The sequence below is a fragment of the Podarcis liolepis genome, assembly GCF_965112155.1.
Source record: "Podarcis liolepis genome assembly, chromosome: 5".
Classification (NCBI taxonomy): Eukaryota; Metazoa; Chordata; class Lepidosauria; order Squamata; family Lacertidae; genus Podarcis; species Podarcis liolepis.
Genome location: NC_139556.1, coordinates 29561365 through 29705543, shown reverse-complemented (window position 1 = coordinate 29705543; position 144179 = coordinate 29561365). Strand labels below are relative to the sequence as shown.

Here is a 144179-nt window from a genome sequence, read left to right as displayed (position 1 = left end):
AATTCATTGTTCCGTAATGCAAAATTGGGTTGTGGGTTGGGAGAGATTGCATTCCCACCCACCCTGCAAAGAGCAACAGTACAGATGGCCCTTGTTCTGTTATTTTTGTCCCAGCAGGAAGGCCGTGGTGTTCTTCAGAGTTCAGGCAGTTATTTTTGGCAGCGTGGTGTTATGAAAATGAATGAATGACATCATTGTTTCACCTGCATTCTGCAGCCAGTTTCTTCTGTCACTACACACTTAAAAGGGCCAGCAGGGAGGGGAGGGAAAACTAATTTCCAATTAGACTCCTCTTTCCTATGAATAGCTTTTGGGTTAAGATTTCAAAGGGCATCACTGTCTCCTTCCTTTGTTTCTGGCAGACAGTGGTAATAATAAGGTGGTTTCTTAGATACCACCTTGCAATATATATCACTCAGTATTGAAACTGGTAAGAAACAAGTCACAGATGTGTCAAATGGAAAACGTGACGCCTTGCCCTTTGAACCACAGCCAGTCTACACACCAGACGCAGATTTGGGGAAGCACAAACCGGTTTCCCCACACTGGGTGCCGAGCCTAGGGGGCACTGCAGGGCGCCACAACTATGATGTAGTGAATTTAGCAGAACAGCAAGCGAGAGGTGTGGGGGGTTTTGCCAAATTGCGGCCTCGCACAGGGCACCACTGAAATGTTAAAGACCAAAGTCCGCTCCTGCGCATAGGCAGGAGAATGGTGAGGTAACAGCTGTTCCTGGATCATATGATATCAGGCTATATGCGGGAGATCATGTGTTTGAATACTCGACAACCTCCCTGCGCATTGAAAAGTTGGCACATTCTGGAGAACACTAACCTAGGATCCTTTTTCATTTGGGAGCTATTTATTTATTTGTTCAATTTATATGTTGCCCTTTATCAAAAGCTCCAAGGGCAGCGTTAAAAACACATTACATTATCAATGATTAAGAAATACAACAAAAATATAGTAAAAAGCATACTGACAGGCAGCCTAATAATAAAATAATCATTGTGATAACAGACTTCTCCCCAAACTTACAGTCCATAGATTATTTAACAGCCAAAGGCCTGGGAAAAGAGGAATATTTTTGCCTGACACCTAAAGACGTGTAATGAAGGCGCCAGGTGAGCCTCTCTGGGGAGAGCATCCTATGCACAGCCAAGAAGCCAAAGAAATACAGTGGTACCTCGGGTTACATACGCTTCAGGTTACAGACTCCACTAACCTAGAAAGAGTGCTTCAGGTTAAGAACTTTGCTTCAGGATGAGAACAGAAATCGTGCTCTGGCAGCGCAGCGGCAGCAGGAGGCCCCATTAGCTAAAGTGGTGCTTCAGGTTAAGAACAGTTTCAGGTTAAGAATGGACCTCCAGAACGAATTAAGTACGTAACCAGAGGTACCACTGTATTTGCAGGCTTGTTATGAAGTTTATGAAGGGCTTAGCAATGAGTAGCTCTCTGCCTGTTTGAGAAAGATCAAAACTGTGTCAGGAAGTGGAAAGCACTTTTAAAGCATTTTTTAAAAATTACCCTGCCTTTTTCACCTTAGCAAAAAGCACTTAATACCGCTCCCAAATTATTATAATTATTTTTTAAAACAACATACCTGCACATAGAATAGCGACACCCCCACCATCTCAATAAAACAATAGCTAAAACAGCAGCAAGTTTTTAAATACAGAAAAACAAAGAGGAGGCAAGGGGGGGGGAACATAAGTGGGGTTCGGAGCAGGAATCATCCATACATCTGCTGGGGCCCTGGCAGCTGCCTAAGAATGCCATGTTCCGATGCCACTCCTTGTTGCAAATTCACCTTTATAACAATGGTGCTCATTCTTCTTCAATAGTTAAGTGTGATTACTCTTTAAAAACCCCTTAAGTACTTTGCAACAACCTGTAAGCATCCACTGAGGAAATCATATATCACGTTTTGCTTTCAGGCAATGGGGTTGTCCTGTTCATTAACATCATAGGAACATGTTGAATACACCCACCCTGAACTTCTGAATAGAGCTACGAGCTTTAATTGTTAACCAGCTTATGCTTGAGCTGATTAATAAGCAGAGACCAATTCTAATCACTAAGGGCAAATTTTGACTCATGGCATGGGGCTGTGTGATAGCAGCTTATGTGTTGAGGCTACCTGCTGGGCTACTGCAACAGAGAATGTGGGAGGGGGGAGCATCAATACTGAGGTTACAGTAATATGCAAATTTATTCAGATTTAATAGATTAACATAATCAGCTAATTTTTAATAAGTCAGTCATGAATCCCATTGAATGGGATCATTAAGTCACCTGTAAAAGGTTTCAACTTTTTTTTAAAAAAAAGAAATCCTTTCTTTTATTTGCCTCCCTCCCTCCCCACAAACAAACAAGCAAGCAAATCTCAAAGCAATACAACACTCCTCTTTCTCTGCCTACATTTCCTCACTGTGACAAAATATGCTTTGGCACTTAAATATCTCTGGAAACACCTTTACCTGTAATTATCTCTGGATGCTTGCCTTTGATACAAAGATCATATTCTAGGAGAGAGAGTGTTGCCTGATCTTCTGGAAACAAGGTACAGATCAGACTTCAAGCTATTTCATTAAGTGTGGAGCTGCAGCTTCTACATCACCTAACACAGATCTGATGGGTGGCTGGTACCCCTATCTGACCAAGGCTCCTTTCATACAGAACTTGGCAGACTTTGGACATGATGCCTACTTTGTCTTCTACTACAACCTTGCTCAGAGTCAAGTGCAAAATAGTGGAGTCAATGGGGGACTACGCCACCCCATTAGCGATGCACATTATATAGAGAGCCAGTGTGATGAGGCCATTAGTGTCAGACTATAACCACTTAATCTATTTTGGAAATACTATGGCCTTGGCCCCATTTTGTAATTGTGGGCCTTGTATATATGTTCGCCCTTGTTGGATTTCATTTTCATTTTACTAGCCCTGCCTTCCAGTCCTGAGATAATGTTGAAGGTATTCTTTGCTTACATTTGGAGAAAAACGAACCCTTTTCGTAATATCCCTTAATAGCCTGTATATGAGATGCTCTTAAAGCCATTTAAAGCAGGAACAGATGTTTACAGAAAACGTCTGATTACAGCCCAAAGGAAACAAAGACCCATATCATTAAAGGATTGGCTGAGAGGGGAGGAGGGGGGAAAATGAAAAAATAAACAATAGCTGCCAGGAATAAACAAGGTGCAGATGGAAGGAAAGCATAACTCTTGGGGATTCTCATCACTTCTATTTTTGCTTTCCTTCTATATGTACTGTGAAGTCTATTTGCACACTGAAATGCAGATACATCCCACAGCAGGTTCACACCATGGCTTGGAGTGCCATTGGGGTTCTCTGAGGCTTGAATGAGCAACCTTATGGGCCAAGGCTCAAAGATCATCTAGTGAGGCATTTGGAGCTGTGCTCATCAGGCCTGGAAGGCGAGAGGGATGTGAAGCATCAATCCCTGTGATTGGCAAGCGGCTTGCCTAAGCCTGGAAAACCAGTAGCATGGCTGATCTTCTGCCCTTTCTGCTCTAACATATGCCTGCTTGCACTTTGGTTTCTCTCTCAAGTCTTGCATTCAAGTATCAGGCCAGGGGCCCTGGCTTGGGACACCCCAACCCAGATTCAAATATCCTGGTTCCTGACACATGTGCCCAGTAGAGTGTTGTCAAAAAGTGAGCTGGCATTAAATCACACCGTCCAAAGTTGGAGTTAATGCTTTATTAGCAAAAATATGGTCTCCGTAGACTTGGCTGAGTGTCAGGCCTAATGGGCACAGCAACTCATCCCTGGTAGTTCTTGCCCCACAGATCAGCTGCTGAGACTGAAAGTCCCCACCTCCCCACAGCTGTCTAAATCCCCTCCTCTCCAGGGCTTTCCACTCATTGTTGTCCAGCCACCACTCTGAGCTTTCTTCTCCTGGTGGTTCCCCAGCTAGTTCCTCTGTGTCCAACCAGCCCAGGGCAGGTGTGGGGGTGAGTCTTGAGCTCCCAGTCTTCCCTCAGAGACACACATACCCTCTGCTACAGGGTATGTAAAGGAATACCCTGTGGGACATACCAGGACCGCCTCTCCTGGTATGTCCCACAGAGGAACTTACGGTTTTCAAACAAAAACATCTTGGAGGTCCCGGGCCACAGAGAGGTTAGGCTGGCCTCAACCAGAGCCAGGGCTTTTTTGGCTGTGGCTCCGATCTGGTGGAACGCTCTGTCACAAGAGACTAGGGCCCTGCGGGATTTGACATCTTTCCGCAGGGCCTGCAAGACAGAGCTGTTCCACCAGGCCTTTGGCCAGGGCACAGCCTGACTCCCTCCTATGGCAATCCTCACAGAACTCTAGCCCAATGGTTGCCATTAATCTGATTTGAATTAATATTATAATGAAATGATTTTAGAATGTTGTATCATTTTATTATTGTTAGCCGCTCTGAGCCCGGCTTTGGCTGGGGAGGGCGGGATATAAATAAAATTATTATTATTATTATTATTATTATTATTATTATTATTATTATTATTATTAGGAGATTGAGTGCAGCAACTGCTCCTCTTATGACTGGGTGAGTGGGATTCGTGTTGAGTGTTTTGCAGCCCTCTATCAGTTCAGTTCTGTGTAAGCAGTCCTCGGAGCTGATCGTGCTTATCATTCGTCCAATAAAGCAACCATTCTGCTGTTCACCAGGCATCTGCTGTGGTGCCTAGTTAAGAGGAAGGTGTGCAACTGCATGAGGGACCCACTTAAGAATAGTACAGACCCTACATGTAGATCATGGAGTGTGTATGGTGGCATCAGACTTGAACACAGTCAATGTGATATTGCAGTGGGATCTGCAAAACCAAGTACTATTCAGCTGTGTCTATTTGCTTTCATTAACAAAAGGGGAAAATAGCGTCTGCATTGTAATCTGCATTATCATTTCCTTGCTGCAAGGTTGTAATTTTTCTGCCAGCGAGGTCATTTGAAATCTAGCAGATGCAAATGTAGACCTCATAAAAGGAAGCACATATTTGCACAGTGTTGTACCTCTTGGCTACTTACAGGGTTCATAAGCTCATGTGAAAGAGCACTGCAAGGGAAATCAAACTCATCCCCCCCCTGTGAATTCAGTAGAGATCAGAGCAATCCATTTCATGCCAATTTTGTTTGCAGGGGAGAAGAAACGATTGCTCAGATTAAATATGACAGTGACTATTAATACATTAGGGTTTTAATTAGAGGTTTGCAATTCCATATTTTTCCTAGTTTGGAAACAAAGAACCTAAGTGGTTTTCAGACAGAGGCAGATAACACCTCTGTTTTGATGTATTGGACTGCAATCCTATACCCACTTACCTGGGAATAACCCCCATTCAGCTCAAGACTTAGATCCAACAGCACCTTATGTGAAGTGCATGGCTTGTGTTGACATTTTTTAAAAAAGGAGGAGGGCTGAGGGGGTGGTCCAGATTGAGGTGTGCTTGGGGTGGAGAAAAGGTTAATAATCCTTTTCTAAAAGACAAGGGTCCTAACGCATTTCAGGAAACTATCAAAGGAAATGTTTCAAGCTCCTTTATTTTTTAAACTGCTTGGGATGAGTTTTCTACTACAGCTCACCTAAGCAGAAGCACATTATTATTATTATTATTATTATTATTATTATTATTATTATTATTATTATTATTAAAAAAACAATTTCTCTTGTCAAGAGTTTTTTTCAAAATGCATTGGGAATCATCTCTATTTGTGCAACTGTCTTTTTAGTTCTTGTGGTTTTCCGACAGCTGCCATTGATCCTCTCCTTTTGTGCTTAATCCTCTCCTCGCCAGGCCAAATCCTGATGGAAATCCTCTGCCCTCAAGCTGCTATTTGCACAGGGAGAAATGCAACTAGTGACACCAATAAGAGCTCCCCACCTGGGCAAATAGCAGCTCTCGGGAGGAGGGGGATTTCATCTAGAGTATGGTATAAGGAAAAGGGCTAATCTCCCATCCACTCCCAGCACAGTCCTGACTGGATTGCCCCCTCTCAATCCATTGCTTGTTAGTTTGTTTGAAATTAAAGATGCAAGTGCAAACCATGCATTTAATTTAATATGTAGTTTGGTCTCATTAATATCCAGCTACAGGTAGGTAGCCGTGTTGGTCTGCCGTAGTCAAAACAAAGTAAAAAAATTCCTTCCGGTAGCACCTTAGAGACAGAGACCAGATATCTGAAGAAGTGTGCATGCACACGAAAGCTCATACCAAGAACAAACTTAGTTGGTCTCTAAGGTGCTACTGGAAGGAATTTTTTTACTTTGTTTCATATCCAGCATCTAAGTCCTTTCAGACCGAATCTAGAGGAAGGTCAGCCATCAATACACCTGGAACTATCTTCATTGAATGGAATAGCAAGAACATATATAGACTAACTACTACTACCTAGTTGGGTCTGTGGGTCTGTGGGTGTGCAGATGAGTTATCTTGCCTTTTTGTGGCTGTTTAGTCGTGTCCGACTTTTCGTGACCCCATGGACCAGAGCACGCCAGGCACTCCTGTCTTCCACTGCCTCCCGCAGCTTGGTCAAACTCATGTTTGTAGCTTTGAGAATACTGTCCAACCATCTTGTCCTCTGTCATCCCCTTCTCCATCTTTCCCAACATCAGGGTCTTTTCCAGGGAGTCTTCTCTTCTCATGATGTGGCCAAAGTATTGGAGCCTCAGCTTCAGGATCTATCCTTCCAGTGAGCACTCAGGGCTGATTTCCTTAAGAATGGATAGGTTTGATCTTCTTGCAGGCCGCTGGACTCTCAAGAGTCTCCTCCAGCACTCTCCTCCCTTCCTGCACAACACGACCCACCAAGACTAATATCAGCCAATGGCTATGTATTGCCACACACAAGAACTTGATAAACTACCTGTGTGTACTTCCTGGAATTGCAGGAATAAGGGATTATCAATTCACTCAGCAGGCCGTGACACATGCTGCCTTTGATTTAGAGGGTTTCGAATGGGTACATGCCTGCCTTATTGGTCGATTGGTTTACATGCCACTTAATTGCAATAGTTTCTAAGCAGTGTACAAGGAACTAAAGACAATGAAGATGAAATTTGGCTAAAGCCATAAAATCAGAATTCAGTTAAAATACCTGATGAATTTTTAAAAATCTGTTGAGTAGGTGCCAGAAGCTCAACAGGCAGCAGAGACCTGCCTGACTTCAACTGAATTTGGGAAGGATTCCCCCATCCAGGGAAAATCAGCTCAAAACTGGGGTGAGGAAGAAGTTTCTATGTAACATGGCGTAATTTAACCTTGCTGCTGCTGTCTAGCCTATCAATAGTTTAATGGTTTCTCACATATAGACATATATGGACAGTACCTATCTAACTATTGCTGATGTTATCTCCATATGTTTCCTGATCGTTTCCATTCACAAATTAATGAGCCAGCTAACTGCCTGTCAAGTAGCCATCTGCCTCCAGGGCTATTGTCTGTCTGAAGCATCAAGATGACCAAAATTATTTTAAAGTATTTTGCAATGGTGAAACTGAATATACTAACCCACCTCATAGCTTTGTTGTGTGACACTGACAAAGTAATACGTGGAAAATGTTCTCCAACTTATTATCCACAGCAGTGGCATGGTGAACTGTGCTGTTGTGGCTTTATGATTTTCCTGAATAGATTGCTAAATGTTGGATTGCAATCCATGCACTGTGGTTCAATCTAAACCTTGCTTCTTGTAATTTGAATCGGTTGGTTCGGATCCTACCTTCTGGCACAATGATGAAACCACTCAGTCAGAAGCTGTTAATGTACTCTACAACATCCCACTGATCAAAACTGGGCTGCTCATTTTTTTGGTCCTGAGCTCTTGAGGAAGCCAGCTGATTCGCATAAGAGCACAAGACCCCCCAAAAAAGAAGCAAGTGTGTTTTGGTCTGGCACTCTGGCATGAGCCAGCTGACTTGCACCAGAGCACTGGGCAAAAATGGCTTTCTCTAATGTCCTACTCAAATCGGGACGGTTGAGCAGTATGCATTAAAAGTTCATTGAGTCCAATCCAATTCCTGCCACAAAATTTGACTTGGATCCTGAGAAGTTACCTTAAGGAAGTTAATAGAAGGAGAGTTTCCCATCTCTGCACCCCATCCCACATTGTGCAGGAGGCTCCCCAACTGTTCTATAAGATGTTTTTCAAGGGCTGCAGGTATCTGTAGGGACTAGGAAAGTAGGGAAAACTTCCCTTCAGTGAACCGCCTTGTTAATCTATTTTAGGATCCAAACCCTATTTTAGGATTCCATGGAGGAAAAAGTGCAGTGCCAGTGTGTAGGGCACTGGATGTGACAATTCCAAAGGCATGGATTTCCCCATCTGAACCGCCTCTCCCCATCTGAACCAGCCCGGCCCCTGCAAACATCACCTGAGGCCCTTCTTTGTGTGCCTCCTCTGCGAGAGGTCCATAGGGCAGTAACATGAGAACAGGCCTTTTCGGTGGTGGCTCCCCAGTTTGTGGAATGCTCTCCCCAGGGAAGCTCCCCTGGCACCTTTGTTACATATCTTTAGGTGCCAGGCAAAAACATTCCTTTTCTCCTAAGCCTTTGGCTAATTAAACAATCTATGGCCTTTTAAACTGGGGTGTGTGTGCATTGTTTTTGTTTGTTATTATGGTATACATTTTGGTGTTTTTATATTGTAAGCTGCCCTGTGATTCTCAGATGAAGGGTGGTCCAGAACTTTAATAAAATAAACAAACAATTTTGGGGGGGTGCATGTACGCAACGGGTGCATTTGCAAGGAAGCATGTACACCTAACAAAATTCAGACAGGTTTCCACATATTATTCTGCATGGTATTTAGAAGGCCCCCCCCTTTCCCAGCTGAAATAACGATTTCCCTGACCATTTCACAGGCTCATCTTTACAAAGGTGTTAAATCAATGGGCATTCTTCTTAAACTGGGGGAAATATAGCAGGTGTTGAGCAAGTGTAAAACTCAGCCCAGCTTGTATTCTCTCACAGAGGGCTTTTATGGATGTTTAGAAAATCAGCCACTCGCCAAAATAAATGGGGCCATCAGATTTAATAGCTGTTGTTTGTCTACCTATGATCCATTAAAAAGCAGAGCAACTTTCAAACTCCAGGGACTCCATAAGGATTCTAGTTTTTCTAAAACCCATTTCCAGAGTTTACACTGAGTGCTTTTGCTTATTGTGTTGCTCTTTCATGTCCACTGCCAAGCAACTGTATGGAACAAATTAGTCCTTAGAAGACAGTTTATGGAGAAGCCACAAATGGCCGTGATTTCCCCGGGGGTGAAAATATTTTGTGTTGAATGAAATACAAAATCAATGTAAATATTGGTCTCAATTCTCTGGGGGAAGTTAGCAATTGTGATGTATTCCTCCCGCTTCCCCCCATTCTATTGCTCCAAAGATAATAGGAAGATTTTCCATTAAAATGCTGCTCTATGAATATGCCTTACCCTCGGGACTGTGGCAAATATAGCTTTTATACTCAGGAGAACCTGACACCTGTACAGAGGTGTGAATTGGCAGTACCGATAAGGCTGCTGGAGTTCATTGGAAAATGCGCACGCACACACACACACAAAATTTGGAGCTACAATTAGGCCTGGGTGAGTACCCAGGTGGTAATTTATATGGCTTTCACAAACATAGAACTGGAGTATTGGGGGGGGAGCAGCTTCAGGCAAAATAGCAAGCAGAGGAGGGGGCCAAAGCTTCTTTGCAGCAAGGAAGTGTTAGGCAATGCAGAGGTAGAACCATGCCATTTTGTACATACAACAGAACTAACTGCTAAAACTTTTTCTGCCCCGTATCTCTTCATGCTGCAGGTGAGGTGTTGTATGTGAGAAGGCACATAGAATGCTCTGTCATGGGGAAAGGTAAGGCTGAATTTATAACAGGGACTCAAAACACAATTGAAAAGGTTCTCATCTGGTGGTGGTGGGGAAGACAATAGAGAAGGTGCCAGGCAAACCTCTAAGGGAAGGCTATTCCTCCAAGGCTGAGGAGCCACCACCAAAAAGCCATTGCTGTTTGTTTCACATCTGTTTGTAGGTGATGATCACGGGGTCCTGGTTGGTTCATATGGGGAGAGGTGGTTCATATGGGGAAATCCATTCCTTTGTCACATACACACTGGCACTGCACTTTTTCCTCTAGGGAAAGTGCTCATATTTGAAATGGCTGTCAGAATCATGGGTTTGGATCCTTATAGTAGCCGTGTACTTTCACATGCCCATTATCAGTTCATCTCATTCTGGAGAATGATGAAAAGCGGGGGAGTAAAGATGCTCACACACCAATTCTCTCAGCTGGTTCGTGGCAGTGCTTTGTCCATTTTTAATCTGGCCTTTCTTTTTATCTTGAAAGGGTTGACGGTCTCCTTTTGAACATTTCTCCCAATAAAAGTCTAAATGTCACAGAGGAAAGGCAGGTTTTTGATGGGCTTAACGATGGCAGGCTACCTACTGTCCAGAAAAGAAATGGGGGTGTGGGGAATGAGGAACCTGGTTCAAGTCCAAGGAACAAAGAACTCTGCACAAATGTATGGCTTTTCATGGCTTGGGGAGCCGAACAATATCCTAATTGCTTGCTAATTGTGTTTAGTTCTTTGTTTTAACTCGCCACCACATCTGACATGGCCTGGTTTGACACAGAGGAAGAGTAGGAGGAACCAGCTTTGGGAACCACTGAGGGAAGAAGGCTCAGAGCCTGGGGATTGGTGGTAAGACAACAATCAGTGGTCAGAAGGAAAAGAGGAAGAAGAATGGGAAGAGGAGGTGTCTGACGCTGAAGAGAAAACAGGGCTTAGTGAGCTGGGAGAGCCTGTGGCAGAGAGAAGCCCAGAATCAGAGGCAGAAGCTGAAGCAGGCGAGTGGGAGCAGGGGGGACCAAGAGGCAGAGATGGGTCAGGCTGGTGAAGAGTCACGGGTCTCCCCCACCTGCTGTGATAAGCTCCCCTCTCCCCTCCCCGTCTCCCAGAAACAGAAGAGGCATGAAAAGGGCAGAGAAGAGGTTGGCTGTTTGCAGGTGTAGTCTCCAATTGCTTGGAAAAAGCCCTGAGGATGTAGACGGCTGTGGGGAGGCAAGGACTTTCAGTCCCGGCAATAGATTCCCGGAGCAAGACCTACCAGGTATGAGCTGTTGTGCTCATTAGGCCTGACACTCAGTCTAATCTGTAGCGATTGTGTTTTTGCTAAGAAAGAGCTAACTCCAACTTTGAACTGTGTGGTTACTGGCTGGCTCCTGTGACAGCCAAACACACGTATAGCCCCCTTTTGCACACTCCTGCTCAATATGGAAAGTTTGGGGGTGTAACTGGCAGGGACAGTGCATGCAGAGACTTTGGGGGTCAGGTTGACGTGTGTGACCTTGTGCATGGTGTGGGATGTATCCTGTTTGGGAATAGTGCCTGAGCAAGTCTATTTTAAAGGGAAACACTTCACCTGCTGATTTCTGCCTGTAATGAAGCAGTTCCCAGTGCCTCTATTCATAAACATGGTGGCACCCTTGATTTATTTAACTCATCATCTCAGTGTGTTCTTTCTTTCTCTCTCTCTCTCTGTTTCTAAAAAGGGAAATGTACGCGTTCCCCACCCCCCAAGCAAAATCCTTGAAATTTATTAACTGCTATTTAGAACTCTAATGCAAATGGTTCGCACCGGATGCAAAGATGTCGTATTTACATTTAACATCTTGAATAAATAACTTGAATAAAACTGCTGATCTCTTCAAATTAAAACGGCTGTGAACACACACCAAAAACGGATAAATAATTCATTAGGGCTGCTCTAGCGAAAGATATTTTCAAAGAACTTAACAAAGACAAGGATGGTTATTTCCTTTTCCTCGCACACAAATATTTGTGGGTGGCGTGGGATGAAGGATGCTTCCTCAAATCAGCTGATTTGCCACTTGTTCCTGGGGCCACACTAGATGCGGCAGCCAATCAGTACGTAAGAGCCAGTGAAGTGCTGTTGGGCTGGTAGTCCCTTGGAGACAAGGGTTCGAATCCTTGATTAGCCATGAAGGTCACTCGGTGCCCTTGAGCCAGTCAGAGTCTCTCAACCTGGCCTACCTCACCTGGGATAGAATTACAGCATCGTTTGGAACACAAGGAAACAGTAGTACTTTTTTTGTGGCCGGCTTGGAGGCATAATTTGGCAATGGAAAAGAAAAGGAGGGAACAATGCCACTTTTGTATATATTGAACAGGACAGGAGCCAAGATTGGGTAGACGCTTAATTAATTAAAACTCTGATTAGGGGCAGTCACACTGAATGCAGGTGTGGCACTGAGGTTTGAGAGTGAAAAAGAACAGGAAGGTGAAGAATCCAGGACTCTCTCACACACACCAGCTTAGCTGCTCATTACATCCCACAAGGCTGATTTCCCTTCAACCATGGTCTGATACCATGTGCCCAGCTGGGAGAAAAAGTCTTTGGGGGAGGAGCTGAAGGAAGTTAGGTGGTAAGAAGAGCATTGGATTCTTCATTCATGTGCTCATTTTGCTCTTCAAACTAGACCCTCATCCACTGCTTTCAGTGCGACTGCAGCAGATACTAGGTTTAAGCGCATGGATCTGTTGCTGCTATATCTACAGTACTTTGGCCTTTTCTAGGAGGGAGGAAAGTGACGACTTGTTAATTTTTAAAAAGACAGAAGTGGCTCTAAGCCCCACTGAATGCAAAGGCCTAACGTGGGAGTTCTTAAAATGTGGCTCAGTAACCAGCCATGGGCACCTGAGCATGCACAGAGCATGATTCTCTTCTGACAGGAGCCTGAATTTTAAGAAAGGACGAATTGCCTTTAAGCAATGTACTCAGATAAAGGACTTCTCTCTCTCTCCTTTTAAAAAACCTTACAGAAAATAGAAAAGTAGGATGCCAAATTTCCTTACCCTCCTGTTCTAGTAATTGATCAGGGCAGGTGAAATTCTATCATGGCCAGTAAAATTCCTGCCTTTCTGGTAAGGGGTTGCAGAGGCTAGAGGAGATAATATGATGTTCCCACAGCTGACTACTCAGTCATCTTTCTAGCATCCACTGTTGGACCTGCAGGATATTCCCTGAGTTATACCACCTTTACCACTGGGGGTCAGTAGGTCTGCAATATGTCAGCTGATCTACCAGTTTTCATGGATTTCTGGGAGGTTGGCATGCAGAAGTGGTCATATGACTGCTTTTCCACATGCGCTGTTTCCAGCTGAACCTGTGCTCTACTTCGGGTTCCCACATTTTCATCTGAATTTGTAATGTGCTAAATGTTGGTTGAATGGCAAGCTGGGTTCCAGGGTCTGAAGGCATTCAAGGCCAGCGCCCCCACCTTGCTAAAGCTAAGCAGACTGGGCCTGGAGTGTGCTTAGATGATATACCGCTCAAGACCCACATGCGTGGAAGAAAGGCGGGATATGCATGCAAAAAGGTTAAAATAAATATGTATAGTGAACATAGGAAGGTGCCTTATACAGAGCCAGACCATTGGTCCATCTATTCTAGGTCAATATTGTCTACACCGACTGGCAAAGTAGCTCTCCAGGGTTTCAGACACGGGTCTCTCCCAATCTTACCTGGGGATGCTGAGAAGTGAACCTAGGACCTTCCGCCTGCTAAGAAGATGCTTTAACCACTGAGTTTACGACATCCAAACCTTGACTGATTCACTCAACCCATATTCCCCACAACATACCAGTTTGCTCAGTTCCTTTCCACTAAAAGTGTGCCGGCCCTATTGTTAGGCAGAATGGGGGCACGTGACTTGGGCAACTGATCCGAGGATATCATGAAAGGGCAGCAAATGGTTAGTTATTAAATGCACTGTTGTTGTATCTTCCAGAGAGAAATAGTTGAGGGATTTTCAGCCTGGGGAGTCAAAACATATTGACCAGCCTTGGGTACATTCCACGTTGACTAGCAGAGATGGGAGCAGCACAATTTGATGTTCTGGCTTGGGCAGAAAAATGTCTTGAACCAGCCCTGCTGCTAAATCTGCATGTGTGTGTGTGTGTGTGTGTGTGTGTGTGTGTGGTGACACAGTATGGAGGAGGCAAACATTCTGTGTGTACTCAAACGCAGGCCTTCCTTTATTATTTCACATTTTTCCAACCACTAAAAATGTGCTAAACCTCAGAGAATCCTTAATGCAGGTAATGCATGGAAGCAATAACTGTCTGAACACTAATAGGCTCAAATTAAGTCTTGTTGATTGGGCTTCAGCCCCTCAAGGAATCAATTCAAGAAACAGGATAAGAACAGTAGTGGAAACGAAGGCTATGGCTGATGCTGTGACTTTCTCCTTATTCAGCACCTTACAAAACGATTCCCCCACCCCACTCTGATCTACAGTGTTCTTTGCAGGAACCTGTACGGCAGCATCTGAAACTACAGCATTTTGCTGGCTCTATTTGCTGTTCAAGTCACCCAAGGGAGCTAAGTAAACACGCACATCAATTACAGTGGAAATTGACCTTAGTAGCAAAAGAAAACATGCAAGAAACTCCAAGCTACGTTGAAAGCAATAAGGAGAGCGTTGCTTGCGGAAGACACAAAACAGCAGCCAGAAATATATTAATCTTTGCAAAGATTAAATGACACTGGCTGGTGCCAGGAATTTTTAACTGGCAACCTGGCAACCCTTTTACTGCAAGTGCTCTTAGCGTAGTCACTTGGATGTTTGTGTGTGCATTTCAGGGAAACTGCTCAGGATTTTGTAGCTTGGGGAGTGCAGTTTAGGTTCCCATACAAGTATCACAGCACACAACAACCAAACCTGGTGTCAGCATGCAGCGTCCTTGTGCAACTGCCAGGGCTTTAGCACAGTCCTCCAGAAAGACACATTGCTGATGCCTGTCATAATCCCCCTTTTAAAAAAGTGGTCATGTTCAGGAAGCAACTGCTTAGATTTCCCACAATACCACCCAACCACCCTATGTTAACCGAGACATCCTGGAATTACAAAAGCCAATCTCGGCTTCTGATTGGATCCCGGAATGTCCTGTTTTTTGGTCTGGTGTGAGTCAGCCAGGTCATGCCAGAGAGCATGAAAGCTACTCATTTTTGGTCTTGTGTTCTCACACATAGGTGTGAGCGCTCAGGACCAACAAAGGATTGTCCAGATTTTGGTCCCCAGTATGATGGAGGGTATGCGTCTCCACCCCCATCGTTCTGCCTGGACACTGAGGTCCAATGCCCAGGGCCTTCTGGCGGTTCCCTCACTGTGAGAAGCCAAGTTACAGGGAACCAGGCAGAGGGCCTTCTTGGTAGTGTCACCTGCCCTGTGGAACTCCCTCCCACCAGATGTCAAAGAGAAAAACTACTACCAGACTTTTAGAAGACATCTGAAGGCAGCCCTGTTTAGGGAAGCTTTTAATGTGTAGATAGACTATTGTATTTTAATATTTTGTTGGAAGCTGCCCAAAGTGGCTGGGGAAACCCGGCCAGATGGGTGGGGTATAAATTATTATTATTATTATTATTATTATTATTATTATTATTATTATTATGCATTAGAGGTGTTATTTGAAATTAATATGGCCACTCCTGAGCCTAGATGACTGCCGCTGCCACCTTGGAAGCTGGCTGCCACTGCTAGAGAAGCCAGAGGGGGCCCATGAGAGAACCACCACAACATACACGTAGTCCAAGGCAGGAGATGGGGATACAGATGGAAATGAGCACAGCCATTTGTAGTGCAAATGAGGGGCCACAAATGAGGGCTGCAATGTTTCCCTTCTGAATGGGAACTGCATGCAGATATGCAAACACATCTAGTCTGTGTGCATGTCTCCTGGTCCAGCAAGGGAACCTCAGTGCAGATTGGGGGCACAGAAATCTCATATCTTTAGGAACCTTCCCTGTTGATAAATGAGGCGTTAGGAAGGATTTAAAATGCAAAATTTGCCTAGAGCTCCTAGAACATAAAATGACAACAGTACATTAAAGGCAGGCATTAATATTACTATGATATCTGCATATATGACAATTCAATTTCACCAAATAAATTATTCAATACTTTTTTTCCTTTTTGCTTAAGTATCATATACTACCAGAGGCATCCAGTCCATAGGAAATATTTTTGTGGCCATTTAGATTCTTTTTACGGGGCAACGTATTTTCACATTGATGGGGTTGGGGCGGAGGGGAAAGACCAGGACAATGCAAAGGACTACAGTGTGTCTGCTGAGCTTCTTTAAAAATGATACTGTATATTCAGGGCTGACAGCTATCACTGTCACTGCCTCAGTGCTTCTAATATCAACCCGTCTGTCTTGGAAGAAAAAAAATAGTGACTGAAACTTTCCCCAATTCATTAATCACAGTGCTGAAAAACAACTTAGCCTGTTTGGTTTCTGTCTGCCAGGCCAGTGTTTAAGGCACTAGAGCACAGCTACTAAAATAATGAGCAAACATTACTTAATTCAGAGCTAAGCTACATGTGCCCGTGGAGGTCTGTGATCAATCTTTCAGTGCTGGTGTTTTGTTTTAAAGGGAAATTGAGGCTTCGGAGGCTGCAGATCTGATCACAGCAATGGCACTTTGGGAGTGCTTTGCATTATTATTATTATTATTATTATTATTATTATTATTATTATTATTTCCCCTGCAGGTTGTTTTTATGATCCCCTCCTGCCGCTAATATCCACTTCTTTTCCACCTGTGGCAGGGGAAGTATGGAAATTGGGATCCATCTTTGATCTCCTGGTGCACAGTTTACCCTTCCCTTACAATACAACCCTATGCATACCTACTCAGAAGTAAGCAGCATTCAGAATAAGGACAGCAATGTCAGAACTGGCAACTCAGGATTTTGAAAGGAAGATGAGCAAGCGAGTCAGTAGGTGGCACTCTCCCATCTGGCTTGATATTTATCGACCCAAAGTTATGAGAAAGGACTTATTTCACAGAATGGCATCTTGCAACTGGTTGTCCTTTATATAAGATAAAGTGGCTGCACTTTATTTCTCAGTGTCTCACTTCTGTGGAGTGTAATAGATGTTCCTTTTTTTCAAGCATCCAAATTCCATAGCTCCTTATTTTTCAGATGTTGACCTGTGTCGCTCCAGATATAGTAATATAATATTGGGGAGGATTTCAGTGGGAAAGACAAGGGAACATTTTCAAAAGCACTTCCTCATGGTGCATGATAAATGCATGCACCGTGTAGCATGAACCGATGCTCACATTTACTCAGAGGTAAGTTCCATTGTGTTTGCTGTTGTCTACTTTCTAGGCCCTGCATTATGGTGGCGCCATGTGGCTGATAAGTGGGCAGTCTTGCCAACCTGTCAAAGCTGCCCTGTGGGATTGGGGCGGGGGGAGGGAGAATCAGTATTCCCTACAGGGAATGCACTGGCAAAGCAGCACCCTGCAGGACTGAACTCTCTGCTCACCAGCTGACAAGAGGAGAGTTCAATCCTACTCTCTTCAGAAGCCTGCTTTACCCCACATGGATGAAATGTGAATAAAAATGCATATATTCGTGAAAATAACATACAGAAATGTATCATATTAGGGAAAGTACACATTGTAAAAAATGTGTATATTAAGCCAAAAATGTGGTTTGTGTGTGTGTGTGTGTAAAGCATGAGACTCTTAAATCTCAGGTTTCTGGGTTCAAACCCCACATTGGGCAAAAGATTCCTGCATTGTAGAGTTAGAAGGGAAATCGTGGTGGTACACAACACCAGTGCAGTTGGGGAAAATGTACAAAACTAGTTCAAATATATGTTGGAAGTGTAAGGAAAAGGAGGGAACATTTTATCATATGTGGTGGGATTGTAAGGTAATAAAAAAAAATTGGGAAATGATATACAATGAATTGAAGAAAATGTTCCATTTATCATTTGTTAAAAAACCCGAGGCATTTTTGTTGGGGATTGTAGGGAAAGACCTGCCAAAAAAGTTGAAAAACATTTTCATGTATGCGACAACGGCTGCGAGAGCTCTGGTAGCACAAGGATGGAAGACTGAAGAAATCCCAACTAAAGAATCATGGCAAGAAAAATTGATGGACTATGCAGAACTGGCAAAATTGACGTATAAGCTACGGGACAAGGATAACTGTGACTTTAAGGATGAATGGGAACCTTTTACAAAGTATCTGAAGACGCAGCAAAGCGAACTGGGCTCCTTGGCAGGTTTTGAATAAACATTCACAATTTTTTTACTGATAATAATCAGCTAAACAGTTTAAGGATCTATACAATTTTGTAACATGCAGAAAATAGCATTACTGTATTGGAGAAACCAAAGACTGGAACTGAGGGAAGTCGGGGGGTGGGGGATGGGTTCTGTGGGGGGGAGAGAGGAGGAAGGAAAAATGGGGGGGAAATAAGGATATGTTTTTGGATAATATGTTTTGTTATAACTTTGAATAAAAAAAATTTTTTAAAGAAAAGAAGGGACATCGTGGTGAAATTTGCACTGAAACACTGGTGGATTTTTCACAAGGACACACTTTTTTAAAAAATGCAAACTGAAGTGGAAATGCAGAGAACGAAACTTAAGATTGGAAAAATGAGAAAATCAGGGTAACTGAAACTGACAGATTCCTCCATCCCTACCTTACAGCAACCTCCCTCTTAGAATCACAGAATCGTAATGTTGTAAGGGACCCCGAGGGTCATCTAGTCCAACCCCCTGCAATGCAATGAATCTCAGATCATACACAATGGATGGCCCTTCAACCTCCGCTTAGAAACCTCCAAGGAAGGAATGGTCCTCTGATGGCAAACCTGGGCCCCCTCCTTTGCAGAATTTACAATCTAAATGTTGGTGGTAGGGAAGGCAACAGAGGAATGAATGGGAAGGGAGAGACACATCTAGCATAGAATATGAGAGAACCCAATGAATAGTCTGGGGACGACAGACACTTTGGTATTGCTGAAGCTAAGTGAGTGTAGCTCTGATACACAGCACCTTTTGGCACTGTGCTTGTCTGTCTCAATCTGAAAATGCTATATTATCATTTTTAAAAAAAATAATAAAAATCTATCCAAAAATATATTCTTCCCCTTCCATGGCCTACTTACAAACTACCAGTTCTTTAAAGCGACCAGCTACTGCTTCCAAAGCCAGCAATTCATTTGTGCACGTTTACCCGGCAGATTATGATCTGTGGCAGGAAAAGGAAAACCCACGTTTACTTGATAATCTTTAAAAGCATCGTATTATATCTAAAACTGAGAGCTGGGTGGGGTGGGGAGACTCACATCGTTTGGAAGCAAAATGCAAACAATGCCAGGATTTTCTCTAACTACACTAGCACAAGCTAAGCGGCATCTAATCGGGGGGGGGGGGGAGGAAAGAGAGAGAAATCGCTTGCTTAAGGGCCAGCTACGTGTTCAGAAACATGTTCCCTTCCACATTGGTAAATATCAAAGCTAAAGCAATGCTTCCACACTATCCTTTAAGTTGGAAAGCAGCTTTGCCATTTATAACACCGCATGGCATTCCCCTGCGGCCCCTGATTGGGTGATATTTTAGACTCTGAAGGAAAGATTTCTAGGTTAATAACTGCAGTGCTGCTGTATTATGCTGGCTGGCAGAAAGCCATTCACTACGTAAACTGCACTGAACCCTGTTTGAATGAGCTGGTGCTTTCTCATCCTTCCTTTGGGGTACGATTACCAGCTGATTCATTAACACCCAAAGCCTCCAGACTAATACAATATAGCCACTGAAAGTATAAAGGGTGATAGTTAAGAGAGCAAAGAGTTCAACAGCGGGATTAATCAGGATCAGTAATAATGTCTGGGTGTGTATGTCGGGACACTTGCGTATGGGCATCATTCTGGTGGGCAACTTGTTCTGCAAAAAGAAGGGGTCAGGGAATATTTTTCCTAGGAAGGGCTGTTGAGCCATGGGGAAAGTTGTGGGGGGCACCACTGGTGGTGGGTGGAGCATTTGGGGGGGGGAGAAATCCTGATGAAACGCATGCATTACTAAGCACATTACTTGATGTTGCGTTGTATGTGTAGCTTTTAACTTACCCTAATTAGAGAAGCAGGATCAGTACAGTACCACCATAGCACACTTGTGAAGAGATTCACTTTAAAGTCTTCCCCCCACACACAATATGGTCTCAACAATAACAACAAAGCCCTCCCTAAAGCTACTATTTGGTTCAGAAGGGCTGCTCTCATTCTTGCCATCACAACTTTCCCCCAGAACCAAACAGAGGGGGGATTTTTTACCAGGAGTGTGTCATAGGAAGAAAGGATTTAGCATCCACTCCTTGAATGCCATGATCCTGACCCTGATTAAACACACACACACACACACACACACACACACACAATTATTTAGAGCAGTCATCCCCAAACTAGATCCGCCAGATGTTTCGGGACTACAACTCCCATCACCCCTAGCTAACAGGACCAGTGGTCAGGGATGATGGGAACTGTAGTCCCAAAACATCTGGAGGGCTGAGTTTGGGGGTGCCTGATTTAGAGTAAAGCTTCAAGGATCTGAAAAAGTGATCCTATTACCATTAGCATTACCAGGTTTTTCAGATGCCACTTTTCCATGGTACACCCTGCTCAAAGCAGCTCATGGCATCCGAAAAATGTACAAAACAAAACGTAACATTTCATCATAAATGCACCAATGAAGACTTGACAAAATGTAAATGGTCATCCAAACATTGACAAAAACACCTCTTATTAGTAAATATATACTAAGACGTAAAAATCCACCAAATGTACATATATTATGGTCTAATAGAAATTCAAAGGACACAATGCATTTGATAATTCTGCCCTTTAATGTAGAATTTATTACCTTTTGAGATAAAGCATGCTCCAACCACCTATTCTTTCAGGTGCATGCTTAAGACCTTTGTATTCACCCAAGGTTTTCTGACTGGCATTTTTAAACTACCGTCTATTGATCGACTTCTAATGTACAGTGGTACCTCGGGTTAAGAACTTAATTCATTCTGGAGATCCGTTCTTAACCTGAAACTGTTCTTAACCTGAGGTACCACTTTAGCTAATGGGGCCTCCCGCTGCCGCCGCGCCGCCGCTGGATGATTTCTGTTCTCATCCTGAAGCAAAGTTCTTAACCTGAGGTACTATTTCTGGGTTAGCGGAGACTGTAACCTGAAGCATCTGTAACCTGAGGTACCACTGTACTCCTATTTTACCTGTTTTTTTCTTGGTGTCGATATTATGCTTATTTTTTAGTTTGTGTACACGGCTCTCTTATAAGGTGAGTGATTTATGCATCTTTTTTAAATCAAGCAATAAATGATCAATAAAATAAACACAAGAGCTTTGCTCCTACTGAATGCTTCTGTTTTCCACACAATTCTCCAGCTGCTCTGCTTTATGCCGTTCCCCCTTTTGATTGTTGACATGAATGTTAAAATGAGTATTTAAGCGGTTTATTTTTCCTTGGATGAAGAGAGGTGTTTCCTCCACCACCACTGCCCCCCTCCTGGCCAGCAAAGATGTATCTATTTCCTGGAATAAATGCGAAAATGCATGCAACCGAAACCTACATACATTGAATTCTTTTGTACACAATAGCTAAGTAAGTGATCATAAAGTGCCCTCAAGGAGGAAATAAAATGATATCAGGGCTGTAAGATGATGAAGAAAATATTGTTGCTTTGCTAAAAAAAACCCAAAAAACCCAAAAAACACCCCCACACCTGATTCGTCAGTGAGGCATTTAATTTAATGTGTCACATTCTTTTTCCTTTTCTATTCCAAGGCTGTGCTTATTTCATACGACTGTAATCTTATTGCTTTGGTGCGGATGCTGGCTTCTAGCAAATAGTTCGGCAATTTGAAAATGGGGGCATTTAATTTTTAAAAGAAGTGTTTCTATTTATTTATTATATTAAAAATATCTTATTCACCTTTCAGCTAAAGCAGCTTACAGTTAAAGGTATGATTATAATTGTACAATTGTAAAAGGGAAAATGATAAGTATGACAACCGCTTCTGGTCCCTGGTGGTTAATAACACAGTGTTCCAGGTATTTCCCTACATAGGGAAGATACTGAAGGAGCTCAGGGGCCCATCTGTCTGTCTGTCTGTCTGTCTCTCTCTCTCTCACTCTCACACACATACCAGAGCATAGCATTATACCAAGTGTCTTTTTTCTAGGAAAAAAAATGTGCCTGTACACACCAGGTTCATGACGATCTGCCACCCTTTTCACAGGCTGCGCATCGTGGGACCACTCAAAATGTCTGCCGCCCAACAAGCCAGGCAGACAGCCACCCACCCTGTCCTGTCCTCTCACATTTGCCTGGCCACACTGTGCCTGCACTGCCACCCGGCCACACCCACGCAGGCTCGTGGAGGTCGCACCCACCCCTCCCTGCGCCCCAGGCTCCTTCTTTCCCCCTCCTTCCCCGCCCACTGACTAAAGGGTGGGAAGGCAGTGAACATGCACAACACCCAGGCACCTGCACCGTGGACTCCTCTGAAGCCTTGCCTTGTTGCTGGCATCACAAGATTGGGGGGGGGGGAGGTGCTGGTACTGTGTATCACCAGGAAAAAGCACTGGTCATGCTCAATATATCAGAATCAGATGACAGTCATAGCAGAGTAAGATGACTGCATTCTTGACTTCCTGTGTGTATATATGTCACAAACCATAGCAAAACTCGGAAGCCCCATTAGCACCTCTTTCACTTGCCAGGATGATCTGCCCATTATTCTGGTGCTCCAGCCGATGACATTGTAGCTTCTGCTCTGGAAAAAAAGTCCCAGAGATGCACTCCTGCAAATGCCCCCCTCCACTAGACTACTGCTGATGAGAAGCATTTTTCTCAGAGAATTGTCTTGCCCCTACACACACACACACACACACACACACACACACGAGAGAGAGAGAGAGAGAGAGAGAGAGAGAGAGCCCTGTTGCTGCCTCATCTCTTTCCAAGTGACTGTCACTTATAACAAATTCATTACTTAACTTCCCTCCTGGAAAGGAACCAAAATGCAAGCAGTTCCCTCAGTGGTGAAAAGGCTGTTCATGCACTAGGAATATTATTGGTACTCTTTCCCGCTCCTTTCCCCATCCCTGTATCCCCTGCATTAATAGCTAGATGGTGGACAGAGGGCTTACGCTGGATGCAGCAGTTTTGTCCCCCACAAGATACTAGCATACAACAAGCTTCTAGGGTTAGTGGGAAGAAGGAATGCCGGTTTAGAATGCACAGTTTCTTGAAAAGCAACCAACTGGAAATAAGTTGCAAACATGTTTCTGGTGCAGTAAAGCTAGCCAAATTTTTTTAAAAATAAATACATTACGCATATAACATGAGGGGAGGGAATATTTACCCAGAGGAATGTTGAAGAGTCAGTTACAAAAGAAAGAATAATTTGATAAAAGAGGTTTCCTCCGCCTAATAATTAGGCTCGCCGCTGAGCAAGAATCAATCCACATTACCAGGGCTACTCCTTTTCAGATTTAACAAAACTACATTGGGACTGGTTTTTAAACCCGTTTTGCCATTCATAGTCTTTTAATATTTCAAAATAACCTACTTCCTCCTTGACTACTTTCAGACCAATTTTACCCTCTCAAAAACTAGACAAAATTATTCAGTAGCTAAATCCTCTCTCTCTCTCTCTCTCTCTCTCTCTCTCTCTGTGTGTGTGTAACTATGTAAAAGCAAAGTTGAAGCCTCAAAAGAGACCATTTTTATGCCCCGAGAATTTACTAATATGTGGTTGTATGCAGCCTGTTCCTAAGGATGGTATTCAACAAACACGTCCCATCAGCGCAAGGATTTCTGCTTGCGCAATGGAGCTTTCCCCTTCCTCTCCTCTCCTCTCCTCCCCCTCCCCAAATTTCCATTGTACAAGTAGTACCCCTTTCGTTGATGGAACATTTACATGGCACTACACTGGATACAACCCTATGCATGTTTACTCCAAAGCCAATCCCATTCAGTAGACTCCTTCCCACTAAGTATGCAGCTGTAAAGGCTTGGTACAGGCATAACATTGTCAATTTCCTATCCATGTTTCAGGGATAAGAATATGTTATAAGTTCTTGCTGCCCTCTCTCAGGCTTGTGGGATCTACTTTACTAGAACCTAGGATCCACCAAATGCAATAGTATGCCCCTAGGGGATGGGCACAGAATTAAATAGCAGGTTGCCTCTGAGAATATGCTCCAGCTGCCTAATTTAATTGGGAAAGGCATTCCTCTTGCTGTTTTTTAAATGGTTAAATTAGAAACAGTTGCCCGTTGAATGCAAATCAGCCAGAGATCTCCCTATAGATCCTGTTCTGCCTTCTGCCCACACCTGGTCAAGTGACTAGAATGTCCACAAAGCACCTATATTCTACGTTAGCCCCACTGAAATCCATGGCATTCTCTCCCCATGGAAGTTATTTGAGGTCTTCTGATTAACTTTAGGATTAAAGCGTTAAACCTTTGAAATTTTAGCCTATGTTCTTTGACCATTCTCTTGCTTCAGATTGAAATAATGCATTGCTTCGTCAATAAAAAAGGAAGTGAATCTAAGCACCTATAAACGTGCACTGTAGAATTTAGCAACAAAAGGAGCTTGAAGTCTCTGCTGGGTATGTTTCTCTCCTCATTGTAGGCTTCCTTCTAGCCCCCCCACTGAGTTAGACAGTGTTTCGGAGGCAAATGGTCCTCTGAAGTTTTATTTTCACTTTACAAAGCTAAATTGGGACTTGTTCCCAGTTTGGTGGTTTCAAGTAGGAAATAAAACATGAAAGCAGCCTTTCTCCTTCTGAAGTAGTGAAGCAAGCAGTTAACTGTGCTGGAGCAGCATCATAGCTCTTTTTTCTTTGAAGTTTATTCTTCAGCTAAATGATGCTCTTTGTGGGTGGCTGAATCCAAGAGGAAAATGCCAACCTGAGCCTGCCCTACCTGAATGTTTCACGCTGTAAAATGATTGGGGTTCCAGTACTCATAACACTGTGGCTGTGCTACCACCAGCCCTATTCTCGGGACTTTGAGACTCCCAAGAGCTTAATGTATTGATTTATCCATCACATTGAGAATCCTGTCTTTATTTAGGGCAACGTGCTTTGTATTGTCCCATCCTATGATGGATTGCTCCTGCTGAAGGTCAGTCTCTTCCCTACAGACCCATGGCCTTGCTGAAACAGGTCTACGGCCTACTCTCAACAGCGGATTTAGCATAATGGATAACCCAACCCTACATCTCCCTTGATCAATGAAACCCAAGAGGTTTTTATGTCAATGATGTGAAATCCTCTTTGAAATTGTAAATCAGCATTTCTGGAGCTAGGGGGTGTGGAGGATACAGTAGGATAACCTTCTGCACTTTTATTTATTTATTTAATCACATCAACCTTGTTTTGAATCACATGCTTTATCTACAAATGATAGTAATTAGTATACAGGGCTGTCCTAAACTTGGTACTATTTTCATATCTCCACTGAGAAAATGCATACAGTCCAACATTTCTCCAATGGAAATAGGGACGTCCTAATCAATAATAATAATGAAATAACAATAACAACAACAATAACACTAATAATAATAATGGCCCCAGCTACTCTGTGTGGCTTCCAACAAATATAAAAACATAATAAAACATTTTAAAACCTCCCTATACAGGGCTGCCTTTAGATGTGTTTTAAAGGTTGCATAGTTACTTACCTCCTTGGCTTGGGGGCTGCATAACTCCATCCCCTCCAACATTTCTCTGATGAAAATAGGGACGTCCTAAGGAAAAGCAGGACATTCTGGAATCAAATCAGAAACCGGGAATCAGAAACTGTAAATCACGGAGCGCCCCTGGAAAATAGGGACACTTGGAGGGCCTGGTAAATGGATTCATCTTTCTTTTCTCTCTCTCTCTTTTTTAAGGGCGAGGGGAGTTACTGTTTGTGTATCTGGGGTTTCTATGTGCTTTCATATTACATGTGGTTATTCTTCAGGAGCATCTACTTTTTGAACATATGCATTTGTTCTGCATCAGTCTGTTGTTATAAACAAATGGCCTTATATACTAGGTATGCAATAACTGCCAAAAACACAAATTCCTTTGCTTTGGTCATGGTGGGAGGCGGACTTTTCATCTTGTGCTGATGTCATTTGGTTGTATCCATCTAAAATCAATGGGTCTACTATGGCTTATAATTGAATACAACCCAACATCATAGTTATTGAGAGATATGTCAAGTCAGATGAGATTCACGTACCTCTTTTCAGCAATTACCATATCCAATATGGATCCACAGCAGATATAAATGCAATGTTCCAAATTATGTCATCTATTAAACAGTATTATGATAATACTCAGTTCCTGACAATGAATTATAACAATTCATTATACTAGAATAACAAATGCCAGGACATAAAAAGTAGCTACAATAAATGCTGTCGGGTTTTGTGGCTGTTTACAGTTTAATCTTGACTATATCCAGGGGGTGAGGACTGGGACTTTAAACCATACTGAATCTCTTGCCTTCCGACCAGATCAATTACATTAATTGTATGTGTGTATCTTCCTTCTTGGAAGGGGGAGGAACTGTACAGCGGTTGAAGCTGGCAAACTTACAGAAATAATAAAAAAGCATAGATGAAGAATCTAGGGACATTAAAGCCTTGTTTATGTCAAACTTTGTGGTTTATGTCATTTTAACTGCTGCAGCTACATTCAAAGAATTCTGGGAGCTGTAGTCTGGTGAGGAACTGAGAATTACTGTAGAATTATAGAACTGCAGAGCTGCAAGGGACTGCGACGGTCATCTACATCCTTTTTCTTCCTCACTGACCTACAATTACAGGAGCTTCCAGGGAAGAGGGTTTAGTGCTGTTTAGTGAGTTTATGCAGTATGATACGCTGATGAGGTAACGAGTTTATGCAGTATGATATGCTGATGAGGTAACGTTGGAAATGGTTGGAGAGATTTTTTTTTTTTAAAAAAAAAACCTTTTGTACAAGGTGGGAAAATTCCTTAGAAGAACAATTATAAAGCTATACCTTTTTGGCCATGGGAGGTGTATTTTTTATTTTATGTTGTTGTTTTGTTTGGAAAAGTAAACCCTCATTTAGAAACTAAGCAACAAACAAAAATTACCGGTAATAACAAAAACTTGATTCCACACATCCCTCTTGGATTATGACATAAAGCAATGTACATAGTTCTATTGATTGCCGTAATATTTCATTCTCTTGTCGACGGGTTTCACTGAGATACATCTTTCCACCTTTCTCCACGTGCATAATGTGACTAGCTATATCAGTCCTAGGGAGCCTCCTCCTTTGTCCTGAAACACCGCAAGGAGATGGTACTTGATAGCCTTCTCTTTAATATACAACCCTTAAGTATCCTCTTTCTAACGCTGCTAAGGTCTCCCCGCAACAGAGCGCCATATAGTAGTCCTCTATAACAAGCGCTTCCAGTCAACGCAATGCATTTGCCAACCAAAAATAAAGCAGTCACTGTGAGAGGGCTGTCTGTGAAAGAGGCAAAAATATATATCTAAATATAGCAAGATAAATCAATTACACAGACTGGTCCCCTGCACTCTGAATGCAGAATTTCCATGATATCACATAGACTCCTAACCTATTTATTTTATCTTGTCTGGGCAGCCCAGGACCTCCATACACACTGCCCAGGCTTGCGCCCCAGGGAGGCCACTTGGGTGCTGCTACTTCACCCCCAGAGCCATGCTCCATTGACTCTTGAGACAGATGGATGCCAACCAACCAACGTTTATATTCCACCTTTCCTCCAAAGAGCTCGAGGTAACATGTATGAAGGGGGCTACCCCACTAGAATTCACATCTGTTTGTTCCTTCAGTGTGTAGCTGGGTCTCTAGCCTCTTTATATTTGGGCTACTTTCTCTGCTCTTCTGAGCAGACTCATCCCCAGGGCTATTCTACATCAGTGGTGGGATATTTCTGGCCTATGGGCTGAAAAATGACAATCAGGTCATTTTTGAGCCACCCAAATGCACCTTTCCTGGATGGACCTGGTTTCATATAGGATGTTGGGCATGGATACTGTTATGTACTGAGCTGAATCCTAGAACAATAGGATCCAGAATGCAGCAGTCTGATTGGTCCGCAGGAGCCACCCAATCCAGCTCCAGGTGGAAGTGAATCAGTGACCTGATTGGCCTGCAAGAACAGCCAATCAGGCTCCTGGATGAAGTGAATCAGCAACCTGATTGGCCTGCAGGAGCAGCCAATCAGGGTTCTAGAGGAAGTGAATCCGCAACCTGATTGGCCTACAGGAGCAGCCCGGAATTAGCCAATCACACGGGGCCCACTGTTTAAGTAATATATATCGCTAGACGTTTTGGGGAAAGTTTCGTTCATTGCTACTATGAGCTGAATAAAGAACATGAAATTCACACTCAACTCCAAGTATATTTCAGGTACATTCATGGCTAAAGGAAAATAGGGTTCCTCCTTTGCAGCCAAAAGGCAGCACTTGTTTGAATTCGGATGTAGGACCTACATCTTCAGTCTCAGACATGAAGTGGCAAACTCTCCTGAAGAGAGAGTTCAGAAATAACCCTTTTCTCCAACTTCCCCTGCTCATCATAACCTGCTCAGTTATCATAACTACCACTGCATGTGTAGGGGATTGTATCTATAACCAGGGCCGGGTTTAGGTTTGATGAGGCCCTAAGCTACTGAAGGTAATGGGGCCCAGCTGTCCTTTGTCAACAACAAATTGTCACTGGTTTTTGTGTTGAATATATACTATATGGTAATTTATGGACCTAATAGGGCCATACACAACACAAAACACTGTTGCTGTAGGTAGGTTTTATTTTATTTGTTTTTTATCTTATATTTTGGAAATGTGCATCCAGGTTTTTTCCCTTTTTTTTGAGGGGCCCAAGAGAGTAGGGCCCTAAGCTATAGCTTGTTTAGCTTATAAATCCTGCACTGCCTATAACTAAAAGTGTTCATATATACTAGGGGGAGAGAGCTAGAGAAAGAGAAAAACCCAGATGATTCAATGGGCTATACTACATTGTTAATCCATGAACCAGTGGCGTAGCGTGGGGGGTGCAGGGGGGGCCGGCTGCACTGGGTGCAACATCTGGGGGTTAGGGTTAGGGGGCGCAAATCCACGGGTTAGGGGGCGCAAATTACTTGCCTTGCCCCGGATGCTGACAACCCACGCTACGCCACTGCCATGAACCCAATGAATGCCTTCAGTTATCAATGCTGGTGGGGCAGCAGTGGCACTTGCTTATCAGTTGTACATCGATCGTATCTAACACTGCTCTGATAACACAGCATGCACTTCTGCTAAACTTATGTACTGTATACGAGTCCTTAAGAGATGTAGCCAATGTGGTGCCTTCCAAACTTTGTTTAACTCACATCGGTATCGGCAATAGTAAGGGATTATAATAGTTATTAATAGCCCATGCCGTTTATATGCCATAATTGGAATTTTTTTAGTTCAGCAGTATATGGAGGACACTATTGGGAGATCCAAGTATGGTACTTGCTCCCCCTCAGATTTGTTCTGGTTTCTTATGCAATCCAACCCATCTCTCTCTCTCTTTCTTTCTTTCTTTCTTTCTCTCTCTCTCTCTCTCTCTCTCTCTCCCCCCCCCTCCCTCCGTCTGTCTCTGTCTCTGTGTCTCTGCCTCACAAACCCACTCTACATATTAATAGGAAGATAGATGTGGTCTACTCATTCAACATTAGGAGGTTACTACTATAAAAGGGGTCACACATGTCTGAGGACACAACACCACAAGGGAAGGGAGGTTCTTGCAGATTTTAGCACACCAACAAAACAATCAACACAGGGGAGAAATGGTTTATGTCTTTGCACAGAAATCCTGGGAGAAATGCTTTTCTGAGTTTGTGCCCTGGGAGATGCTTAACTTCCTGCCCTCAATAATTGCATGAAGACATGCAGGCTTTCATGTACCTTAGCAGCAAATCCCTTTCCAAGGCTGTGCTTTTTCTCTGCATTTTTTTTGGTGTGGTTTTTTTTTAAAAAAAAAACAACCCTGGTGCCTTATGTCCAAACAGTACTGTTTGTCTTGCTTGTGCTCTATGGTTACCCCCTTTATCTTGCTTCCCTTATCACCTGATAAAAGTCCATTGATGCGGTATGTGCTTTTTGCATACCTAAGTGCTGAGATTCTATCAAAGCATCACATTTCTAGAAAAGAAGGTTTATCGCCCAGTACAAGTTGCCATTGAAAAGAGCATCTCATGATCTTGTTCCCTCTCCGGTCCCCCACGATATTGTCCTACCATGTGTTCCCCCACCCCATCTTGCAGCAGCCAATGGCGTGGAGGGAGGGTGGTCTGGAAACACACCATGTGATGATGTCATGTCAGATGGTTTATTAGTACAAGGATGGATTAGGGGCCTAATGCTTTAAGCATCCACTCCATTTCTGTGGGTTGGGTAACATCCTGTTCTGCTCTAACTTCTTGGCACAAAGTTTATGAGATTTATAAATGCACGTAAGCTGTTCTTAAATTGCCCATCTGTAGCTCTGCAAAGGCATTTTGTTACAAAGAGAGCCTCTACATATAGATTTCATAATTGATCAATTGATTGTAGGGTGGATCAATCAGGACCTATGTTGTATTAAGCAACAACAATGGAGGTTAAAACACTGCTATCAGTGAAAAATGTAAAAGATGGCTTGCAAAGGATATGCCAGCAAGATGCTCTCCATTGTCAGAGATGAGAGTGGAGGCGGTGATGCATGTAGCGAGGACCCCCAGGGAGGAGGCAGAGCAGATCTCCCCACTGTCACCTGCAGCTTATCCTTGAATAGTGCAAGGTAAACCAATCGGTTTCAGGGCATGTTTTACCTTTACTGTAACAGTGTCCCACGGAAGAAAGTAAAGGAGTAAATATGGGGGGGAAACCATCTGAGGGAAAACTTAATCTATGCCTGACGGGGATATAAAAAGGCAGCAATTTCCTTTCTAGCCTGTCTTTGCAACAATCAGTGCTGTTCCCATTCTGCTGTAGTTTGGTTTCCACCAAATACAACATTATTCTTCTTCCTGTTCACTATCTAACATCATTTACATAATTATTTACCTAGGTTGCATAAATTATGAATTTAACATGATTAATGGCATAATTATTTCCACACCACCATTCATTTCAATGCAAAGACCATCCATTTCAGTAAAAAGGAAATGCATTTTTAATTGGCCTTTGGAGTAATCAGTTACATATCATTCATAGATTAGCGGTGGTGGGAAACAGCTGGATTGATTTGTTTCAGACACAGGATTGGCATCTTCTGCTTTTGTTTTCATTGGAATTCTGTGACATCATTAGACATCATTCCCTGGTGACCCCCATCACTGAAAATCAAGCCTCCTCTTACCTGCAAAGACCCATCCTGGGTTCCCTTTTTTGGTCACAGAGTGCCATGGAATGTTGGGAAACAGCATTTGGATAGGTTTGCAACAGCTCATTTTCTGTTCTGTTACACGCTGGAGTAGCTTGTGCAGTCTGAATGAATTACTAATTACTGCTCCATTTCCTTCTCATTATCTGCTCTACTGTTCTTCAGATCAAGAGGTGGTAAGGCCTCCCTTGCTTCCTGTTATTGGAAAACATTTGCACCAACTCAGGCCTTATTTTTTGCCTGCTCACCTTCTGCTCCTTCAGAAGGATGGCTCTTCGTATTTGTTGTGATTCTTTTCAGATGTTTGTATTGTATAACTATATTTGTTTTATTAAGTTGGTTAGCTTTTAAACTAAAAAAAAAAGTGCTTTCATCTTAAAGTGGAAAGATGATTAGTCTTCAAAAGAAACAAAAATTACAGGGTGAAAACAGCGAGAATTGCCTTGGCATTTGCCAGTTATATTGTTATCACAGCAGAACTTAGAATAGTATGTCTGTGGTTTAATGTGCACTAGGGTTGATCATGCTATTAAAAGAAGAAAAACTGGCAGCAATGTTATTTAATTTGGCACTGAGAATATATTGTTAGATTTGTATAGAGATCTTTCCCCTTGTACACTGAGTGTGAATTCCTGTTACTTTTCTCATTGTTGCCAAAAGGTGAATGCCATTGCATGCATGTCCACATACCCATCTATTTCAAACAACTTCATCCCCCACCATGCCATCTATGCTCAATTCCACCCAGGAACTTTGCAGTCCTACTGAGATGTCAAATGCTTCCTGTCTTTTGGGTTGAAGAGACAGATTGATCAATAGGAAGAGAGGCTTAAGCCAGTATAAAAGAAATTAGATGCCGAAGGGCTTAGTTTTCTTCATCTTCAGAAAAGGCATTGAATCACTCGCGTTATCTCGATAAAAGCTTCAGGAGTGACACCAAGTCAGTGATGTAGGACTTGCAAACCTAAGATCAGCAAGTGATTCCCAGCTTCTGTTGTCATTGTGATAGATCCCCTTACTACAATGGAAGCCAATGTGGGTTCCTCCAAATGGGGCCAACCCCCCATCAGCCCCAGATAGCATGGTGGCTGCTGGGGATGTTGGGAGCCCCAGTCCAACAGCCCCTAGAAAGCACCACGTTGGCTACCTCTGCAAATGATCTTCTGGATCCAAACGGGGGTTACCAAGACTGGCAGGAGCCTCAAGACAACTGTGTGCATTGAAATCTTTTTTTGTGTTTTAATCCATACCATAGGTGAATGAGAACCCATTGCAAGGCTATGAACCTGAATTATTTTGATGAGGACTCTGGGCTTCAGGGTTACTTTCCTTTGCAGTTCATCTCAGAAACTCTTCAGGTTAATGCCATGCTTCCATGCTGTGATAAAACATTGCTTTGGCTACTTCACCTTGCATGGAAATGCTCCTGAAGACATCCAGCATTTCAGCTGCTGCAGAATGCTGACACTCACCTCCCAACCGATTGGGTCCAAACAGAACATCGCTCTGGCATTGCTCCATTTCTCCTGGCTCCCACTTTTTGCTCTCAGGCCCAACTGCCAATTTGCTCTTTAAACCCTGCACCAGCGCAGGTCATCCTCACCTTTGTAGCATGTACCTTGCTTGTGTGAGCACCCTCCTCTTACAAGTACAGAAAGTTTGGCACAAACTGTTGTTTCATTTTGGCACCAAGCAAAAACTTCCTTTGTTTGCTCAAGCCTTCTTAGCCTGGTATTGCTGAAAGTATGTAGCCCACTTTGAAGCTTTTAAGGATTTGTGGTTTTAATTACGGTTATTTTTTACTGGCTCTCGTGGGTAATGGATATCTGCTGTGCGATTGTTATAACATTAATCATGGTTTTGTGTGGATTTGTAATAGTATTTTACCCTGCCCCGAGATGAGCTCTGATGAAGGGTTCTTTAGATTTAGTCAGTAACTGAGTAAATAAATAAATATATTTATGCGGAGTGTCTACCATCATATGAAAGAAGCCCTTCTCCGGGTCTGGTCAATAACTCAGCTAAAATCTCTAATAGCTTTTTGTTTTGTTTTGTTTTGTTTTGTTTTGTTTTGTTTGCATGCCATATTTCTACCCTCTGGAAATTCTCTGGACAATTTACAAAATTAAGATCTAGAACCATAAAATGAAGGCATGCAAATAAAACAAACATGTAATCTAAAATAGATTAAAATCAGTAACAGAGGATGAAATCAATACAGAAATCTATTTACATTGTTACATGTATTTCCCACAGTTGTGGTTCCCAGGTTACCTGTGCTGGCACAGACCAGACCCAGACTTCCTTTGCTTGCTTGTTTATTTATTTATTTGGGTATTTATAAACTGCCAACTCGTGTGTAAAAAGATTAGACTTAAAGAGACGCAGCTCAGTTACAGCTCCCCAAGGTTTCTAAGCCCTATCTGGCAATGCCAGGAGATAACCTTGGGACTTCCTACATGCCAAATGTGCTCTTCCACTGAGCCTTAGCCATTATTATTATTATTATTATTATTATTATTATTATTATTATTATTATTATCATCATCATCATCATCATCAAACTTTGTATATTGCCCTTCATCGAAAGACTACAGGGCAGCTCACACACACAAAAACACAAAATGCGTAACAGAAACAAATAACACCCATCCCACAAACACATTTGAAAGGCCATAGATCAATTGATCACTCCAAGGCCTGGTTATAGAGAAACACTTTTGCCTGATACCTAAAGATATGTAGCTAAGGTGGCTGGCGAGCCTCCCTGGGGAGAGCATTCCATGAAAGGAGTCACCACAGACATATAGAAGATTGCTTATAGTGAATGATTATTAGCTGGAAAGCAGCTCGTGTATTAAATCTTCCCAAACTTCCCCAAAACAAGAAAGCAGCTATATGCTGAAACCATGCCTGAGGAGTATTCTCTAGTAAAACATGATTAAATATACAGTGGTACCTCGGGTTAAGAACTTAATTCGTTCTGGAGGTCCGTTCTTAACCTGAAACTGTTCTTAACCTGAGGTACCACTTTAGCTAATGTGGCCTCCCGCTGCCACCACACAATTTCTCATCCTGAAGCAAAGTTCTTAACCCGAGGTACTATTTCTGGGTTAGCGGAGTCTGTAACCTGAAGTGTCTGTAACCTGAAGTGTCTGTAACCCGAGGTACCACTGTACTGAAGATGAAAAGGTCAAACTAAATGTTTGGGTCCCACCACCATGCAATGCTGGCAACAATAACACATTTATTTTTGCTACTGTTTAAATTGCTCATTTTTCACCTCTGGATCTGGTGCCATTCCTATACCAATGGAGCAGGTTCTAATTATTGTTTTCCCCACCCATAACAGAGCACCAAGCTCTTTATTTACAGCATGTATAATATTTGAAATGCTTTACTGAAGTTAAGGCTACTTTAGCATTTCAAATGCTGCTGGGGTTTATATCGTAATGCTCCATTTATGCATACAAAATACAAGGGGGATTTCTGGATGATTAACAAAGAACATATACTTAATGGCATTACTGCTGCAAGGAAGTCCAGGCTTTCAGGAATTAACTATGAATTTACGGAGCTGGATATCACAAGAAGGAATACCTCAGTAAGCAGTGACAGTGTGGTATGCATATTAAGAGACCGGCATGATTCTTTGCTAACATTGTGGAAAGACATTTATGAAGGCACTAAAGGAAAAAAACAGTTTTCCCAGCCACTCACTCTAAGAATAATGAAGCAGGGCAAAATTAATGTTACAATTCCTGAAAGTCAATTTCAAACTGTGGGTTAATATAAGGCTGAATCCCACAGAGGGAATAACTCTCTCAAGTGTGCTCAGCAATGTTCTTAAGAAATCCTGCATTTCCATAAACCAATAAAATTAAGCTACCTTGCTCAGCTACCATTCAGAGTGGGAAGCCATAGAAATATTGTTAATGCAGGAGGAGATCTGCCCCAGGGGCTCCAAGATTAATGCTCCCCCTTGACGGACTGCCACAGGATTTGTATAACCATAAACTCAGTCAATTAGAGGTAACTTGGCTATAATTTAAGGGAAACCTTATCTTCTTTTAGTGTTCTTCAACTGCCAGTTAATTAAACCAGAAATTCCTAAATTGTGTGCCTATTTTGTCAGGTTTGGGAGAGAGATTTCTACTCTCCATAGCCAGAATTCCGAGACTTTAGCACTGTTCCACCACATGTCCCTTTAGGTGCCTACCACTGGCAGCCCCTCCAGCACATGGGTGAACTGCATGGCTGTATAAGTGAAAGCTGTCATCGTGTTCAGCCATGGACCACTTTCAATGAGAGCTATTTTCTCTGGGCTGACTGTCATCTATAATGTGTCTGGGGCCATATCCCCTTCCATTCCTCTTCTGCGGGGGAGTGTTGCGATTGAATTCCCACCAGTGTCTCTCTGGATGGAGCCAAATGTGATATTGATTAAAACTTTGTGTAGCAGAGAATCTGAGCCCATTGTATGTGTTATTGTCCCTTGATTATTTCCTCCAACAAAGTCAGATGTTGTAGTAGCAGCCCCCCTTTTTTTTACTGTGTTCCAAATAGAAGGGATCTCAACTAGCATCCTAAAAACCATGGAAGTTGTTCAGTATCTAAACATATCTCAATGTCATCTATACACAAGGGTTTACCAACTTTCAAACAGTCCATCAAAGAATATTATTGTCAAGATCTCCACGTGGCTATTTTGTAGGACTTATTTCTGAATAACAGGTTGTACTGCAGTGGTATAAAGGACATCTCTGATGCTAAGTGCACCATCCACTTTATCTAAATTCTAAATGTTCTTAGGGAAAATGTGTTCTCCAACCAATGCAAGGAATGGAACTTGTGCTTCCAAAAAGGAAGAACACTTAATGGGGTGCCCTCTATGTCTACATTCTCCATTTGTAGCCATTGTTCACACTTATTCCATTTTTATCAAAGATATACAGTGGTACCTCAGGTTACAAAAACCTCGGGTTAGAAACACTTCAGGTTACAGACTCCGCTAACCTGGAAGTAGTGCCTCGGGTTAAGAACTTTACCTCAGGATGAGAACAGAAATCACGCAGTGGCAGCGTGGAGGCAGCAGGAGGCCCCATTAGCTAAAGTGGTACCTCGGGTTAAGAACGGTTTCAGATTAAGAATGGACCTCTGGAACAAATTAAGTTCATAACCAGAGGTCCCACTGTAATATGATATAGCTGGCAAGCATTGTAATAGTAAGATTTGGGGGTGGGGGACCCCCCCCCCAGCCACCACCCAATGAACTTGTATATATCAAATACTTTTTGATTCTTGGTCTGGCAGATTTAAAAATAAACCTGTTTAGTTTTTTTCTGCCAGAGGGTAAGATGGCCTATAAATAAATATTTTAAAGCAACATGTTTGCAAAATATTTATGCTGGCTTTTCAGAATTCTAATCACTGCTGCCAGAATGCATTTATTCAAATGAGTCACTGCATATACCACAGAGATGGAACTATGATTCAGGCATTATGCAAAAGCAAAATTTAAGCAGGGCCAGGTGTGGTTAGTCCTATACATGACATTCAGTGGGGCTTACCCCCAAGGAAGTGAGTATAGGATTGCAGCCTAACAGTGCAGCCTAACCACCAAGGGTAGCCCAGGACATTTTGCCACTGTAGGCAAAATGCCCCCAGACTCCACCCTCTAATTATAAGCCCCTCCCTTCCCCTGCTATTCTGCCCATGCTGCCACCTTGTCTGTGGCTTCGCTCACACTATCCCCACAATGCAACGGCAAGGGCGCAGTGTGAGTAGTGAGGGCAAGGGCTCTGCAGTGTGGTTGCACAGGCAAAGCCAGGGTGGGACTGCCATGGTAGGGAAGGGATCTGCTGCCTGAGGCAAATTGCTTCACCACACCTGATGGAAGTGCCGGCCTTGCTAACCACATCTATTCAGAAAAAAATCCTATTAAGAGCATAAGAAGAGTCCTTTGGACCAGGCCAATATCTCATCCAGTTCAGCATCCTGTTTTCACAGTGGCCTACCAGATGCCTATGGGAAGCTCAAAATGGAACCTGAGTGTAACAGTACTCTCCTCCTCCACACTCTCTCTCCTAGCAATTGGTACTGAATACAAGGGGGCTTCCTCCTAGGTATGTGGGATTAGGACTGTAGCTTAAATGTTCAGTTTTGTTGCACCTTTACTATTCTCTAAAACTACATATTCATGTATTAGCTAAAAAAGAAAAAAGGTAGCAGATGGGTGGGTACTGATGACTCGCAGGCTCTCCTAGCCATTTTGTGTTTTTGTTTGCCATGGCTGTGAGAGGATGGGGCTCTTTTCTTTCATTATGAGGCTTTGTTATTCTTCCACATCTCATTTGTATTGTGTGTAGCAGTAGCATCTGCGACAACAGAATGGAACACCCACATCTTCAGTGAATGAGGACAGCGTGCTCTTTCAGGCTGCTGACAATGTCTGCATTTCTATTTTGGGTGCTGCTTTAAAAAGTCCTGCGCAAGTCTGATACAGATATTTTGTCTTCCTCCTCCTACCTGCAACTGACCTGAAACAATTATCATAGCGTTGGCGTTTCTGTGAAGCTGAAAATGGGTGGTGTATAGCATCATAACGTTCAGCACCTTGCAGCTTGGATGGTACGATGACATAAAAAGATACCACCCACCCCATGCATTAACTCTAGTTGGATGAGAAACTGTTGATGGAAAATAACACTGTCACTGCCCAGCAGCAGGAGCAAGGAAGATAGAAGTTACCTGATCCAGGTGGCATCATGGAACAAGAGTGGAATATCTGGATGCAGGAAATGGCATCTGAAAGATGCACCAAGACTTTTTGAAAGTGTTGGTACCAAGAGAGTGAGAGGTACCAGTTGGCTATACTTCAAACAGAAACATTTCTTAGGTTGATAACGTAGGTAAGTGATTCTACACATGACTGGGGGGTGGGGGGAGGAGAGAGAGAGAGAGAGAGAGAGAGAGAAAAGGGGAGAGAAGCATCGGAATAGTGTTGTGTTTACATTTAAGCCCGCCCACTCCTTTTTGACTCAGACCACAAAATAGATGGGCTATGTAGCACACATCGCTGTCATGGATGCAGAGGAATAGTGGGAAGAACCAGCTGGGGAACCACCAAGAGAAGAAGGCTCAGAGCCCGGGGAGTGGTGGTGGGACAATGACGAGTGGTTAGAGGGAAAAGACTGGAATGAAGAGGTGTCAGAAGCTGAGGAGGTAAGGGTTGTCACGGCTAAAATGGCCGCTGTTTCTTTAATGCGAATAAAGCTGGGTCAGCAAGACTCAGCGGTCTGCACCAAGTTGTATATATAAGTGAGAAATGTTAGTTTGTGCTGAGGCTGGTGTTTGGGTTGGTTGGTTGGTTGGTTGGTTGTTTGTTAGCGCTGGTGTGTATAGTTATTCAGTCGTGTTTTGCACAAAGACTTTTAAGAATAAAACTCTGCAAGGATATTCTCGTGGACTCTTTTGTGCCGACAAGGGTCCGAGGACCAGGCTGAGGAGACAAAGGGAGGTCAGAACCCTTTCCTTCTTTTTTTTGCTTTTTACAAACACTGACAAGGGCTTAGTGAGCTGGGGGAGCCTGTGTCAGAGGGAAGTCCAGAATCAGAGGCAGAAGCTGAAGCAGGAGGGTGGGAGAAGAGAGACCAAGATGAGTCCGGCTGGTGAAGAGTCACAGGTGTCTCACCCTCCTACTGTTACAAGCTCCTCTCCCCACTTGTATCCCAGAACCATAAGAGGCATGAAAAGGGTGGAGAGATTGGTGATACACAGACACAGTCCCCAATTGCCTGGAGGGGTGGGGAACCCCTAGAAAAGTGGGAATTTAGACAGCTGTGGGGAGGTAGGTACATTCAGTCTCAGCAACTGCTTCATGGGGGCAAGACCTATCGGAGATGAGCTGCTGTGTTCATTAAGTCTGACACTCCTGTGTTGATTTTGTTTTTGCTAATAAAGAGTTGACTCCAACTTGCACAGTGTGATTTACTGCTGGCTCGCTCTTGACAATCGCTCACAGAACCTGGATCACACAATCAGCCTAAGGGCAGCAGCTTGATATTAAAAGAGTTTAGGATGTAAGCAATGTAAGGCTAGACTATTGCAATGCATTCTAGGTAATGTAGGGATGGAGGTCATGAAGCTAAGCCAAAAAGGGGAGGAGCTGAACTAGTGGACCAAAGGAAGCTAGGATATTAAATTCAGTTTAGAGAGGTGTCTTGAATTCTTGGCATATTGTGACCCCCCACCCAATAAGAACATAGAGTATTCAGCATGGTTATGAATGCAGCCGGTGCCTTCAATGCAGTAAAACAAGAAATCCATGTGACTGAAACAAAGCAGATTAAGAATGGCATACTAAACAGGCCTCTCCAAAGGAAACAAGCAAAGTTGTTCAACGGCCTTAAATAATTAAAAAGCAAAAGTAGAAGCAGGGCAGTGGTGCTGGGAAACATGTGCTGTGCAATGAACCAGAGGACTGGCTTCATGGTTTTAAAACTCAGCTCACTGATCCTGTAGAGATGAGTATCAGGCAGCACTCCCTGTGCAAAAAGAAGATGCTGATTGAGAAGGCAGGGTAAAGCCCGACTGCCAGTCTCTGGAGAGCCATGTAAAATTTAGACAGAATTAATAAAAGGGAAAGGGAGGATTGGAAAAATCATGAGAACAAACAATTAACCGTGTCTTTGCAATCCCCTCCACAACAGGCACATTAATTGAAAGAAAAGGGGGAAAATCCTGATAGTTACATCTCCCCTCTTTTGAGGGTGTGTGTGCATTTCTAGAACTTTTTATTTAGGGCTACCCATCAATTAAAGGTAGATAATGGATTGTTACAGATTCTTTAACTAACAAGGTTTTTTATAAAACAAACAAACAAACAAACAAACAAACAAACAAACCAGAGTTAAGTGTTGAATGTCTAGGAGGCATCAAATGTTAAATCTCAAAAGCATTCAAATGCTACATTCTACTGCATGTCTGCTATTACAGTCACACAAAGAATGCCATTGCATGTCAACTATAAATTGCCCAAACTGGAAATGTTGGAATCAAATAACATTGACGTGTGTGTGTGTTATTCAAAGACTATTTGGCAAATATTTAAGAACATCATCACAACATTTGATGTCCAGGTTTGCAGATAATAATTTTAGAGAACAAATTAATGTCAGCTGTAACTTGGAACAGGGGTTTGTTTTTATTTATTTTAAACTTCTGTTTTAATAGCACAACTTCTTTTCTTTTGAACTCCCCAAGATATCTGAAGCTTTGTGGGAGGTTTCATTTAAATGCTTCTCTCTTGGCTCAGTATTCAATTACATGCTGAGAAGGACTGTGTTCGTGATTAACAATTTAATGTAAACTATATCACAGGAGAGGTGCATTGGGCAATCTTCATACATAATTTACTACACATGGCAACTGTGCCTCTGAGAGTCACCACCAGCTACTTATGAATGGGAAAGGACATAGAACTGGCCAAACCACAAGCAGTGGTATCGTGGGTTTAGCTCTTAAAGCAGTGATCAGTTTGCAAAGGCTTTAACTCTGAGGTATCTGCAGCCTAAATGAATGTCATTTTATTCATTCATTTTAGAGAGGTATATTCTGTCGTTCAATGCATTCCCAAAGTGGATTAAAAAAATAATCAAAATTGCAATAATAAAAGCAAATTAAATCTAAACAAGGAAAAGTTATCAGAAATAAAACCGAAAGAAAGCAACAGAAAATCAATGAGCAGAGATAAAGCAGAACAAATTTAAAAGCCTGGGAAGGCAAAAGGACCTGGTGCTGAAATAACCCCAAAGCAGATGCCAGATGAATCTCCTTAGGGAGAGCACTTCATAGTTGGGGCACCACCACTGAGAAGGCTATAAAAGCTATCCCACCATGCCTTAGGTGTACTCTATGTAAGTACATGGCATGGGAACAGTCTCCTCAATACATGCCTACTCTTCTCTTTCATTCTGCGAAAACAGCATGTTCTCTATGCTGGGTAGCCCTCACTGTTCTCAGGGTTATTGATGCTACTATGCAATGTGGTGCCATCACAGATGCTCATAATTAAGTCACAATTTGCCATGGCCAATAAGATTAAGAAGCAGCAGGGCTTTTTTCAGCCGGAACTCAGTTCTGGCACCTCTCCGTTGGGTTTTGGCACCTCTCAGGTGGGCACCATTGCAATTCTAAGAGAACGAGGGAGCTGTTCCTGGTGAGTTCTGGCACCTCTTTTTCTAGAAAAGTAACTCTGAGTAGCAGTGTGGGGAAATGTGGCTGGGGGCAGGAAGGACAAAGAGGAAAATGTTACTTGGAGAAGATACTCGCAAAAACAACGGCCAAGTGAATAGTTGGTGGCTTACTGAGTATTTGTCTCAGGCACATCACATGCACAACTTTTGTCTAAAACTGAAAGTCCTAGTGATATCACTGATTCATAACCACGAAACAAAAAAGATCATGAGCATTGTTACCAAGGAGGTCCTTTTCTTCTTCAGCCACACCTGAATTGTCCTACATGATACTATCTGCCACTTATCTACTTCATCTCCCATGATGCAGCAACTGGTTTTAGACTCCGCCACACAATCCCGGTTCTTGAGAGCCAGTGTGGTGTAGTGGTTAAGAGTGGTAGTCTTGTAATCTGGGGAACCGGGTTCGCTCCTCCACATGCAGCTGCTGGGTGACCTTGGGCCAGTCACACTTCTTTGAAGTCTCTCAGCCCCACTCACCTCACAGAGTGTTTGTTGTGGGGGAGGAAGGGAAAGGAGAATGTTAGCCGCTTTGAGACTCCTGAAGGGGAGTGAAAGGCGGGATATCTAATCCAAACTCCCCCTCCTCCTCCTCCTCCTCCTCTTCTTCTTCTTCTCTTTTCCAAGAATCTGACTCCCAGCTGATAACATGGCATTTAAGGACACACCCTTATTTCTACATCAGGCCTGTGACAATGAATGAAGGGCAGGGAAAGGGAGGCTGGCTAGTGAGTGAGAAGCCCTATTAATGTGTTTTTACGATAAGTTTTGTTTACATGGGTCAGGTGTGTCAAGTGTTATCTCCTTGGCACCAGTCTGTTCTGCTAGTAAGCCTTTGCTGTCTCAGGTTTGCAAAAGTCACAAGCACAGATTGATTGTTGGCTTTTAGCTGCAGTGATTTATCACCTTGAACAATAGTGCTATGCTATTTGAGCTGAGCTGACGCCCCTTTCCCCCTCAAATGTCATAAGAAGTCTATTCCCAGCTATTGGGAAATGTACACGGGGATAAGATTGCCATTTCCCCATCACCTTGGACCAATTCTTATACCCTTAGAAGTTAATAAGAGATACTGCATCTCCAGGCCAGAAAGAACTTCACCAGCTTAATGTTTGCTCCGTTAAAAGGCACAGGAAAGAAAGCAGTGAAAGGCGGTAACTCCAGTAAGAGAGCACAGAAGTAAAATAAAAATTAAAAAATTGATTATCATCAATTTACTTTATCATGCTTCTTCCTTTTCTTCGCTAGGCGAAGACAAAAACTGAATGTAGTATGGTTTGTTTGTGATATGAAAACAATATGGCGAAGCGAATAGTAAGATTGCCAAAGGACTGGGCGGGGCAGGGCAGGGGGGGTGCCTGGCTTGACCCTGCTATTATTCCTTTAATAGCAGTTTGATCAGCAGGTGAAGCTTTTCACAGCATGGAGATAAGCATTATCCCCTGCTAATAGCTGTAGATCAAGTAGCTTTTAAAGGCACAAGAGCCAAGGCAAGTAGCTTTGCCCCACTCTTCCAACTTAGAAAACAACCTAGCATTGCACAAGAACTTCAGTGCTATGCTTGTGGCTGGAGAAGTGACTGTGATCCCCCCTCTCTTTTTTATTATTAAAAATTGAAGTTTACAAAATGATACGGGAATGGGAGCTACATCACTCATCACTAATAACGTATTAAAGGTAAAGGGACCCCTGACCATTAGGTCCAGTCACGGACGACTCTGGGGTTGCGGCACTCATCTCACTTTACTGGCTGAGGGAGCCGGCATACAGCGTACAGGTCATGTGGCCAGCATGACTAAGCCACTTCTGGTGAACCAAAGCAGCGCACTGAAACGCCGTTTACCTTCCTGCCAGAGCGGTACCTATTTATCTACTTGCACTTCATGCTTTTAAACTGCTAGGTTGGCATGAGCTGGGACCGAGCAAGGGGAGCTCACCTCATCATGGGGATTCGAACCACTAACCTTCTGATCAGCAAGCCCTAGGCTCTGTGGTTTAACCCACAGCGCCACCCGTGTATATTAGGTAATAACAAAAGGTGCTTGTGGTACTCATAAAAAGACCTTCCTGGACCCAGAAGTCATAAAATGGTAGAGTTGGAAGGGACACCAAGAGACATCTAGTCCAACCCCCTGCAATGCAGGAATCTCAACTAAAGCATCCATGACAGATTGACCACCCAGCCTCTGCTTAAAAACCTCCAAGGAAGGAGAGTCTACCACCTTCCGAGGGAGTCTATTCCACTGTTAAACAGCTCTTACTATCAGAAAGTTTCCCCCGAATGTTTAGTTGGAATCTCCTTTTTTGTAACTTGAAACCATTGGTTCAAGTCCTACCCTCTGGAGTAGGAGAAAACAAGCCTGCTCCAGCTTCCCTGTGACAGCCCTTTATATATTTGGAGATGGCTATCATATCTCCTCTCAGTCTCCTCTTATCCTGGATAAACATACCTAACTCCCACAACTGTTCCTCATAAAGCTTGGTTTCCAGACCCTTGTTCATTTTGGTTGCCCTCCTCTGCATACATTCAAGCCTTCTTTAACTGTGGCACCCAGAACTGGACACAGTATTCCAGATGTGGTCTGACCAAGCCAGAACAGAGTGTTACTTCCTTTAATCGGGACACTATAGCAACGACAGTTCTCTTTCCCAAACTCTGGGAGGAAGACCTTTCATTGCCTACAGACAGCCACCTAACCTTAAACAACTCATTGCCCACAATAATACAGCAAGCAGACTTAACATGGACACTGGTCCTGCAATAAACCCAGATGCTAACTTTGCTGCCACATACACCCAGACAACACCATCACTGGACTCAACAACATCAAACATACCATCTCAGGCCTATTTAATTGCTCATCTTCTAACATTGTACATGCCAGCCCATGGCTTGGCTTTTGAAAAACAGGGTGTCTGGTGTACTTTGCTGATTGGAAACCACTGCTGCGGTCTATTAAGACAACCCCCCCACCCACCTGGCTGAAGGCGCAGGAGAGGAAATATTCAGCTCCGACCCTAGCCAGCTCCACTCCTGGGAAGTAGAGGGACGGCAGTGGCAGAGGGTTTCCTTCCCCCTGGAAGAGGCTGAGCTGTTTGCAGCTGCACCCATGTCCTCATAAGGAGCAATATCTGCGAAGCGCAATAAAACGAGGTATGGCTGCACTGAGGTAGTTGGACCAGTGGTCTGACTCAGAATAAGGCAGCTTCCTATATTTCTACATTGAAACTCTTATGTGAATGTGCCCTGGCAGTCAGACCATGCCAAATAAGTTCCAGAGTTGCACATATGATGTGTCACACCGTGTGGTTATTTCTTCCTTCATTTCTTCATTTTTGAGCATTGAAAGAAGATGCCAATATGAAATGCTATTACATACTATTCCCACCCCCACCTAATTCCCAGCTGAATCAATTAACAGAATAACTTTCAGCGGAGCGCTTGATAGTGCAGGCACATAACTTCAAAAAGAAAATGTCCGCAAGCAGAACTCTTGCAATGGGTGTCAGCAACATTATTATATTCTCTACCCATAAACAACTTTCAGAAAATCTCTCTTAAAATGACCCGATTTCGATACAGAAGCAGCATGAGACTGGGAGAGGAAACTACCCTCAGCGTTGACCCTAGACATCCCCACTGCCCTAGAAGCTCTGCTCCCAAAGTAGATCATTTTGCCAGCAGTTCTTTGCCTAAGCACTCACGGTGCCCTCTTCTCGCTGACAACTCCAGCCCAGAAGGCCTGTTGGAGCTGAGGTCTTCCTTGTCCCTTTGGAATTGACAGTTGTATAAGCAACCTAGACTCCTTTAACTGAAGAGGATTCTCTCACTTATACTGCAGCTCCATTTAAGGCTCTGTTTGCAGTTGACTGTTGCTGAAACAACATCTAAACCTTGCTCCCCTAAATTTCTAGTTTGAGCTCCCTACAGATGCTAGCTACATCCTGAATTTCAGCCTTGCTTTACCAGGATCTGGACATTGACTCTGCTCTGTGGAAACCTGTATTTCCTTCTTCTTTTCTCACCTAACTCTGCTCTGCTGGACCCTGAAATCTGGCCATGAAATCCTCCCCGCTCAGAACCCTCTCAGTGTTGTGACCATTATTAGAACAGAACAGTGGGAAACTGTGGCATGCCTAAGTAGTGGAAGGCAGAAGAGAACTCAGAATAGGCCCCACAGTCATGATGTGAACCCAGTTTCTTCCCAGGCTCACAACTTGAATGCCAGGTATACATACGTCAGTGAATTGATTTCTAGGTCAGCAATCAGTCTTGCCCTCTGTGTTTCCATACATTTTTTTAAAAGAACTGCTTCACCCTTCACCTTAAAGGTAAAGGTAAAGGTACCCCTGCCCGTACGGGCCAGTCTTGCCAGACTCTAGGGTTGTGCGCTCATCTCACTCTATAGGCCGGGAGCCAGCGCTGTCCGCAGACACTTCCAGGTCACGTGGCCAGTGTGACAAGCTGCATCTGGCGAGCCAGCGCAGCACATGGAACGCCGTTTACCTTCCTGATGGTAAGTGGTCCCTATTTATCTACTTGCACCCGGAGGTGCTTTCGAACTGCTAGGTTGGCAGGCGCTGGGACCGAACGACGGGAGCGCACCCCGCCGCGGGGATTCGAACCGCCGACCATGCGATCGGCAAGTCCTAGGCGCTGAGGTTTTACCCACAGCACCACCCGCTGCGCCTACCCTTCACCTTACTAAGAAAAAAAAAGGAAGGGTTTTTTTAAAAAAAAATTGCAGAAGTACTCTGAGGGTGGAGAGAGACTTTTTGGTAACATTTCCAATGCCAGTCAATACCAGATGACTCAAAACTGGGGAAGAAATTCACACCACCTGAAACAAGACTCAAAGTAAAACACAGCTATCCTTGATAGTCACACTTATCCCAATTTTGTGATATGGTTCTCCTAACAAAAAAAAAATGTGTAAAGAAGTGTGCGTATTAGGTGGTAGTTTGCATAAAAATGCATTTACTGATGAAATTTAACATCCAGTAGTGCATTATATTGGGGGAAATAGCCTGCAAAATTATATATATCCGTTGAAATGCAAGTGGATAATGTCGACAAATAGTTGCAAGTCCTTTTTAACAGCCAGGTGGGGGGGGATCCAAAAACTGATGTGGAACGCTGGTGAACTGTACTTAAGACTGGATCAATGAGAAACTGAAAGTGAAATTGGCGGCTGATGCATCCATCCCTAACCAAGGCAAGATGCCTAAGTTGAAGGACAGGATGCTCCCCACCCCCGCTCCCAATTCCATGTGCAGAAGCTAACCAAGCTGGCAGTTGGCTCTTTTAACACTAGCAATTCACAATGTCCTCCACTCGACCTGAATGCAGAAGGCTAGCTTAAGGGATGGAGGTCAAACGTCACCCTTCTAACCCTTCACTGTCACTCTTTACTCTGCCCATCCCCCAACATTTGCTGCTTGAAGCAGCTGCCCACTCTGCCTAATGGTAGGGCCGTCATTAAGTTACCCAGCTTCTGCTCCAAATATATATATGAGCTTAACCCGTCACAAGTGGCTCTCTGCGTGTGACACTTTTCTAAATAAGTTAGCATCTGTCTTCCCGCTAAGGCAGACTTCTGAGGTCAAGGATGAAATTGCATTTGAACTTGGGTCTTACGGGCTCATAGCTCGTCCAGTCAGCTACTACAACTACTTAAGCAGTATCCAATTCGGGGGCATCTGCATACTTCATGATCGTGATTCCCAGACAGCACCAATCCGCCAACAAATGTTTATTTCCTTCTTAGCTAGTTTCCTTGAAAATCTTATTTTACTCCACCCAGTGAACAAAGACAGAATGAATGAACAAGTGAAAACCGCCTGTAAGAAGATTAGACAGCATCAAGGAATCCTATTTATAGTCAGTTTCCTTCAAGGAGACTTACCTATTATCAAATCTGGGAACGTATGTTCACAAGACATGGCAGAAGACAAGAAAGCAGTCTCTACCAACTGAATAACATTTCCCCATTTCTGAGCGAGGGTGGTAAGAAAGACAGATGCCTTAATAGTGGTTAAGCATGCTGTGTGAGAAGAAAGAAGAGATGGCAAAAGACTTGTTTCATCCATAATTACACAGACTGGCTTGTTCTGGCCAGCTGCCTTAGGCATGGTGAGCTCAGCTTGCCAGGCTAAGAACAGTGTCACATTCAATATCCTTTACTATTTGTTCTAAGTCATGAATGGGCTGAGTGCCTGGATATACAACAGGGCTGAAGCAATTTAAAGATGTTTGCAGCAGCATATAGTGCGTGCTTGAAATAAGAGAACCTAAAAGGGTTTGAGCATTTTCATTTCTTTGTAAAGGAGACACACTCATTTTAAATCATTCATATATATATATATATATATATATATATATATATATAGTGCTCCCTACTTCAGGGACATTGTTATAGTGTTATGGCTTGATACCTCCCCGAGAGTAACTCACACAGAGCATAGTGGGATTTACTTCTGAATAAACATGCATAGGATTGCACTGTGAATTTTCCTTTTTGGTCTTCACTGGAGATTTAACAGTACCTTTTCCAATATCCATTTATTTACGAAAACACAATTCACAATCCTGTTGCAGGAGACAGCACTCATGCAGACAACATTAATCTGTGAAGCAGTGTCAGTTTTCCCACAGCTAGCAACATGCCCCAAATTTCATGGCTGCCTGCATGTCAACTGCAAAAATCAGACCTGTGTCTCTAGATACATTCCAAGTTGCTATACTGCTTTCTTTTTCTCCCACACTCAAAGACACACATAAACACTGATACACCACTCATTTATGCTCCCACACTGCAGGTAGGTGGGTCTTGGCTGACAGTACCTGCCAAAACATCAGGGCCTATTGAGAAACATGCTCAAGCTGTGAGCTAAACAAAAGACTACTGAACAGGTTACTTTCTCAGTTGACACTGCAAAGTAGCATTCTTATTACAATATATTAGCAGAGTGATACTAAAGCCACTTCTCCCTCGTTTCCTCCCACACTTCTCTTCCGCAGATAGCAAACTCAGTTCTCTGATCCTTCCACATCTATAATGGTACCACTCATGCACAAGAGGCAGACACCAGCCCCTAAGCCTTGAAGACCCCTAAACAGCCAATAACAACTGAGCATGCTCAGTGGGAATGGAATGATTACAAACAGCTGGAGAGGGGAAACAGACATGGGATGGGGGGTTGGGGAACTTGCAACCCTGCCGATGCCTTGACAGTTGGCTATGCTGGCTGGGGCTGATATAAGCTGGAGTCCTACAACATCTGGACTGCCACAGGCTCCCATCTATGTCCAATACTAGTATTGGAGCTGATGCAGTTAGCTGACGCAGGACTTTTTCCAGTCCTAGGCTAGATACTTGCTTTTTAAATACAGTCATATCTCATGTTACATTTGCTTCAAGTTGCGGCTTTTCAGGTTACAAACACGGTTTTCAGGTTTACTTCTGGGTTTGCGCAGAAGCGATCTGTGCACTTTGCGCATGCGCAGAAGTGCTTTATTGCACATGCGCAGTAGTGGTGCTCTACTTACGGGCTTTTCAGGGTGTGAACAGCAGCCCGAAACAGATCGCGTTCGTAAGTAGAGGCACCACTGTAGATGATACCCAGAAAGCTGAGTATCCATAGGATGGGGCAAAGCCTGTCACATTCACTCCACATATTTAAAGAACTTGGTTTCTCCCAAAGAATCCTGAGACTACCCCTTACAGAGCTAGAATTTCCAGCACCCTTAACACACTACCATGCCTAGGATTTGTGTGTGCTTTAAATGTGTTGTGTGGATGTGACCTTAGAGACTCTGTTGAAGCACTTGGAGCTCTCCATGGTGCTGCTTTGCCACATTGTTTTCTGTGGAGTTCTTGTCAAGGTCACAGCTGAACAATTTGCTGATTGAACAGGCCTGGCCACAGCAGTCTATGTGAACTGAGTGCGAAAGCTTAAACACTATCCTGAATCCTCTGCAACACACAAGAGCCCTTAGCAGAATGGCAGGTGTTCCTTGGCAAACAAGCTCATGTAGAATAGGTATCCTGAGCATCTGAAAGCTTCCTTTCTGCATAGTTCATTGCATCTGGGCTACCATCTTGGAGGGGTTCTGCCTCAAATATTTGGTGCTTGTTATGCTGAAGGGCCATCTACAGCTAGTGTTTTAAAACAACAATACATTATTGTGGCTGAAACAAAGTGTACCTCTGGTTCTCTGGGGAGATAGAAAGTATGAACTAATATAGAAGCAGGCATCAAATTAAGGGGGAGAGCTTCAGCCCTTGGCCGGTCAAGTAAATAAATCATTTTCAGTGGCAGTCCTACTTTATAGTCAGCATTTGCTGCTCACTGTTTAATCTTCTTTTCTCTTCTCGGTCGGTTGGAATATTCAGTGGCATGTTTATAAAAAAGGAACCTTAATGCAACATTTCTAGAAAATGAAACTGCTTCAGCTTTAAAGGGGGATTACTCATATTTACAGAAGGTAAAGCTAGCAATGGCTACTAGTCACAATGGCTGTATACAATCAGAGGAAGCAACACCACTTGCTGGAGGTGGACGGTGGGAGGAGAGCCATAATCTGACACTCCAACCACTACATCATGCTGACTTTGCACTGTGCTCCAAGACCAATAAATATTGTCTGGCCTTTGGAGTTAGCAATTATATCTGGTCACCACCAATCCCTCCCCAGCTACAAGTCCTCTGGCATATGTAGAGAATTTAGGGGTGGAACTGTGTCACTTTGTGCTGGGCTCTGGAGACATATAGAAGAAGAGTGAGGGATTCCTGCTGCTTCTCAGTGCCTCTAGTGAAGGGTTTTCCAAACTTGGGTCCAGCTGTTTTTGGACTACATCTCCCATCAGCTGGAGACCCAGATTTGGGAAACCCTGCTTTAGTGCCTGGTACGAAGTAAAACTAATCCCTTCCATGACTTATTCCTTCAGACAGCTGCTTATCTTCCTGTTATGGCCTATCCAGGTGCAGTAGGTAGGACAGGCATGTAGAATCAGTGTTCCTTCAGATGTTGCTGGGCTCCATTCCCATCAGCCCCAGTCTGTGTGGCCAAAACTCAGAGGATATGGTAATCAAACAACTTCAGGAGATAAGAGATAGTTACCCTAGGACAGCTTCCTCCCTCTTGGAGGAAACAATAATTGTGGTGTTGCAGATACAGTGCTGAACAGAAATCTGGGTTCAAATCCCATGAAGCAATTTGGGAGGCCTTATAACAATCAGTGCTTCTCAATCTAACACACAATATTGTGAACATAATGGAATGCTATTCCTAAGACCCTGCTGCCCTGCGTTCACTGGGATAAAAGGAAATGAGAATACAGCTCTTAATTATGTCAGTCATGTATGTCACATAAAGTACACTGTTGTTGGGGATTTTTTAAACCAATGGTAGATGTGGAGGCTCATTAAACATTAATACAGGCCTGTGGTTTAAAGTGCAGAGTGCAAGCTAATTAGCTGGTTGTTATCTCTTGCTGTTTACAATGAAATCCGGCAATCTTAAAAAATCTAGGACCAAGACAAGGTCTTGTTTTTGCCATCTAAGTTGACACAAAGATAACCCTGCATTGTTACCTGTCTGCCTGGAATTGCCCAATGTATTATGATAATTAGGGACATGTTTTTAGCAAACACATGAGACTTTCAACTTAGTGTCATCAGTTGGGCAAATATATTACTGGGATCACAATCAAGTTAATAGGACTACTTAGGTAAATGTTTGCAAAGGGCTCAAGTATGCCTTTCCATACCGACTTTGCCAAACTGAAACTCAGACAGCAATTAACTAGTTACCTGGGAATATGACTGACTAAACTCAATGGGACTTACCTCTGGGTAGACATATATATTAAGGTGACCAGACATCCCCATTTCCTGCAGACAGTCTCTGGATTTACAAATCAGTCCCCGTACAAATCCATCTAAAGTTGAAAAGTGTCCCCAGATTCATTGAAAAAAATCTGGTAGCCTTAATATATATGATTGCACTGTTGACCTGCCATTCATGGTATCTTTATTTACTATGGATGTAGATTTTTGTTGGGGGGGAAGCAGAACCACAGTTAGCTATGTATTTTTATTGATTTTTATTGGTTTGGGGGGCATGATTATTTGCTTGCTGACAGACCATTAATTGTAACAGGCCACAAGTAATGTAGTAGGGTGTCTGGAGGTGTAAGAAGACCACGTTACAACCCATATTCACTTTATGAAGCTTGTGGATTATCTTGAGCCAGTCACTCTATATTAACCTGACTTAGTTCGCAGGGTACTTATGAGGCTAAAAGCACAATTCTAAACACTTTTGAGAAAGGATGTAACATAAATGTAACTAGTGAGTGCCAGGGTTTGTTTCTTTGTCCTACACTACCATGTCTATGATAAAGAATCCAGGGTCTTAACTATAGTGCTTTGCAAATAAGGGTGGAGTCTGTTCTCAGCCCTGTGAAGTATGTCAGACTGAGAGTCAGTGACTGGTCCAAAGTCACATGGTGAGTTTCATGGCTGAATGGGGATTTGAACCCTGCTCCTCCAGGTCCTATCCCAGCACACTAAGTACTATATCACATTGACTCTTAGGATTAGACTATAAATTGGCTTTTCCTGGAAGTCCCCACTGCAGCCCAATTTATCTCAGAAATCATGTTTTTACATTTGAAATATTAGATTCTTCCGATTTCATCACAAGTTTTGGCATATATTGTGCTTAGACTGCCCCAAAACAATTACTCTCATGATGACTCTCTGAGCAAATAACCTTGTTGCATTCCCCTCCATAAAAATGAATTACTGGCCTTCTTTGTTTGTTCTAGGCTTACCTTTAAGCTGCTTTTAAATGGGCAAGATGGCCTTTCTCGTGACAGCCTTGTGATGTCAGAGGTCTAGGAAGTTCCGTAAAGGTGGCACATTGCACGTTCAATAACCTTGCATTCCTGTTGGTTTTAATGGGTATTAGTCACAGCAATGAAGCATGTCCTAGTCTTTGCAAGGGCACCAGACACCTAAATAATGTGTATCTGAGTCCCACTTGGAAGTAGGGATGGGAGAGGTTCAAATCAATTAAAGACAAACTTATCAAATTTATACCTTCCAAAACAATATGAGAAATGGAACACAGCCATCCTTTGAAATTAGTATTTTTCTGAATTTACCAATGCAGTTACCCAGACAAGTAATGTGTACAAAAATGCACATACTAAGGACAAAACATTCACAAAAATGCACCTGTTAGTAAAAATAGCATACAAAAATGTGTTATACTATTAAAAAATGCCTTGCAAAAATGTGTATATTGGACAAATTTACATGCAAAAACATGTATATTAGAAGAAATTCACACTAAAATGCTGACAAATTTTTACAAGCACTTAAAAATAATAACAATAACAAACTGATGTGGAAATGATTGGTACAATGTGAAACCAAAACTGATAGATTTGCCCATCCTTACTTGGAAGTAAGTTGGAGATACTTCCAGTTAATCCGGTTTAGGTTGGCCCAATGTGTCCCCCACCAGAGGTACTACCCCTCCCCCTAACATCCCAAAGAATTTGCCATTTACTTCATTCTGTCTAACGATAGGGCTGCCCCTGCCTCCTTATCCCATGCCTGAAGACTGTTCTGGAGAGAGCAGCCTCTGTTGAACTTCTGTTAAGTGGTTGCTAAAGGAAAGGCAACTTGCCAAGAAAAAGACGATAGCGATGCATGATGCTGCAATTGCTTGGCACACATACTCTCTGAGCTGATGGATTATTTGGCCTACAAGACCCCTTTCAACTCTCTGAGTAAGCATCATTGAACTCAGTAGGGTAGTGGTTTTCAACCAGTGTGTCATGGCACCCTGGGGTGCCTTGAATGGTGGTCAGGGGTGCCAAGGGCAACACTGGCCTCTGTCCCTGTTTCCTTCCCTCCTCTGATGCCCTCTTGCATCTCTGCCTCCCAAAGGCTTGCACAGCTGTTTGTTGCAGCAGCCCTGGCTACAAGCTCCTCAAGCAAATGGTTCTTCTGGGGCTGACCAGAGGGTGATGGTTGCCAGGAGCTGAAATGGCCTCAGAGTAAGCAAGCAAGCAGGCGAGCGAGCCCAGCCAGCCAGTCTGCCAGCCCTTGCTGTTGGGAAAGGACAAACAAGTACCAGGCCCCTGTGAGGCAGTGTGAGGAGACACCTCTCTTTGGGGGTGGGGGACAGCTTAGAGACCAGGCCCGGAGAACTCCCAAGGTGAGGGGAGAAGAGAGGAGGCTGAGGGAACACTCTACAAGGGAGGGTGTTTGAGAAAGAGTGAGAAGCTGCCAGCTCTGCAGGCAAGGGGTGACATAACAGGGCTCCTGAGCCCCACAGGGGTGCCGCAGAAAGAAGGTCAAGGGAGTCGTGGACACAAAAAGGTTGAAAACCTCTGCAGTAGGGTTTTCACATATCTAATAGAAAGACACAGGAATGAGTTACATATCCCCTGCCACAGCTAACTCAGCGTGTTCCTTTTATAGTAAAAGAAATATAGGGTTACTGGCCCTTCTCCATGCATTTATGGCTCGTAGAACTATAGCTGCCACCAAGCAGGGGAAATCCTCCTCAATTTATGAATGGTAAAGTTGCCAGCTTTGTTGTGGCTGTTTTGGCCCTGCTCTGTTACTTTTAAATACTGGCTGGCTTTGCAGACATTTGGGAGGCAGTGCTTTCCTCCTCAACCTTGATCTCCATCCCAAAAGGACACTGTCACCTGCTAAACTCTCAAGCTGATTTGACAGGTGAGAAACCCCAAAAGCAAAGGCTGGAACTTTGTCTGGGATGGAGAAAGGAAAGTCAGGAGGAAAGCTCATAGCTCTCTGCAGTCCAACCTTGTGCTCATTTACAAGGAAGAAAGTCTGCCTGAATTCACCTGGGCTTAACTGCAAGTAACTCTGTCTAGGATGGGCGGGGCCTTAATTTGGACAATTGAGTGCTCTTCACGCCTGCGAATAACTCCGGCCTGTCCTTATGCATGTTGATATATAGGTATTGATATAAAGGTCCGTATAGTTAAAGCCATGGTTTTCCCAGTGGTGATGTACGGAAGTGGGAGCTGGACCATAAAGAAGGCTGATCGCTGAAGAATTTATGCTTTTGAATTCTGGTGTTGGAGGAGACTCTTGAGAGCCCCATGGACTGCAAGAAGATCAAACCTATTCATTCTGAAGGAAATCAGCCCTGAGTGCTCACTGGAAGGACAGATCGTGAAGCTGAGGCTCCAATACTTTGGCCACCTCATGAGAAGAGAAGACTCCCTGGAAAAGACTCTGATGTTGGGAAAGATGGAGGGCACAAGGAGAAGGGGACGACAGAGGACGAGATGGTTGGATAGTGTTCTTGAAGCTACCAGCATGAGTTTGACCAAACTGCGGGAGGCAGTGGAAGACAGGAGTGCCTGGCGTGCTCTGGTCCATGGGGTCACGAAGAGTCAGACACGACTAAACAACTAAACAACAACAAATATAGGTATAGTTGGGGGCGGGGGAGAGATAGACAAAAGTGGCCTCATGACATTATCAAAACCCTAGAAGAAGAAGAAGAAGAAGAAGAAGAAGAAGAAGAAGAAGAAGAAGAAGAAGAAGAAGAGAGGAGGAAATTCATTCACTTCGGGCCCTGCGCAGGATACAGCCCATAATCCTCCTCCTCCTCCTCAAGAAGAGCATCCTCTCTCCTTCCCCCGCCCGCCTCACGGCCTCGGTCACGTGACCCGTGGCGGCTCCTGTGCGGCTTGTCCCAGCCCGGGGAAGGACAGGCTGGGCGGGGTGTGGCGCTCTGGAGCAGCGAGCCGGGAGGGCGCGAGCCGGAGAGGAGGCGAGGGAGAAGAAGGAGGCAAGAAGCTCGGCGCTCGCGAGAGGCGGACTAGGTTGAGCCCGCGCTGCCCGCGCGCAGGTTCCGAAGGCGCCGCGGGGGGCGAGGCGCGACGGCCCCCCCCCTCTGGAGCGCGCGGCTTGCGCCCCTCTCGGAGAAGTCTCTCCTCCTGTCAGGTGAGGCGCGCGCGGGTCACCCGGAGAAGGCGGCGAGGAGCGAAGGGGGAAGCGGGGAGCTGCGAGGGAGGGGCCAGGGAGGCTGGCGGGTCTCTGGAGGAAAAAAGAGATTTAATTCGGAACTGTGGCAAGCTTCTTCAAGCCAGTCCGTTCCCCCTTCTTCACTTGGAGAAATATCGTACAGTGTCTAAGCACGCCGAAGCACTTGCGTGGTATTAAGCACAGAACAGCATTTATGTTTATACACAGTGTATATAAGCTGTGCAGTTAGTATGCACTGCCTCGGCAGATATACAGCAACTAAAAGACTTGCCAGAAGAAAGTTTTCGCCATTAACTTGTATTAGTTTTATACCCACTTCTCCCATTGGTGAGAAATCTGTGGGCAGCACAGCACGTGTCTGCTCTGAGGTAAGTGTGCATGGTTACAGGCAGGGCTTTTTATCAGTCTGAGCTCAGTTTCTGCACCTCTCAGGTGGGCACCATTGCCATTAGAAGAGAACAAGGGAAGCGTTCATGGTGAGTTCTGGCATCTTTTTTTCCTAGAAGAATAGCGCTGGTTACAGTAGTTTACCTGTAGTTTATCCCTCACAGTTGCACTTTCCGATCAACCCTTAACAAACTAGAGTGGTACCTCGGGTTAAGTACTTAATTCGTTCCAGAGGTCCGTTCTTAACCTGAAACTGTTCTTAACCTGAGGCACCACTTTAGCTAATGGGGCCTCCTGCTGCTGCCGTGCCACCGGAGCACTATTTCTGTTCTCATCCTGAAGCAAAATTCTTAACCTGAAGCACTATTTCTGGGTTAGCGGAGTCTGTAACCTGAAGCGTATGTAACCTGAAGCGTATGTAACCGGAGGTACCACTGTACAGTGCCTAGGGACTGAGGTAAAGAATGTGATTCACTTGTGCTTTAATGGTATAATGTGGACACAGCTTTGGTTCCCTTTGGGAGCAAGAGCACTCTGCAGACCTTGCATCACTTCTATTTTATTTAGCACATTTACATTCCAACAACGGGCAACAAAATCACAAAGCCTGCATCCCAGAGAGTAACAGTGTGGACCCCTGCACCCTGTTCCAGATTCTAATCCAGTTAAACTTGGAAGTCCTTTTGCCCCTCTCAAAATTCAGAACTGCCAACTGCTACCTTTTCTTACACCTGTTTGCAGAGCAATGGCTCGATGCTGCAAGTATATTGGCCATTCAGAAAACCAAACAAACATCTAGTGTCCTAAATGCCAGCTCCCACTGAGGAAAATAGCCTCTCATCTGTGACTATAAATAAGCAGTCAGCAGAAGGAAGGAAGGAAGAATGGTCACCAAGTAGCTGTAACAATGTTCTTGGATAGCAACAAAGTACAGTAACATTACTCATTAATTTTTGGTCTTTCCCACGGCAATGCTTATACGGCTAGTTAGAGAAGATGTTAAAGCTGCTTCCCACTTAACAGATTAATTTCTAAAGAACTACATCTGCCTGGAAGGCATATTTGCCCCTGAAAGTCCTCCATGAGTGATGTCAGCTGTGATGAACAAGCACTCTGCACATGTCCTGAGACATATTTTAAATGACTTCTGTGTCTATTCCAGGAGCCATCCCTGATGTTGTATAGTGATTCCAGAACTGAGGCCTTGTGAGCACCACACAAATCACACATTGTTCTGCTCTTTTGTTTTTCTTTTCAAGTCTGGTAACTTGTATTCTGCAAGACCAGCTTCAGCACTCCCACACCAGTGGGATTTTGCTTTCCTTTATGTAGTATCTTGTAAAGTGGGCACAAATCTAGCCAAAGTAAAACACACTTAAGCTCCATTGATTTGCTTAGGCTCAATTCTCTTCCATTGTATTAACTCTGGCTGGATGGTGCCCAGTATTTCCAAAGTGTCTTGGAAGCTGCTAAGGGAAAACAAGTATAATGAATTATGTGTTACGCATTATGTGAATTATGTATTATGTGACCTCTCCAATAGCTAACTCATGGGATGCTTACAATACAGAATAAAACCACAGCTGCGAGTGAATACATACTGATAGGACATTTATGTCCTGACTCAATCCGTATTTATTTGCAAGTAAGGGCTCATCCACACGTCTGTTTGCACTGCAGTTTCTAGGCACAGGTCCAAGTGTTCTTTTGTCCCACTGCTTTCCCCTGGGAAAAGAAACACCAATCAGGTTTTCTGCTCAAACCAATGACTGGAAATCACGAACATGTGCCTAGAAATTGCAACACAAACAGAAGTGCGGATGAACCCTACAACACACTGGGTTTTTCCTCCCATGTAAGATTGCAACCTTAAATCATACATGAAATTAAATCCCATTGAATTTAGTGGGCATTTCTTCTCAGTAAGTGTACATAAGAAGATAATGTTGCAAGTGTGCAGAGGCAACCTTTTTTAACAACAACAACACACCCACACACCTTGCAATCCAATCCTATACATTTCCACTCAGAAGTAAATCCAGCAGAGTTCAGTGAGGCTTGCTACTACTAGCTGTGCAAGCATGTATAGGATTGCAGCTTGATGGTCTAAAACTGGATACAGAGAAGTAAACAACAAACAAACTGGAAAGAACAAAGGTATGAGTAAATTGATAAGTGTAAGAAGTGAAGTTGATTTGAAAACTAAGACTAAAAACTTCCCCAAACCTCATTCCTTAAGCAGACCATGATCCAGGAGTCCTTATGAATTATTTCATTGCAATGATCTTTAAAAAGAAAAGGGAAAAAAAGAATGGCACACTGAGCCTACCAGTAAATGTAATAATCTAAGCATACCTATCTAGGTTCATTGAGTCAAGGGGTTGCATTTAACAAACTTTATTCACAGTAGACCCATTGCAGTTCATCACCATGACTAAGTTGGATCCATTCATCTCAATGAGTCTGTTCTGAATAAAAGTTGAATACAACCCAGTGAAATGTTTTCCTATATAAAGGGCAGTTGAGCAATTTTTTTTTTTTAAAAAAAAAATTCTATTTATTCCCGTTGGAATATGCTTAATTTTGGCTGGAATGTGCCCTAAGGGTTTTGTTTTGTTTTGTTTTGATATTACATTCTTGCATTGTATTTGCAAGCATTTCTGATGAAATGTTTGAAGTATGGTCAGGGTTGCAGTTTTAAACTGGTGTGCTTACTGGAAAGTGAAGAAAAAACAGGTTCAGTGAATTGTAGGTTTCGTTAGGCTGACTGTAGACCTTTGACAAAGACAGCAAACTTCTATAAAGAAGCTTTTCTTCTTTTAAAATGAACTATAGAAATGGCATGATACATAATGTATAGAATTGCCTTTGCTATGAGATGATTGGTTACTATCAAGTTGTCTATTACACCCAGCACCGCTGCTTTCTAGAACATTGCACGCTGAATCCAAGTTTTGTTACTGATTGTGAATCATTTATGCATTTTTAATAATTTAGATAAAAGTTCTTTATGTCCATTTTATGACGTAGCTGCAACGAAAAGATGGCATGCTTGCAACATGGCCATTTTTATCTGATAAAAATTGAAATAGAAGACGCAAGATACAACCTTGCACTTTTTTCCACTTTCATTAATCATTTAGAGCTCTCATAATGGAAATTTGATACACCACTTCCATGGAACACCAGGGATTTATATGCTTATATTATAGGAGAGAATGAATCCATAGACACTGTAAAGGCCTTACATTTTTTCAACCTGCCAGAGTCTTCTTGAGAGAGCTGGCCTCTCTTTGAATAATGCTCAGAGAAAACAATTTTCACAGCTTTACTCACGCAGTTGCTTTCCTTGTTTAAGCAGAAGCTTAATGACTTTGGGATCCATTAAGCATGTTTCATAACATATTTTCTAAATGTTTCCTGCTACAAACTTATTGCCTTGACCACGTTTTGAATACTTGGGTAATAGTAAGGGTGAATTTTGAATTTGTTTTGGGTAGGCTGATTTTACATTTCTTTTAAAAAAAGTATATTAGTGAGATATCTTTGGAAACATTGTAATTCTGAATAAATTAGGGGATTTCCAAAATGTCATTTTCATCAAGTTATTGATTGTGCTTTCCTCTCTCATTAAATGAGCTTTGACTCCTGCTGTGAACTAGCATATATGTACCTTTGCAGTTTTTTAGAGTGGCTGCAGTTCATGCCATTCTGGTTGATGACCATGCATGTTGTGCCATTGGAAAGCAGCAAGAATAGAAAGTAGCAGCTCTCCCTGCTAGTCCATTTCCCAAGCCACTCTGCTGTAATAAGCATAGTTATTGATTTAGAAGCTAGGATGGAGGAGCAGAGGCAGCATATCCTCCATTGTTTCTTTGGACTTTCCTTCCCCCATGTGCTCTTCTATCAGTCTCCTCCATGTATTTCTGCACTGACCTCCTTCAGCTTCTCAGACAGAGCTTCTCCGTGGGGCAGTGGGTGCTACAGTCTCCGTGTGTGGAAGTTATAGTGCTTCTCTGCGACCATTACTTGTTAAGATTGTTTTCTTTCCAACAGGAATGATTGGCTGCAATTACTTCAGTAGAAGCCATGCTTAGGAGTTGAGATGCGGCTTCAAACCCAATGCTCAGGATATAAGAAAAGATAGCAGTTTGGCGTTTGAGTTTGGAGATAGCTGAGAGATTTGAGATGGGAGTATGTTGGACTGGGAGCAGCCTGCAGGGTGCCCTTTCTGTTGCTTTGTGAAAACTGAAGCAGGGTTGGCAATTATATTGCTTGCTTTCAATAGTTTGTTCACTTCTAATAGGATTGTCATCCGTCTGTCTCGAGACAATGGAGTGCGCCCTTGGTGGTGAAGACAAACTGCTGTGTTAACAGCGCCAAAGTGACCTCCATGGGGCAGAAGCCTGAGCAGTGTATATGGAGATGTTGGGCTGACGAGACAACAGGGCCACCCTCTCAGCCTCACTGATGTGATCCAATGGAAAGCTGAGCAATACGTTTGGTACCAGCTTGGCTGCAGGAGTTGCTGGAAGGAAGTCTAAAAGGTGCCATCCAACCATCTTAGGAACTCCACTCTGGATTTGTGTGGGGTATACTCCTTAGCCTTTTCTTCTCCCAAAGATATCCTGCAAGGCAGTGGAGGTGCAGGGTGGGGGACCAAAGGTGGGAAAACTACCCCAGAAGGAGCAGGTCAGAAAAGAGGAACTCTGTTGTCCAAAACCCTCCAGAAGTGAGAACATTATTTTAGTCACAGGTTTGGAAGCTCAACTGCAGAGACTCTAGTTGAGGCTGGCTGTGGAGGTCCACCTGGTGAATGAGCAGCTAACAAGCTTGGACTGCAGGTTATTCTAGTCAGCAGCTGCTAATCTGCTTTATGTGTCCTGGAGCTTGCCAGCAGAGATGGGAATAAAAGGCTAAAGGAATCGCTTCAGTGCTGGAAAACTGCAAAGGAGAGAGTGCAGCAGGAAATGCAACAGTGGCAGCATGCACTGGAAGTGAGTGGGCCGGAATAAGACTAGTTGAAACCTATTCATTAGATGCCTTACAATATGCCACAAATAAAGTAACCTGCAAACCTATTAAGGCCTTACTAGGTAGGATCTGGTCCCTATAGCTGGAGTACCCCTGAGATAGGACCCTATAGTTGGAGTAGTTGAGGAGCCTACGTGTAATGGAACCAAAGGGTTACGAAGGATAGCTGTCCTGAGTATAAGCAGCCAAGATGATGAAGAGAATGAGGAGCTACTGAGAGCTATCTTGAGTGGATGAGGCTTGGTGGTCTGGCAGCATATACCCCACCCGCCGCCCATTGATGCAGCAGTGAAACTGCTAGCACATTTGCAAAGCTAGGCAGGGTCCTGCATGGTTTCAAACTGGATGGGGGTACAGCATGTTGATATTCCTGCATTGCAGAGTATTGAACTAGATAACTCTTGGGGTCTCTTCCAGCTCTGCAGTTCTGTGGTTCTATGACCTCTGGATAAAGACTGTTCAAGGCCTTATATCAGCACTCTAGTCCAGAGCATGAGTCAGAGAGGGCCAATGATGTGGGCTTTCTGTAAAATTCTGCAAAGGGTTTTATTCATATGCAAATAAAGGTAGTAATTTGCATGTTTATTTCACTTGAATTCAGTAAACAGAGCTAAAAGCTTTGAAATTGCCAAGCTTAGTATTGTATTCACAATTGGCTGTCATTCATGGTTACTGAAGAACTTAGGAAATGGATAATTTTCCACGGGGGTGCAGGGAATAAAGCCTTGGAAAAAGTTCTGCTCCACATCACTGGAGTGGGTCAGTTTAAAGTGCATAGCCTACAGTAGCGCACCAGTCAAACTTATGCTGGTATTCAGTTCCTGAGTGTGCCCAGTCACTGTTTCCACTGTGCAGAGTCCCCTCCACAGTGTGATGCACTTATGAAGGGAGGCACAACTGTGCAGATGAAAGGGAAACGAAACATAAAGAAACAGGGACTAATGGGGTTAAATAAAGGGAAATGGTCTGGACACAGCCTTAGGAAAACAAGTCATTTAGTTAATGACTGATTACTGGAGAGCAGCTGAGTGGTTGTGGGGGTGGGTGGGTTTGTGTTAGGCTTCCTGAGAAGAAGGTATCTTAAAACATGTGATTTGATCTCTTGAAAGCAAATGGAAAGAAGCTGAGAGCAGAGCTGCTAATATATAGATTAAGAGCAAGGCAAAGCATAGTTTATGGGGCATGGTGGCCACATAGGCATTGACTTGGTATTAGGGGTCAGATCAGGATAAGCGATAGCAATTTGTGGGGAAATCCTTTGCATAATGGAGGTATGCTTATTAAAGGTCTGCAACTACATTCCCGACAACTTTGAAAAAGGGAAGCAAAGGGAACAATTCACAGGATGAGATTCCCACACTGTGTGTTCTATGGATAGTGCAGAGATAAGGGAGCTGCACAGTCAATAATACTTGTCATTTATATAGTGGCTTTAGAGTGTTTAGAGAACTTCGTACACTATATCAGTGATGTTACTGTCAGTTTCCTTCCTAGTATGTCGTATTATTTTTGCATATTTATACTATTGTCTTCCCAAGCAGCTCAGGGCAGCTTACACAGTTCCCTTCCCCTTTCTATCGTCACAAAAGTTCTGTTGCATGGATAAGGCTGAGAGAGTGGCGGGTGGGAAGGTCACCCAGTAAGAATTGTAGCTGAGGATGGATCAGACCCCAGATTTTCCAATTGCCAAAGAAGCAAAATTTGAAATACAGTCATACCTTGGGTTAAATGTGCTTCAGGTTGAGCGTTTTCAGGTTATGCTCCGTGGCGACCCGGCAGTAACGGAGCACGTTACTTTGGGGGTTTGCCGCTCGTGCATGTGCAGATGCTCAAAATGACATCACACGCATGCACGGAAGCGGCAAATGGTGACATGCACAGACGGGCAGTCGTGGGTTGCATTCGCTTCAGGATGCTAACGGGGCTCCGGAACGGATCCTGTTCGCATCCTGAGGTACCACTGTATATTGTATTATATAATATGGAATGCCCTATTAATATGGGGCAGCAGGGCTAATCAACCTTACAATGCACATGTAAAGGTTAGTCGGCATATGCATTTGAAACACTTTGTGGGGGGGGGGACCCACAAACTATATAAATGGGAAATGTTATTTTTGTTCTTGTCTGTTGGAATCCATATCCCACGCTTCAGCTGTAAAAAGCTTCCAGAACAACCGACAAATATTGATGAGGAGATGGTCATTGAAAACATAAGTTGATGGTCCAGCTTCAAACTAATTTTCTGGAAAACCCAAATGTATTCACAAGTAGCATTCCCAGGTTGAGGTGTTTGCCTCTCGGTGCTACCTCCACCATGTGTCCTCCTGATTGTTTTGCTCAACAGCAAGAAATATTGATGTCGGTCAGCTTTGCAATTACACCCAATCATTATGTTTGTGTTGTTTTCAGTGATACTATACAGACATAATAGGGAGATAGATTTGCCGAAGTGTATGAGAAGTGCAAGGAAGCAATGGATTAAGTGTGTGAAGTCCATCCATCTGTTGGGTTAACTTGCCACACATTTTGATATACACTTACTTCTAACGGGAATAGCCCGACTTCAAAGGAAATAAAGCCCAGAGATACAAACTTGACCAGTTAAGAAAGCACGAGGTTGAGACAGAGCAGATACTGACTCCTACCAAAGAGCATGTGATGGTGGCAGGTTGGAGGTTAGTAAATGATTGGTGAGTGATGCTAGATAATTGTAGACAGCAGGTGGTAAGAACTTTCAGAGTTCTTTCTAGCCCAAATAGCTGATTCCTAAATGGTGGTTTGGGGCAATGTATCATAGTCCTAAATAAAAACAAATCCGCTCACATTGTATAAAACACCATGTTTTTTCACCCCACAGGGAAGATAAGGAAACGTGTGAACAGTTGTCTCTAAGAAAGGATTCCTTTCTGACTGAGCTCTTACAATGGCTATGAACACCCTTTTTCTCTCAATGGTGAGTAGAAATTTATTCCTGGAAAATGTTTGTCACAGAAGCGGTGATAGATGAAAGTGCTTCACTAAAGCCATCCTTTATCTAACTATTTCTAGAACATGCCGTCTGCAATATAAAATAACCTTTTTCTTGAAAAAGGCTCATTCACACGTGGACCACATTGTGGGACTAGACAGCACTTGTTTCCCTCTTATGGAAAACCACACACAGAGAGAGTCATAAAGGCAGACACATTGAATTTTATGAATAAAGTTGGTTTTATTCATCCTGGAGAATATTTTAAATTACCTCTTCTATGCATTTTCCTGAAAGGGAAATTGTATGTGTATATGCATATATAGCAATGTTGGTCACCAGCTAAAATGCAGGTACTGAATGTATTTTGTGCAAACTCTTCGCTCTGTATCAAGGTGTAGCTCATACATGTTGTTTGCTGAACTATAGTTACTGAAGTTATGTAGGCTTGCATATCTTATCAAAATTGGTTTCCTCTTTTGCAGCAAGAAAGGAGGAGGATGCCAGTTGGGGAAAGGGGAATGTAGTGCTGTGGGATTGAATTGAATGATCAAGGATTCCTTACTCCCAACTCTTTGATTCTAGTGTAAGGCAGGGGCTGGGGAAGAGGAGGACTACTAAACTACCCAAACTATAGCTTAGCTCAGTGTAGCGCAGCACCAAAACAGCCAGGAAGAGCAAATCAGCCACAATATCCTCTCTCAGAGCCTGCAAATTCATGCATTCATGCCAAGCCTTGGTTTGGCTTGGTGTCACGTGCAAACCAGGGGATAGTCACATGCCTCAGCTAATTGTCCTGATCCAAATGCAGACCAAAATCTGAATTAATTTTACAGACATCCAGAGGACATCTAGGAAATTAATCTGGTTATTTCCAGAGAGGGCAGAGTGTAGAGTACTAATTTCTAGCAATGATGCTTATTTCATCCACCTTTAACTCTCTGCAGTCATCTTCTGTCTTTAATGTAAGTGATACAGATGTGACCAGCAATCTTTTTAACCTTTCTTCATGATATTTGTTCTCCTAATTTGGGGGCTAACATTGCAACTCTCTTGCAAAACCATCCTTTTTCTTTTCAAAGATGTCTACCATTCACACAGAAGGCACCCTCTGGGGAGAGCTGAGCTGTTGATTGTGGATTAAAAGTTTTTAATGTTTGATGTTTTACTGTGGTTTTATAATTTGTTGTAAGTGTCCCAGAGTGAGTGGGGCAACCCAACCAGGCAAATAAATGAATGAATCACCAGCCTCGTATTTTTCTGCCTTTCCCAAGTAGGCTCACCAAAGCACTGGAATAGCTCTGTCTGAAGTTAGCCATAGTTTCCAGTATTCACAAGAGGAGTCATGAAAATATGCTTGTGTGTATGCCTTTAACTACACATGATGGGGGAAACCCTGAGCCTAGGGGTGTTGCTAGCTGCTTAAAGAACTTAGGGCACAGGTCTATGTCTATGAGATAAACTGACATGTGTGAATTTTTATGCATAAATGATCTATTGGGGAAAGCATTGCGGATGGCTAAGGTTTCCCTAACACTGACCTTTGTCGTATACCCAGCTGGCTTGGGGGTCAAAGTTAAAACCATGCTTTTTAAGTTTAAAAAATGGGGAGGGGCAAGATATCTGGCCCATCATAAAATCCCTGGGCTACTCAGGAATAATGTCCCTGGACAGACCTCTAATGAATGTCAGGGATTCAATACATGTTTCAAAACTGCTTTACTATTCTTTGTAACCTGTTGTTCAGCTACAACTGTTTGTGTGTGTGTGTGTGCGCGCGCGTTGCTTAAAAAAGCAATTACAGATCCCCAGAAATATAGTTTAATTATCAAAGCAATAAACAGAATTATAAATATTAAATAATGAGCTGGGGGGGGGAACCCAGTGGATCAGGATTGCTGATTATTAAATACACTCTAGCTACATCATTCAGTGTCAGTGAAGACTAGATAAATGTTTTCTTTTCTTTTTGGTAATGTTCAAGTCACCGTTTCAAGTTTAAAAATTGTGGATCTAAATGTTATGGCAGCCATTGTCTGAGGTGCTGAACTGACTAAAATGCAAATGGCCTTTGAGTGAGGCACTGAAAATACAACTGGGGGACTTTTACTTCACTGCCTCTGTCATTGCTCTCCAAGTAAATTGCATTTGACAAGGCTGTTTCTCAAAGATTAGCAGTGGTTAGATTAAGCTGTCCTTGATTTTGCCATTTAATCCGGCACTGTTGTTTTGGTATAGTGAAGAGAACAAGACAACGGACAGCTCTTTTCCTGTTCTTTGAACTACATTAGCAGTCCTAAGACCATATCAGCTACTCAGGATCCTGCCATGAGACTCCATCACTTAAGGCTTTTGGATAAAAGTGGCACTCCAGTGATGCATTCTGGACACTGATCCATGCCCAAGAGCAGAGCTGTTCATATGTCCTACCAAAAGCCTACAATTCTTTGCCCAGGATGAGTTGAATTCTGCAACCTGTGTAAATTAGGCAAGTTGTGTAAATGCACATAGTGACTGTTTTGTGTGATATACTTGGCTTTTGCTAGTCATAAGGAAGGACAAGGAGTTAGGATGGGTGCACCCCAGCTATTCAGCTGCTCCTCTGGCTTTATGAGAATTTCATAAGGCATGGTATACTTTCAAGGGTGTGTTTATAGCTGCAAGGGCTCAAAATATGTGACATATCCACAAGGCTGCCCATGAAGTTGTCTATCAAAGTGACAAAGGAGAAGCAGTAGCTCAAGGCAGCATTCTCCTGTCCTTAGCAGTGTTATGAAGCTTATACAAGTTTAACAGAAATGGCAGCATTGAATATAATCTGGAAAATGCTCCAAGCAACATAAACACTACTCAGTACTCCAACTTCTTATTTAATCCTTTTAGGAATTTCAGGGTCCCCTTTCCTTGACATCCAGGATTTCTATGTATTGCTCAGATTAGTTGCATTAGTTGCACTCACTTTGCAGCTTGTCTAATACTTAAATGTTCAGTCTCTTTATAGCAAGTCAACAAATTTCAAATGAAATTTAAGAGTACAGTGGTACCTCGGGTTATATACGCTTCAGGTTCCAGACTCCGCTAACCCAGAAATATTACCTTGGGTCAAGAACTTTGCTTCAGGATGAGAACAGAAATCATGCTCCGACGGTGTGGTGGCAGCAGGAGGCCCCATTAGCTAGTGGTGCTTCAGGTTAAGAACAGTTTCAGGTTAAGAACGGACCTCCGGAACGAATTAAGTACTTAACCTGAGGTACCACTGTATAGTCTGTACTAAATGGGTTACCAAACATGAAGGGCTGGAGAGATACCAACCCCCTTATTTCTTTCACTGTATTAACAAGCAGGTATGAATATACAGTCGCAAGGATTAGGAGGTTTGACTGTGCCCACATCCTGCATCTCATTCGTTCAGCCCTCTCTTTCTTGGCCAAGTGTAAGTTCAGTGCCCTGAACTTTATTGCCTTACTCATTATTAACCCTACTGATTTTGAAGTGACTACTCGTGCACATGTGTTTACCTGATATATACCAAGATTTATCTTGGCATAGAGATGGAGTGATGGGGTGAAGTTTCCCCTGCTGCATTTCTTCCTGTTTGGTTTGTGCAAAAGCAGGCATGATATGTGGACCTCCAGGTGTTGTTTGAGTAGAAGTTCCATGGTTGGGGGGTGATGGAAGTTGGAGTCAACAAGAGGTGGGCAGTGGTTCATCATTCATGTGTTAACAGCACAGGAGTCTAGATAGAAAAAGTGATGTACACTTATAATTGCAGCTACCATTTGGGGAAACTGCATATATGTCATAAATTGTAAAGGTAAAGGGACCCCTGACCATTAGGTCCATTCGTGACCGACTCTGGCGTTGCGGCGCTCATCTCGCTTTATTGGCTGAGGGAGCTGGCGTACAGCTTCCAGGTCATGTGGCCAGCATGACTAAGCCGCTTCTGGTGAACCAGAGCAGCACACGGAAACACCGTTTACCTTCCCGACGCAGCGGTACCTATTTATCTACTTGCACTGGCATGTTTTTGAACTGCTAGGTTGGCAGGAGTAGGGACCGAGCAACGGGAGCTCACCCCGTTGCGGGGATTCAAACCGCCGACCTTCTGATTGGCAAGTCCTAGGCTCTGTGGTTTAACCCACAGCGCCACCCGCGCCCATCATAAATTATAGTTGTGTTATTAATATGTTCAATCTCTGTTGCCCACACTTTGTTTATAAGTATAAAGGGACTTCTTCCTTTACCATGCATGTCTGTTGCATAGATCAACTGTGAGCTAACACCACAAGCCTAGTTTGTGAAATCCACCATCTGTTGTGGAATGAAAGAGGTGATTCTGCAAGGGCAAATTACTACCTCTCAGCCAAACTACAGTACACTTTTTAAGGCACATGCAACAGATAAATACGCAAGTCTCCTGTTTTGTTTTAAGGAATGGCATGGGATGCTTACCCCCTTACTCCTCTAGCTACTTTCCTGCTCAAAATCGCCCTATAAGCTGCTTTTTTGTCTCAATAATATAGTGTTGGGCAATCTAGCTGTGAGTCGCTTCTCGTTCCCTTTCGTGGAGGTTCTTTAATTTTACAAAGGCTTCTCATTGGTGGTCTTGATTCACTACATTTTATCTTAGAACATTGTGCATATTTATGTACTTAAACAATGTATATGCCGCTTAGCTACACTTGCCTCTGAGCAGATGCAAAGGCAGCATGTGACAAATGTGTTTACAAGCATGGACATAATGCAGGCATGCCCCCCAGGGAGCCAGGTGTGACTGCAGCTCCTCCCTGAGTGTATAGATGGTGATAAATGCAGGTTTTTCTGTGTGCTGTGTGGAATGGCCCTGCCTCTCCACACGGCGGTGACTGAGGTGAGTTTCTTCTTGGTTCGGGGCTGGGATGCTACAAAGGAGCCGAATGCCTTTGAGATGGCGACTCCGTGAGATCAGCTCGCGCGGTGCAGATCTAAGGCTCTCTTGCAATTTCTGCCGATGGGGGCGGTGAGTAAACAGAGCGACCCGGACTGTGCATACACAGTGTTGGCGCTCGCTCGCCGCGTCTGTGTTGGGCGCTAGCAGGCGCCTCAGTCCCCGCCTCCTTACGCAGAGCCACCCGGCCCCGTTTTCATGAATGAAATCCAATCGGCTGAGTATAAATAGACCCGAAGGCTGCCGACGTCACCATGAGAACGGCTCCTACCGCTGCTCCGGAGCTCGGCTCTTTTGCATTGCACTCCAGATTCACCCTGAATCCCGAGGGGGGGAGGGAGGAGCGGGTCTAGCCGGAGAGAGCGCATCGGCTGCAGCTGCAGGAACGGGGCGAAGGGCAGCTCCAGCGCCATGCTGCCTTTGTGCAAAGTTGGCGGGCGGCTCTCTGGCATTGCGCGCCCCGTGTAAGGAGCGGCTGCTGCTGCTGCTGCTACCGGGGGTCGCCGCCGTTGCTCAGCCGCGGAGGCTGCAAGGCACCAGTCCCTGCCGGGTAAGGCGCCGTGTTCCGCCGCCGCCGCGCGTGATCGTGCCCAAGTTTTGCGCGCGCTGCATCCCAGCATCACACCCCCTTCCTCCCGCGCCCGTCCGCTCGCTCGCGTCTTTGCCGGCCACACGTGCAAGGTACCCCCTCCCAAAGTGTTATATGGCAGAAAGTTAACGCGGTAGGACATTAAGCCTGACGGGGGCAGTAACATCGGGGTTGCCCCAAGGGATCTCAGGCCTTTGACCCAGGGAGCTGGTGGCAGTCCATAACAGGCGGGTCGCTCCCACACCGGTGGTCTCCCGTGATGCCAGATTTGCTGACCGGGCACTATTCCCAGGTTGGCACGGCTGACCGGCGGGAGGGAGGGGATGCTCATCTCGGAAGTACTGGAGGCAGAACCTAAAGGCATCATAACTTGTCCCCCTTTGTCCGTGCAAATGCACACTGGCCTGCCTTGGCCTTTGCTGTGTCTGCCGCGTCTGTTGTGGGTTGCTGTGACAACAGCCAGGGGGCTACCATGAGAGGGCTTGCAATGGACACATTAGGGGGCGTACAAGTTCAAGCCAGCAACCAATGGTTGCTTCTTGGTATCTGAAGAAGAAGCCCACCATATATATTATTATATGTCCTGTGTGTGTGTGTGTGTGTGTGTGATGGGGAAAGCAAGTCTGCTGAATGTTTGAATGAGTGGGAGAAACAGAGGTTGCAACCCAGCCAAGCCATTTATTTCAGTTGCAGGACAGCAGGTGTGCCACTAATAGGAATAGTCTTAAGAAGTCCTGAACTTTGGCTGCATCATGCTTATGATATTTATACTGTAATAAACATTTTAATAGAACGATTGGGTTCCTCCTCCCCCTTTCTCTGCCCCTATTCCTTTTTGCTTGGAGCTTGTGGTTTCCAGCAGCCCCAGCATCCCTGTCAAAGCAGAAAAGGCAAGGCAAGCAGTTCGAGCCAGTCCTTTTGACCGACTTGGCTGCTGCTGGCCATAACGCAAACCATGCGGCTGAAAAGCTGGCTTTGCACATCTGTTCGCACGGAACCGTGAAGTTCTGCATATGGTCACAGCGAGAGCTGGCAGGCAATGCCAGAATATTCTCAGCAACTGACAGTAGCTCACCCGCCGTTTGTTTTCTGTTCCTGGACGTTCTCTTGAACAGCAGCCAAGCATGTAGCGCCTAGCAAACTGGCGGCATTAAATAAATGCTAAGTAGTGCTGGAGCTATTTTTTAAAAATAGGAGAAGATAGAAAACATGTATGTGGCTCATTCAACCTGTCATATGTATTTTTGGAACCCGGCCAACGGCCATTACAATGGTTCGCTTAATTAATCATTGCTAAGTCAGAAGTTTGCAGAAGACGGTTCTGCATACCTATCATGCTTCTTTTGCCCTCTTCAAGAAAATATGCTTTGCTTATACCTGAAATTACCTTTTGAATTATCATTTTTTAATGAGCAAAGCTCTTCTAAATGTTTTGTGAGCAATAAAGCAAACAAATAAGACTTCTTTAAAACATTATTTCCTTTTTAGTGTTGTTTTGCATGCGTTAGTGGTATCTATACAGTGACTAATATGCAGTTGTCCAAAGGCCTAAGGAGTTTGTGCTTCTGGACTACTTTTGGATGGTTGATAGCTGGGATCAGTTGAAGTACATTCTTATCTAGGAGACACTTTTTTCAGTGGATTGGGAAGAATATCAGTCATTAATAAAAGCTAGATACTGAAATCCACACTCAGGAGAATAGTTTTCATCATCTCTCAGGAAACTTTGAACGCACTATTGCTACAGTTTGATCAAAATCCATATATGAATTTGGCTTAAGCTTACAGTGTTTGCACTAATATTCCACTGTCTGCTCTTAGGCCTTTATCACATAAAAGCTTTATTTGACAATGAATAGTTTGGCATCATTCTAACAAGAAGAAGGGTTATTAAGGCAATAATTAAGTCCCATCATCCCTACATCTATTAATATATAGAATAAAGCAACATAATAATATACAAATGGAAGGAATGTGGGGTTTGGAAACATCCAACAAGGCTTTTTATTTAATTATTTGGTAAAGTCCTTTTGCGTTAAAATATGGCAGCCATAGAAGTTGATTCAAATACCAGTAAGTAATATTTTCTTGTTGTGAAGAAGAGAGATAATGCATCTATAAAGACTTGTATCTGATATCATTTCCTCAGAGTAATGGGAACAACTTCCCTCCTAATGATACAGTGGCACTTGCTGCAGTCCAGCAACAGTAATGTAAGTGATGTACAAATGTAAAGGAGAGGAGGGCTTAGGAACATAGTTTCACTTACCTCAGTATTGTCTACACTAGCCTCCTCCAACCTGGTACCCTCCAGATGTTGGTCTGCAACTTCCATCATCACTGGCCATGCTGGCTGGGGCTGATGGAGGCCAACATCTGGAGGGTGTCTGGGTGGGGAAGACTGGTCTATACCGAAGAAATGTGGCTCTCCAAGGTTTCAGGCAGAAAAACGTTTCTAGCCCTGCCTGCAGTTGTCAGGGATTGAATCTAGCATCTTCTTCATGCAATGCAGATAAACCAGCATTGAGCTAAAGCCTTCCACTTGTTGTAATGGTGGAAGAGGTGCAATGGTACACTGACATTGTTGCTGTCATTTGCGTTTATTATCGCTTATGGTGCTTTCAGCAGAAGTGGTCCCATGGTGGTAAGCACTTTTTTTAATAATAAAGAAGAGGATGAGAAAAGTGTACTCCAGTGCTAGGGGGCACTAGGGAGCTCACAGCTTCAAAGAAAAAGCAACGGGCCTAGAAATTGTGAGCTGCAGTGTGGAAAGGAATAACCTTGCCCTGCTTTTTCTTTAAGAAGCTACTGAAGCATTCTTGAGCTGAATGCTTAAAACAATTTTCCTGCCATATACTAATGTAAAAACCATGAAAACAAGCTCTTAGTCTGTATAGACACTGAGAGATCATGTTTCGTCATCAGTGATGACACGAAACTGGCATTGATGTCACAGGCACTATCCAATTGATGGCTGTTGCAGGCATAAACCTGGGCCAGGGGATGTTAGAATCTTAGTAGGTATATTTCAAAATATGAAAATGCCACCAGAAAACTGGTTTTACAGTGATGAAAGTACAACAGGAATAAAAGCCATAAATGTGTATATTGTGCACACAACAAGAAGAGGACAATAGCATTTCCACAGCTCGGAAAATGCATCAGCTGTATGAGCCTAAGAAGAAGAATATTGGTGTATGCTTTCATATCTTTAATTTATACTGTATGCCAGAGTGTTTGTACAAGCAAGCTGTCAGTGACCTCAATGGCAGTGAGGGCTGTTTAAGAATGTTTACATTGGACAGTTGAGTTGATTCATATGGGAAAAGAATTCTTTACAACAGGGGCCATCCTGCAGGGGGACTAAGAAACAGATTGGGGTGGGATTCATAGTGAAGAGACAAGCACAAAAACCACAATTTCAGTATGACTTTTTCTCCTTTGTTGTGCTTTATGGTGCTGTTGCTTCAAGCTTTGTTAAAGTTACCATTCATACATGGCACATTGCAGAGTAACATACAGTGGTACTTCAGGTTACAGACACTTCAGTTTACAGACACTTCAGGTTACAGACTCTGCTAACCCAGAAATAGTACCTCGGGTTAAGAACTTCAGGATGAGAACAGAAATCGTGTGGCAGCAGCAGCAGGAGGCTCCACCTGAAGTGGTGCTTCAGGTAAAGAACAGTTTCAGGTTAAGAATGGATCTCCAGAACAAATTAAGTTCTTAACCTGAGGTACCACTGTATTTTACTATGTACAATCCTCCTCTCTCTCCCCCACCCCACCCCAAGGAGTTTATATTATATATTTTGTCAACATCAGAGTCAAGGGAGGAGAGGATAAGAGGAAAACAAGGGCAATCGGGGATAAATGTGAGCAAATGAAATTTCATTTAATTATGCTTCATTTTGATTGGGGTTTGGTCCAAGGCATCACAAAAAGGTGCTTTTGTTTCTTTTCTAATCTGCTGGTGTGGCATTTGGCCACACAAATGGACCACCGAGCTTTATCCTATCCTACATCCATTGCGGTGCAACTAGAGGCAATGTCTTGAGAGAGCTGCTGCAGCATCCAGTGCAAGGCAACTAGAGCTGGGCACTCTGCTGGCCTCCAAAAGCTAGGAGAAAACCATGCTGCCAGAGCTGCCAGCCAACTAGCATCAGGGCCTTAGGATGAGGTGCAATAGGCCATTGGAAGCCTCAATTAAACACAGCCCCTTTTGCCATACACTTGCAGGGCTTACGGGCTTCATGCACCAGTACCAAGGAACAACATTAATTGCTTCAGCACAGCAGAAAGTACCATTTCCCAACAAGAAAATAAATGTCCGTCGATGATGGTGCTGGGAACCTGATTCTATCCTGAGCACAGAATGCTGCAAATATTCCAGTGTTACATCTGCATTAGGAAATGGTAGCGCAGAAGTCTCACAAAACAGGTGGTGGAAAGTGAGCTTGCCAGTGTCTCTTGTGCCAACTGCCAAGCCCAGGTAGTTTCTGCACAGGCAGAAAGACAGGCGCTCTCAGACATGGCATAATGTGGGTTTTCTGCACACAGTTTTGTATTGTGAAATGTTTTGATTTGGAAAACTAGAAGCATTACAGTGTGAAATGTGATTTCCTACAACAATTTTCAGATGTTTTCAGTGTAAACACTGCACATCAGCTGCATGCTAAATAAACCAACTCAGCATTGACTGTTGATTGTTGTGTCAACATGCTTTGGTTCTAATCTTACTCACGCTGCAGAAACTGGTAATTTCAAGGCAAAATCCAGGATTTGTACTAGGGAAGGAATTCCCCTTTTATTTTCACATTGCTTTATGATACAATGGGAACCTAATAATTGTGTTGTTTAGATCAGATCGAAGTCTATGTAGTCCAGCATTCTGTTTCTAGCAGAAGGCAGCCAGGTATTTTTGGAAGTTCAATAGTAGGACATGAAGATCATAGAATTGTAGAGTTGGATGGGACACCAAGGGTCATATAGTTCAGCCCCTGCCATGCAGGGATCACAGTTAAAGAATCCATGAAAAGGGACACTCAACCTCTGTTTAAAAACCTCTAATAAAGGAGAGTCCACCTCCTTCCAGGGTACTTCATTCCACTGTCAAACAGCTCTTACTGTCAGAAAGTTCTTCCTACTGTTTACATGGAATCTCCTATCGTATAATTTGAATCAGTTGGGTTTTGATTGCAGCTATTGCCTCTGAAAGGTTGTCTGGTATGGATAATATTGTTGTGGACCATCTTTGTGCACCTTTTTGTTGAGGTGATACCCTAAACATTTTTTCCAACACTAAATAGTATGATTTTGTAGATGATACAGGCTGCTAGCCCATGTAACACAAGAGGTAATCTTTCAGCTAGAGCAACTCTACCAGTGAAGCAGCATGTGTTTGTGTATTAACTTCTGCTTCTAAAGTTGAATTTAAAGGGGTAAAGATCTCATAGGATTCTTAAACAAAATGTGCATCAGCTCAGATACTGCCCTGGTTTAGACAACTGTGAATAAGGCCTGGTGAACTTCAGGCTTGCTCATTCCTGCTATCCTCCTCTGCATGTGGAGGCTAAGGGTGAAAGCTTCCACTTTTGATTAAACTATGCCTTCCTGTTACATATAAGATCAAGGAACTGTGGTGTGTTCTTCTTGATTAGCAAAGTACAATTTCGGAGTTAAAATACACCAAAGTTTGTACATGACTGTAGCTTAGAAGAAGGGAAAAGAACAGAACAGATGATTGCACTCCCTGTCCTATTCTTGCAAGGTTTGAGTTTTTCAAGAGTTTGGAGAAGCCCAAAGTTTCAAGGCCAGCACCATATCAGGGTGAGCAGACATTCAGGGATCCAGAATGTGTCAGTATATTGCTTTTGAATGTTAGAGCTCATGCCCTCTACCTCTTGGGCCTTAACGGCAAAGGCACCACCAGCATATGCTACAGATCGAAAAGAAACATCTCTGCTATCACAAGATGGAAGGAGCATGTAAATCTGGTCTTTGGAAGGGGATGAAGTCCAGAATTACCAAGAACAACCTATTCTGCCATTCTTATTTAGCTGCTCTCAAATAAGTAGCATTTTTTGTCCCAACAACAGAATAGGACCTTTGGTCAAGTAGTTGAACTTGTCCTTTGCCTCTTGAAATCCAATTTGTTTGATGTAACAGCAGCAGCAGCACAGTTTCTCTGTCAAACAAATAATTCTAACATGAGTGTGGTTGTTTTCTTTTTTGACTTCAATTTTTAGTAGTTATCTTGAAATGGAACTCTAGCATACCTGAAGAAAAGAAAAGGGGGGGGGGGGAGAGGAAAGGCAATAATAGAGCCTAGTGTGATATAGTCAGTTTTAGAAAACAAAGTGCTATGCGTCGAAGGAAGTGAATAACAGCAAGTTATTCTGTTGCAGCTCATGGACAGCCAGTGCTTTTGACTTCTAGAAATTTTATCTCTATGTCCTTGACCATCTGCATTCTTTCTACCATTCTCCTTTTATCTGCCCCAGCTTTCTCATGCCGCCTTCTTCTCGGAAACTAACCAGTTGTACTTTGTATTGCCTTTCTTCACCAGAGTAACCTTATAGGTTCTGACTATGGCACCGTATCTTTCTTCCTGGTAAATTTTTTAAAAGCTCAGTTGTTTGACCACATCTGCACTGCTTTTTCAGCATAGTCTTCGGCTATAGTTACAAATCCCAATTTCAATGATTTATTTTCCTTTCTTGTCATTCTCTTGCTCCTACAAGCTGCATAGTATTGTATGCTTCTGTGATGGGTACAGAGGTCAGGGGCAGGTGTGTAAGGGTGGGGGTGTCCAAAAGTTATTTTTCATACTTGGGATGCATCTAGATGGGTGGGGGGGGTTTACACCTACTTTTATTCACCTGAGTTGCCACTCTTCTACCCATTCAACCCTCTCCAGTCCAAGAAGAAATGTTAGCAATTATCTCACCCCTCCTCCTTTGCTTTCAACAACTTGTAAAAAATAAAAGGAAAAGAACTTGCGTTGTTATTCATATGCCACTGTTCCCTATAATGACTCACCCATTATTTTGCCCCAGGTCTGGAGGAAGCACAACCCTGTTGCTCTTCTTAGATCTTTCATTAGCGTTTGATACTATCAACCATGGTATCCTCTTCTGCAGTCTACAGGATGTGGCCACCAGGGACACTGTTCTCCATTGGTCCCAATCTTATCTCTGGGGGCAGTTCTAGAAGGTAGCATTGGATGAGTGTTTCTTGACCCCCTAGCTCTTGAGCTATGGTGTGCCACCAGAGTTTGAAATTTGCCAAGCACAACTTGGCTATCAGCCACTTGCTACCAAGAGAAGATGCCTGGGCTTCAGGATAGCTCATGACATCTCCACCATCTGGAGGTTACATGCCTGGGGATCCTTGGATCTTGCCTGTTTTCAGTATTTATGATATTTTATCTGCATAATCAGAACACATTTCAGGAACGAAAAGGTTGTATTGAAAAATATGACTTTAGAGCTGTCTGGCCCCAAAATGGCAACTAGTCATTCCTTTTTGGTGACCATAATCCTGGTTTAAGGAGCCATTTGGCACCTAGCTTCTACATCTCAGTTTGTCAGAGTATGTCACAGAGCATGTGGTCTAAACCACTGAGCCTCTTGGGCTTGCAGATCGGAAGGCTGGCAGTTCAAATCCGTGTGATGGGGTGAGCTCCCGTTGCTCTGTCCCAGCTTCTGGCCAACCTAGGAGTTCGAAAGCATACCAGTGCAAGTAGATAAATAGGTATAGCTGCGGCAGGAAGGTAAACTGTGTTTCCGTGTGCTCTGGCTTCCATCACTGTGTCCTGTTGCCGCAGAAGCAGTTTATTCATGCTGGCCACATGACCTGGAAAGCTGTCTGCAGACAAATGCTGGCTCCCTCGGCCTGAAGCGAGATGAGCGCCGCAACCCCATAGTCGCCTTTGACTGGACTTAACTGTCCAGGGGTCCTTTACCTTACCTTTGTATTTACTGTCTTCAGCATATGTTTGTTCTTCAGATACCAAACACTTGGCTTTTTCTATTTAGTACATACATTTTCATTTTATCTGATTACAAAATAGTTTTATCTGAGGCTTAAATTAGAAACGGTCATGGTTGTTGATGTATTGTAGCTGTCTGTGACACTACAAGTCAAAGTCCCTTAACTTGTTTAGACTTCCCCCAGCTTCCCTCCTCTAGTCTACTTCTAGTCATTCTGTTGACTATGCTTTTATGCTCCCTGTGGCCATAAAGTTGTCTATGAATTGCCCCCGTTGTGGTTTTCCTAATGCTCTAGCTTCCTACATGCATAGAGCAGCATGACCAGTTAATGTAATGTTGTTGCTCCACTCTAGACTGGTAATAACTATACTATAAGTCAGATCCCCCCTGTAATTAGCCTTCACATTTCAGTGCGTGAACTTTTGCTTAGGTAATATTTAGTTTTTACATTACCTATGTCTCAAGAGCTGTGTCAACTGAAACAAAAGTAAAATTAACACTAGTTACAGTCCATCCATTATTAAAACATCTCTTATTGCACTTTACAAAGTATAATTGATTGGACAGAACAAATATTGAACAGCAGAACAGCACTTAAAACTACTGGAAGAATGCTTTTAATGCTCATTCTATAGCTATGAAGGGGGGGGGGGACTGTAGTTATGCAGCAAGCATAAAGGCGAAATTGCTCGCCGCTGTAATTATACTTGTTCCTTAATTCTGAAATTGCTTTTCTGTGTAGAAAAATACAGTGCAACGATAAAAGATTTAATTAAGTTTTGACAGCTATTGAACATTTCCAGGAAGGCTTCTGTTTAAACAGAAAAATCTTAGGGTTCCCTCACCTGCAAATTGTGGTGGTTGTTTGGCTCTGTCCTTCATATATACAAGGCGAAATTGTCCGGTTAGGGGGTCCTCATTTGTTTCTGATGAGTCTTTATTCTCCCTGCCACTTCTGGACACTAGAGTTGGATCCCTTCAGCATGACATTTGCAGACTGGTGAACAAACATGTTCATATAGGCCCAGGAATCTCATGTCTTGGACCTTGGCACATTTTTATGCCAACACATGTGGCTGGGGGGGGGGGCAGAAGGAGGAGTATTGTTGAATTACCCCTCCCCTCACCAAAGAAAAATAGATGAAGAGATTTGGTGGAGAAAACAAGGGGCGTTTCAAGACTTGACTGTCAGATTATTCAATGCTACCCTCCCACCCAAATGAATACAAAAGAAAATGTAGGGTGACTGGAAAACAAAAGTGAATTAATTCCCTTACAAGCCATTCACACCGAAATGTATTTGTATGCTAGACAATGTGGGCTTGCAGGTTCACTGATATCTTTAATTGAATGATTATCCATTTTTCTTATGGGAAACTCAATAATGCTTTGCCCAAGAGGATGCAGAAGCAGGGTAATGTTTGCGGACTTAGTTCCAGTTTTCTTGTGCTGTTCTGTGCAAGGTCTGGTGCTGTTTGCATTCAGAAGGGAACCTTTGGACCCAGCACCCATGTGATGATCTGCAAAACACAGTTCTTCACTTTTGTGTGGAACTTCATCACCAGTTTTCTCCTCCAAACTTGGGGGGTGGGAAGGAAATACAAAACATGAACTTGTGCTTTCTGTAGCAAATCGTTAAAACAAAACAACCCCAAAATTTTATCAACACGGCTTGGAAATGAGATAACAAGTTTTACATATCCTTGTGAGAGTACACTCTTAATTTAGACACTAATCTGGTTGATCTTGAAACTTTTGCCTCTAAATTGTTCGCATTGTTGTTGAGGTTGGTTTTCATTCAGAATTAAAAAGATAGAGCAGGGCAAAGATTTACGGAATCCTCTGTGCACAGTATAATAGGATAATAAAGTTGACACAAGTCAGAATAAAATATGGGTTCCTCTAGTTTTGCTTGTAAAGCAGTGCATTCCTGTTTTAGTTTTTAACAGGTGTTATTTTTTTCAGCCAGGTTTTATGCTCCCAAAAGCACAAGTGGATCTTTTAAGAACAAGCTTACACTTTGTATCCAAATGTTGATGGGTCGAGATGATGCCAAAATGCTTTATGCAGCAGTAATTTGTGCCATTTTTAATGCTGGTAGTCTTCGCTGCGTAACATTGAGGAACCTTTTCTTAAGCACATGAATATGAACACTGGTGACCAATGATTAGATGCAGGTGAATAGCCTGCCCTGTGAATGGCCAATGTATGTTCAAGGGTGAGCATTTAAGATCAAAAGTGGTGCTCATATTATAATGAGCCAGCAGTTTGTAGGGCACTCAAGAAATCTGTTCGGCTAATTTCCTTAGAATTAACCTGGGTATGACTCCAGAATGTAAAGTATTGTTTCTTAACTGTCCAGGGGTCCGTTACCTTTACCTTATGATTTGTAACAGTTTCGCTTCTGTAAACCATTTATTTTGGAAAGGATTTTTTTTTTGTCTGTTCTTTATGTGTTTGGGCACCTCTTAAGATACCGTAAAAAATTAATTGTATGATGATTCCTGAGATCAAGGGGCAGGTTTTTGTCTGTTTGGATACAGCTGGATGCCATTTTGAATCAAGATGGCAGACTGAATCTTTCAAAATGCCTGTGATTTTAACCACTGGTTTCTAAACTGCACTGATGCTTTTGTTTATTAGAATTCCAAGGCAATGGCAGGTTCGAGGCTACTGGTTTTTCAGAAAGTAATACAAGCTGGTTGTTGTTGTTTTAAATGTATTTCCCTTTCATGTTTGCTGTGAGGGAATAGCAGTGAGCACTCATGTTAACGTGATGGAGCTGTGTCACACTTTGTGTGGCAAAGGCTAAAGCAACTGCTGTCTGGTCCCGTTGGCAACCCTAGCTACACCATGCTTTATCTCCTTTAAGCAAGTTTATGTTTATAGAAAACCAAGCAGAAAATAAGGAAGGCAGGCATTCAAGGTCAAAAGAACTGCCTGGATTTTATGAACTGTGTGGAGTTTATAAATCAGCCTTGGCAGCAGTATGGTTTAGTCTGAACTTCAATCCTTCCCTTTGAGCAAGTAAAGGGGAAAAAGTAGAACTCTCTTTAAATAATAGGGTTTCCTGCTGTTAGAAACTGGCATTATTGTCTTTTTACAGTCTCCGGTACATGGATGCTGACATGGACTACGAAAGACCTAACGTTGAAACCATCAAGTGTGTGGTTGTTGGTGACAATGCAGTGGGGAAGACTCGCTTAATTTGTGCAAGAGCATGTAACACCACCCTGACGCAGTATCAGCTGCTAGCAACTCACGTTCCCACAGTCTGGGCAATTGATCAGTATCGAGTCTGCCAAGAGGTATGTACTGTCCACTTTATCAAGTTGTGCAATAATGTATAAGGAAGTTTGCCTTGGCATCAACCAGTTATTGGCTTTAAGTGTTGCTGCTTTGTAACAGTCCGTGGAGTTGTGTGTTCTGAATGCATGGTGTTCAGGAGAGAGAAGTAATTCAAAATGGACCAAGTAGACTGGTCTTCCGTCAGTGGTGATAGAACATATTTTGAAATCATTGGACCATTCTGTTCAAAAGTGACAGCTCTATATGGTTGTTGTTTGAAATATCTGTGTTGTGTTTGAATACATACATCCTTTTAGAGTTTATTTATCCAGTCTCCTTTGTTTTAAAAGTATAATATTTTGTAAATATCTTAGCCTCTCTTGAAGAGACAACTGAGCTTTCCTGTGATTTTTAAACAGAGGAAAACCTATGTCTTACACACATTGTGGATAATACATGGAATCTTTCCTGTAGTTCATTTTTAAAAGGGTTGATGTCCATTCAGTTTTAGGACCCTGTTGAGTTGGGAATATCTCAGCACCCTGTTTTGATTCACAGACACCCACACCCCTCTCTTTTCTGGCTTCTGGTCTTGGTGACTGAGCAAGGCTGATATACCCTCCACGTAGCAGTGTGACAGAAGAAATTTCAGCAGGTGCAGCAGGTCCTGTAATAGACCTTTGAGAATGAGAAAGGCTATGCTTGTTGGATTTCATTTGCAGTGCAACTTTAATAAAAAAAGTTCAGGAACTTTGCTGCATCTGGTGGCTCTAGCTGACAGTGTTCTTAATAAAACCTGTGCCAAAGTTGAAAGCTGCTCACCTTTCAGCTCACCATGTGCATTCACAAGTGACCCCCAAATCAGGTTTTCTAAACTGCCCTTCACCTAAAGGTTCCAGGGCAGGTCACAACAATCATTACCTTATATTGTTGTATCCTTATATTGTTGTATCCTGTCCTGGGACCTTATGACAGGTAAAATTAATTAATTAATTAATTAATTAATTAATTAAGAGAGTACATAAATGGCTATATTTAGACATTATGCCAAACAATGTATTGTATGAACCATAGTTTATAATCCAGGCCATGTTTTGAATTTTATGAATGTGCAACACTGTGGTTTAGCGCTGTCTGTCTTTCCTTCCTCTCAGTACTCACCTTCATAAATTCACTCTGGGCCTTCAAAACCTAACTTCTGGTTCTGGTTCAGCAATCAGAAATCATGCCAGAACATAATCAAGTCTCTGTAACCATGATTTGGCACAATTTCTCAAGTAAGCCTTTGACCATGTCCCAGAGTATACTGATATATTAGGACTTTCTTCAGGGAATTGTATCTGCAGCAGGCTTTTAACTGATGGAAATGTACCTATTTCAGGTTCTTGAACGTTCCCGGGATGTTGTTGATGAAGTGAGTGTTTCTCTCAGGCTCTGGGACACATTTGGCGATCATCACAAAGATAGGCGCTTTGCTTATGGAAGGTAAGTGGGAGTTAGCCCAAATTTTTATTTGCAAGTCAAGTAAAACCTAGTGGGAAAAGAACTGCAGCTTTGAAGTGTGAAATGTGAGGTATTAAATTTATCAAGAGTGTTCACATTCCTCTTTCTTTCGAAGAACAGCATCTATCACAAGGGTGATGAATATATACATCTTTGAAGGGAATATAGCTTATCTATGTAGTTTATCAGTGCCATAAAGGTTTTGAGCAAAAGTCTTGAAACATTTTGCATTTCAAATACCATTTGCAAAAATGTAAAAAAACAAACCCTGAAGTGTTGTCAATTGCTTGACTGGCCATGATGAAAGGTAATCAATTCACTTACTGCTAAAATAGCTGCCAGGTGTGTTAAAGAATACAATACAAATGCTTGTGATTCTGCACAGGGAGAAATCTTTCACAACTACTACTGCCCTACAAGCATATGATGTGAAATTTGACTAACACAGATTCTCCTTCATATTTGAGTGTAGCGTGACTCTGTTTTCTCCAGGCTATTCATGGGTGTCCAGTTCTGATAGGCATGTTGGTGTGGATGTAGGAAATGCTTTTTGTCCTTGAGTCCTAAATTTATTGGCCTAAGCACAGTTTGACCAGGGTTAGAGTAATAATTGCTTAAAATGCATGTAGAATTGTAACCTGATTGAAGTCCATTAAAGACCTTCTTCCTATTTTGTTGATTTAAATGTAACTAGAGGAAACAGGTTGTGTTACCTGAATATCAAATATCCTTTCATCAGCATTGCACACCATTGGCCGGGATCCAGAAAGCTACTTTAAGCATAACCCTAAAGCTTTGGGTATCAGAAGTAGTTTTGTATGCCTGCCTGTAGCACCGGGGGTGTGTGTGTGTGTGTGTGTGTGTGTGCGTGCTGATGAAGAGCTACAAGCCCAAACCCCATTGGCTATGCAGAACCAGTTGTGTGGTTCTTGCAATTCTGGCATTTGCATCTAAGCTCACCTTTCATTCACTGATAATAAGTTTGCATTGCCTTCTTTGTTTAGTACTGGTGGCTTAGTACTGTACATTGCAACTTGGGTGATGTCTGCATGGGCAGTAATTTAGTACTTTAATACAGTCTATAGTGGTGGTAGTATTTTACTCTGTTAGTCCAGTCATATGGGAGGAGACAGATATAACATTTTTAACAGTTCTTCATCCACAGTAGGAATCTGATTTCACAGTTTCCTTGATACAGGTTTTTAGACTTGCCCTTTCCCTTATGGCTAAGGCAAGGTATCCCCCTTAGATATGAAACATATAGGGCATCTCATGCATGTATACTCATACAGTGGTGCCCCGCAAGACGAATGCCTCGCAAGACAAAAAACTCGCTAGACGAAAGGTTTTTTCATTCGCGATTTGCCTCGCAAGACGAATTCCCCTATGGGCTTGCTTCGCAAGACGAAAACGTCTTGCGACTTTGTTAAACCGTTTAAACCGTGCTTCGCAAGAAGAAAAATTCGCTAGACAGCAAAAATTGCGGAACGAATTAATTTCGTCTTGCGGGGCACCACTGTATATGTTCATCCTTCAATTTACCTATTCTGTCAGTTTATAAACACTGTGAAGGATTGAGAGAAGGGAAGATATGTTAGTAACACCATAAGCATTAGCCAATAGACATCTGGCTTTCTCTCAGCAGGCTTACAGAACTAAGAATAAACTGTGTCACAAAAATGCACATGCATTTTCAAGGCATGGGCAGTTATTTCAGACTACTTCCATCACACTTAAAATGCAATAGCTTCAGTGTCTCTTGCTCAGCAATTGTATACTGGGTAGGAGAGAAAAAGAACCAGCAATGAAGGCAGCCTCGTATATTATGGCTCTCCCACGTGGAAGCTGCAGAAATGGCTTTTATGAGACAGTCATAATATTTGCAAGCCTCTTAACTGTGTGCACATCTCTGGTTGTATGGCGAATCCCCATTCACAAAACTGCATGTTTCTGATAGAAGCTGGTATCAAAATCTATCACACCATCAGGTTGAAGCATGTGATCAAAAGTTCACAAACATTAGAGCCCCTAAATGGGGGCTGTAATGTATGGGTGACCCTCAGAAGTTATCACAGAAAGCACGGCTGTAGGACAATGAAAAGCAACAGGAGCAAGTAGCAAAAGCAATGGGAGGGAAAAGGAGATGTGTTGCATCAGGCTGGGAGGGAAGCTTATGCAAACACAGAAGAGGTTTGCTGTGCCATTCCTTGATTTGGACGCTTTGGCCATCCTTGCTGCTTTATATCATTCTTTTTTTGAATTCACTCTCCTGATGCAGAGAGCTTTGTGAGAGGTGACTAGTGCCTTAACTGCTCATTTTTGAAAGGCAATCAAAGCCCTAATTAAAGCATACAGTTTAAATTCTTTCTATATTTAAGTATTGCACTTGAATGCACTGTTCAAAGATTGCAAAATATATAATGCATTTTTCAAAGTCACAAAATACTAATTTACTTAGGTGCTAGCAAGTTTAAAATTAAGTGGTTCCTATGTTTACTCTTCGTCTCCCTGCTTGCTGTGTCCTTATGTCAACAGACACTCTGTCACTGAGCAGATTAGTATAGATTAAGAGGGCAAAATCAGGCATGTTCCAGTTTTGGGGGAGAGAAGGTGTAGGATGACATAGGTTATGCATATTTTATTCAGGAATAGTTATGTGCAGTGGCGTAGCGTGGGGGGTGCCAGGGGTGCCGGCTGCACCGGGCGCAACATCTGGGGGGGCGCGAGTCCAGAGTGCCCAGCCCCGTCGTGCCCTCGGCCCGCCCCTATTGTCAGAGCGGCCGGCCAGCCTCTGCCTGCTCCTACCTTGCCCACCCAAGGACTGCGGCAGCACCCGCCCCCGTGGCCACCTACCCCCGCCTCGCCCATTGGCTTGCCTCCCTCGGCCCCGCCTCTCTCCGATGGCCGCGGGGGTGTCCTGCTCGGCGCCGCCGCCTTTTTTCAGGAGGTAGGGAGGCTGGACGGGGAGGTGGGGTCGGAAGCGTGCAGAGAAGGAGGGGAGCTCGTAGCCAAAAAGGCTGCACCGGCCGGCAAAGGGCCGGGGAAAGTTTGGAGAGGAGAAACGCACCGTCATGATTTCCCGGTGGAAGCGGCAGGATTAGGGATGGTGAAGCGTAATTACGCACGAATTTCGCTGGGTGAGAGCTTCGGGGATCGATCGGCAGAAATGGGAATCAATTGGAATATGAGAAAGAGAGAGAGAGAGGGACCATCATTCATAGGCATAGATTTGTAGGGTTAGGGGGCGCAAATCCACGGGTTAGGGGGCGCAAATTACTTGCCTTGCCCTGGGTTAGGGGGTGCAAATTACTTGCCTTGCCCCGGGTGCTGACAACCCACGCTACGCCGCTGGTTATGTGAGGGTCAGAGAAATCCAAACAAGGGACTGGGAACGTAATCTCATGGACTGGAACCAGCTGGGGAACCCAAAAGGGAAGAAGGCTCAGAGACCAGGGACTGGTGGTGGGACAACGGAGAGAGAGAAGACTGGGAGGGGAAGGTGTTGGAAGCTGAAGATTTAACAGGGCTTAGTGAGCTGAGAGAGTCTGTGGCAGAGACAAGGCCAGGATCAGATGCAGGAGCTGAAGCAAAAGAGTGGGGTGAGAGAGGCCAAGAGGCAGAGATGAGTCAGGTTGGTGAAGTGTGACAGGTGTTTCTGGTTCCTGCTGTGAACAAGCTCTGCTCGCCTCTTGTCTCCCAGAAACAGAAAAGGCTTGAAAAGAGTGGAGTAGAGATCAGTGATGCAGAAGTGCAGTCTACTGGGGGAAAACCCTGGAGAGGAGGGGACCTTCAGTCTCTGCAACTGCTTCATGAGGGCAAGACCTACCCGAGATGAGTTGCTGTGCTCATTAGGCCTGACGCCACTGTGTTGATCGTTTTTTTGCTAATAGTTAACTCCAGCTTGCACAGTGTGATTTACTGCTGGCTAACCCATGACAGCTGCATCCAAAACACTGCTGAATCCAAAAATCTGCTGGCCTGGCCAGAAGGTGGGTGAGCAGGGGGTTTTCATGTTTTTTTCTGAACCAGCTCCTGGCTGCCACAACAGAGGGTTAGAACAGTTTTGGATCTGTTAGATTCATGGCTGACTCAGCTACCCACCTCCCAACTATTTTGGGGTGCAATGTCTGTGGCTGCTCACAGCTGTACTTGTCCACTGCCCATGATTTGGATGCAGAAATGCCCACCTAATCTTCCCACCACCATCCCTAGCAGCACTGACTGAGGCTTAGAATTGTGCTGTAAAAGTTATTTCCTTATGGAAAATGTTGGTAAAATTAACTTATCTCAGTGTTGAAAAGCAATAATGAACTTTTCTAAATCTTAATCAAGGGTTTTTCATAGCTGCCAAGCTGTGACATTCAAAATCAAACATGCCTGCATCTTTTTTCCAGTGGGGATAAAAGTAGTTGGGCAGATATTTTCAGCAATAAAACATCACAAGGATAAAGGGTTAAGAAGCTCCCCCCCCCCTTTTCTTGTTTTGCTGGTCTTCTGCTTCATCATGTAGCCTCAGTGTATGTAAGAGGAAAAATGGTCTGGAAAAAGAATTGCATAACAGCACATAATGTGTGCTTTCATCCTTGAGATCACTTAATGTGGAATGGCTAGTTCAAAGCACTCCCTAGCAATGATGTTAAACTACCAGAGAAATAGTAAAATGGTGGATTTTCCCACACTTTATAATTGTGTTTATGGGTGAAATGGGTTTTTTGGTCTGCATCTGTGGTTATGAGTTTGTAATGTTGACTCTTCCCACCCCCCACTGGCTGCTGAGTTAAATAGCATGGAGGACAAGTTTTTGAGCTTGTGGTACTTCCTCTTCCATCTGTGCAAAACACACACCTCTCTCTGATACACTTATATGCACATACATACATATTCTTCTCTCCCTTCAACCTATTACTTCATGTTTTCTCCTCTTCTGTTTTAATTTTGTGCCATGCAGAACTGATCTGGTGTTTTGGTGCTATTTGAGGGTTATATTTTCCATTTGGTTTCAGATCAAACCATGTTTTAGCATGCTCATCATCATGAATTCACGTTCAATTTATTTCCATTCTGCTTGACTGGGGCTTTGTTACAGTAGATATGCATGAGGTATGGGAAAGGTTCCTGGCCTCACTAATTGTCAGACATAATATAAGAAGGTTATAAAAATTGTTCAAACGATAGATCATAACACAAATAGAAGAAGTCATGCTCATATTTTTCGGACTGCCTCTCTCCATAAGAACCTGCCCAGACCCTGAGATCATACTGACTATGAGCCGTTCTTCTTGTGCCTCCTCCATGAGAGGTCAGGAAGGTGGCAACATGAGAACGGGCCTTTTCTGCAATGGTACCCTTCATTCTATCTACACCTTTAGGTGCCAGGCAAAAACATTCCTCTCCAACCAGGCCTTTGGCTAATTAATATCCAATACGCCCTTAAATGCATTGTGGGAGAAGGGGGGGGTGGTTATTAAGTATTATGCGTTTTTTATCTTACATTTTTGTGTAGTGAACCACCCTGAGGTCTACAGATGAAGGGCAGTGTACAAATTTAATTAATTAAAAATAAAAATAAAAGATGCTAATCTGCTACTGCAACCTCCAAGTTCGATATCACATGACATTTAGCAGAGGCATGCTGGTAAAACGTGGTATATTATGTGCATTTATTCATCACAACAAAATAGAGAGGAATAAATTAGTGAATTTCAGTGTATATTAATTTATATATCATCATAATACTTAATCGTATGGGGAGGGGAAGGACAAGTGTAGGCTGTCACTTGAGTATGAAAGTAGAGGGATATTCTTGTATCTTAATCTGTAAGGGTTGGGGCACGTGTTTTGTGTGTAACTTCCCTTCTAAATAATATGCATTATTTGTGTGAACAAGCTGGACATAAGGCTTTGACCCCCCCCCTTCCCTTTTTCATTTCTTTAAGGCTTTTGGCTCACAACAATACAGAATTACATCAAATTGTCAAAAATAATTAGACTAGTAAGATTTATTGGCGGGTGCCGCAGAATTGTCTCTGTGCTTGGTATTGTTTTAATATTTGCTTGTTTGTTTTAGTTTTTAGTATTTTAGATGTGTACAGTGGTACCTCGGGTTAAGAACTTAATTTGTTCCGGAGGTCTGTTCTTAACCTGAAACTGTTCTTAACCTGAAGCACCACTTTAGCTAATGGGGCCTCCTGCTGCCGCTGCACTGGCGCTGCACAATTTCTGTTCTCATCCTGAAGCAAAGTTCTTAACCTGAAGCACTATTTCTGGGTTAGCGGAGTCTGTGACCTGAAGCGTATGTAACCTGAAGCGTATGTAACCTGAGGTACCATTGCACATGTTTATATAACATATAATAATAATATAATATAATATAATATAATATAATATAATATAATATAATAATATGTTATATACCAGTAACATTAGTTTATATACTAATAATCATGATTATAAATAAACGCCTACTTAGAGGGAGTTTAGTTTTGTTAAACTACTTTTACTTGATTAGTGGATTAAATTTCATTCTATTTTAAAGGACTGTTTCAATGCTTTGCTGCATATCTGTTCCATTTTGTTAATGGAGGATAAAGAGTAGTCTTTAGAATGTGACGTGCTCTTTGTAGTGATATGAAGCTCTTGAAATGCGGAGAAGCTGGGTGTGCTCTCGTCTGGCATCTTGCCTGTTCTGAAATAGGAATCAGGGATATAGAAGATAGGTGTCATCTCTGTGTAGTGAAGTCATGTACCTAGGTCCCATCTACCACACTATCCATTGAAAGTCCTTTTAACAGGCATGGCTCCCCACCCCAAAAAAATAATAATCATGGGAACTGTAGCTTGTTAAGGGTGCTGCCCTCCGAGCTATAATTCTCAACACCCTTAAGAATCGTAAGATTTTGGGGGGGAAGCCATAAGTGTTAAAGTGATACATGAATGTGGCTTAATGGGTTCTTAGCTTTTTAGACTTCAGCTTCAAGAGCCTACCACCATCATTGGCATAAGAAAAATCCCTCCTTTTCCTGGTGCATTGCCTGCTTCAAAGCTTCCTCTCTTGGCACTGCAAGGAAGGGTTTCTCAACAAGTGATTTGTTGATGCAGTTGCCCATTTACGGAACTGTGTAGCAGAACTCAAAGAAGGACCACCGTTGAGTCAATTTTAAATCATGCCTTTCTAGGAAAGTATAGACAGATTAAAGCATTATTGCTTCTAAGTATCATATTTTGTTTTTATGGAAAGTTCGGATTTGGAGAAGGCTGCTTAGGTGTCATTATGCTAGGCTTAATGCATGCATCCTTTTTTATTCTTTACCTAGTATTCTTGCTAATATTATTCTGAAATGTGCAGTGCTAATTTTTTTTATATCAGGAAAGCTCTTTTCAATCTCCAAGGAAGTATTATAGTGTTTTGTATTGAGCTGAATAGGAGCAAAATGCAGCAGTCTGATTGGTCCTAGAACAATGGGATTCGGAATGCAGCAGTCTGATTGGTCCACAGGAGCCACCCAATCCAGCTCCAGGTGGAAGTGAATCCGCAACCTGATTGGCCTACAGGAGAATCCCGGAATTAGCCAATCACATGGGCCCATTGTGTAAATAATGTATATAAAGCAGACATTCTGGGGGAGCTTCCATTCCTCCTCACCACTATGAGCTGAATGAAGAGCATGAAATCCACTCTCGACTCCAAGTATATTTCACTGGCAACGGGGATGGGATTCGAACCCACGCGTGCAAAACCTTGTGCAGATGAACTTAAAAAAAAAAAAATGTATTGAGCTGCATTCTGTGCCTCTGAGTTAGTTGTCCAGTTTTCAGTGGGTACCTCTTGAACAGTAGAATGACAAGCAACCACAGCGTGTGACTTACAGAAGGAAGATGGAAGCACATTGCAGGCAACAGCAGCATGTGAGAATGAACTGGAGCAACGGTCAGCTTTGAGTTTTTATTCAAAATCAGGGATAGGGGAGGGAAATGGTAAGTTTTACTTACGTGATGATTACTAATGTTTTCTGGGGATGCAACTTGGTGATGTGTGCTTTTCCTTGGCTGCATTTAAAGACAAATGGGAAGAGCATATTTTCTGATGAAAATTTCTAGTTAGGGCTGCTTCACACATCACTTTTTTCCTATATGGAGATAACCATAAAGAAAAGAGCAGATCATACCATTTGAGAGTTCTTGCAGCAAATACGCTGATGAAGTAAGACAATTGGTGTGGTTTTGGTGAGAATAACAGTACTCCGCAGTTCAACACTAGTTAATATGCTCTTCAGTATACAGGGCTATCTCAAAAAAAAATGTTAGTTGTGAAGCAGCCCATGGTTAGTACAGAAATTAAGTATTCTCATCTTCTAGAGCTGTCATTGAACAATATACCATATTTTTCGCTCTATAAGACGCACCGGACCACAAGACGCACCTAGTTTTTGGAGGAGGAAAACAAGAAAAAAAATATTCTGAATCTCAGAAGCCAGAACAGCAAGAGGGATTGCTGCACAGTGAAAGCAGCAATCCCTCTTGCTGTTCTGGCTTCGGGGATAGCTGTGCAGCCTGCATTCGCTCCATAAGACGCACACACATTTCCCCTTACTTTTTAGGAGGGAAAAAGTGAGTCTTATAGAGCAAAAAATATGGTAAGTTGAAAATAACCTGTTTCCCTCAAGAGCTGCTGCTGTTTTTCGTACTGACTTCAACTGAAATCTCATGTGATGCAAGTTCTTTGGGGGGGAAACCAAACACCTCTGCATGCTCCTCACTATCAAATATATATTTCAGGGTGTTTTGACAGTTTCGCACATAACACCTCTACTTAAGAAGCCTCACTGCTCTCGGTAAAGTATAGAATTGATTTTTCTTTCCTGCTCCCATCCAGGCTGGTGCATGGTCTTGCCATGCCTTTGTTGGATGTCTTCTTGGCCCCTCATGTTGTAGTCTACTCCTTGCATTGCAGTCCCATTTGTTGTGAGAGTGCACTCATAGGCTGTAACTGTGGGCACCATGATAAACCATTGTTTATCATGATGGGGGAAAACCTGCAGCAAACCTTGGGGTCAAATGTTTCCCCTTTTCCACTCCTTCTTGGAGTGCAGCCATGAGGAGGAGTTTGGAAGCTTTCACTTCTGTTTTTGATTAACCACAGTTTTAGCATTACATTTACCCCCTAAACTGTGGTTTGAAACAAGCTTCATAACCTGTTATTTGACATTTACGTCTTTCACAGAAACCACAGTTAAGATTAATCACAGTTTGTCAGATTCTGGTGAGATAACAAGCTATGGTTAATTTTTTAAAAATGGAAATGACAGCTTCCAAGCTACTTCTTATGAACACACCAGAGAGTGACAGGGATCACATAACCCCAAGGCTAGCTGTGGCTCATTCCTGTCACAGTAAACAATGGTTTATTGTGATGTCTGAACGCAGCCATAGTCATTCATTTTCAGATCATTTGGTTATGCCTCCCAGTCACTTATGAACTTCATCTTCATATGGTGGCTGCTGCTACATTTTACTGAAACTTTTAATATTGTGAAGACACTGCCTTGCTTACAAGCTATCTGTGCAAGCCTTTTTGGTTCTGTCTTCCCCAGCACTGAAATGTGTGCATGAATGCTGTTTGCATTTATTAATGGGGAAAATTGTGCCTCGGTTAACTCATTTGTAAAAGCAGATTTTCTCCATCATAAACAATATAATGGAGTTGACAGATAGTTGGTCTGGCTTTTTCCCAGAGCTATGCTGATCAAATACTTAAGCTTCATTAGGCATATCCATACTACAGCTTCCCCCAAAGCATGCTGGGAATGGTATCTTGGCAAGGGTGCTAAGAATTCTCTGCTGGAGATCCTTAGTCATTTCCTCGCCCCAAAGAACTATATTTCCCTGGTGAGAGGGAACGACTGTTAAATATTAGATATTGTAATGGTGGTTTTGGCCTAGGCTAAATTATGCAGGAGAGCGGCCATAGATCAGTGGTATAAAACATGATTTGCATGTCGAAAGTCAAGACCTGGCATTCCCACTAAAGGGAACCCAGGCAACCAGCCCTTGCGGTCTGTAACATTTGTACTGTTTATAATGGTGTTATATGTTTTATTGTATACATACATTGCTGTCTACCACCCCAACATATTGCAGTATATAAATACTTTTATGAATCTAGAAACATAGGAAGCTGCCACATACCAGGCCAGGTCATTTGTTGATGTAGCTCTGTGCTATCATCACTGACTGTCTGCAGCTTCCCAGGGTTTCAGGTAGGAGTCCTTTCCAGCCCTACCTGGTGACACCAGGGATTATCCGGGGACCTTTTGAGTATGAAGCATGTGCTCTGCCACTGACCTATGGATGTTCCCTGGGACAAATCCTTACTTCTGTATGGTAGAGCAGGCAGCGCTGGACATGACGGACCAACATTAACTTTATCCCTGGGCCACTGAGGAATTTACATGTTTACTGCAGCAGGCAGCCAAAGTGTGAGGGAGAGATGTGCACCTCCAGAAATGCAGGGGGCTGCAGCTAATCTAATTGGACAAGTTTTTAGGGGTGGCATATCTCCACATATTGCATGTTTTACTGCAGCGAACACCAACCAGAAGCTGCTGCACCCCCTGTGTTGTTTGTTGTGCCTCTGAGTCAGAGAAGCTGCAGCTGGGATTTCCACCTCCCTTGACCTCCCCACCCCAAGTATTTGGTCATAATAATAGGCTATACATGGGAAAAGGAGAAATGCAGCAGTAATGTGCAGAGTTGCACTAAGCCTTTCTCTTTAGCAGTTGCACAATGAGATAAATATTAACACTGAAGAGAGTGTTTGCTCCAGAACAGGTAATAGGATGGGTTCCAGAGTAGGTGATACAGGCTCTGTGACCCCTCCCCTTCTTTCTCTAGTACTCTCTTTCCTACCAAAGGGAAAAAATGCATTCCATGATGTAACGAGACAAGTTGTGCTTCAAAATTGTTTAAAAGCAAGCAGTCTGATGCACCATTGCACAGTACAACCTGGTTGCATATCTGAGGCTTCTGGTTATGGATTTGGTTGTCCTTGTTACAAAATTTGGATTTGAAATCTGTTGGGGTTGGCAATAATTAATCTCTATCAGTACTGAAAGTGCAGTGTACCTTGCCTTACTAGAAATACAAATACTGAAGGTCAGGTGATACTATACGCAGCATAAAATAACATTAGAGTGCTGTAGTCAGCTGAGTCAAGTGTCCCTGCAATCTTAAGGTTATGTATGGAATAGTTTTTGCTGTGTTAAACAACCTGATTCTATGCGTGTTTACTGGAAATGCCATTGAGTTCCATGAGACTTCAAGTGAATGTGCAAAGGACTGGGGCTTTAGTACCATTTTGACAGCACAAAACAACCCCAGAAATTTCAGTCTTCTGTGGTTTTGACCTGATAAATTTATAGTCCAGATTTCCTCAACTGAAATGCTTGGCCCTTTGAGGAGAGTGGTTCATGCAGGGGGGCGGGGGGGGGGGAATGAGAAGTTAGCTGATACCAACACCATTTAAATGACATTTATACCACTTTAACAGTCATATAGCTTCCCTCAAAGAATTGTGGGGACTGTAGTTGACCACTCAAAGAACTACAATTCCCAGCAACCTTAGCAGGCTACAGTTCCCAGGATTCTTTGGGGAAAACAATGTGTTTTAAATACAGTTGTACCTCAGGTTAAGTACTTAATTTGTTCCGGAGGTCCATACTTAACCTGAAACTGTTCTTAACCTGAAGCACCACTTTAGCTAATAGGGCCTCCCGCTGCTGCCGTGCCGCGGGAGCCTGATTTCTGTTCTCATCCTGAAGCAAAGTTATTAACCTGAAGCACTATTTCTGGGTTAGCAGAGTATGTAACCTGAAGCGTATGTAACCTGAGGCACCTCTGTATATTTTGTGGATGTGGTTTGTGTCTCCTAAACCCTTCTACAGCAGCACAATTTTATTTATAATTATGAGGATGGAAACATATCTGTATTGCAGGGATAACTTAAGATTTCAGGCCTAAGTAGGCAGCGCATTGCAAATGTCTGGTGAATTTCTACCTCCTGTAAGGGGTCTTGGTGGAGTGAAGACACCAAGCAGGTGAGAACTCGAAACTTAAAAGGTTTGAGATTCAGTTAGGTAGCCGTGTTGGTCTGACGTAGTTGAAACATATAAGAAAATTCAGATACCTGAAGAAGTGTGCATGCACACGAAAGCTTATACCAAGAACAAACTTAGTTGGTCTCTAAGGTGCTACTGGACATTTTTTTAAAAAATGTTTTAAAAGGTTTGAGTTACATGCATATGAATTAAGCTGTCATATAGTCATGGCGAATATAAAATGCTTGAAATGCAAGCAACTGATAGCAAATGTTAGCATAGGTTAAGCCCCAAGTAAGTGGTGCAGTTTCTTCCAACTGTGTTTCTACAAACTGTGGGATAGTTTTAGTGAGGTGCCCAGAGAAGATGATCTGACTCTGAAGTAGCCTCCCAAAAGCATAAGGGAAGTGAATGTGTTTGCCACAAACTCTTATATTAAAGCCCTCTGCTCTATGGGTTTGCAGTCATTTATATAACACACACACATGCACCTGTCTACTATTAAATGTAGACATACAGCACTATCTGCATTGCATTGTATTGCAGATTATTTTTAGGTATTGCTAAGAAGTGCTAGATAGAGCTGCTGTGTCCTCTGTGAAATGAGGAGAGCAGCAGTATGGAACAGGTAGATCATTAATGATTTAGAAGGCAAATGTTGGTATTCATACAGGTCTCGCTCTGTTAATTGCCCAAATGTGGAGGCACAACAAATTGGTGCTAAATTAAAGTTTAATAGAAATTAATTGGAATGGAAGGGTTTACATTTTTTAGGTTTTTTTATTGGTTCACCATTGCTGCTGTTACTCATGTTTGCAGGAATCTTGTAAGAGCATTTCTGCTTTCTAGCACTGTTATACTTGATACTTTATCTATTAAGGTTTTGCAGTTACTATCCATGACTGAGAATTATGAACTGATCCCTTAATTTCCTTAATTATTTTGGCACCTGTTTCAGGAAAAGTGTTCAATCACATGTTTTTTATGTGTGTGTGTGTGTGTTTAAAAAACATGCTTATATTGCCTGGAATACAACCCTAATTATGATATACCTACACAACACACACACACACACACACACACACACACACACTATAATTATCATATCACTTGCTTCTAAAGATCTAGTCCTTCTCTGTCATGTAGCACAGCTCTTTTTTGCAATAGCTATTTTTATTTAAAAGCTTCAGTGTGCAAAAATGTTAACAGGGCATCTGCATAATTCCACCTTTTCGTCAGTGTTTATTTCCACACGTTGAAGAAGTGATTGGCCTTGGTGAACTTAGCACTGGGTAGAAACAAGATTAAAAATAAATAAATCTCAAAAAATATATATCATAGTCTATAACATTCAGTGCACTGGCGCTGACTGTTGCCACCTTAAAGAAACTTCGTTCTTTTCCCAGTTTGAGGAAGCTAAGGGCACATCTTGTAAATATGCACGTATGCAAGTGTTGTTGTTTTTAAAGTGCACACCTAAATATGTATGAATGAGACAAAAAATGTTGGAAATGCAGGTATCCTACAGGTATCCTCAACAGAGAGCCAGATACCTCCCTGTTGCATTTACACTTGGTGGCAAACCTGGTATTTTTACTATAATCTGTGTCCAATGGTCCAATCTGAGAGGCACTCTTGACTAATCTCTGTGTCATGTTACTTTACATGTTCCTATTAAGAAATGGCTGGACAGCCACGTAACTTTCCTCTACAAATTAGAGTTTGGCATGTTGTGATGGAAGCAAAATGGCAGCCCATTCCCATCTGTAGTTGCTGTTGTAGAATTTGGCAATGGCTCTTACTCACTGAAAATGACACCTGTCAGAGGATAAGGAGGGTTCTCTGGTGTCTTGGGGGTTGTGAAGAAAGTAGGATTTTAACAAATAATTTGCATGAGTATGAAGTGTACTCTAGGAACCTGGTTTTGAGACACCTAAGGGAAATGCTGTGCATGGAATACAGGGTGGTTTTTTGTTTTCCTTTTTACACACAGAGGATGAGATTTAATTTTCATTTAAGCCAATGCATGTTTATTCCAGGTCCGATGTTGTTGTCCTGTGTTTTTCCATTGCTAACCCTAACTCCCTGAATCATGTGAAAACCATGTGGTATCAAGAAATCAAGCATTTCTGTCCTCGCACACCTGTTATTCTGGTTGGTTGCCAACTGGATCTTCGATATGCTGATCTGGAAGCTGTAAACCGAGCCAGAAGGCCATTAGCAAGGTAAAGTTGGCTTCAATATTCAGTAGGAGAAATCCATGTTTCCAATTGACAATATTCGTATGCACCTCAGCTTCTGGGGAGTATGTAGTCTTCTGCCTCCTAAATCAGGAGTGGCTCATCTTTTTCTTACAAAGGTCCATTGGCTAATGGCAAAAGCCAGTCAGGAGCCGGAGTTAGTGGTGGGTGGAGCCACAACCCAAAGGGGGCAGTGCTTCCAGGATTGCATAGCTCCAGGTGGGCAGCCTGGGGGCCCCCAGATATTGTTGGACTACAACTCTCTTCGGCCCAGCCAGCAGGGTCCAGTAGTCAAGGATGATGGGAGTTGTAGTCTAACAACACCAGGTTGCCCACTGCTGCTAAAACTCTTTTATCTGTCGGTGCCACCACATCTTTTCTCTTACATGTGTGCAGGCACAAAGAGGAAGCAATTCTCAGAACAGTGGTCTGGACAATAAGAGCTGGATGATGCTCAGGGCTATGCAAGCTTAGGCCTACAGATTCTCTGCCCCTGTCCTAACAGTATATATCAGAGCTGGGGAATCTTTGGCTCTCCAGGTGTTCAGGGACTCCAACTCCCATCAGTCCCAGCCAGCATGGCCACTGGTGAGAAGTCATGGAAGTTGTAGTCCAGCAACATCTGAAGGGCCACTGGTTCCCCATCCCCATATATGACACCTTGCTTTATACTGTGTCAGGTTGTTGGTTCATATAACACTATACTCTCTGTTCCACCTGACAGTGAATCTCCAAGATCTTAAGGAGAAGTCTTAACCAGTCCTGCAACCTAGTACCTATAACTGCTTGCATTGAACCAAATGGCTCTAAAGCATATTCTCTGCTGCTGAGGTCCAGGTTTCACCTCACATTTCGACTACTGTAATGCCCTCTATGTGGGGCTTCCCTTATTACTGGTCCAGAGGCTGCATCTGGTGCTGAATGTTGTGCCCTGGGTGGTAATTGGTGCACATCATGTTGTTGGTGAGGGGACCTGCAGCGTATTAGTCACTGAGGCAGTTTTAGTGTCTTGTTACTCACATATAAAGCCCTAAATAACTCTGGACCAGATCACCTGACAGGCCGACTTCCCTTTCATTGCCCAGTAAGGGTATTAAGATCACCAAGTGGATAGTCTTTACCACACAGCCTGATGATTATCAGCTTAGGGTGACATGAAGATGGTCTTTTCCACTTGTAGGAGCAGCGTTGTGGAATGCATTTCCTGCTGAAATACAAGAGGCCCCATCTGTACTGGAATTCCACCAACCATTCCATTGACCAAAGTCTCCTCTTTTATTTGCTATGGGATTATTTTATTGTATATTTTTTAAAATATGTACTTTAGCAGTGTTGTGCAATTGGTTTTTATGTTTCATAAAGTGCTTTAAAACCATCAGGGAATTAAGTGATATATTATTATTATTATTATTATTATTATTATTATTATTATTATTACTACTACTACTACTACTACTACCCATGCATAGGTGTATTTCAATGAGATATGGAAGCCATATCCAGCTCTCATGAGCTACTTGTCTGTTTGTTTACTTCACAGGCCTATCAAACGGGGAGACATCTTGCCACCAGAAAGAGGCAGAGAAGTTGCCAAGGAGCTTGGGATACCATATTACGAAACCAGTGTATTTGACCAGTTTGGTGTCAAGGATGTGTTTGATAATGCCATTAGAGCTGCCCTGATCTCCAGGAGACATCTACAGTTCTGGAAATCGCATTTGAAGAAAGTTCAGAAGCCTTTGCTTCAAGCTCCATTTCTACCTCCAAAGGCACCTCCTCCGGTTATCAAAATCCCAGAGTGTCCCATCATCAGTATCAATGAAGCCGGATACTTATTGGACAATCCATTGTGTGCAGATGTCATGTTTATCCTCCAGGAAGATACTCACATTTTTGCTCACAAGATCTACCTAGCTACCTCCTCTTCGAAGTTTTATGACCTTTTTTTAATGGAATGTGAAGAAACCCCAGACTTATCTGAAACTCCTTGCAATAAAGAAAGGGCCAGTAGAAGCTTTATGGCCAGAAAATGCAGCCTTGAAACAGATGAGAGTAGTGAGATGGCAACCTTAAAATCTTCTAATGCCAAACTCACATCATTAGCAGGTGGTGGTAACCCTTTAACAAGGTTAGAGCTTGAAGCAGGGGAAGTCAGTTGCCTGAAGCAAGCGCCAACATTTTTGGGCAAAGGCTTTGTTAGCATGCATAGAGAAATGCAAGTCAACCCTGTTTCAAAGAGGACTTGTGCTGTAACAGTGGTCAAGATAGATGCTTCTATTCAGCCTGGGCCTTTTAAAACTGTTCTGCAGTTTTTGTACACAGGGCAGCTGGATGAAAACGAGAAGGATCTTACCAGAGTAGCTCAGATTGCTGAGATATTGGAAGTGTTTGACCTGCGGATGATGGTGGAAAACATTACGAATAAGGAAGCCTTCATGAACCAGGAAATTACAAAGGCTTTCCATGTCAGAAAAGCTAACAGGATAAAAGAATGCCTCTCTAAAGAAACATTTTCTGGTGAGAATACATGAATACATCCTCATTATCCCTTTGAATTAATCCACAAAAGCCATCCAATCAATAGTTCCATATATAAAGCAATATATAACACTCAAGTAGGAGTCATTGGTCTAGTTCCAACATCATAAACCCTACCAGGGACAGCAGCTCTATGTAAAGATGGAAGAGGAATTTGATCCAAAATGCAGTTAAAGCCAAATCTATCAAATCTGGACTTTCTGAAACAATATGCAAATCAAAACAAAGCTATCCTTCAAAATTCAAACTTCTCCAAGTTTTGTGATGCAGTTCTCCAATTAGTGTTTACAAAAATGCATATACTGGGGGAAATGAAGTTATTAGTGAAACTAAGGTGCAAAAATGCGTTATATTGGGGATAATTGCTTGCAAAAATTTGCACATTGGTCAAAACTGCATATAAAATTACATTAGGAGAGGTTTGTGGTAAAATGCTGGTGAATTTTCATGAGGATTTAAAAATAAAGTAAAATGTCAAATTGCGCTAATATGTGGGAAAAATCATTCCATCCCTAGCTCTATGGTACAGGCCCATGTAAGATGCAACATATTAGCCGTCTCCTGGTAGGGATTTGTGTGAGCATGCCAGCTTTTTTTAAAAAAATGCTTCTACTGCATTGATGGAAATCATTGCCAGGAAGTATGCTGGCTGATATGTTACCTTCCTCCATGTGGTTGGGGCTACAGGTCCATGCTATGTGGAGGATTACAGAGTGTCTGAACCAGAGGCCATTGTGGTACAACAGGAAGTAATTAGAAGTGAATCTTGGCTGTCCATACACATGATAGACGGCCTTGTGCAAATGTCTGTCAGCTGCAGTTCTGTGCCCGTTAAATGATAATATTAATGACCTCTCAGATGAGGGAGTGAAATAAGGGTTGTAGGCACCGGATTCAGCTAGCCCATTCCACTAGCAGAAGGCAGTGCAAGGACTCCCACTAGTTCAGGCATAGGCAAACTCGGCCCTCCAGTTGTTTTGGGACTACAATTCCCAATATCCCTAGGTAACAGGACCAGTGGTCAGGGATGATGGGAGTTGTAGTCCCAAAGCATCAGGAGGGCTGAGTTTGCCTATGCCTGCACTAGAGCAACAGGGCTCCCCCCCCCCCATCTCAGGGTGTGGCTCTTAAACCAGTTTAATTTAATGTAGACAAAACCATTAGTGTGCACAAGAAAAAGTAGAAATAACTAGAGGTCCACAGCAAAGATTTAGCTGGCTAGTTCAAATCAATACGAACCTGCGTCCAGGAATTAAAGTTGCATATGTACATCCTGTTTCATCCTTATGCAGGCAGACTGATTCATTAATATTTTTCTCTATAGCCCATTCCTAAGAACTAACATAACCAGGATTCAAGAACCTAAGAAGCTACCTTACACTGAGTCAAAGCATTACTCTATTTATATCAGAAACTTTGTGCACTGACTGGCAGGAGCTCTCCAGGGTTTCAGACAGAGATCTTTGGTCAGCCCTAAGTGGGAATGTTTAGTATCTTGGAAAGAATGTACACCACCAACCACTGAGCTACGCTCCTTGATTCTGAGACATGCATCCTCTTGGGTGAATTGCATGAAGTGTACAATGGAATATTGTCAGATGCTGGGTGCTGCCTGTATTCACATAAGCAAACGAATTGTGTCTGAGTGGACAAGTTTAAACTGTTTCCATTTGTGTATATGAAGCCTTCAGTGGCCAGACTTCCAAAAGGTGAAGAGTGCAAAGCTGTTCCTCCTCTGCCCAGGTTTTAATGGTCATCTGTGTCTCCCTTAGAAATAATTGTTATGTGCCCTTTTGGATGCATTTGCAGTAATATTCGCGAGTTAGACAGCTGTGTAACGCCCTCCTCCAGTTTCTGTAACACCCTCCTCCAGTTGTTGTATTTGTCTCCAAGCATGTTCCACCATAGTTTATGGTTCTGTTTCTCTGATCCCATTGGCAGATGTGACGTTTAAGCTGGAAGATGGAAACATTAATGCTCACAAGCCGCTACTGATCTGTAGCTGTGAATGGATGTCTGCAATGTTTGGAGGATCGTTCATTGAAAGCTCAAACACTGAGGTACTTGTTCTCTTTGGTGTGTAGCCTCAATAATGTGCCATAAGCTTTAGCCTTTGGGTGTATAAATTGCAGTGGTTTAAACAAAGGGGACATTTTGCTGGAGTTTGTCATCACTAGCCCAGAGAGCATTTTCAAAATGTTTTAGGTTCTACGTGACTCCTTTCTCAAGAAATTTCAGTTGTTGTGGTAATTTCTCTCTCTCTCATTTCCTAAATTTGAATTTTAAAGTAAATTAAATGTTGGTGTCCCTGTACTGTTGTTGTGTATAAGAGGATCGTTATAGATGAACTTTGGTGGGAGGAACTAGAAGAACAGGGAAACTCTTCAAGCCACTTTTCTGGGGGTCAAAGATAGAAGTGCCCTGGATGAAATTTGGTCTCCTGAGCAGTATTGTCTGGCTTTCTGATTTTTAACCCAAAGAGTGTGATCGGCATTTCTCGCAATAGGATTTTCCAGCAGGCCTTCTCTGGAAGATAGCAGTTTTGCCCCTTCTTCCCTGACTCTGTTATCAAAGCAGACATTCTGAAAGTCTCAATTGCTAGGCAGCACATTATATCTTCAAATGGAATCATTGTGACATCTTGGACGGGTTCTAAATCTAGGCTACAAAATAAATGCATGTTGTATCATTCATGAAAATCACACCTAAGCAATAGCTTTTTCTCTGCCAAGTACACACCCGCAGGGGCCTGATCTTATTGGAAACATAATTAAATATCAAGCAAACTGCCTCATTTAGAGGAGGGTTTCTTTCCATCCATATGTTAATCCCATCCCTTCTGGGTTATTTTTGGTATTTGTCCGCAACCCCAGAGTCGTCCGCAACTGGACTTAATGGTCAGGGGTCCCTTTACCTTTATATCGCCTTTCAATGTGGTTTGCATCATAAAACAAATTAAAATAATAAAATACAAATTCAACAGTGTAAGTAACAATTCAGTCAAAAAACCAGCAGTGATGGGCTGCCTTCCCAGAGTGATAAGCCCCATCTGCCCCTTGCTTCCCTGTCACCGCAACTGCAAGCTGGAATAACTTGGTCAGTGGAGCATAAGACTCTTAATCTCAGGGTCCCAGGTTCAAGACCCACCCTTGGCAAAAAAAAAATCCTGCATTGCAGGGGGTTGGACTAGATGACCCTTGTGGTCCCTTCCAGCTCTACAGATTCTATGATCCTGTGCTACAGAGCAAATGCCGCAGAGCAGTTTTGTGTTAAAATTGCCTTTGGTATGGCGCTGGCCAGACCTTAACCAGAATTCTAAATAAAAACCTACTACAGTCTTAAATTATAATTTTTTTAAGAAGATCCTCAAGACACCTCCATTCTTAAAGTGAAGAATACTCATTATCTACACTGCTCTGAAGTATCATCTGGAATGCTAAAGTGCTAGTGGCAACACGGAAAGAGTCTATCGGTTTTGTGTCGTATTTATGCTTTTAAATAAGAAGGGCAGATCAGCTCATCCCAGCCTGATTAGTTTTTGTTGAAACTCAGATGCTTGGGACAGCTTCCTAATTATTTATCACATTTTAACTATAGCAGCTTTGCTTTCTGCTTGAGTATTGTGGGAGGCATCCACATCAAGGGAAAATGATACCCCTTAGCAATGCTGTGGCTTAGCTTTCTTTCTCTTTCTCTTCTTTTTTTCCCCTTTTTTGTATTTAATATTCTGGAAGTCTGTGTTCTACTTTAAATTTTTTCTCATTACTTTTAAAACAGCAGTAAGCATAATTCCCTCCCCAGAGGCACGCTCAGCAGGTGGCTCATTAAAAATACATACCTTGATTTTTTAGTAAGCAGCTCTCCTGCAACAAGAACATATATTCATTTTCTACAATCTGCTTCCTAATTATAAACCCTAATAGCTCGTGTTCTTCTTGGTAACCTTAAAATATTAATTGCAAAGACTTGGATTTCTGAAGCACATAAAGCACCGCAACTGAGATCTTTAAGTTCAAAAGTACAAGCGCAGCCATGGAAATGTACGGGGAAGTAGTTGGTTCCAAGATGTGTATTGCACGTAGAGACTGAGGCAATTTGACATAAATATAATGAGCTGCTTCTAATTTATTTATTGTTTTGAAATTCTGCAGGGAGAACAGGTTATTTGCAGCAATAACTCATGCATTCACACTTAGTCCTTGCAACAGACACCGATGAAAATATCTCCAGTTTTCAAATTTAATCCACCTAAATCTAAGCCACTGTGAGAGATGGTGGGTCTTTGCCCTCCCCTAGTGGCAGCTAGAAACCGCGCTTGTCTTTTTAGAACAGTGGAGTCCAAACGTTACTATTATTATTTTGCAACTGAGCTTGAATGGATTCTGCATTTATTTAACATCATATTAGCTAAATTTTCCTGGAGGAAAACAAGGTGACGGTTGCTGCACTTTTTGCAATAGTTACTTTCGCTAGCCAACCCCCAAGAACAGCTCCTGCTCAAAATGCCTCTGGAACACCTGTGGGTTGCTTTCATAGGTATATTGTGTGGCTTTGGAGATTTGCTAATATTAGTTTGCCTCCTGTTCAGTGCCTAGCTGTTAGCTCCACTCCCTGTCAAGAAATCCACAAGATTCCACTTGGCAGCAATTCCTCCAGCGTTTACTTTAAGGTGGCTCAGGGTTTCCCTGAGGCACACTGAGTATAGTTGCACTTAACTGAGGATGTCCAAAGCGGGAAGGGGAGCTCCACCCTAACTTTTAATGTTCCTAGGACTGGCTCTGGGGCCTCGGCTATACAGCTTCAAATGAAACGTTTAACTGTGCTTTAAGTGCAATATACAATTGGACAGTAGATGGCGACGGTGAGCCTTATGGAAAATTCAATGTATTTAAAAAAAAAGAATTTTCAGAATGGTTTTTCGATGTGTGTAGATTCCACCCAGGTTTGAAGGTGCTCTTGGCAAAGTACCCTGTTTGGACCTCCTTCCATCCATGTGGGTTGGCCCACTTGAGATTAATGGAGAACTTATTTCACACTGTGGCACAGTTGTGGGCTTTTCTTGTCTTGTTTTTAGCTGTAGGAGATGGCAAAGCTTCCGAGAGCCATGTTGTTTTTTTCCTGGCACCCATCATCCCACCCCCACAATCCCCGCTCTGATGTAGTGTCAGTTCACTGTGGGGAAAGCACAATGGTGGCCACTAAAGCGAAATCTTCCAGGGTGAAAGCTTTGAAGAGGCAAGTTTCCGTGAGCTGTACCCTGTTGGTGCCGTGACAGGAACCCAAGGTTGCTTCATGCTGACACTAGATTTGCATGTGCCTGTCAAAGACATGAGGCAAAATGGCAACCCATCCCCTTGCAGTCAGAATAATGCTGAAGACTCTGTAGTCTTTACCTTGTTTATTTGACAGTGGAGCTGTATTATATTATTTCTTGGGAGGGCTGTTGCTTCTTTATAGCCGCTTACCTATAAAGGAAGCTGTATGCAAGCATGTACTCAACTCCTCCCTTTTCTTTTCAATTGAAAAAAAACAACAGTCAAAGCTTGCAAGTATAGACGTGGAAGAAATTTAACCGAGTTCACATTTAAAGGCAAATCTACCAAATCCACACTTTTGGAAACAAGCCATCTTTTGAAATTTGCACTTCTCTGAATGTTACAGCGCAGTTGTGCAGCCAACTAATGTTTACAAAAAATGCACTTACTGAGGTAAAGTGTGCATAAAAATGCATACATTTGTGAAAAAATAGCATACAAAAATGCATTATATAAGGCAGCATTGCCTTCCAAAAATGTGTACATTGTACAAAATTGGATATAAAAAATTGTGTATATTAGGAGAGATTTGCACTAAAATGCTGATGAATTATTGGGCAGAGCATTTTTTATTTTTTTAAATCGCAATCTGATGTGAAGAACTGAACTTAAATTTGGAAACTGAAAGAAACTGAAACTGACAGATTCCCTTCTTGCAAATCAAGACTTCCTTCTTTGGCAGTCTTTGTTTTGGCCATGTAATTCTGGATATGCATCTCTTCTTGTACAACACTGGAATAGAGAGCAGCAATACATACTGATGAAATGGGAGGACGCTAACGAGAAGTAGTTGGCACAACTCTCACACTGAAATTTGAACAAGGTTGCTTCCTATTCCTCACTGTTTCTTTCTGAGTCTCACAGAGTTTACATGGCGGGTGGGGAAGAGACTGGATGACTCTTCCCTGAAAACTGTTTGCATGCACAAAAAAGGCTGAAGTACAGGGAAAGTATTTGAATATTTCTTAAAAAATATAGCCTTAGGAATTACATTTTTAATTACATTTAGCTGCGAAGGTAAGACAAAATAACCAGAGTTAATCAGGTTTTGCTAGGCCTTTTGGGTTGCAATGAAAGTTTTATCTACTTCCTGAGGATACAATTTGAAATTAATCCTGTGATGAACATAGGGTTTACTCTGATTCTTCAGAAATTTGTGCTCTTTGACATTCAGGGCCATTTAACATGTTATAGAAAAGGTGGAGGCTGGGATTGACCACATCTTGATGATGATGTGTAAAGCCTATTTTCCTGTCAGAAAGTACATAGTAACTGTCCCTCAGCAGTGCAAAATCTTTTGAAGGAAGTTGTTGGTCTTGGTCTTTGTAGCTGAGTCCTTTAACCACACATCAGTAGGACCACTCCCTCTCACATTTGATCATGCCCTCTTTTTTTGAGGAAAACTGTAATAAAGAAAAGTACCTCTGTCCGCTGTGAGGAACAGTTGAGGGAATGGGGTAGGTTTAGCCTGGTAAAGAGGAGACTGAGAGATATGATAGCCATCTTCAAATATCTAAAGGGCTGTCACATGGCGGATGGAACAAGCTTGTTTTCTCCTGCTCCAGAGGCTAGGATCCAAACCAAAGGATTCAAATTACAAGGAAGCAGATTCTGACATCAGGAAGAACTTTCTAATGCTCAGAGCTGTTCAACAGTGGAACGCAGTCCCTCATAAGGTGATGGACTCTCCTTCCTTGGTTGTTTTTAAGCAGAGGTTGGATGGCCATCTGTCACGGATGATCTAGTTGAGATTCCTGCATTACCCGCAGTTGGACTGGATGACCCCCAGGGTCCCTTCCAACTCTATAATTCCATGATTCTATGACTTCCCCTCACCAGTCAACAATGCGAACCCAACCAAAGTTTGTAGCAGATACTCGCATGTAGGCCTGACCTATGACACCTGCATCTCTCTGATCTTTTTAAACCCCTACCTACGTCTTCCCTGATGGGCCACATTTTAAAAAAAAATGTAGAGAAGCTATGCTTGCACCTGCCTTATGAGATATGCCAGTTGTACAGGAGTCCATCTTTCTGGTATATTTGTGCCACCATGTCTGCTTTTAATTCTGGCTAGAGAGCTCCAAGCCAATTATCCAGCTGGGAGAGCTTTCCCATCACCGTGGGCAAGGGCAACTTGCTTTCCTCACATTTTCACGAAAATGTGTGCATCTGAACCCCAAGTGGCTTAGTTGGCAGGAAGGGTTAGGAGGTGGAGCAACAGTCCCTTAAGAATGTCACTAAGTCATTCCAAAATACAATTCCAAATGGAACAAACATAAAAAACATAAATCAATAATGGCAGGATATAAGAGAGAAAGGAAGAATGGGAAGGTGTGTCAAAGAAAACAACAACAGTGCTGATTAACCAATGCAAACACTTCTCATTAGTGAGTAGGAGGTCCCTGAGAGGTGTAAGGGATACCCAGGTATCTCGTGAATGGTGCCTTTGGGTGGTCAAGGAGGATGACAGATATTCAGGGGTACCATGTTGCCTATTTGTCAAGTTCAGCCACGAGGAGCAGCTGGATAGGCTTGATCAGTTGGGGCAGACCCACATATTATCTTTAAACAACAACAACACACCCTTTTTAAAGCCCCAAACATATATTTCAGAGCATGTGCTGCACCACCTTTCTGTAATTTAATGAGACCTGTTGGAGTTCTGTGAGGAATTTAATGAATGAATTAGAGAGTGCTCTGCGGCTTCCTTTCTTTTTGTAGGGGCAGGTAATTCCAGTGTGCTTCAATGTTGTGCTATAGTAGGATGACTCAGTTTGTCCTGGTGGAGAGGGGCATTACAACACTCTGCTTTTTAAAAGAGATCTCCAGATGCACTTATGCACGGCTGGTGTTCTGGCCATTCTTTCTTCCAGACCTGGAGCGAAGTGTGTCTCCAAGTTTAATTCAGAAAAACTGATGTGTCTCAAGTATCGGAAGTTTGGAAAACACTGCTATATTTATACCATTGGGGGAGTAGGTTGTCCTCTTTCTGCATTACTGCCAAAGGGCTCTCATCCCATAGCCATAATCACTTTTTATTTGGGAAAGAAAGTTGTTGGAAGCGCTGAGGGAGTGTTTGTAGCAGCAAACACGGAGTTACTGAAAGCAATTGTCCTAGGAAAGGTAATACTGCTAGGTGCTGAAAAATAATCAGCAGCCCAGAGAGCATCTCTGAATTATTTTTAGCTGCTCGGTGTTTATATTAAGAACAAGAATGAGCTAATGCAGAGGCAAAGTCCAAAAATGACAATGTGAAGTGCCCTTGACATTGTGTATATTGTGCCTATTATTTTTCTTCACCTGATATATGTAGGGTTTTTCCCTCTTTCAGGCGTTTGGCTCATGATGGATGTACATTCATCCTTGCATGTGTGTGCATGTGTACATGCACAAACACATGTGCATGATCAAGCTGAAGTTAAGCTCTTTTAAGTTCTTTGATTTTGTTGGGGAAGATTTTGTTGTCCATGGCTTAACCTGCAGCTCTTTGTGGAGAGCCTTCGTCCTAAGGGGTCAATCTATGCCAACTTGGTCCTTTACAAGACATTAGCAAAACAACCGCCCGGAATGGAAACCGGTGCACAAATAGTTCAGTATCTAATTTGAACTACCCCATCTGCAAGGACATTCCCACTTGATACATTGCTGTGCAAAACAGATGGTGATGACCTGCTGAAAATAAAATGTCCGCAGTTCTTTTTTAGTTTAACAACACAGAAGCTGAGCAGTGCTTTTATTTGGTTAGCTATGAGGGGGTTCATTTGTTTTACTATGAGGGCCTCTTACAGATCTCCAAGTGTCCCTACTTTCCAGGGACTGTCCCAGATATAGAAGCCATCTTGGTTTCAGATTTGACCCCGGGAAGTCACATTTTTCCTTAGGACATCCTTATTTTCATTGGAGAAATGTTGAAGGGTATGGAATTATGTGACCCCCTTGAGCTAAGGAGATAAGTAACCATACAACCTCTAGAAGGCATCTGAAGGCAGCCCTGCATAGGGATTTTGTTATGTTTAATGTTTTTTATGTTTTTATATAAGTTGGAAGCTGCCCAGAGTGGTTGGGCAGCCCAGTCAGATGAGTGGGGTATAAATAATAAAATTATTCTGCAACGAGATGTTCTTATTTTAAACCTCTTTCTCTGGTTTTATAAAAGCATTGAGAGTTGCATTTGAGGGGAAATAGCAACAGCCATATGGCCCAAGTGTTTTATCCTTGAGTAGATCATCTCCCAGCTCTGAGCGTTTTAAAAATACCTTTCCTCCCCCCCACCCCTCCCTCAGGTTGTTCTTCCCAATATAAACAAGACTTCCATGCAAGCAGTTCTGGATTATCTGTACACCAAGCAGCTATCATCCAGTCAGGAGTTGGATACGCTTGAATTAATTGCACTGGCAAACAGATTTTGCCTCCCACACTTGGTTGCGCTTGCAGGTAAGGTTTCTCTCTCTTTACAGGTGTCGCCTTCAGCTTCCTGCCAATGATGTTGAAATTGTCAGCTGTTGTTTTTTTCCACGATCTTTGGGCAAAAACAGACACGCAGTGTTTCTTCCTAAAATCAAACTGCAGTACATATTTTCAGTTAGAAAAACATAATTGCTTCCTCCACTCTTTTTCTGTGCTGAGTTAATTTAGCCCACATTCTTGTGTATGCTTAAGCAACAAAACACAAATAAGTGTCTGCAATTCATAATGCCCATTAGGCAACTTGATTACTCTTAATTGAAAGAGCATGAACACTAAAGTTTCCATTGCAAATTCCTGTTTTAAGGGTCTAATAATGGAGCTTGGGCAATTTTAAATTAATCCAGTTCAAGCAAGTATTGCATAAAAGAGCAGTCCAAGTTACTTTTACTGCTCTAATCTGATGGTTAATTATTTTGTTAGTGATATGATGATAGTTAATTCCAATAATTGCTTATTTCCTCCCCCTGCCCTCCAATTGTTTCAAAGAGAAGTGGCTGGAAGCAAGATTGTTCCATGACTTTAAAAAAAGAAATCTATGTCAGCCCAAATAGTAGTGTTGTTTTTCCTTGGGCAGTCTTGCAATGGATGAAAGGCAGTTGAAACAGGGGCTGGAGGGAGCTAGATTTATTCTGCACAGTAAACTGGTTTGTGTTTCTCTTCAACCCCAACAGAGCAGCATGCTGTGCAGGAGCTTACCAAAACATCAGTGAGTGGTGTTAGCATAGATGGAGATGTGCTGTACGATTTGGAAATAGCCCAGGTTCGTATAATATATTATCTGTGGTCACATGGGGGGAAGGAAGGAACTCCCTGATGATGAATGTGTAATGCTTGGAAGGTTGCTGTTTCCCAAGGATCAAAAGAATATTTCAGTTTTTAGAAAGCCTCTGTGATGATAACCATGGTTACTGGGAATTGATACCTTCCCACCAACCTGCTATTTCTTTAGAAAAGTCAGTACATCATCTTAGGAGACACATGTTCCCAAACCTGTGTTTGCTGAGATAATGCAGGGGTGGGGCATCCATAGGAGAGAATGAGAGTGGTGCTTAACTCTTTCCCTGCCCACTGATTCACCCCTACAAATGCACACTCATGCATTTCCCTCCCTCCCAAAAGTTGGTCTTAATTCTGGTCTTGGGAGACCAGCAAACACTGAATAAATACCATGGGGTCAGAGGGGCCGCTAGGGACGCATTGGAAGATGGCTGACAATACCATCTCTCCAGCTCACACGAGGTAATTAAGAGGTTGATATGGGAGTATGCAGCCTCCCTGGTTACCCCAAGGAAATGGGGAACACTGCCTTGCCTGCGGTTGCCATAAATCACCCCCTGATTCGAAAGAAGGGGGTGAGGGCACTAGGCACTCAGCCCTCATGGGAGACGGCTCTCCCTGAAGCTGTCTCTGATCACGCGTCCTAGTTGCAGGAGCTCAAAATAAACAATTGGAGAGAAGCAAATGCGCATATTTCGAGTGAAGATCGGGAGATAAGACTGCTAATTAAAGTGATCTCTGTGAAGTGGAGCGACGGGCTGGATTCAACAATAAATCAAGAAGAAGATTCATCAAAGGATTGGTATGTCGGAGCGGGACTGAAAAGGGGGGGCTTTTCTTTTTTTAATCTTATGTGAGTACCCAATAATCCTCCCCCCAAGAAAGAACCGTTGCAATTACTGATTACAAGCAGGATGATTAAGAACTGTGTGGAAATAAATTACTAATCAAAGACATGGCTTGTGGGAACATCGGGAAAGGAATGGAAGCTCTTTGTGACACAGTTATAAAAAGAGATTTGTTACGGTAGGCCTGGCCACAGGATGATCGAGGGGGAGGAGGACCATGGCTTGTTACTATACTGGACTGTGAGTTTGACCTGGCAGGGCCCCCTGAGAAAATTAAGGAGAGACTGGCAGGCCTGTGGAAATTAACGGACAGGCTTTGGGAATGTTTTGTACGGAGGTGCAGAAATGGCATCTGTCTATCTTGATATGGCTCTTGGAGGAGTGTAAAATCCACACAGGATATAACAACGTTTGTTTTCAACCCGCTTGTGGAGACTACCAGAGATCACAAAGAAAGTAATATATGACAACAACAAGAAGATGAGGAAAAAAACAAAGAGAAGATTGAACAGAACTGTGAATACTATTTGGACAGAACTGTGTACATTAAAGTAGCAGCAAGAGAGATGTTTGGATCCCTTTCTGAGCTTGAAGCATGGGTACCCCCAACAAAAATTTAAAAATTTGGCTGTGTAATTTGGAATTAATGTGACCTGATTGGCCTGTTAATAAAAATTATTTGGAAAAAAAAGAATAAATACCATGGGGTTCCAGGGGGTCTGCTGCCTCGGACCTTTATTTTCATTGACAAGCTGGAATCATAAGAATCTGCCTTAACACTGAGTCATAGTATCATAGAATTGTGGAGTTGGAAGGCGCTGCATCACACCATTTATTCATGTAAAGATTATGGTCTAACTAAGACCCCAGGATCCTTTTCACATGTGCTGCTGTCAAGCCAGATGTCCCACATGCTATGTTTGTGCATCTGATTGTTCCTACCTAAGTGTGCAACCTTACATTCTACAGTCAGGTCATTGGTATATCTAGCTCAGTAAAGCCTACTCTGACTGGCATTGACCAGGATTTCAGACCAGGGTCTCTCCCAGTCTTACCTGAAGATGCCCGAGACATAGCCACCCAGAGTCGCTGGGGAAACCCAGCCAGATGGGCGGGGTATAAATAATAAATTATTAAATTATTATTTTGCATGCAAAGCAGATGTTCTGTCACTCAACGTCAGCCCTTCCCCAGCAGCTTTTTCAATTAATTTCTGATTGTGAATCCATCTGCAACCCTGACTCAAAGTAGTTAGCTCTGCTCTGGATCCCAAAATTTTTTGGGGGGGCGGGGGAGGTGCTGTTGCACTTTTGGTTTTCAGCCTTGCTGGTTCCATAGTACTGTATCTGTGGCTTTGTCAGTTTTTGTCACGTGCCACTGTGATGTCTCAATCCCTGAGTAATTCTCACTTGCCTTTAACTTCAGAATTGTTCCACATACTGACTGTTAACTCTACAGAATATAAATTCGGTTCTCTTCTTTTCCAGTTCCACAACGCTAACCAGCTGGCGGCTTGGTGCTTGCACTATATCTGCACCAACTACAACAGTGTTTGTTCCAAATTCCGAAAGGAAATCAAAACTAAATCTCCTGGTAAGGCTGTTTAGCAAGCTTTCTCCGCCTTTTCTTCCAACCTTTGTACATCTGCCTTCTCTCTATTCTAAAGCTGGGGAGGGGGGGCTACAAATCAAGTAAATTTACATGCTCATACATGCATTTTTGCATTATTTGATTTGACTTTCCAATGGTAAGGGAAGGGAGTCTAGTCTCTATGGTGTTGCCATCTAACTATCCAGACACAGGACACCTTGAAATCTTCCAGTGCAGTGGGAAGCAGCAGGAGCAACTTCAGCACCTCATGCCCATTCATTTTCATCCTCTCCCCCCACACCTTTAACATGAAATCCTTCTCAACACATTAGGTGAGATAGGGACCAAGCATAAAGGCCAGGAGGCAACAGGTAGAAGGAGCAGCATCTACCATATCTCTCCCTGCATCAGGAGCAATGCCCAGAGTTCTGTTAACCTTTATTAGTTATGCTGCTGCCGTGTGTGATCCTTTGGTTTTAAGATAATCTAGGCCTGGCTGAATTGACCAAGGTTTGAATTCAAGTTGGAAGGTTGCAAAAAGTGCATGGCGGCAGGAAGTGAATCGGAGGTGAAGTTTGTCAGAGATGGAACAGAGGTTTAAGAAAGGGCAGACAAGCATATATTAATTTGGGGATGTGTTTACAATTAGTTAAACTGTGGCCTGAAATCCCAAATATTTGTTACTTGATGGTCTTTGTGGCTTTCACAAAAGACATTATGGATACGGCTTCAGAAGACAGCCCTACTTCTCAGGGGTCAGCAAACTTTTTCAGCAGGGAGCCGGTCCACTGTCTCTCAGACCTTGTGAGGGGTTTTTTTTTTGGGGGGGGAATGAACGAATTCCTATGCCCCACAAATAACCCAGAGGTGCATTTTAAATAAAAGGACACATTCTACTCATGTAAAAACACGCCGATTCCCGGACCATCCGCGGGCCGGATTTAGAAGGTGATTGGGCTGTATCTGGCCCCAGGGCCTTAGTTTGCCTACCCATTTACTAGAGATTGAGATGCATGTGAATTTCATTGATAGCATTGCTCTCCTCCCCATGTAGTAGTAGTTACATGAGAATAATATTGCTTTCTACTTAGCCTAGCCTATGGATTTGAAAGGAATTGGTTTTGCTCCATTAACTAGGGGGGGAAATATTGATATGCACTGTATTTGTTTTGAACTTCCTCTTTTTTATTTGATTGTTAATACTTTGCATTATAAATATTGATAGTACTGTTTAAACATCAGGCAACCTGCCTAGAAGCTTATTCAGTGTGGCAGCAGAATCATACCTGGCCATCATTCCCTGAGGGGTGGCTGCCTCTGGAACCATCTCACTTCCACTTACTGGATTTAACATCAAAGCAGTATATGCATGCATAGGCTCAATAATCCCTTATATTTATCGCTAATATCTGGGGTTATGGATCACAGGTTGACATTAGATTCTTCACACATGTCACTTGTATCATGGGTTCCTTAGCCCATGTATCACCTCCTAAGAGGATTTTTATTTTTTGCTGCGCCGCTAAAATTCGCCATTTATTTTTTTAAAAAATCAGACTTGTCTCACAATTTGTCTGACATCAGACAGAGCTATTATATATTGCTGTTGTGTGTGTACTTCTTTTATTTCTGCAGCATCTCTTATTGTTGCAGAGTTCAAATTTCTATTTTTAAGCTATTGTATTCTAGCGTTTTATGTTGTATCGTAAATAAAGTTTGCAAATACCTACTTTTTTCACTTTCCCCATTATCTGAAAATGCAAAACTAGAGAGAGGAGAGCTTAGTTCTCCATCACAGATTTGGAATTACACATATTACCAGTCATGTACCAGGAGAACTAGAAACATGACATATTTATTTGAAAAATGAAGCCTGAGATTTTCCTGGATTTTTGCACAAGATTTCAGATCCTGGTATGTAGAAGTAACAGTCCTGGATATACTGGGTTGTATCCAACATAGCTCTAAGTAACTACTTTTCTTAACTATTAGCAGAATTAAAATGTTGTCCTAGTTACATAATTCATTAGTTATTTGGGGACTTCTTTGTTTGTTTGTTTTAATACAGATAATCAGGAATATTTCGAGAGGCACCGCTGGCCTCCTGTGTGGTACCTTAAGGAAGAAGATCATTTCCAGCGTGTTAAAAAGGAAAGAGAAAAGGAAGACATTGCACTGAATAAACATCATTCAAAACGAAAGTGGTGCTTCTGGAATTCCTCCACAGTTGTTGTCTGAGAAAAGGAGAGGCAAACCTATCAATAGAGTGGCTTGGAGAACATTTCTTTAGAGGAAGTCTTAGCATGAAAGAGAGCACCTCAGTCCACTGAGAACCATTCTTGTACCAGATGCCATTGAAGTAAATGGGAGTTCATTTCAATGGTGCTTCCACAGAAGTTTCTGGTGGGTTGTGCAGAAGATGTTTGGGGCACTTGTTTTTATTCCACCTGTGTGCATTTATCATCTCTAAGGTCAACAAGCACAAGCTCACCTGAAGTGGGTGTGAAACTGCTCCTTAAAATGTCAAACGTTTGTATTTTTGTTTGTTTGTTTATAAGCTAAAATACTGTGTAAAATCAGTATTGGTTTTCTTTTTCTTTCTTTTTTTATACAAACCGACAACAAATCCCAGCAATTAATATTTCAATCTCCAAAGTGGACAGTATTTTTATACAGTTGTGTATGTATGTGAAGGTCTTTATTTCAGCATTGTTCTTTCACAGACCACAGTTATTGTGGAACTCTTTGATTTAGACTATATTTCTTTTGTTTCTCCTCTTGCAAGTACAATGAAATATGATGAACATCTTTGACAAACCTCCCTGGCTTAAATTGCCATCCTAGCAACAAACCAACTCTGGCTAGGCAACTGGCTCCCCGCCCCCGCCCCCCCCCCCACTTCTTTCCAAACACTATGTATTCACAACAATTAGATCCTTATTCTTTCTGAAGTAATGGGATGTAACATGATCCAGTGACAACAAAGTTATACAGAATTTATATCTTTTTTTCCCCAGCTAAAGAATATGAAGTGTAATTTACCTTTTCAGCTGCACCCGATGTATTTCCAGTATTTGCCATGCAAGGGAAGAATGCAACAGCCGTGTGAAATTTAATACTTCCTCTTTTATGTGTTCCATGGCTTTCAATGTCTTTATTTTCAAAAGGACCATTTTAAAATAATTAGAAGACCTCATTACGCTTATGTCTTTATCCACTGCAGATTTCCTAGGGACCTAAACCTAAAGGCAGTAAGACTTTTAGTTAATTACTTGGTTTGTTTCTTTATAGTTGTCTACGCCTTTTAAAGAAATATCTGTATATTTAAAACTGTTTGCTTGCTTGTTGAATAGCCACATGTTAAGTAAGGGCTGTGGAGATAAGTTGATCCCTTCCGTTATATTCATATAGGAGCGACCCACCCACCTATTCACGATCAATGGTATTCTGGCCCAAATAATCTCCGAGCACCAAAACAGACATGATGGCAACGTGGGCAAACTGCTTGCCTCTGTAAGATGTTCCATGTGCATCATCAGGCATCAATGTGCTTTAAGCTGGTCCATCCTGGTGTAGAGTGCGCACCCCAGAGGTCTTTGGTGGATACACCACAACTGTGCCACCTGTAACAAAAGAAGGGTTTTTGCAGGCACCACCAGTCAGGCTTATATGGAGAAGCCCATTACCCATGGCTGCTGTCATGTCAGTAAGGTGTACAAGTATGTCTTGCCTTTTTAAATATGCTGCAAAAGATATCCCAGGAAAAGCTCCCTTTCCCCCAGAATTTTTTATTAAAAGTTTTCACAATACAATAAAATTATATCTAGAACTAATGAAGTAAAAAGAGAGAGAGGGAAAAGAGAAACGACAAAAAAGTTTTTTGTTTTAATAATGCATGCACAGCCCCACACCAAGCTTACAACACTTTGAGGCTTTTCTGCATCGAGTCTTAATATTTTAGCAGTAAACTAGATAATTCCTTTCCAAAAGAGCCAGTGTAGTATAATGGGTGATGTGCTGGACTTAGGAGGCTTGAGGTCAAATCCCTGTTCAGCTGTGAAGCTTACTTCTATGACCTTGCAGCCATCGCGCTCTCGCTCTCTCTCTCAGCCTAACCTACCTTACAGAGTTGCTGCAGGGATAAAATGCAACATGTGCTCCATTTGGATGCATAGCAACTGGATAGCTCAGTTGGTTAGAGTATGGTGCTGATAACGCCAAGGTTGCAGGTTTGATCCCCGTACAGGACAGCTGCATGTTCCTGCATTGCAGGGGGTTGGACTAGATAATCCTCAGGGTCCCTTTCAACTAAACAATCCCATGATTCTATGATCTCTGTCCTCTGAGCTACTTGGGGGAAGGATAGCATAAGAGAGCTTTTAAAGACTGCCTTTCAAGCAGGGGAACATTCACAGCCAGCAACTGATCACCACCACCACCACCCAGCCTAGGTTTATGCACTAAATGGTGGACTCCTCAAATTGTTTTCCACTCACACCAGTTTTGGTTTGAAGTGTCCCATCGCTTTCCTTCCCTTATCTTTGGCAATAGCCCCACTGGCAGTGATGCTAATGTTCAGTAGTAAATGCACTACTACATATTATGTGGTGGCATTTCATTTTGTGTGTGGAGTGTTTGAGACCTAGCCTAGACGTTACTTTGGTGCCCCAGCCGTTTCCAACCATGTGGAAGAGCAGCATGCTGGGAGTTTCCTAACCCCCACATTGGCCACCAATTAATATGGAGAATTAGGGAGGGAAATAAATATTTAGGAGGCGAGTATTGCAGACTGGAGGCGAATGAACACTATGAGCAGGTAGAGTGGACGAAGGTGGCATCTTAGCATGCCCTGAACTTTGCCACAGAATGTAGTTGTGGTTAGAGCTATGAGCATTGTGCTTAGGCCAGGGGTGGGGTGGGAGCAGTGGCAGAAGCTTTAGAGGAAAAACAAAGAGTCGCCTATTCCTGCTATATGTATAGTTCTCCAGTCAAGCTTATCAACTGCATTTTGTTGGTTTCCTTTGTTCTCTCCTGCAGGTGCCTCAACATGCCCTTTGGAAGAGCTATCCCATTTTCTGTTCCTACTAACCCAACCTTGAGTCCAAACCAGGTTGCTAAGGACAGGAAAAGTGGCAAAGCCCACCCAACTTTCCAAAATAATCCAGGTTCTGGGTGTTAGATGAAGGTAGAACCTCTGGCGAGGACAGTAAGAAGTATGTTTCAGTGTAGAAATTAAAAGACCAGCTCCATTTACCCAAAAGGAATATCGTTGCACTCTGATAAAGGGCTATGAAGCAAAAAATGACTGCAAGCTGGATGGTATAAACTGATGGTCAGCAGTAGAGTGTTCATCATTAGCAAAACCACAGTTGCTGAGGCTCAAATTTCATGTGAAAGGAGCAGACCTGTTATTTTAAGCTTGGGTCCGTGAGGGCCTCCTTTGTAAAGCAAAAGGAGTACCCTAACTGCAACCAGTTGTATCCAATATTAGGTAGTAATGGGGGGGGGGAGGTCCTATGGAGAGAGAGAAGGGACAAAGTACACAAGAGGCACAAGGTGAGAGCGCTTAGCTCCCTTTACCTGTGAAGCAGTTGATACTTGCTATATGGGTTGGGGGCAGATCATGATTTAGACAAATGGGTCTGTGCCATTCCGTGTAGATTGAGCCTGAATTATATTAGCAGGTTATATGTTTTGATAAGTATTACTATTACTAAAGTTTTACAAAACCAAAGCTTCTCTATGATTGTAATCTTGCCAAACTGACATGGACGTGCATAAATGAACCAGGGGTATATGCAATAATAACCAGCTGTATTAGTTATCAGCTACTGTAACCAAGTGGCTGGTTCATTTGGTTTAATTCTGCCTTTGGCCTTTAATCTTGGTGGGGGGTTCTTTTTGTTTTATTTTGCAAAAAACAAACAAAAAAACAACCTCAATAAAAAAATTTGTTTAGCTATAAATGTTTCCTGATTATTGGGTCCAGTTTCAAATCGTTACAATGAATCTTTTACCTTTAAGATGCTTTTCTCCAAAATATGTAGCCAGGAAGTATTGCATGTTGAATATTTCAGGGCGGGCTTATTCTTAACAGGTCAGGGAAGAACACCAACAAGCTAGTTCTAGTTTGCATAGTTCTTTTCATTCAGAACCGGTGAAATTAACTGTTCCCTATATAATTTTTCTCCCCACCGACACCAGTCCCTTTGTGTTCAGGGAACCTTGTGAGTCCTTGAAGCTTTATTGAGAGAAGACAGACTCAGCCTGATGTTTTGCTCTGACTGTAGAGTTCTACAGTCTCCCAGCCTGGCTTTCACAACAGTGTGGGGTTGTTGTTTTTTACCCCTGTACTTTGCTAGAATGGTTATGCCCACCTCTTCACTGTCATCATTCCAGGACCTAACAATTTCACCCTTACATGGCAATGGTAGGATCCCTCTTGTTCCCTACATATTCTACATTTGGTGAGCAGGCAGAGGAGCAAGACCACACTAGCCTGCTTTAAATCTACTTTCAGGTGAGATGAGGTTCTATCTACTGGTTTCACATTTGACCACGTGCATGGAAACAAGCAGGAGGAGTGGTAAGAGCAATCCTCTTTCTCTTGGGTGTATTTGCTCTGCGCACAAAATGAAGAAAAGCGGTACAAAATTTTGCCCACGTTAACACTTGACACACACAAACTCTGCTTGACTGTGATGCGGCAGAATTGCACCGCAGCATGATGCAGAACATTGCAAGATTATGCATATTGATGGAGAAAAGGAGTTGGCAGCTTTTCTTGGTATAAAAATGCAAACCCATGACTTTCCATGCTCCCTCTGATTTTAAAACTGCTGTGTGTGGTTTTTATAGACTGTGTGTGTACACATGCATGGGCAGATACAAAGTGGAACAAGCAACAAGAAACATCCTCCATTTTGGATAAGCGGACAGATTTCACTCCTAGTAGCAGACAGGTTTGTTGCAGTTTTATAGCTTACTATGTATTTGTCTCTAAAGTGTTTGTTTGTTTGTTTACTGACATTCTTCAAACATCATGCAGGAACTCCCATTAAAAAATAGCAGCCATATAGCAGCGATTTTCCTATTTTTATAGCTAGGCTTCTAAATTGCCAAAGTTAACCTTCCTTACATTTGAAGTCATAAAGGAAGTCGCCAAAAGATGTGTTTAAAAATGCCTTTTGGGGAGAAAAAGGTGAATTCGCTCGCTTCTTTCTAGCAGCCATTATTTTATGAACACATAGAAACTTGTCCAATACTAATTGAATGGGTTCCTTTTAAAGTGTCTCAGCAACAGAAGTGTTTGCAATTTCCTTCACCATGGAGGACAAGCAAGCTCCCACTCCTCTTCGGAAGTGCTGCCAAGCTCTCAATCCCTTTAACAAGTGAATGAACATACAAATGCCGCCCGAGTTAGGTGTTTTATCATGATGATGTGCTTCTGCTGGGTGTCTGCCTAGTGCTGATAGGCTTCTGCAAGTTCTTAACCACTCTTGCCACCACCCAGCACTAGGGCACCATGATGGTTTCTGAGTCTGCTTGGTTGTCTTTGATTATTAAAGCATTGATCTGCTAAGGACCTTGAGCAACGAGAACAATTTATTTTGTTTTCTGAACAGTGAGGTAACCAGTATCAAATTCCTTGGCAAACTTGTCGATGATGCTCCAGTTAAATGGTCCAACATGAAGCACAAAAGAAAAAGGAATGAATTTCACCAAAGCAGATAGGGAACAAGGTGAAGGAAGCATATTGCAGTGAGTGCATAAAAGCTTTTATTCTGGGTGCAATAGCATCATACTACTAAAAACAAAACAAGTATATCTTCTATCTTATATATCACCCCCACACAAAAAAGAAAACCAGTTAGCTAATTTTTTTTTTTTTTAAATTGCTTTTGCGAAAGTGTGGTTGTGCTGTTGTCACCATGTGACTACACCAGAATGAAGCAGCAGTAAAGATTTGGGTGGGTGGGAATATCAAAAAGGTGTTGGGGGGCTTGCTTTGCCTAAACTACTGCTCTCATATGTGCTGAATGCTATCTAGTCAGCCACCAGCCTGGTTGGATTCAGTACATGGAAGGATGGGAAGATGAATTTTGTCCTTTGTCTTGGGGCAGCCCCAACTCTAGTGTCATTTGGCATATTCATTGCATAGACAGTACATCTACTGCATTTTGGGAACTGACCTACAGCTCCTGCTTATGGCTCCTCCTGCTTTTACCTTGGCTTGGATTCAGTCACGTGCCCCCAAGGTCTTCAAAGCTGCTCTCTCTCTAGAGAGCTATGCCACCATACACCCTCCAGCCTTTCCACTGGAGCTGTTCAAGCAACAGGGTAAGCTGGTTGTTCGGAACCATATTTATCCAGATTCAGATACTAAGGAGTACTTTTTACACCTGTCAGATCATTGTTTGCACTATGGTATATAGCCACAGCTACGAACACTGGCAGTGGGTGGGTACCTAGCGTGTTCTCTGTCGACATTTTACTGACTGGGTGGTTTTGTCACTTTTTCTAATCGGTAGACATGCTTTGTAAAACATTGCCGCACATACATATTATTTGCCACAAGTAAACATTGAGTACTTGCTGCATGCTCTGTGGCACCAAGCTTTACTAACACACTCTATAAAAATGAGCAACGTTGGACACACTTGAGAGACTGAAATGAATAGCTGTAAGGTTCTGAGCTGTAAGAAGGGAAGGGTTAAAGCCTTTGCATGCACAGTAGAAGTGGCATATCAGTACCAAGGCACTAGCCATGTCCTAATCCAGCCAGGAGTGTGTGTGTGTGTGTGTGTCTGTACACAAAAAAAGCAAACAGAGCAACTGACCTAGATTGCGCACCTGTAAACCTGCAGTGAGACGAGCAGCATCTGCTGAGTTTTATGCCTGCTGCAGAGATATTGGTGTCCTTGACCTCCTTTGCACCTTATAACCATGTCAAAAGTAAAAAACACACACCAACCAATGGTTTGGGTTAGACTTTTTGTTTTATTAGGTTGAGCATTGTTTTGTGAGGATTAACTCTTGCAGCTCCTCTCCTTTTTAAAGGAAGAAAAAAACCACAACTCTGTGTATGTCATATTATGCACAAGCCGGATATTATTGCATAAGCAAATCTTTCCCCTCTTTCTTTTTTAAAGTGAAATCCTGAATTCCCTCTGAGGATTTCCTTCTCTAAGCTGCAACAGCTAATGAGGATTATACAGAGCGACACTTATTACTCTTGTTCCTCTGCCTAAGTAGGCCCCTCCAAGCTGGGGGGAAAAAAGCTTATTGTCTCAAATGTGCTGATCTGGGAGAAATTCAGTGCATGCATATATATATATATATATATATATATATATATATATATATATATATATATGCATGCATGCACTATCAGGAAGAAAATGTCAGGAAGTTTAAAAAGTGTTTGGTCACGACCAGCTACAGATCGCTTCTGAGCTTAAATAAGGCTGTCTGCTCCAACATTTACAGGCCTTAAAATGGTCACCTCTGTTCACATCACAAAGCTGGTCACTATCCTATCCTTAACCAGGTGCACCAACTCTAGGGGGCAGAGATATCTTAGGACCCCTCAATATTTGCTTGAAGGTGGCCCAGCCCCACCAACGTTGAGGGGGCCCATCAGGGAAGGCTGCACTGGCCTGCATGGTATGGGGAGACATGTGTGACATTGTGTGTGTGATGACACACATGCGAGACACGTACTGCCCCATCTTGGGGGCAAACTGGTGCCTCTGTCCTTACTCAAGTGTCAAGGAAGGAGAAAGTGCACCGCTTTGGCCAGGCCCTGCCAGGACTGCTTCAGCAATGTAGGCCGCCGCCCTCTTACAATTAAACAGATATATTTTAATTACCACACCATGTTTTATGGATTTGGTTTTTAAAAAAGAAAGAAAGAATCAAACTTTTTCTCTGACCCTCAGGGTCACACAAGATAAGGAACAAGTCTCATTAAAACACACTTGCGAAGTGACTTTTAAAGGCAATGTACCAGCGCCGATCACTTGATGGTTGCTGAGACACATTGCCTTTGCAATATGATTCTACTCAGAGCCACGAGTTGCCATTTTGACGTCCCACTGAAAGTGGTTTCCAATGCAAACAGACTTCAAATTCATGGCAACCAAGCATTTACCTGTACCTGAAGACAGCAAAGGGGCTTGGCTTGTGGGAAACAGGTCAAATCAGGACCTTTGCTAGGCCTAAATAGACCTGTTGGAGGTGACCCACCCTTCTTAAACATAAATGTTACCAGGGTTTGTTACTGCCATATAGTCATGCGTGAAATTAGTAGCACAAAAACACTTAGTTCCCAACCAAAAGTTAATTCAGCAAGCATAGTTTTAACCAGGACTGAGGCAGCAACTCTAAACGAAAGTTTATGTCTTCTTGCTAGCCAAGAGCACACAGCAAACTGCTCCTTCCAGTTCCTTGGGGGTGAGCTCCCTACACAATTCACCAGGCTGGGTCTACTCTGCCTTAGGCACCAAACTCTCCTGGTACAATTCCAAGTAGACGTATAAACTGAGCCAGCAGCCTTACCAAATTACAAGTTCCAGAAATTCAGACATTAAAACAACACCTAATCTGAGACAAAGCCAGCTCATGTTTGCCATTTAGGCCTACATGCTATTAAACTACCCGTTTTGTATGGAAAAACTGATCGCCGTTGTACAGATATTCCCCCACCCCCTGCCAGAATCAATGTTTAGATACTGCAGTGGCATCTTGTGGTCAAAGACAATATGACACCCCAACCAAAAATAGTTATGCTTTACAATTCTAACTCATTTGTTGACCCGCAACATATAATTCTCCATTTGCAACTGTTTAAAAGCACCAGTTGCATGTAAGGTTACCACCTTCTCTCTTCCGTAGTTAAGAGCAACGCGGCAGGCTGGTGTTCACCAGATCAGGCTGCTTTGCCTTGCAGCAATGTAGAATGCTACTCCTCCAGTGATTAAGAGCAGGCATTGGCTCTCCCGATGTTTTGGGACTACAACTCCCACCATCCCTAGCTAACAGGAGTAGTGGTTAGGGATGATGGGAGTTGTAGTCCCAAAACATTGGGAGAGCCAAGTTTGCCTATGCCTGATCAAGAGACTGGAGCATCAAATGTACCAAGAGTGATCTCAGTTCCCCAAGTCCCAGCGCTTGAATACCCCAAACACCACTCACACACGAAGGCCATCTGCCAAGACCCATAAGCCTTCAGTTTTGGCATTTTGTTCTGCAAGAATCTAAATAGGAACAGCCATACCTGTAACCATCATCCCTGGTAAAGCTGCCTCCTGGCGGCAGGAAGAGACGTTGGTTCACCGTTTAAAAAAAAAGAAATTGGGAGTTCCTCTGTAGAGCATGTGAGAAATTAACTAACCCACATAATAAATGGGAAGTTGCTGGGGGGGGAGGAGATCAGAGAAGAGACTGGGAAGAGAAGAAACCCCTGCCATGCTCGAGTCAAACTGACCAATGGCTAAACCAAACCAGGTCTACCAAGAAGTCCCGTACAATTCATAATCCTGGGTAAATAGTTTGGCTGCAATCCTACATCTGTCACAGCAGCGCTTGAGCCCTAATTATAGCTCCAGATAATTTCATCACACACAAGAGATGAAAAGCATACACTACTAGCAGGTCTTTTTTTCCCCCAGCCGGAACTCAGTTCTGGCACCTCCCAGGTGTGCATCATTGCCATTACAAGGGAGGAATTTGTGGCGAGTTCCTGCACCTCTTTCTATAGAAAAACAGCACTAATTACTAGCAAAATGCTCACCATTATGACAGAGCGGATGTGTGATGGGCTGCATCTATGTGCTCTATGCATACCTCATTTGCTATGCCTATCAGTGAGCAGCAGGCTACACCCACAGGGCGATTGCGCACCCCCCATTACACAACACCTACTTCCAACCCATGTAAGCAAATTGTTGGATTTCACAGCTAGGTGGGGTAGGGGCAACCATTTAAGTTCTCTCCAACCATCGGGGGGCGGGGGGGAGGAAGATCAAGCCTGTCCCTGTCTAGTTAGCAGTTTCTTTTATCTATCAGATTGTATCCAATGGTACCCGCCCCATCTGCTAATCTAGTGAAGGCTCCCATCAGTGTGACAAGCAGCCTTATTGCCCCCTCCCCAGATCTTCAGAGTATTAAGGAAGCCTTCGGTGTGGGGAGTAGTGCTGGGGGGTGCGAAGAGAGAGAGAGATGAATCTGTTAAAATAGCCGCAATCCCTTTCACAAAATCCGTATCAAAACTCAGATATGTAATTTCTTTTTTTGGCAACTGCCGTGCAAATTTGATGCCTTTAGTTATGTTGGGAGGTTGATGCTGAAGAACTGGGGCCTCCTCTGCTCCCATGCCAGATTTAAAGTTTTTTTATTATTATTAATTATTATTATTATTATTTATATATAATGGTGGGCTTCACTGAGCAGTGTACAGCTTTATTGAAAGTGAATAGGTTAATATTTACAGTTAAAGGAAGATTCAAACCAAAGCACTCTATAGACAGGGCTACAGTTTTAGAATAGGACAAGACAGACACATATAAAAACAGGGATATCAATAAACTTCGACAGTGGGGGGAAATACCATGAGTTTCAGTATTTCTGCTTCAACCACATTCAGGTTGTTTCAGGGGCAGTTAGCATTTCTTGATCCGATTGGCTGGTAGTTTGGATTTGTCCAAGTCATCAAAGTAAGGATGATTCAGAGCCACGCGGCCAGAAATCCTTTTTGCTGGATCATAGGTCAACATTTTCTGCAAGTGGAAACAAAGGCAGGTTACACACTGGCCTCTTGCTATGCAGGGGAGCCTAGAGAGATCAGAGTCCTCAGAACCGGACTTTCCATGGTGTATCTCAGACCAAGATGTACAGTATTCAAGTTTCTCTTCTATTAGAAGTATTAGACACTAGGCCAAGACCTTTAGGGTGGGAAAAGATGTGTGCTCACCTGCCCCTAGCTTAATACCATCACTTCCTTCCCAACATCAACACTTGGGCTGCTGAACGGAGCCCCAGTTCATATATTATTATTCTATGGCACACTCTTCACAAGCCTCTTCTATCTGCTACACAGGTGACCTAACCTATGAAATAGACACTCAAATGTGCTCATGTCCAACCCACCCGATGCTTCTCCACTCTTCCTTTTCTGAAGGAGATGGCGTGAATTTGGCATCCACGCCTTATGAAAGCAACAGAGTGAGTCAATGTGTAATGTAACCCACTAAAGGGACCCCTGACCGTTAGGTCCAGTCGTGGCCGACTCTGGGGTTGCAGTGCTCATCTTGCTTTATTGGCCGAGGGAGCCGGCGTACAGCTTCTGGGTCATGTGGCCAGCATGACTAAGCCGCTTCTGGCGAACCAGAGCAGCACACGGAAACGCCGTTTACCTTCCCGCCGGAGTGGTACCTATTTATCTACTTGCACTTTGACATGCTATTGAACTGCTAGGTTGGCAGGAGAAGGGACCGAGCAACGGGAGCTCACCCCGTTGTGGGGATTCGAACCGCCGACCTTCTGATCAGCAAGTCCTAGGCTCTGTGGTTTAACCCACAGCACCAACTACAGCCTGTTAACTTTGCCCAGTAAACCTCCGCAGGTTCTCCAGCGAGAATGGAATCATCCTGTGACGATTTGGTAACTGGTACAAACCAGGAGTGAGGATGGGGTGGAGAGAGGACTTTTATAAAACCCAGTGTGGATATGTAGACAAGAGCGCGAAAGACTCTTCTGTCAGTGCGCTAGAATTCTGGGTTACCCTATGAAACTGATGCGGCTTTTGTTCCAGGACTGATGAACAAAACAAAACAAAAAAAACCCAAGTGCTTCTCCACACAATTATATTTTCAGCATTCACATCCCATACAATTGCAGCCATGGTCACAGTTTCAGATGGCTTTTCAGGGGGAGATTAGACATCTCCTCCATGAGCTTGTTTTTATCATCACCATGGTCAGAGGCAGCACACCTATAAATAGCAGCTGGAGAAGCAACAGCTGGGGAGGGCTTTTGCCTTTGCACCCTGCTTCCAAAGGTGTGCAGGTGGGCACCAGTGGCAAGTACAACGCTGGACTGTGTCGGCCTTTGCCCCAAGGCAGCAGGCCTCTCTGTCTTGTCTTTTTATAGCTGTACAAAACCCCAAGAATATTAAACAGCTTATCTGCATACATCTGGACAGATTAAACCTTATGCAGGCTTATGCACAGGGGAAACAAAATGATTTCAGTAAGGTACAACACTGTCTATGTTGCATCAGAATGATTTTTTTTAAAAAAAATGATACACAAGTTTTATGAGAGTGAAACAGTCGCTTACCAAAAGCAGGTCTAGTCCATCCTCATTCAGGTTTTTCACCAGAGAGGCCAGGCTGCTCGGTTTCCACTTGGGGAAAGTGTTCTTGTAATCCTGCAAGGATTCTACTTCCGGCCACACGTCATTGTTGGGCGTCCCCAAAGCTCTACAAGGAAAACAGTCAAAAGGGGGTGGATTAAGCAGCCTTGGCAAATCTGCTCGAATGGATTCAGTCAAACACTTCTTTGAGTGTTACCTACTGAAAGATTCCTGCAGTGATGCTTCAGAATCCAACATAACCGAGACACAAGTTATGCAGCTTTGTGTTGGAACTCTCGGCTTTTAAATATATGTGCGTCAATAAGACCGTACTGCCAAAAGAGAGATATCTGCACTGTGTTTTTGAACCACAAAGAAGGCTATGCAAGAGAAAATAACAGCAATTGCCGGAGAAAGAGTTGACAAGACACTGCTGCAATGCCCTCACCTGACAACAACATCTGAACACCTCCCAGTCTATTTATGATATCCTATACACATTGTTCATAGGATCAAGCTATCAAGGTTGCACTCCCGAGTATATCTACCAATAATAATCCAGTCTCCTTGAAGTGGGACGTGCTTCAAAGCAAATATAGCGAGGACTGTATTTTGTTTCAAATTAGAACAATTTGTTTAGCAGTTTGCCGCTATGACACTGGAAAACCACAGGCCTCAACTGCACCATAATTTTTTTTAAAAAATTAATTCACACAATTATCAGACCAATGGGATACAACATTTCCGCAGAAGGAAAACAAGACCACAAACTTTTCTCATTTTAAGTTAGATACCTGAAGATCCTGAACAACTGATCAATTTCTGAATCTCCACGGAAGAGTGCTTGCTTGGTTGCCATTTCAGCAAATATCGTCGCTATGCTCCATATATCGACAGGTGTGGAGTAACGTGCAGAACCTAGCAGCACTTCTGGAGCTCTGTACCACAGAGTTACTACCTAGCACAAGAACAGTGGGCATTAGAAGGCTTTTTTAAATTAAAAAAACCCCACCAGCTGGGGGGGGGGAGGATTTAATGTGCTTTGGAACAATTATGCATGAATTACTGCACTCAGCCACACTGTCCAGCATACGACATTTCTGGAATCAGCATGCCAGATTCTGAAGTCGTTTTTCAAAGAAAAAGAAAAAAAGCCGCCAAGTTTTCTAGTTCCTATTTTGTAAGCGAATATACTCAAGGAAGTTCGCGTATTAATTGTTTGAGGTGAATTCTTGCCCCGATTGTCTCAGTCCTTTCTTCCACGCTCAACCTCATTTCATCTGCATAGCTATCATGTAAAAGGAGGTCACACAGAGCAACAGCATCCGGCTCAAAGCTCCTCCATGAGCTCCCTGGTTTTTTTATTAAGTCCACTACTTCCTTACATCTTAAAAGCCCCCAACTGCCATGGGGAGGCGCAGCAAGGCCCTCCCCCCCACGACTGTGGGAAGGTGTGGTGAGGTCTGCTGCGAGGATACCCACAGAGCCCTCCGCTTCCACAGGGAGGCGCAGTGGGGTCCTCTGCTGCCGCAGGGAGGCCTGGCAAGGTCAACCGCCACCGTGAATAGGTGCAGTGAGGCCCTCCGCCACCACAGGGATTCCTGGGAGGCCCTCTGCCACTGCAGATACATAGCATGATATATCGAGATATCATGTTTAGTTGGTGATATATTGTGATATCGAACACCAGACGTCACCCAGCCCTAGACAGACCGGGGTCTGATTCAACAGGGCTCTTCTTAATAGCATGCAGCAGCCTCCTTAATAAGCAACATTAAATGGAAAAAAACTTGCTAGCCTCAGTGTAGGAATTATTTTTTCCATATATTTTTAAAATTAATTATCCAAAGGTATTTCAAGGCATTTATCATCATATATAGTTTCTTCATGGGGCGTGTTTGGCGCTGTGGGTTAAACCGCAGAGCCTAGGATTTGCCGATCAGAAGGTCAGTGGCTCAAATCCCCGCAACGGGGTGAGCTCCCATTGCTCGGTCCCTGCTCCTGCCAACCTAGCAGTTCGAAAGCACGTCAAAGTGCAAGTAGATAAATAGGTAACGCTCTGGCGGGAAGGTAAACGGCGTTTCCGTGTGCTGCTCTGGTTCACCAGAAGCGGCTTAGTCATGCTGACCACATGACCCAGAAGCTGTACGCCAGCTTCCTCGGCCAATAAAGTGAGATGAGTGCCGCAACCCCAGAGTCGGCCACGACTGGACCTAATGGTCAGGGGTCCCTTTACCTTTATAGTTTCTTCTTCTTGACATTCCACCCCATCTTTCCTGGTGTTGTTGTTTTTACTGCTTTTTATTAGCTACTTTTAACACAAATGCTTTTATTGCCTAAACCCCAAATCATTGGTTCTTTCAACAATCCACAGCTTATCTTTTTTAGTGTAGGATTTAGCGCAGAGAGATTCACAGTCCCTTACCTCATGGGTGTAGACCCGCACGGGGATGCCGAAAGCTCGAGCCAGGCCAAAGTCGGCCAGTTTAATTACTCCGTTGTCATCAATCAACAAGTTCTGAGGCTTCAGGTCTCTGTGCAGAATTCTCCTCGAGTGACAGAACACAATGCCTTGCAAGATTTGGTACAAGTAACTCTGAAAGAATATTAAAACAGAGTTGGCATTGGAAGACGGCGTGTTCAGAAGGGCATGCACTTCACCTCTTGTCTGCCCAAAGGAGAAGGGCAAGACGGGACAGGTGTGGTAAAAATAGGTATTACAAAACCTTCCATCCCTTACAGCGGTTCCCACCCTGTGGGTCCCCAGATGTTGTTGGACTACAACTCCCATCATCCCTGAGCTCTGGCCTTGCTAGCTAGGGGTGATGGGAGTTGTAGCTCAACAACATCTGGGGACCCACAGGTTGAGAAAGGCTGCTTTAGAAGAATGGAGCCGCTTACACTAGGTTCCTAGTGGTCTGCAATCCAGGCTACGTGAGTCCAATCACATACACCTCATTTGCTGAAATGCATCCCTCGCTCCCCTTGTCCACTATCAAGCTTTAGCTTGCAAGCTTTTCGGGGCTCAGGACCTATCTTTGCTGATGTTACAAGAAAGGAGGACTCCAACAAAACAACAGATATACCTTTCCTGACAGTAGGAGCTGTTCGACAGTGGAACAGACTCCCACAAGGATCGGTGGGCTCTCTTTCTCCTTGGAGGTTTTTAAGCAGAGGCTGGGTGGCCATCTGTCGTGGATGCTTTAGTTGAGATTCCTGTACTGCAGGGGGTTGGACTAGATGACCCTTGGGGACCCTTCCAACTCTACAATTCTGTGAAACCGAAACATCATGCACACTGATGGCACTAACTAAAACAAAAGACAAATGAATGGTGACAAGCGGATCCACACACACTTAACTTCAATATGATGTCGCAGTGGCACCTCCATGTCATTTACTAGGGTGATTTTATAGATAAAATGGCTAGAAAAGCTGCTTCTTACAAAGGGTCAACTTCAAAATTCAGTAAGCCACCTAAAAAACCATTCCAGTGGCACCTTGGTTCTCGAACTTAATCCGTTCCGGGAGTCCGTTCAACTCCCAAAACTGTTTGAAAACCAAGGCACGGCTTCGGATTGGCTGCAGGAGCTTCCTGCACTCAGTCGAAAGCCGTGCCGGACGTTTGACTTTCAAAAAACGCTTGCAAACCAAAACACTTCTGGGTTTGCGGCGTCCGAGAGCCGATTTGTTAGGGAGCCAAGCCATTCGAGAACCCAGGTACCACTGTGCTGCCCTGTTTTGCATCTAGAACACTGAATTAGCGCAAGGGGAATAACCTTTAAGACGTGACACAGGAGAACAGCCCTGAAATACCTGTGATCCTCAACACAGGCTTCAAAATTGCCTGTTGGCTGCCACATGGGCCACCAGTTCTTACGCCAGGCTGCTGCAGCTGTTTGCTGCAGAACAATTCACAGCAGTCATTTTCAAACTTTGTTCCTAGATACCCTCACGGCGCTTTGGGATCTTACAAAAGGATCCTGGATGGCAAGGACTGTGGAGATGGAGAAGCATTGGCCAAACACAACTTGCCTACTCTTACCAAATCACCTCAAGAGTCTCTGGCAGACACATCAACATAGACGGGGTTCCGTGGGCAGGTAGGGCGAAAGCTACCCGTCTGCAGTATCGTTTCCTTACCTTAACAAGCATACGATCTAGGTACTGCCCAGATGGGATGGAGTCCAAGTATTTCTTGAGATCCATAGAAAGAAATTCAAATATCAGGTAAAGTCTTGAGTCTTGCATAAGAACATCCTGAAGACTGAAAAGAATTTTCTTTTATTTAAGAAAGTCAAAACAGTTCAAATCTTTTCACCAAGCATACAATGTGGGTTTGTTATATGGAGCACTAAGGCCCCTTCATCTAACTGGACGAACATCCCATAGTTTATTATACTTCTATCTAATCAGCCATCGTAACATGCCGAGCTAAGGTTTCTGCAGGTTCACTGCATATACATGCCTATGTGAAAGCTGGTAATTACACATGCTGCCTGATCCATTAAGCTTACAGCTATAAATCTTATGAAGATGACGGATGACTGAGAATTATAAATTAACGTGAAACAGAGAGGCCTAAATGAAACTAGCTTAATACACTTAGTTATTTAAGCATATGTTCACCAGGGTGCATATAGTTGTTTCAAAGGTGAACATTTAGGCACTCAACCCAGTATAGTGTTCTGCTTAGTACTATCAGCCCTTGTTTCTGTAGTGGGGTGGGAGAGCTGAGAAAAATGCCAATATATTTCACATCTGGCAACCAACGTTCTGCTTTGGTTTCAGGTAGTACACGAGTAAGGTAAAGATAAAAGGACCCCTGACCATTAGGTCCAGTCGTGGCCGACTCTGGGGTTGCAGCGCTCATCTCACTTTATTAGCCGAGGGAGCCGGCGGACAGCTTCCAGGTCATGTGGCCAGCACGACTAAGCCGCTTCCGGTGAACCAGAGCAGCGCATGAAAACGCCATTTACCTTCCCGTCAGAGCAGTACCTATTTATCTACTTGCACTTTGATGTGCTTTTGAACAACTAGGTTGGCAGGAGCAGGGGCCCAGCCCGTCGCGGGGATTCGAACCACCAACCATCTGATCGGAAAGCCCTAGGCTCTGTGGTTTAACCCACAGCGCCACCCGCGTCTACATGGGTAGATGAGTCTAGAAATGTTGAATTCAGAAGAGCTTTGGATTTAAACTAAGTGTATGATTTTCTGAGCAACAAATTTAATCGTATTCAAGCCAGATACGCATTAAATTTAACCAAAATTTTGGGCAGATCTCCAGGTTAGGCTTTAGGCGTAACACCCACTCAAGTTACCTTCTCATAATTAAACTACCTTAATTCCTGGTGGTGGTTCAACAGAGAAGCTCTACCAAGTTAAGTCAAAATAACTAGGCCCTCTGAAGCAGCATGGAGCCTTCCTTGAGAAAGTCTGAGTCTGTTATTAAAAGTATGCTGAAATAACCAAGGATGTAAAAAAATGAACATGGTCCAGCCACAGTTAAGCATCTTTCAGTCCCACTGATCTTAAAGGCATTTAAGCATATGCTGAACTCTCCCACTGAAAGACAAGGACTTGGAAACGCTTCACGTTTGATTGTTTAGTAAGCGTTTGCCTTTTGGTACCACACATGCCACCTTGCATGCTACAAGAAATCCTGCAGAATATATGCAAACTGAGGTGCTCTTCCTCTCCACATGCATAAGGTTGTTTGTAAACTCTAATTACATTAAGTGTCTATAGAGGGCAACTAAGTATCCAGCCTACCTAAAGAAACACGAATCATATGTATGTAGAACAGAACAAGCGCAGGACACATCTAAGCACTTTTGCTGGGGAACTTAATTCCAGGTTTGTTCAGTGGGGCTTACCATCAGCCACTTTTGCACAGGACACAACCTTAAACGCAGTGCTTGCTTTGTCTCTGTCTGTGCCCCGTCCCCCCGTCCCCGCAGGGGACGGGGACACGAGAAAAGCTGGAAAGGACCAGCCCTTATGTGTCTTAAAGACCAACCCAACCTCCCTCCAGTGGAGTCACTGCTGTATAGCCAGCACTTCTGCCGGTGTGTTTACAACCAGGTTGGCCCATTCTAACATGCAGCAACGCAGCCAGAAAGAGGTCAGGTGAGCGTCATAGCCCAATCATGCCATCAGCTGCTGCTTAACCCATCATCAACCGGACCCCTCAGGGTCCCTTCCAACTCCAATTCCCTCATCACCACACATGAAAGATGCCCTCACATTTTAAGGTGTAATTCAGCAGACTCATTGGGTGCCAAAAAAAAAAAAAAAAAGGACGAAAACCCTATTTTATAGCTGAAACCCAGGTTACACAGGTGTAGACATACCAGACTATGTTGGGATGACGTAGCTCTTTTAATAAGGAAATCTCTCTGATTGCAGTGCTGGGAACACCTTCTTCGTCGTTCTCTAACCGAATTTTCTTCATGGCCACCACTTGGCCTGTAGCTTTGTGTTTGCCTTTATACACAACACCATAAGTGCCTAATGGGGAGAAAGCTCCAGTTTAATCCTCTGGACAGACACCAGGTTTGCACAACACATTAAACCAGAGGTCAGCAACCTAAGGCCCATGGGCCTCCCAGAACCGGCCCATGGCCGGTTCCATGGATAGGCGAGGGGAACCTGTGGGGTTTTTTTCGTGGAGCAGGCGCCATTTTTCCCCACCGACATTTCCCCCCCCCCACCGTGGTGGAACTTCCTCCCTCCTCTCAGTGTAGCAAATCACCAGCCAATCACCTCCTAAGGTTTGAGGCCCTGGCCAATGGGCAAGCGGCTGCTGCGCATGACCAAGAGGAGGAAGGGGGCTGGGCTGAGCTGACCAAGCGCATTTCCAGCAGCCCCTCATCAGAGCAAGCTGTTTGCTGCTGCCACTCTGCCAAGCGCGGCTCCTGTGCCTGCCCTTGCAAGCGGCAGAGGCTGTCGGTGGAGGAACGAGCAACCCGAAAGCAGCTCGTTCCTCCTCTGACGCTGCCGCCACCAGCCTCTGCCTCTTGGCAGCACCCTAGGTACGGAGGACAGGAGGGGCTGGGGGAAAAAGAAGCCCCCTCTGCCGTGTGCGCATGCGTGCACACACACATGCACTACGGCCCACCAGGAGGTTTGTGGTGCGGTCAACCGGCCCACCCCCCAAAAAGCTTGCTGACCCCTGCATTAAGCCAACCCAATTGTGTGAACTCCCAATGAGCTAGCAGTGTCTTCTGCAGTGTTAGAAACTCAGGTATGTAATCTAATTGCCAAATGGCACCTTAAACTTGGGTTATGGTCGCCACAAAGGAATGAATTATTATTTTATTCATTTCCTTTTTATACCACTTTAGATTTTGAAGAACGAATCTCAAAGCGGTTTACAAGACATTAAAACATCAAAGAAAACAATCCAGAATAAAATCAATTCAAACTTCAAGGAAAATATTTCAGATCCTTCTCCAAGTGACGTTTTGCTTCCCCCAGCCGCCAACCTGGCATCCAGGTCTCCACGTGATTGCAGTTGGACCCGCACCAGTCAAAAAGCGTGCCTTGCTGATTCTGGTCTTCTGAATCTGGTCTAGTGGTTGAGCTCTCTCTTCAACAACCACCCTGTAGCCAAGTTTTATTACTAGCTATGACTTGTGGTTTCCAAGGAGAGGTCAAGCACAAGGTTTAGGTGATGCCCTTAGCTGAAGCCTGGCTTAGCTCAGCATACCATGGGAGTAAAGGAGCAAAGCTCCTCTCCGGGAGCCCACACTGCCCCACTAAGATCACCATGTTGTGACAACCAGGGCATGGGCATAGGTTTAACATGATACAAAACCTTTCAGCCCAAAGATGGAAGCACGCTGCCCTGACCAAGCATCTATGTCCTATTTGGTCGTTCAGTTTACAAGTGCATGTGCAACAACCGAGGGAAAGTGGCGGGTTGCCCAGTGAGGTGGGGCTGATAATTTTCCAGGGCTTTATTTCTCCACACAAAATTTCCCATTTCATAAATTCACTAGTAGTAATGAATAGGTGCCAATTGCAAATACAATATTAAGGAAGCAGTTTCGGAATCACAATGCAAGCTTTTCAGTGATTATCCCGAGGCAGGTATGTGGGTTAGCACACCATGCAGTTCTTTGGGGTGCTACATTTTATTAGTGAGTGGGGGACTCTCGTGACCCATGTAAGTGCCATCAATGACTCTGACTCAATGAGACTTGCTTCCAAGTATACAGATGCCTTCTTTGCAAGACAAAGAAAGATTATGTAATAGATCAAATGTTACCTACCTTCACCAATCTTTTCTATTTTCGTGTAGTCGTCCATTATTCCTCAATATGAAAAGGCCTGAAACAGAACAAGGACAGTCAAGCAGTTGTAGTTACAGGTGCGTCCCTACATTTATTTATTTTTTCAAAAAGAAGGGTTTCCAAAGCCGCTTTGGTGTGTTTTCAAGGGCACGTAGATCTTTTCCTTCCTGCAGTAATTCAGCCAGCTGTAATTAAGCTAAAGCAAAGGTATTTTGCCGTATTACTGCCATCCTGCAAAAGAAGTCAACTAGAAGGCATCCTTCCCTTTCGTTCCAGTTAATTTGACCTATAGCAGTTAAAGTCTGGGTTGAAAAGGCTTAGAATTTGCAGAGAAAGTGCAAGTAAAGGTTTAACCAAAAGCTGCCCTGGAGACACAAGCAGCCATAGAGGGGGCCCGCATAAGTGTCAGAATCAAAGGGGCAAGGCAGAAGTCATTGAAAGCAAGCTCTAGTTTTAGTGCCACCATTAAGAAAGCCCTGTCTCTTGTGCATGCCAGCCTAACATATTAAAAGCAGGCACTCAAGAAGAGCACTCAGGTGGGATAGAAGATAACCAAGTCCCAAGCAATTTAGCGTTTTAAAGATTAAGACCAGCACATTGAACTGAGTCTGGAAGCAAACAGGTAGCTACTCCAACCAGTGGAAAACTTGAGTTACGCAGATCTTCTGGCTCCCACCAACATTTGGGCTGCAACATTCTGTATCAGCTGCAGCTTCCAGACAGTTTTCAGATGCAGTTCCTCATAAAATGCAGCAGTCTAGCTTGCAGGTCACCAGATAACCAAGGCCAGGTCTGATCATTGATCTAAACAGGGGCTGCATGTGAGATACAAGCTGGAGCTTGTGAAAACACTCCTGGCCACTACAGCTACCTGTGTCTGACTGTGACAAATCCAGGAGCACCCTCCAAGCTGCACACCTGGTTCCTCAGGTGGAGTTCTACCACATCCAGGGCTGGTTGCACATCATCATCATCATCATTTTATTTGTACAGTGGTACCTCAGGTTAAGTACTTAATTCGTTCCAGAGGTCTGTTCTTAACCTGAAGCACCACTTTAGCTAATGAGGCCTCCTGCTGCTGCCGTGCCACCAGAGCCCAATTTCTGTTCTTATCCTGAAGCAAAGTTCTTAACCTGAAGCACTATTTCTGGGTTAGCGGAGTGTGTAACCTGAAGCATATGTAACCTGAAGCGTATGTAACCCGAGGTACCACTGTATGTCACCTTTCCATAGTTAAAACTTCTCAAAGCAGCTTATAACATGAGAAGGTTTATATAATTACAAAAGTAGTCCCAAACAAGAAAGAAAAATAAAACTTTTAAAAGAGCACAACCAAATATCAATGAACAGCAACAAGAACCCAAGCGACACCCTGATCCAGGAATCTGATCGGCAGCCTCAGCTTTTGTAGCTGGAGTCAGCCAGGGCCCCGCCTTCTCAGGCCAAGTGGAGAAAGGCCTGCAAGGCAGGACTCTCAGCCAAAGTGGTCTGTGGCCTATTCGGCAGCCTCGGCTTTTGCAACTGGAGTCAGCCAGGACCCCTTTCTTGAGTGGGCAAGAGATAGAGCTGCATGTCATCTGCCTATGAATGACACATTGGGGATAAGATGGAATCCTCATAAGCCAACAGAAATCACCTAGTGCTGCCAAAGATACTGACCATCTCAGAAGAAGAGAACCATTGAAGTATTGTGTCCCCACCTCCCTAAACAAAAGCCAGTCAAGGATGCCATGATTAATGGTATCAAAGGACACTGAGAGGTCCTAAAGGATTTTTTTTTTGGGGGGGGTGTTGCACTTCCACTTTCCAGTCCCAGGCAAAAGTTATTCACCAGGGCAATCATTACATGTCCATATTGGGAGTTTATATAGTTTTAGGTTGGCAGATACATATAGAAAGAATGAGAGACAGTAGTTTGCACTTCTCAATATTGCATTTATTTGCTAGGTGTTTGCCAAGCGGGAGAGACCCATCTAGCAGCTTTTTTAAGTTATTGCACAAGCCGTAAAGTGACATCTGCTTAAATGCATTCCAGAAAACTCCTTTCCGTGCCTATGATCCTGAGAATAGTCAAGGCAACAGAAGCTGCAGTCTGAAAAGGCCACAATCCAGCTCACAAGTGCTGCACTCACTGCATGTCTGCTTGCTCATACAAGGAGGCCACATGCTAAGGCCAGGAGAGTCAAGTGCAGATTTACAAAGGCCAAGGAGAAAGAGATCTTGGGGATTAGGTAAGCACATGGGGGAGAGATAAGAACAAACCTCTAGCTGTCTCCCCTCCAATCCACCAGATAGACTAGATTTTTAACACGCTATACCCAGATCAGAGAGAAAGAAGAGTTCAGAAATACTCTGCCTAGCCTTCCCCCCCACCCGCCCCCCACCCTACAGGGGTTGCTCAAAAGTAATCCCCAGTGGGTGGTAAGTTTGCAGCCTTCAGAATAAAAACTTTTTATTTTTTTTAAAAAAGAGGAAGTGAGTTAAGGGATGCAGTTTGGGAAAAACGCAACATTTATTCTGTGGCTTTTTTTTAAGTTCTCCAACTCATCCAGGCAAAAGTGAAGGGAGAATGCACAGGAACACGAGAGTTGCACATTTATTTTAAAAAGTGGGGCTTAATGCGCTCCCCCTACTCCTGCCCTTTATCCTCCCGGCAGCCTCCTGCCCTGGTTTATCCCAGCCACGGGTCTCTATCTCCCGCCCCCCACGTCCCCCTTGCAGCCCCCTTACCCTCTCCGCCCGGGCCAGCCCCACTGCTTCCAGCCGTTCCCCTCGCCTCCCTGCGAAAACAAGGACGCACCTTCCGAAGAACCGGCGGAGGAAGCGGAGGCGGCGGCTTAGCAGCGCCTGCTTAAGAGAGGCCGAGCGCAGACGGATTCAAATCGACCGCGCTGAGCCGACTCCCAACGCGCCAATGGGGCCGCGCCGCTGCTTTCAAAAGGGCCAATCGGAGGGCAGGCGCCAAAGCCGGGCAGAAGAGCGGCCCCGTTGCCACGCAGCGGGCGGGCGCAGCAACCAGAGCGGAAGGGTTCTGCAGAGCGTGCTTTTCTCCACCCGCCGCCGCCTGTTATTGCCAAGGAATTCGAACGTGGGCGGGTTTAATTGGTGTTTGGCGTTTTAGGTTTGCATTCTCGCTTTTCGGCTGGAAGAGCCTTTCTGGAACAAGCTGTGTTTTTGTTTTTGCAGAGGACTTCTTCCGCAATTCAGGAGTCCGCCTGCTCCTCCCCTCTTAAACGGGTCTCCCCGATGCACCTTCAACTGCGCTCCACGACAGGCGCAAATTCATCGGTGAAGTTCTCCTGTTGCTTGGGAAAGCTTCACCTGCTGAATTTCTGCCTGCGCAACTTTAAAGCCACATGGATGCATAGAATTGTAGAGTTGGAAGGGATTCGGAGGGTCATCTAGTCCACGCTTCCTCAACCTCGGCCCTCCAGATGTTTTTGGCCTACAACTCCCATGATCCCTAGCTTGCTGGACCAGTGGTCAGGGATGATGGGAATTGTAGTCCAAAAACAGCTGGAGATCCAAATTTTGGAAACCCTGCTCTTAAGACAAGCCTTGGGTCAGTGAGGCCATATGAAAGTGTGGGCTCCAGGAGGGAAGTTTGCAGCTGCCTTGCTGCTCCCCAATCATCTTTGCTACACACTGCTAAGTAAGCCAACTGGGGCTCCTTGGTTGAGCTCTCATCCCTAGCCACAAGCTCCAGCCAAGGTTAGTTCTTGTGCTTAGCATGCTATTCCAGTTAGGCCTGTATCTCTATTTCAGTTATAGAATCATAGAACTGTAGAGTTGGAAGGGACCGTGAGGATGATCTAGTCCAAGCCCCTGCAATGTAGGTATTTTTTGCTCAATGTAGGGCTTGAACCCACAATCCTGAGATTAATGTTCTACCAGCGGAGCTATCCCAGTCCTCTCATACCCTCCCAACATTTCTCCGATGAAAATAGGGAAGTCCCATTCCATAATAATAATAAATTTTATTTATATCCCGCCCTCCCCAGCCGAAGCCGGGCTCAGGGCAGCTAACAACAATAAAACAGTACAACACAACACTCTAAAATCATTCATTATAAAATTAAATCAAACCAATGGCAACCATTGGGCCAGAGCTCCGCGAAGATTGCCGAAGGAGGGAGTCAGGCTGTGCCCTGGCCAAAGGCCTGGTGGAACAGCTCTGTCTTGCAGGTCCTGCGGAAGGATATCAAGCCCCGCAGGGCCCTAGTCTCTTGTGACAGAGCATTCCACCAGATCGGAGCCACAGCCGAAAAAGCCCTGGCTCTAGTTACTATTATGTTACTATTTGTAGCCTACACACCTTACTGGGTTCCCTAGCCACTCTGGGCAGCTTCCAACATATATAAAAATATAATAAACATTTTTTAAAACAACTTTCCTGTACAGGATTGCCTTCAGATGGCTCAGGAGTCATAACTCCATACCCTCCAACATTTATCCAGTGAAAATAGGGACACCTTAAGGAAAAGTGGGACATTCTGGGATCAAATCAGAAACCGGCATGATTTCTCTAAATCAGGGATGTCCCTGGAAAATAGGGACACTTGGAGGGTCTGCCCTCTCTCTATTTCTGCATTTGAATTTCTACATATAAGCATAAGCAAATGATATGCAAATCTGTGTCCTCTTTTAGGCAACTTGTAAGTAGCTGCCCTACCCAGAAGTACACTGCCTCTGAATATGAAGGTTCCAGTGCTATCCAACAAAATTAACAGCCAATGGGAGACAGATACGCTGGGTATCTCGTATTGGTCCATTGTCTCATGCAAATACTGCAGGGTGGGCAGATTAATATTCTTCCTCCCTGAAGGGGAAACCTGTTGCAGAATAATTTTGTATATCAAGGTCAATTGGTTTGTACGATTCTTCCTTTTTGACACATCAGGATTTTAAAAAATAAATAAATATTGATTTACTGATTGTGCTTCAGGGGTAAGTATCAGCAGGATGTGGGAAGATCCAGTTGTGGACCAGTTGAAGGCTGAGTGCCTGCCAGCAGTAGTGCACCTGCAGGATTAATTAACAATGGCGGTCCAGGTATATTGACCTAGCTTAGCAGGTGGGAGGAATTTAAATCTCAGGCCAGCCAGCATATAGCCACTATAGGTTCTAAGGCAACTAAATCTCCCGAATGGGATCTGCTACAGAATCCAAAAGAGCTATTGCATTAGGCAAAACAGCCCTGCCTGCAAATAACATCCCCAGCGAAGGAAAATACAGTTATTCTGACAAGAAAATTGAACATTTTTTATCCCTATGAGGGACAGGCAGGAAGGTGCATGTTAACTCACCCCTCTGAGGACAAAACTGGCTTTAAGTACCATAACACGCAGTGATGAGGGTGGCAGAGACTTACCTACAGCTGATTCAGCAGATGAGCAGGCTGTTCTTTTTCCTTTACGTTTTTTCTGAGTCTGCAGTTGCAGGGTTAGGCGTGCTGTGACTGAAAATTAACATCTGCCAGTTTTACTCCCCTTTATGGATGACATGAGATACGGAGCGTAATGGATGCATGTTAAAAACAACAACATTCTGTTCTCTGAAATCAAGGTCAAGCCCCATGGCTCATAAACTTTCAAGTCAAATCCTTTCGCTGAATATGGACGTCTTTATAACACACCTTGCAAGTGGTTATAAGAGTGAAGTCCGCTTGGGTCAAATGATGAGTGGCTTGACATGAAGCTGATGAAACTTTGCCTTTGATTTTGAGCCTCTGAGGAAGTGTGCAGGTGAAGCTGTTAACCACCTTCTGGGGCCAAAAACAGTATGGCTATGCGATGGTGCAATCAGGTCACATGCTACTTGGCCACGTGTCACGGGCATCTGGCTCTCTTCACAGGTAGGTTTGATCTTGGGTCATATGAATTCTCCCCTGTCCACTACTCTAGTAAGTCGCAACTTGTTCTGCAGATGAGCCCCACTCCTTCTCAGGGCCCGTGGTCTAATTTATCACGTTGGCATTGTACGGTTCCTCCAAGAAGCTCGTGACAGCCTAAATGGGGTTAACGCATTTTGCCTTCTTGGACCAAAGTTCTCCAGCAAACTTCATCACCACACCACACTGGCTTTCCTTACTGTCCAAAAACACTCTTTGGTCGTTGGCTGTGCACGTCTCTCACCTACCATATATCTTCACAAACAACAAAGAAAGTTGTCAACTCTACATACCACTGAGAACTAGTGCTGTTCTGAAAAATGCATTCTTAATTCCTCAGGGTCCGTCCCCACACTCAGACACTAGAACATGAGACTCTTAATCTCAAGGTCGTGGGTTCAAGCATTGCAGGGGGTTGGATTAGGGTTGGATGGTCTGCCCAGGTCGTGAAGGAGGAGCTATTTTGGCAGCAGAATCTTGCTGCCAATTGGTCTGGAAAAAGTCAACAAGACTGCTTGGCCTGTTCTGGGCAACCTTTGATTATAGGCAGTATTTGGCGGAATAAGTTCATGAGCAGAGCAACTTCCACTTTTGCAATGGGACTTTCCTTCCTCTCTTCCAACCCTTCACTGTCCCCGAATCTGGGTTTGGGGGAACCCGTACAAAGGATTTAGGGGGATCACAGGTGGAAGAGAGGGAGGAAAATCCCATTGTGGTCCACTCATGCAATTATTTAATTGAATATCACCCTATGTCTGCATGTCGAGCTGCTGTTAAAAGCAAAGCTACAATGGCCGCTTGAAAACACTACTTGGGCAGAAGGTGGAATCTTTTAAAATCATAGGCCACCCACAACCAGTAGCATTTGGTGGGGGGAGTCACTTAGCATGTCTCCCAGTGCTGACATCACTATGGCTTACAAGAAAGTAGAGGAGGAAGGAGGTGAGGTTGATGTGGTGTGAACACACTGGCATGAGCACCAGTTTGGCTGCACCAGTGTGTTTGCACTGTGCCAACCTTACTCAACCCTGCCAGCACCAGCAATGTCAGTAGTGGGAGGTCATGTAAGTGCCAGGACTTTACATGTGCTAGCTGCAACCCAACATGGAAAGCCTATGCATAATCTTACTAAATCTAATTGGTTTAATAGCAGTATTAGGCTAGCAAGCTCTTGTGAGGTCTTCCTGAAATCTCACAAGATCTCATGAGCTCTGTAAGATCTTGCAAGAGCTCAGTGAGATCTCACAAGATCTCACCAAAATCTGCCATTGTTGCTGCCAGGCACCACTGCACAATCCAGCCGGTGCCGCTAGGTTGCCCAGAGTTGTCAACCTTTTTTAGGGGGGGGACCCCAAAGTTGTTGCCTTTTTTTTAGGAAATAGTTGTTTACCTTTAGAACAGGAAGACCCGGCCTGGGCAGGCCAGGGAGACTTGGGCGGTGGTGAAATTCTCAGCATGCTGTACTCTGAAAGAAAATTATATGAAAATGATGTACCGATGGTATTTGACTCCTAGTAAACTTGCAAAAATGTGTAAGACAAGTGCAAATATCTGCTGGAAATGTAAGCAAAAGGAAGGTACCTTCTATCATATGTGGTGGACCTGTAAGGTTCTAAAAGCATTCTGATAAATGATATCCCATATTTTTTGCTCCATAAGATGCACTTTTTTCCTCCTAAAACGTAAGGGGAAATGTCTGTGATAAGGGACTCTAGCGATAAAGGAGGCTGCCTGGGAGCAGGGAGGTAAAGACAGCGAACTTGAAAGGAGAGGAGACAGGAAGATTAAAGTAATGAGGAGAGAAATTAGAAGAAAAGGAGGAGCAAAAAACTGCTCCAAGACACTAAGGCAAACAAGAGGGAAGGGGTGTTGAAACAAAGCCGCTGAGCAGCTGATCGGCAAGGGTTCGGGAGGGAGATAAGGGACTCTAGAGATAAAGGAGGTTGCCTGGGATGGGGGAGGTAAAAGCACATGGATCCTCAGGATTTTTGCATTGGGTCACCCCAAATTCACCATCAGATCATATAGCATGTCCTCAGCTACAGCCTGCACCAAAAAAACCACAAACCACACCCACTGTTTCATGGGGCCTCAATCGCTCAAAAACGTGGTTACAAAGCACAGATCCACAAGCCGATGGCCTGCCCAGGCCTTTTTGGACAACAGTTCCCATCATCCCTGACCACTGGTCCTGCTAGATCATAAAGTCCAAAAGCAGCTGGAGACAGAAGTTTGGGAAACACTGTTCTAGAAAAAGACATTTTCCAGAAGTCTGTCCCACTGACTGTCTTTCTAAAATGAACTGCATGGAGTTATTGCCTCTGTGTAGTTTCACTTTATTTAAGGAACATAGGCTATATATCTGCACATCCATCCATTTGTCAGCTCTGCAAATTTAATAATTAATTTGTTCATTTTATTATTTTCAGTTGCTCTGTAAGCAGGGGCCGCACATCCCGTTTCATGGCTTCAGGCAAAACAGAAAATGCTGCCATTCCCTGCCCTGCTGCTGTCATACCTATTGCTGCTGGCACTGCTTCTCTGCCCACCCTGCTGCTTCTGCAATTTTTGGTGAGATCTTGCCCAATTTGGGTGTGATTTTGGATGCAATTTTGGCCGATACCAGCAACAAATCTGCACCAGTGGTGGGGTACCTGTAGAGCTGCCATTTGGGGGGCTTCTACCACCTGAGGCAGTTGCCTTAGTTTGCCTAATGACAGAGCCGGCCCTGCCTACAAGTTTGTACATGTTAAAACAGTTTAATCCTGCAATCCTATATATGCCTGTTCAGAATCCCATTTTGTACAGCAGGGCTTACTTTGAGTGAAATGGAGATAAAATTGAAACCTAAAGTACTTAAACGTACTTTAATAATGCTGGAATCACAGAAATGCTCTTTTAAGGTAGCGAACAGTTGACGAAATCACAGCTTCGTTGGATTTCATCTGTAATAGACTTGAGGAAAGTTGGCGGGGGTGGAATGTTATTAGTGGCTATTCTGACAGTTGCCCATTAGAGGGCAGAGCTGACAAACGGATGGATGTGCAGATATATAGCTTATGTTCCTTAAATAAAGTGAAACTACACAGAGGCAATAACTCCATGCAGTTCGTTTTAGAAAGGCAGTCAGCTGGAAAGACTTCTGAAAAACGTCTTTTTCTAGAACAGTGTTTCCCAAACTTGTGTTTCCAGCTGCTTTTGGACTTTATGATCTAGCAGGACCAGTGGTCAGGGATGATGGGATCTGTGGTCCAAAAACAGCTGGAGACACAAGTTTGGGAAACACTGGTTAGAGCAAGAATGGAGAATGTGTGGCCTCTCAGAGGTTGTTGGGCTACAGCTCCCATTGTTTCTAATCATTGGCTATGTTGCCTATGCAAGTTAGTTTCCAATAACACTTGCAGAACCCCAGGTTCCCCCACCCCTGATC

General features: G+C 43.3%; 2 protein-coding genes across 9 annotated transcripts; one reads left to right on the top strand and one right to left on the bottom strand.

The window, feature by feature from the left end:
• The first annotated feature begins 55369 nt into the window (after window positions 1–55369).
• On the top strand, window positions 55370–118173 carry RHOBTB1 (Rho related BTB domain containing 1). 7 transcript variants are annotated; one of them, XM_083502590.1, is made up of 12 exons: window positions 55370–55466; window positions 63927–64022; window positions 73792–73880; window positions 80653–80854; window positions 82216–82319; window positions 96469–96654; window positions 98210–99186; window positions 101149–101267; window positions 108809–108959; window positions 109664–109752; window positions 112105–112210; window positions 114276–118173. In XM_083502590.1, exons 4-12 carry the CDS (start codon window positions 80663–80665, stop codon window positions 114443–114445), a joined length of 2094 nt encoding a protein of 697 aa, XP_083358716.1. In that variant the 5' UTR covers window positions 55370–55466; window positions 63927–64022; window positions 73792–73880; window positions 80653–80662; the 3' UTR covers window positions 114446–118173. The 7 variants fall into 7 exon arrangements, with proteins under 7 accessions (XP_083358716.1, XP_083358717.1, XP_083358719.1 ...); XM_083502591.1 differs by lacking the exon at window positions 73792–73880 and having other exon boundaries at window positions 55435–55603; XM_083502592.1 differs by lacking the exons at window positions 55370–55466; window positions 63927–64022 and adding an exon at window positions 69304–69514.
• Window positions 118174–124653: 6480 nt separating this feature from the next.
• On the bottom strand, window positions 124654–137792 carry CDK1 (cyclin dependent kinase 1). 2 transcript variants are annotated; one of them, XM_083502837.1, is made up of 8 exons: window positions 137660–137792; window positions 134839–134896; window positions 132916–133072; window positions 130706–130829; window positions 128988–129158; window positions 127357–127520; window positions 126548–126689; window positions 124654–124986 (listed from the first exon to the last, which is right to left on the bottom strand). In XM_083502837.1, exons 2-8 carry the CDS (start codon window positions 134873–134875, stop codon window positions 124870–124872), a joined length of 912 nt encoding a protein of 303 aa, XP_083358963.1. In that variant the 5' UTR covers window positions 134876–134896; window positions 137660–137792; the 3' UTR covers window positions 124654–124869. The 2 variants fall into 2 exon arrangements, with proteins under 2 accessions (XP_083358963.1, XP_083358962.1); XM_083502836.1 differs by having other exon boundaries at window positions 137590–137746.
• Window positions 137793–144179: the final 6387 nt, after the last annotated feature.

What these genes read in the sequence shown, in the direction of transcription:
- CDK1 (XM_083502837.1), bottom strand. Translation starts at nt 134,875, where the DNA reads ATGGACGACTACACGAAAATAGAAAAGATTGGTGAAG. An exon ending in TAGATCGTATGCTTGTTAAG is followed by an intron (nt 129,159 to 130,705) that starts GTAAGGAAACGA and finishes ATATTCTTTCAG; the next exon opens with AGTTACTTGTACCAAATCTT. An exon ending in CAGTTGTTCAGGATCTTCAG is followed by an intron (nt 126,690 to 127,356) that starts GTATCTAACTTA and finishes TTTTCCTTGTAG; the next exon opens with AGCTTTGGGGACGCCCAACA.
- RHOBTB1 (XM_083502590.1), top strand. Translation starts at nt 80,663, where the DNA reads ATGGATGCTGACATGGACTACGAAAGACCTAACGTTGAAACCATCAAG. An exon ending in ACGATTTGGAAATAGCCCAG is followed by an intron (nt 109,753 to 112,104) that starts GTTCGTATAATA and finishes CTTCTTTTCCAG; the next exon opens with TTCCACAACGCTAACCAGCT. An exon ending in AATCAAAACTAAATCTCCTG is followed by an intron (nt 112,211 to 114,275) that starts GTAAGGCTGTTT and finishes GTTTTAATACAG; the next exon opens with ATAATCAGGAATATTTCGAG.